The sequence below is a fragment of the Pseudonaja textilis genome, chromosome 7 (assembly GCF_049901715.1).
Source record: "Pseudonaja textilis isolate UNSWEBS1 chromosome 7, rPseTex1.2, whole genome shotgun sequence".
NCBI lineage: Eukaryota > Metazoa > Chordata > Lepidosauria > Squamata > Elapidae > Pseudonaja > Pseudonaja textilis.
The window spans coordinates 32,313,545-32,457,723 of record NC_141996.1 but is presented as its reverse complement, the minus strand read 5'-3'; the positions used below and the strand labels follow the sequence as shown (position 1 = coordinate 32,457,723).

The window sequence follows — 144,179 nt, the reverse complement described above, 5'->3', positions numbered from 1 at the left end:
TGCTCATCTGAATATATGAATAGACTTGATCAACTAATTAAAAAGATATTTTCAAGGTGGGATTTCTTCCATCAGTGTTGGTTTCATTAAATGATGCTGCTAAACATAGATAATAATTATATTACATTAGCAATAGTAATAGCGCTTATATATTGTCCCAGTCTTTTACAGTACTCTCTGGGCAGTTTACAGTGTCAGCATATTGCTCCCAACAATCTGGGTCCTCATTTTACTGACTTTGGAAGGATGGACATCAGGAGATTCAGGCAGTTCAAATGAGTATAAAAGTTATTGCAAGCTTCTGTCCTTGACTGTCTGTTTCGTAGGAAAACGAGAGAAAGGAACTAGCTGAGTCACTTAATCTTGATCTTCCGGGATACATTTTGACAAGCTGTGGCTGAACCAATGTTTTATCTTAAGTGATTCACTAATGGGGTCACTGGATTATGATATCTCTGAAAAACCATTGAAACAGCCCATTTAGTTATTTATTTATTTATTTATTTATTAAATTTATGCCAAAATAATGTTTCACTTCCAATAATGATCACTGAATACTAAGCCTCTCAACAATTCCACATCTAGACAATATGTGAGTCTGGATACCTAAGATGATTTTAATACATAAGAGATATTTTGGCACATTCTACCAAGATTGACCAATTTTTATTTTACTATAGTAATGTGCGGATACTACCTTATGTTGCTGGATAACATTCTGTCTTGTCCATGTCTGCCAAAGAAGAACAATATGTCCCATGCAAAAAAAATCTCCTTCTTGTGCCAGTGGTGTCAGTCTTTTTATCCCCTCATGCCAGACAGTTCTGGATGGTTAAAAAGAGCTGTTTCTGGAAAAAAAAAGCTTTGTCACTTTTGATGTAATATTCTTTAAAAAAAAGAGCAATAGCCAAGAATTGTTTCAGTTTCCAGAAACAAATTCTTACATCTTCTACAATAAATTTAAGATTTGTTTTGGTACTCAGCTAGTATGGAAAAGTATCGCTGCAGTTTCTGACAATTGACCGATTCACTCAATGGGCCATTAAAACATTTAGCAGTATACATATTTAAGATGACCAGTGAACCATGTATTAAACAACAGATTTAGTAAAGCTTTGCAGACCAATACAGGTAGTTCTCAACTTACAACACTTTGTTTAGTGACTGTTCAAAGTTGGCGCTGAAAAAAGTGACTTATGACTCTTTTTTACACTTACGACCATTGCAGAATCCCCTTGGTCACATGATCAAAATTCAAATGCTTAGTAGCTGACTCACATTTATGACACTTGCAGTGTCCCAGGGTAATGTAATTACTTTCTGTGACCTTTTGATGAGCAAAGTCAATGGGGAAGCCAGATTCACTTAACAACTGTGTTATTAACTTAACAACTGCAGTGATTCACTTAACAATTATGGCAAGAAAGGATGTAAAATGGGGCAGAACTCACTTAACAAATGTCTCACTTAACAACAGGCATTTTAAGCTCAATTGTGATTGTAAGTCGAGGACCACCTGTATTATCTGTATGGCAGAAATAAATAAAAAGCCAAGCCATATATACTGGATACACTGGATGCAAAGTATAAAACAAGCAAAAACAAGCAATACAAAAACCCTTCGGCTGAACTTTAGCTGGTGCTCCTAATTGAACCATAAACCAATTCTTTGAGGTGCAACTGGATATCATTATCACTCTATCTTCCACAATTATGCACATTTAAAGTGTTCCAGAAAATAGTAGAACCAGATGAAAAGGATATAAGGGACCATAAATGTTTTGTCCTACTGAAAAATCAGAAAAAGGTTGCTGCATTTCTGCTTATTGGTGGAAAGTTTACTGAGAGTGGGAAAATGGATAGAGAAAGTTACACATGGAAATATTGATAAAAAGGTTACCAGTGGGCTTGCAGAACCACTGGGTTAAAATCCAAGGCAGTTCAGGCTAAATATTAGGAGGAACTACTAGACCAGATTGTTCCTCCCACCCCTTTAAAATAGTGAGCTATTTTGTTTTCTGAAGACCAACATCCTATTTCTTCCCAGAGGTGGTATTTAGCAGGTTCTGACTAGTTCTGGAGAACCGGTAGCAGAAATTTTGAGTAGTCGGAGAACTGGCAAATACCACCTCTGGGTAGAGATTTTACAGTATCTTTTCCCTGCCATGCCAACCAAGCCACACCCACAGAACCGGTAGTAAAAACATTTGAACCCCACCACTGTACCAGACTCTATGAATTATTAGCCACTGGAAAACACTGCCACATGCAATGGTTATGTACACTTCACCAAAGGTCCTCAAAGAGCCCTTTTTAAAAAGAATTTGCTTGGAAGAAAGAGTTGGATGAAATAATCTCCAAGGTCATTCCCAATTCTTTAACTGCATGAATTTAAAGCAGATACATTCCAGTTCTCTATTTAGAAAATCCCAAACTAATTTCTTCTCTGTTTTTTATCTCTATTAATGAAATATCCTGCCATAATTATTTTTAAAGGGTAATAATAAAGTATGTGGGTCTAATGTAGTGAGCTATTATTATCAGTGCATACTTTGGCCTCAGAGTCCACTTCAGAACTAAGGATGTGAAACAGCAAATACTGAGAGTGTGAAGCATCAGATTAGTTTTGAATCTTTGCCATATCAGAATGGTAGAGTAAGTCATTAATTTCAGAGACCCTGGACTGGAAAGTGATCTTGTAGCCTGGTACTTCAGAATATCAATTGACTTTCCCTCTCTGAATAGCCACATAAAGTGTATGTGTGTGTTTCTAATGTCTACAGCAGGAAGGCAGTGAGCATGTATATTTCCTTTGTACGTCTTATAAACTGAGGGAAAAAATAGAGGCAAGAATATGGTGAACATGATTTGTATTTTACGCAGCATAATTTCACACAAGGAGAGCACATTCCTTGATTTTTCACTACACACAGACACAAACACACATCCCACATTCCCACCCCCGACCCCACCCCCCACACACTCACATACATAGACACACACATTCATTTGTGAGTCATGTCTCTAACTGAGCCTCTTAGTGCTTGAGGTTCTGCCTTGCCAAAAACTGTGGTTTTAAAAAGCTCTCTAGAGAGCATTAGGCATAAAAGGTTGAGCAATCCATGCCTAGTCATGCTTCTCATTAAATGCATTTTTTAATGGGTCATTCAAAAACAAAGCAGCTCTGTTTGTTGGGGAAATCACCACTTGGAGGTCAAAACAGACATTTTTAAATTGCTTCTGTTTGTTTATGGGAATGAAGTGTTTGGGGAGCACATATAAACATTTAACCAACAGTAGTGGGTCTGCAAAAGCCTGTATACATTGCAAATTATTATTAAAATTTTGTAATAACGTTTAAAAACTATGGATTTAATGTTGAGATCACAAGCTGTTTAATGGGCTACTGAACCATCAGCATTAGGATTGCTTATTTGGGTAGTTCTTCAATGCACTGTGGTTTTGATGGAGATTGTCTTCCATTATACAGATAAAGAAAAATAAATTTTGGAACTAAGTTTTGCTTCATCCAGAGATCTATGTCAAAACAAGGACATGAATTAACAGAGGAGGCAACCTTCCACTCACCTTCTGGTTTCAGTTACAGTTTCCATCAGCATGATCCTGTACATTCAATTACCAGGAATGATGGGAACTGTCAACTCTAAAAATTTAAAGGTGTGAAGTTAACAAAAAAAATATTGAAGATCCTTCAGAAACACATTCCAAACTGATTGTATATTTTTGAAACCAGCAAGAAACATTTTTTACACTAAGGGACAACAATTTGAACATGAAATTTCATGAAAACTTCAACTGACATGTTTGTAGTCTTATGAGATCAAATGTTCTGAATCATTAATTTAACGAATTTAAAATAAATTAAGTAATAAGCAAGTGCACAAACAAATATCTTATCTACAAGCTAAGATAAACTGAAAACCCTGGCTCTGCCCCACCCTTTTTCATTATTGCAAGTGCTGCAATATTACAAAATACATTAGGTACAGCTTATTACCACTAAACCTGGCCATTTTTTATTCACTCACAGTATATATTAGACAAATATAATAAATACCTACATTTTAGGTATTTCATTGCCCAAACAGAGAAACAGACTGACCATGGGTATGAAAAAAAAGAACAGTGGGAATGACCTCTAACTTCCTTCCAGCTTCCCCATTGAGTTTCCTTGTGGGAAGCTGGCAGGAAGAATCAGGAATCTTCCTTCCTTCTTCCCTTCCCTTCCTTTTGAAAACACCTAGTTTCCCTAACAAAAAAACTTTATGGATCAGCTCAAAGATATAGAAGATATGGTACCAAGGAGTGAGTCCCCTTGTCTGATGCATCTCATTCTGTGTAAAATGTGAGTCACTGTACCCGGATCAGGAAGCCACTGTAAGAATAGAATATGGAGACACAAAATGGTTCAGAATTGAAAAAGGCTCTTGAAAAATTTCAGCTTGTCACTTATACATGTAGTTGTTGAGTTACGAATGTAATGGAGCCTGCCCATTCCATTCATAACCTGAGCATTTGTAGGAGCGAATTATGTAACTTGAAAGCAAGTACTCCCTCTGTTCGCCCACACATTCACTAATCAAATGCATGGTTTGTTAAGTACACATAAGATATCTCGGAGTGGGGAAGGCCATGTGGCACCTAGCAATGGAATAGGTCACCTGCTTCAGACCACCCAAGGCCTTCCTCGACCCATTGAGATACCTCATTCTCCCATCCCTGCGGTCCCTGCAATTGCTCCCCCCACTATCCTGCTGCACCGGGTCACTTACATTATGAAGATCTGTCTCCTCTCCGCCTGTCTGATACTTTGCCCACTGCCGCTTTCTTATTGGCAAAGCACTTAATGAAGCCTTCATAAAGCCCTTCAGCAGCGAAAAAGGAGGCCTGGAAGGGTGTGCGTGGCTCTCTGAGCCTCATTTTTTTGTCACCAAAGCCTTCATCAAGTGGTTTGGTGGCGAGAAAAGAGACCCAGAAGGATGCTGAAAAAGAGAGATAGAAGAAGGTGGTATTGGAGGCAACTATTATGTATCCATGGACTGCAAAAATAGCAAACAAGTAAGTGCTAGACCCAGACCGAACCTCAGCAAAAATATCATTGAAGCCAGATCACCAAACAGAGGTTCTCGTATCATGAGAGCTGACTCACTCGAAAAGTCAATAATGCTGGGAATGATCAATGGAAAAAGGAGATGGAGATGCCCTAATCTCATAGCTGGACAATACAAAGGACTATGACATGATGACCATGGTGGATCTGAAGGAAGCAGTGCAAGACAGAGGAGCATGGTGAGTGCTGATCCATAGAGTGGCTGAGGATCGGACATAAAGGAATTATTGATGACTATGACAACCTTTCCTTCCTCCTTTCTTTCCTGGCATAACTCTAGGTAACTACATTCAGTTTACTTCATAATACTAGGAGTGGTTTGTCATAGCATCTTTCTGGACTGTTATTCACTTTTTAAGTGTAACTTATTGTTTTGGAATTCTATGGTACTTTCCCATCCAGGTACTAATGAAATCCAAGGCTGTTTATTTCTAACCGTGACAATGTAAGACTGCTAATACAAAACTTTTATTACTGCTCAAAGTTCTGTTCAATTTATTTATTTAACCTCTGTTATCATTGATTATATTCCCTCTGTCAGAGGCACAAAATCTTGTCTGCCTTTTGTTCTCCATGCTTCATGAATCTAGTATTAGAGAGGTGAGTAAGGACATGAAGAAGGAAATGACATGATCATCTATTCATATCCCATTAGTATATGATGTAATTTATGATACTAATATAATTAAAATAGATCCAGCTCCAAATTGCATGCACATTATATCTAGAGGTTATGGGAGAAACAAAATATAAAAAAGTGAAACAGGGTGAAGAGATTTTATTTATTTATTCATTCAATCATTTAAAATATTTGTATGGCCACCTATCTTACAATATAACTCTGGGTGACTCACAACAATAATAAAAATAATAAAAACTAAAACCAAGAACTAAAAAAAAAACAGTGAAAGGAGACAAAAGAATTTCACTAGGCTTTATTTTTGCTATGGTAAAGACCAAAATTTGAGGCTGCAAGTTATAGAAGGATCAAAGTACAGGTTATTGGGGAAAACATGCTTCCAAGCTAGCTGTTAATAAAGACTAATGTCAGCATTTTGCATGTCTGAAACTCAGCTGCCTGTGTGACATTCAGTTTCTATACAAGAATGCCTGCAGGATAATCACATGACATATTTGGTATTTAGAAGTCACCTAGTGAACATTATATAAAGGACACAGAATTTAACTTGCCAGCTTTCTTTGCATATTGTTGAAGAGATCCTCATAGGTGTTCAAGTCCAAGAAATAATGTGATTATTTAATATGCACATTGTGAAAAACAGAATAAAATCACCACCATCATCACCTTCATTTGTTGATTAACTCAGTTAAAAGTCTCACTCCTGCCAAATAGTGGCACTGATTACCAAAATATATTCAATCTGTTACAAAAATAATAAATAATTAAAAAACATATTATATACTAACATTAAAACATATAATTAATATTCAGATTAAGTTAGATTGTATTGGAATGTACAAGATGAGTGGAATAAACGAATCTTTATTTCATTTATTTATTCAATTTCTATAGCTGCCCAACTCAGCCAAGTGACTCTGGGCAGTTTACAATGCCATTTATACAGTGAATATCATTACATGCTGTAGAAAGTGAATAAATTATAGATTTGGATCAAAGAAACCAGGTCAGGTCTTTGCTCAGCCATGAAGTTTGCTGAATAGTGTTCCATTGCATTGAATGTCCTCATCTTTTTTTCTGTTTGATTGTGATTTTATTTTTATTTTATTTTATTTATTTATTTTTATCACTTGCTTTCAAGATAATAGGTATAAGTAAAAACATAGTTATGAATACATGGATACATATAAGAAAAATTAAAAAAATAAAAGAAACAATAGGACAGTAGGCACGTTGATGCACTTATGCACGGCCCCTACAGATCTCTTAGGATGCAGCATAAGGAGATTGGTCTGTAATTTTCAACTAGGCTGGGGTCTCCTTTTTTCAAGATGCGGATGACCATGGCTTGTGACCATAGTTTTGGCAAGGAGCTGGTCCTGAAAGATTATGCTTAGAGGTTTGGCTATGGCAGTGGATAGCTTTTTTAAGAAGTAGGCACATATTCCATCCGGTCCAATAGATAGAGATGGTTTTAGATTGTGTAGTGCTTTTTCAACATTGTCTTCTGTAAAATACGTGATAATTGGTGCCTTCAGATTTTATCTGGTGCCATAAATTTTTGTATCGGTTTTTGAAGTTGGCAACGTGAACCAGATTTGTTTTTCTGCCAAAATGATTTCTTTTTGTTATGGGTAATTTGTTTTTTCTGGTTTTGGGAGTTGTTAATGGTACATATAGTTTGATGACTCTTTTGACTTCAAGTAAAAATATGTTGTAATGGTCTTCTACAGTATTTCATCCAGAGAATAGAAATTGCCAATCAAGGGATGAGAGATCATTGTTTATAAGATCATAGTTGCCTTTTTTGAAGTGATAATTGGGAATTTCATTGTTGCGATGATTTTTGTGTGGACGTATATTTAGACAAAAGTCAATCATGTTGTGGTCACTGTTGGAAAAGGGTTCTTTAATTTGTATTCTGTAAATTGAATTCAAACTATTGCAAAAGATGAGATCAAGACAGTTGTTGAGTCTAGTGTTGTTGGTTACTAGTTGTTCTAGTCCCAAATTTGTTACTGCATTGTAGAAGGTTGCATGTCTGGATTCAGTTGTACATTTGTTAAGGGTCCAGTTAATATGGGGTAGATTGAAGTCACCAAGAAACATAAAAGTGTGTCGACAGGATGCTCCCCATGTTAGCAGTGTATTTAGCTTGTTTGTGTGTTCGATGTCATAATCAGGGGCTCTGTAACATAGTAAGAACTGAAATGTGATATTTAAGGTCAGTTCACAGATGATGGTCTCAGGAATAGCAAGCTCCAGTGTAACTTGGATGTTTTTTAGATGTAAGGACTTTTTATAGAAGATAGCAACACCACCTCCTCTACGAATTTCATGATCTGATTGGTAAACATGATAGCCTCTTACTGTGGTAATGGAGTCAGGGAGAGATGCGTTGAGCCATGTTTCACAGACAAATACAATGTCGAATTTAGCCATGTTTAGTATTTTATTTATTTATTTGTTTGTTTGTTTATTTTGATTTGTCAATCACTTACAAGATAATTGGTATAAGTTTATACATAGTTATGAATACATGAAATGGATACATATAAGAAAAATAAATAGAAACAATAGGACAGGGATGGTAGGCATGTTGGTGCGCTTATGCACACCTCCTACAGACCTTTTAGGAACGGGATTAGGGTAATAGTAGACAGTCTAAGGTTAAAGTTTTTTGGGGGGGGGGTTTGGGGAAGAAACCACAGAGTCAGGTGGAGTATTCCAGACATTGACCACTCTGTTGCTGAAATCATATTTCCTGCAATCAAGTTTGGTGCGGTTAACCTTGAGTTTGTATCTATTGTGTGCTCTTGTGTTGTTATCGTTGAAGCTGAAGTATTCATTGACAGGTAAGTCATTGCAATGTATGATTTTATATACCATACTTAGATCAGACTGAAGACAGCGTATTTCAAGGTTTTCTAGGTCTAGAATTTCAAATCTGGTGGCATAAAGTATTCTACAACGAGTAGTGGAGAACTTTTCTTGTGAAATCTTTCAGGACTTTCTCAACTGTGCTAATATCAGATACGTAATGAGGGTTGCAGACTGATGAGCTGTATTCGAGTATTGGTCTAGCAAATGTTTTGTATGCTCCAGTTAGTAGTGTGATATTACCAGAGAAAAAGCTACGTAGGATTAGGTTAACAACTCTTAATGCCTTTTTGGCTATGTAGTTACAGTGGTAGCTTACAGTAATAGTAATAGTGGTAACTATGTACTTACAGTAGTAAGAGGAGAAATTCAGGTATTTTATTTACAAGGCTTCTTGCATTGAGTAGCTTGCATTTAAGGCCAGTTGTGGTTGGAATAGAGGTAGTTAGGGGAATGCATGCCTTGTTTTGAGTGATGTTGGATTGGATGTGGAGTTGTGGGTTGTGTGACTTTCTTTTGATGCAATCAGCTCTGTAGTCAATGTATAGATCCTTTTCTTTTTTTGTGATGGTTTATACTAATATATAATATTTTACATATATAATATTTTTGTGATGGTTTATACTAATATGGGGCCATTTGCCTTGAATTAGGTATAAAACTATCAACTATGACAAGCATAAATCATTTAATAATAGTGCAATGAAACCTCAATATTTGGCAAAGAAGTGCTATAATAAATCCATTTAACAGAAACTAATTAGGGACATATGCTAATGTCAAACATTTGAAAAAAAACCCATAATTTTTCACAAGCATCTTAACATGAAAACACAGCTGTTAGGACATCTCAAATCTCTTAGATTTGATTTTACAAATCAAATGCATCATTTAAGGGTTAAATAAACACGCTCATCTTTTAAATTGAATCACTGGCTTTTTAACACTGTCAGAATTAATTCTTCCCCATTGCTTCTGACTGTTGGTACTTGTTGAACTAACTGTTCCCAATCTGTACATTATTGTTCATTCCCTCCTAATTAGTTAATAAAAAGAGATATTCATTTTAAATTGTACTGCATTTCGTGTCTCAGTTAAAAGGTACCTCATTCTGGCTTTTTCTACAGGCATACACAAGATAAAGTAACTCTGACAGCTGGAAGACATTTAGATTAATATTTACAAAAGGATAGGAGAACCCCACCCCCAAATATTCTGTTATTGATAGGCATGGTGTATGTCTTCTCGGTATTATCTTTCATTTGTAGAATTTCATCTTTTACAAATCAAATGCATCATTTAAGGGTTAAATAAACACACTCATCTTTTAAATTGAATCACTGGCTTTTTAACACTGTCAGAATTAATTCTTCCCCATTGCTTCTGACTGTTGGTACTTGTTGAACTAACTGTTCGCAATCTGTACATTATTGTTCATTCCCTCCTAATTAGTTAATAAAAAGAGATATTCATTTTAAATTGTACTGCATATCGTATCTCAGTTAAAAGGTACCTCATTCTGGCTTCTTCTACAGGCATACACAAGATAAAGTAGCTTTGACAGCTGGAAGACATTTAGATTAATATTTACAAAAGGATAGAAGAACCCCCCCAAATATCCTGTTATTGATAGGCATGGTGTATGTCTTCTCAGTATTATCTTTCATTTGTAGAATTTCATCTATGATTGAGCATTTGTTTGCTAATTTTCAGGAAGTATCTTCCAGTTTTACTAATTTTTGGACTGACTTTGACAAAGGTGGATTTTTCAGTATTTATGCTGACATTTATTTTTATCTAGTTATTCTGAAGGTATCATTTGTTTGTATTATTATTGTGTTTAGTTACTATTTTATATTTATATCAAGTCCTTTTTTTAACATTACTTTTCATGTTTATTTGTCTATTGTATGATGCCCCAACTCTGTTTAAGTTGGGTCACCTTATAACTCTAAAAAGTAAATAAATAAATTTGACTTTAGAAGTATAAATGTTGATGGTTAATAATACTGCTGCTTTTTAATTTTGTTTTGTTTTAATTTTTGCTGTAAATAGTAAGACACTTTTAAAGAACAACATTGAAAAGTGACCATGGCCTTATCAGTAATAAATAAATATGAATAATCAATAAATATTAAAATACTGTTTTCAGGTCAGTTACATAACTCAGAAGAAATAGAAGTTTTAAGTTCAGAATCTTGAATTGCCTGTGTCTTATGTCTTATAATAATACAGTTCATAAGACAGTTGTGAGATGAGAAAATCTTTCTACGTTCTAAAGCATGCAAGATACATAAATAATTGACAATTAGTACAAATCTCCTGGCTACCCAATATATATTTAATAAATCAGAAAACTGGTACATATGCACATAAGAAGTCTTATTATAAACATCTATGAAACTGACAAAGTAGAAGATGCAGGATAAAAAGATACTGTAGATTTAATAAAATAAAATAAAATAAAACAACCCCAACAAAATGCATAACATTACCGTGGTGTACTGCTATTCTACCAATAAAGACTTACAAATTCCAGTTCCTCAAACCACTGCTATCTGACTGATTCACTGACCTCAAAAAAATCTCTCTACAGTAGTTTTTCCTGAAAGAACAAAACTGCATTCTTTGCCATAACCATTGTTTGTCTGTTCTTTTCGTAAAAGTCAGGACCCTCATGCCAATGTTCTTGCAATGTTCATATTCCTATAAAATTGGTACATTTTATTAGGGATAATAATGAATTCAACTGATTTTCATCAATATACTGATCAAGTAATGTATTTTTAACATTAGGTTCTATTTTTTAAAACTATTTTTAACTATTAAGACTATTAAATCATTAAGTATCCAGAATGTATGATTAAATACTGTTTCAAAAATCGTATTGCATAGGAATATTTTTGAAAAGCAGGACATTGGATGGGTACAATCATATCAAATCATATTTTTGTTATTGCCACATACCCAATAGCATTTTTTCTGTCAGTTTGTTGGACGTTTTTCTCCAGACATCTATAAAAATGATAAAAAAAACACAGCACCACTTTTAAAAGCCTCTTTGTGTCACACTGATACTCTCTTAACAGTTGAGCAAATAGTAGCAAAAAAATCCCCAACGAGAAAGTGAGTGATTTACCTAAGTGCCATCTTAGTAATTATTTGATTGTTGGTATCTGTAGGTTAATTGTAGTTTAATTAATACATAGATTTTTTTTATCACTTAATGTGATTTAAATACATTTTGGATATTTGGGGCAAACATGACTTACAATACTTGTACACCACATATGTGAAACTGCATACTTGTATACCACATAATGATATATTCCACTGATTGAATTATTTGCCTATTTTGTAAACATTCAAGAAACAATTGTAAAATACATAATTAAATCCCCAATTAGAATCTGTAGGCTTCAACTCCTTTGTTTTCTATTTTATAAATGTCAGGCCCAGCAATAATTGCAATTGTAGTCACAGTTTATTGCTGTTATGGTGGATGGCGGAGGCAAAAATGAAATTGAAGTGTATGTCTTAACGTTTTAGTTTTAGATACAATTAGATCTTCAAAGCAAAATAGTTATCACTTCATTGACACCCATTACAACCGTATCAATTTTTTATCCTCTCACAATCCACTGTCTAGATCCATTTCTTATTATATCATTTGGTATTTTAATGTGCTACAAGGGCTGATGTTGTGCCATCATTAAAAAAAATGGGGGAAAAGTATTCAGAATTTACATAAAATTTCCTGGTTGGGGAAATAGTGAAAAAGAATGTAGAAGCCAATGTTTATCAGCTGGGAAAGACCCTTGTGCTCAGGTCATATCCATTGCCTAAATCACAGTACCTTATAGAAATGGAGACATTTTTCATCTTTTTTTCCCTCTCAATTTAAACTAGTCTACTTTCCATATGTTGTGTGTTCAGAATCATTGGCCCCTAATAAAACAACAACACCATTTCATTCATAGTCTTTCAGGTAAAGATAAATTCCCTATTCATTCTTATTAACAGCTGTATTGGAATTGCTCTATAGAAATGATTCCATATCAGTTGCCCCTATTAATAAACAAAAATTGATGTATTTACAATAGTCCACTCATTTAACTGGACTAATGTAACATTACCTAAACTTCTGTTTCTTTATAAAGTCTTTATTTTATAGTCTATATTTTAAAAATGGAAATAATTTTGAATCTGTGTCACATTAAAACTAGAAAAACAACATACATTAACATGGCATGTATAAGAGATGTACTTGTACATTCTACTCAGTGTGCTAAAAGCATTTAAATATATTTTCCTCTACTATTTAAAAATATGCTTTTCAAAAATTACACACTACATCTTTATCATAATCATTTAGATCCAAAAGTATAATATTCCCTGCCATGATATCAGTCCAATAGACATCAAATAATGTGTAGCATTTTGTGACTGTTCAAAGACATAAACAAAACTTGGCTGGCATTTTTCTCCAAGGGTGGGAGAGAGAAATACATAGGCAGCTGCAAAGCTGATACATTAGTTTAATTTACAAATAAAAATCCCTTACTGGCATTCTAGTGTACATTTAGGCCTTCCAATAAACTTTGGACTCTTTCTGCACAATTTGCTATTAATAGTCCAGTGATAACCAGCAAAGAGTCTTTACAGGAGACATCCTTAGGACACAGCTTTTGACTCACCTTCAGCTTATTAAGGAGGCAGCCAAAATTTGTCTACAGCCATTTCAATCTTAAAGTGGTTTTTTTCCCCCTTCTTTTCTTGCTGTATGAAAGAACTCTGACATATCTTTTACATCTTGGTCATTATGCAATCAAGGCTTGCATTTGTCAAAATCCTATTGGTTAGTTAAGGCTACTGTAGCCATACTCTTTTTTTTTTAGTCACTTGGCACTGCCATCCATGGTCAATTTGGCTTATATACAATGAACATCAATACTAAAAAGATGTTGTGCTTATGTTTATACCATGTGGAGATTGTGTTAGCTTCTATTCACTTACAGATTGATTGAAATATATAATTTGACTAGGGCAACAAAACATTTGCATGTAGCTGAATATTCTTCATATAAACTTGTGCAGACATCTTCAAACTGATTATGTAAGTTGGGTAGAGATAATTTACCAGGGATAGATTTAGCATTTCTTCTGTGAAGTGTTTTTTTAAAGAAAGTAACTTAACAGTTCTTGTACAATATTTATTCTACATAGTTTTAAAATAATATTTCCTTCAGCATTCACTTGTTGAATGGCTACTTTCAGGCAATGGTAAATATAACTTCATAACAACATTGAAAAATGAGGAAGTTTTCTGAAATGTGTTGGTCCTAAATGAAAATTTTGTGTGTTATCAAAAAAGAATCAGAGAAGAATCCCAAGTGCCAGTACAAAGTGGCACAGCATACCCAAGATGAAAAGATGTACAGAATGCCATTCTTCAAGGCATAGTTTAAACCAGCGGTCGCCAACCGGTGGGCCGCGAGAAAATTTTGGTGGGCCGCAGAGAAATCTCACCCTCGGAGCACTCCCCCAAAGCAATTAATCCAGGCTGTGCAGAAACACAAGGCTGTGCCGCTCACATGGCCCGTGGGAACCATCCCCGCCCACTCACTCCTTACCTGGCCTGCTAAATTGCTATTTTTCCTTTTTCCAACCATCATCTGTTCTGCTGTGCTGGAAGATTTAGATTAGCTAGGAAGCAGGAAATTGTTGGGTTTCTTGCTTTCTATAGCTAGTCTTTAGATCTTTGGCTCTGCCGAACGTTAGGACTGAAGGTTTGGTTGCAAGCAAATTCAGTGCAGATTCACGACAAGCAAATTCAGTGCAGACTCACGGCAAGCAAATTTGAGAGACTGAGCTAGCCAATGGCAGATAGATAGATCACTGAATGATTCTGTGAGCAACTCAATCTGCCTGCCTGCTTTGCCTGATTTTGGGTAAAAGTTGCTCTTTTTTAAATAAAAAATTCAATATTTACATGCATGGTGTGTTCTGAGTTAATTTTGTGAGTTTGCTTGCAAGCAAATTTTATGTGACAGAATGAGCTAGCCAATGGCAGATAGATAAATTTCTGAATGATCTGTGATTCTGTGAGCAACTCAATCTGCCTGCCTGCTTTGCCTGATTTTGGGTAAAAGTTGCTCTTTATAAAAAATTCAATATTTATATAAATATTTATATATTTACATACAAGCCATGCCCAGCCAGTCACATGACCACCAAGCCACACCCACAAACTAGGCCACACCCACAGAACCAGTTAGTGGTCCCTGGGATCTAAAATTATGAGTTTGGTGGTCCCTGAGGTCCAAAAGGTTGGCAACCCCTGGTTTAAACACACTATCTAAAACCAGTTCAATTCCCAATGCTAAATGCTGGGGAAACCTATCCCTGTTCTTTTGTGCCTCAAGTGAATAAAAATGCTTAAGGCCTCTTTGAAAAAGTTTTCCTGTCTAATTTCCAAGACAATTAAGATTCTTAAACTACAATTTTAAAAAATTATTTACATATTTTGTCTGTGTGTCTTGGCATTTGTATGATGAGATAAACAAGTTGGTTTATTATAATATCACGTTAACAAACCTTTTATAGTCATTTTATTATTATTATGATTATTTTGTCTTCAAGTTTTTCTTGTCTCCTAGTGACTACCTGAGTAAGTCCCTACAATAGTTTGTAATTGTCTTCTTCCTGAAAGAGAATGACCGGTCTCAAATAACCAAAATGGCAAAGCTAGAACTCACAGTGTCTTGATTTCTTAGCTGTTGCCTTTGTAAATAGTCTCCTTATGCAGACCTTTGTACATCTTGGGAGGTGGAAAGCTGTTTTTTAATTTGGTAAAATAAATGAGCTAAATGCCTATTAGTCATAAAATTGGGATCCAAAACAGCAGAATAGTTTTCAATCCCCTCACCTCAGATCTCATCTTACTGAGTATTCTTTACAAGGTGATAATGAAGGGGTTTTCCTGAATATACTTTGCAGTAAAACAAAAATGCCTATGCCATAATTAATTAAAAAAATAGTAATGTCAATTTAAATTAAATAATATACTATTTGTTTGTTTATATTTATCTTTTATTGTTTTTTCATTAAATTGAAAATGTACTGTAAGTTTGTTGAAATAAATATTATTTAAATAAGTATTTATTCATTCATTCATTTATCTCACATCTATATTGTTTTTAAATGTCCTTAGAAAGTTTTTTCAGAAGAGGAGAGTGGAAGATACCTAAAACTAGTTGGTTCTATGTACTGTGAATGCCATCTACTATTACCTCTGCTGTGTCTTGTTTTTATTTCTTTTTGTGGTTTCTTTCTTCTGGTTTGGTCTTAATGACGTATTAGTGGGGAAATAATTACGGATTCCCCTGTTAAATTCCCAAAACTCTTTTTACTTCTCTCTGTATGCTGGATCAGGCTGCCTTATATATTTTTTATAGTCTTAGTTTATTCAGCAGGAAGTAATCCCCCACAATGGACAGTAATCTCCAATCAGGACATGCACTACACAATCCACATCTATTCAGGTAATGCCCAATCCTAGACCAGCTTTTCGGGTCATTCCTTTTTCTTCCTCCTATTGACTTCCCTGGCAAAATCTTCTTAGTTATCCTGTTTGGCAACTCAGTGAACAGAACATACAAAGGATTTACTGCACAGACTGAGTAAATAGCTGACCTTGTTCATGCAAAACACTAAGCAATAAATCGTGGTTTAATAACTGGACTCAATTGCTGGACTAAAACAATATGCCAAGCTAAAACAAAACTAACAGTATTATGGCAATCACAATATGAACTAATTACTCTTTCTTTGTCCATTCCATCATCTATGTTTATTATGAGAATAATAAACATGATTCTAGTCTGAATAGTCTATGGGAAAAAGTAGAATAAAACATAATAAATAGAATATTGTTCAACTTAAGAGACAGAAAGATATTGTTCAGTTGGTACATAAACTCAGAGACACAGCTATATTATGATGGACTAAATAATTAAAAATGACAAAACATTTTCAAATGTTTATTTGTACTTCATAGATCTTCAAATGCATACATTTAGCTAAGAATATAACTGGATATAGTAAAGAAGAGGAAGTGAGTTTTGTTTTATGCTATCACACTGAATTGAGGATCTCCCTTATTATGTTTGAAAATACATTGAATTTAAGGTGGAAGTTCAAACAACTTTCCCCAACTTTTCTGTTGTATTGGATTATAATTCCTATTATCAAAACTGAGCTGAAAGAAAGTGCAGGATAACACATATGAAGCTGCATAGTTTGGGCTGGAAGATTCTTTTGGAGAAACAGAGGGAGCAGATATTTTAATACCACTGTTATGAATTTCCAGTAAAAATAAAATAATTGTTACTAATACAAAAACATGCTCTTAAGTTTACTAGTGAAGATTGAGGGAGGGTTTTTAGTACTCAATGCTGCTAAAGAACAGTAGAGAATCTTCAGCTTTATATTGAATTCCATTGGGCTCCTTTATCTTAACTTTCTCTGAGGCACAATAATGACACGTCTGCAGGTATTTCCACAAGAATAAGTTCATTATGTATGCATGCATATATGGATGCTGTGATGACCCATAGTCTCTCAAAATAACCCCAAACCCAAAACATACATTAAAGTCCGGTAATGCCTTCAACTTAACTTCACTGTTTTATTAGGCACAGTTTAAAGTCACAAAAGTAAATAATGAGGCAAAAAGAAAACCAAAACAAACCGCATTGACAAGACTTCCGAAGCAAGCCAAGATAACTCATCATACATTCCAGGAAGATAACCGAGGAGAGTCATATGGGAAGAACATCAGCAAAGATAAACCTCTTTCAAAGTAAACACAAAGTTTGACTCCAACAATTCTGACTATGCAGTTACAAACCTATATACATAGCTCCCAGTTGCAAGCCATGAGGAGGATCATGGTAATCTCCTCCTGAGTAGACCTCGCTTTTCCCTGATCCTCTCCTCCCTGTGTGACCTAGGATGGATAGGGGATGGGCCTGGATCCTCCTCTGATTGCTCAGCCGGCCTCTGCCCTTACCCAGCCTCCTCCACCACTTCTGGAGCCACACTCCCATTCCCTGTTGGCTGTTCCTCCTCTTCCTCAGAGTCAGTCTCCACCAGGGGCATGACAGATGCATTTGAAAGAAGGATTCTGTGGCATGGAGGAGCATATTTGCCACTATTTATTTTGTAATGTTTTATATTAAATTTTTAGTGGCCATCCTTTGCTTGTAATAATGTTCTAAGGCATGGGTGTCAAATTCACCATGTCACATTGCCATTATGTGACATTTTGTGAGTTTTTTCCATTCACAGAGCTGGGGTGGCCGTGGCCTGTGCAAGATGCATAGTTTGTTCAGGTTTGGATATTGCAAATAATTAAAAACTGGTCATACTCCTGCTGGTGGTTAATACATTGGCATCTTGAATGAACTATAATAAACAATTCATGTTGCTAAGCAAAAAGTAAATCACTTTATTATTTAGGCAATATGTAAGTCTATCCATTTACAGCTGAAGAAAATAAAGGAAGAAAGGCTAATTATATTACCGACATTTTCCCATTACTTTTTTACATAATTTCTCATATACAACCCCTCCAAAAAAGAAATGTTATGAAACGCGTACTACAATTTCTCCATCTATAGAAATAATGGAATATTCCCAATTATGTGTTCATATTTAAAGTAGAAAATATATAAATTTTTGCCTCTGCTGAGGAAAAGGTAGCAGTTACAATTAATAATGAAGACAACAAAACATGCAGATACACTGCAGAATCACAACAGTCATGGACAATTTTCTAAATATGCATCAGTCTATTTTTTATATGACAAATAAAAAAAGAATTAATATCACTATTCCTTCTTGTTAAACATGCTAATATTATTTTGAATCATATTCATAAATTGCAGAATATTTTAGAAACATTTAGGTTCAAGATAATTATGTTAAGAGACTGGAAAAAATACTAATATCCTGGATAGAAATGATTGGTTTCAAGAACTCTGCAATAGATCAATTTTTGAAAAGACTATTAATGTTAAAATGACATAAGCAGTCCCTTTGGCACAGACTTCACAACAGTTTACACTTTGGTATGTGAATTTTTATACTGTGTTGTTTATTTGCTCATTTTATTTTATTTTTATTATGTTTAGAATTACAGTTTGATTAACTAATGGATTTGTTGAGTGTTATTTTCTTTTGATTTGTTATGCAGTGTTTTCACTGTATTCCTTTTTCATGAATTTAATGCTACAATATCCTATTTCAACTTGCAAGTGAATGGTCACAGATCTATGTAATCCTTCATAATATAATATATCTATGTTTTATTTATTTAAAAATAACTTCCACAGTTTACATCATTTTAAAAAAATCCATGAAACATATTAAAAACATAACATCGAGTTAAAAATAAACCTGCAATAATAAAGTAGGAATAGTGATATGAGCAGTGATGACCACAAGCCATTTAATTTTTCGCTAGAATAAAGTAATACAGAAATAAGTCAGCCTGAAGAAAAAGGTCTGAGAAAAATCTTGATCCATATATCTCTTTTGGTTTTGTTCTTTTTTAAATTGGATGACAATCCTTGTTTTGCATGAAATTCATTCATTCATTCATTCATTCATTCAATATTTTGGCAGCCCATCTCCAGTGGGGAGATGGGAGTCATAAAGCTAAAAGACAACTAAAAATATAACAACAGACAGCGTGGACGAATATGCTCTATAACAAAATCCACAAAACAAAACAAAACAAAACAAGGGCCATTAAACAAATAACAAACATCAATGGTCTGGGACCATTGCCAGGTTTTCAAACCTTTCCAGAATCCTAGAAGACAGGGTGCTGTCTTTACTTCTGGGAGGATGCAGTTCCAGAAATGGAAATGCACCCATATTTAAAAAGATTTTGCTTGTCTGTTCCTTTTTAGAAGGCAATATTTCTTTAGCTTCCCCATTTTATTTAATAACAGATGTTTTCCACGAGTATACTTGGCATGAAAAGGCCTATGACTGCTTTAACTTCCTTTTGCAAAGGTATTTAAAGCTCTTAGAAGTGATAGTTCTGGGAACAGCTTAAGAACAGAATGTTCCCCTGACTGCCTTCACACCACTTCATTGAATGATTTAACTAGCCCATTAGTACTGTATAGGGATAACATTGGCTGAAATACATGTGAAAAGCCTAGTTTTCCTGAAATGAAGAGAAATAACTTGGTCATTAAAATAATTACTTCTGTTAGTTGCAATTTAAGTCATATATGATATATTAAATTAATATAAATTAATATATATATATAAATTAATACAATGCAGGCATTTGAGATATTTTATACTTTAGATATGCAGTTGGCATAGTATTGATAATGCAGAATTAAGAAGCCATATGCATCAATGAATAGAAGTTCATTTATAGATTATACTATTTAGGACAGTCTCTAGGTTATTATTTTTTCTATCCCTACCTTGATTATATTTATTAGTGAGAAGAAAATTTCTTGCAGACAAATTTATCAGGAGTTAAATCCTGACTAGAGTAGAGCCTAGCAATATGATAAGTTTTATATTCAGGTATAACTCTACAAGGAAGAAACAGTAACAAAGAAAATCTGTCAGCAGCAACTCATACCATGTTTTATGAATTCACATAAATATAGTAAACCAAACTAAACTACTCATTATGTAAAATAAGAAATACTTTCCTAAAAATCAATCTATACTGAGGAAAAAACACCCCGTTATGTCCTTGAAGTTTGATTTTTTTTTTATTGGCAAGCCAAGTCTTGCTTCTTCCTCCACTATCCACATGCATGTACATATACTAGTCATGCCTCATTTACTATTTGTTCATTCCATTCCATTCATAAGTGATTGGCTGAGAACTCTAGTTCCAATACCCAAATTACTTCAAATAAAAGGAGGATAGTGCAACAGGAAGAGGGATTTCTAATTTAATACCTCCCTATTTTCAAACATTTTTTTAAAAAAATGTTGAAAACATTTCCTTGTAGATGCTCACCACTCTTTTTTTCAATAAACTTTCACATTGGTGAAGAACCATTTCATGGGACATTCATGTTCATTGGTCACTGTAGAGTAAACATTTTAATCCAGAAATCTGTATAGCATAAAGCTAACCTATCCCCCATTTATACATTTCGTCTTAGACAGATAAGTGTTACTGTTGTGACAATTACCAGTGGCATAGAGATAAAATCAAACTGTCAATTCAGGAAGATACATCAAAATAACTCTTGAATGTTTTTGAAGGGGCACTCTTTGCTATCTTATAAATATATTGCCTGAGGCAGTTCAGTGGAATCCAAAGCTGGAATCAAAAGCTCAGCTGTCCTCTGGCTTTGAAAAGTAAACAAACAATCCTCGGCAGCAAGTCTCTTTCTTTGTAAAATATGCACAATTTTAAAAACGTACATGAACACAGAGAAGTCTTTACTGTATGAATTCTAAAGCCAAGTGCGACTTGCTAAAAAAATGCTTAGCCTTGATCCTATCTACAGTAAATTTGTAACAACTTTAGAATTTTGAAAACAACAAACATTAGTGCCTTAGAGCAAAAGCAATGCTTACTAAAATCAGTATAGCTACAAATATAGAGAATTGTCACATTAATATGGAACTGAAAAGAGGAATGTTGAGTATTAGGCGCTCTGGAAGCTAACCCAAATGTATTTCAGGTACTTCCCTGAAGTTGCAATGACATAGACCTCTTATACAGCCTCTCATTCTATTTTTGAAAAACTTTATTTTAACCAGATATATGTTTCATCAGAAATGCCTAACAGTCCTCTTTGTTAGAATGCACCTTGTGATTAGGAGGGGGGAAAAATCACAACAATTTTCTTTTCTGGTTTTATTATCTTAGTGATGAGTTGGGGGGGTGTTATTTGTTTTTACATTTTCTCTCTCTTTTTTTCAAATTTGTGCACCAATTTTAATCAAATACATGTTTATAAGAAGAATGGGTAATCCTGGCATCTTGATACAATTTTAAAGTCCCTTGGTATATATTTTATTTATTTATTACATAGATTTAAGAGAACACCCAACTGCAATTGCCTCTAAGCACTTTTCATAGTATAAAGGACCTATTCTTCCCCTAGCCTTCACATTTGATAGAGAGAAACAGACAGACAGAAAGGGAAAAAAAACATTAGATTGCAGATAATGGCTTTACATAATGGAAAGACTGTATGAGAGATAAAGGCTTATAAAAGATATATTTTTAATTTAGTCTTTCTCTAGGCTGGTGCTTGTATGAAAGAAAGCTAATAATAATGTTTATTTATAATGCTTTCTTTCATTATGAAACGAAAGTGGGTCACCAGGGATACCTGAAGTGCACAGGTCATAGTCAGTGCTGAACTAAGAGGAGAGGGAAGTGATGAAGGCCTTGCAAAGGGCACTCTATCTACTAGGAAGCATGATACAAAGACACATGCAAAGTAAGTGATTTGGACAAGGAAAGGTGATTAAAGTGAATAATCCCTCTGCTAATTATTTTAACATGTCCCTTTAATACTAGTATTAGTATGAGTGGATTTTTGGGTGCAGGGAGCCATAATGTAGCTTGATTCCAACAAAAGGATGGTTAAAAAAGAGAGAGACTCAACTTTTTGTTGTTGTTGTTCTGCCCTTCCTTTTTTTTCTGCCACTAAGGTTATTGATAGATTGTTACCAGAGAGGTGTGGCCCTTGATACAGAAAAGATTCTTATTGAAGTTCCACAGATTTGCTGCCTGATGTTCAAAACAGATTCCGATGTACCTTTTAGGAAATAACTGCTATAGAAGCTTAGACTGCCATATGGAAGACTGATGAACATTTACTTTCCATATGTGTATTTCAGTAATCATTGTTAGCAAGCTGGATATGGATGCATACAGTACTGTGCATATATGTGCACATATTGTACATACAAATAATACATACAAATAGTAATCACATCTTGAAATGCCTTCAGTGTAGGAATGCAGCATAGTTGAACTCCACCTTTGTGGCTAAGTAGTCACTGAATGATCAAGTTAACAAAGTTTGATTATCAATATGGCTAAGAAGTTTCAAAATAGTTTACTTATAATAATATCTAAAAGTATAATTTTGTAACTTAATATTGATCCACAAAATCAGGGAGCTGTGCAGGAATTGCCTGAATATTTTTATTCTCTATATATTACCTTTTATAAAGATATAAAACATATGATGCAGTGGTGGGATTCAAATGTTTTTACTACCGGTTCTGTGGACGTGTCTTAGTGGGTGTGGCAGGGAAAGGATACTGTAAAATCTCCAGTCAGAGGTGGTATTTGCCGGTTCTCTGAACTACTCAGAACTGGTCAGAACCTGCTGAATACTACCTCTGATATGATGGAAAATTTAATATTTGAGTGCATAACCTGCCTTTCCATTTTGCCTCCAGGTGGTTCAGCTGCACAATTACTTGCTTACCGGTGACCTTATAAGTAGCAATGCATAATTTCCATCCTTGAATTGAGTCTAAGAGTTTGGAATAAGAGTCAGCATCTTATGGAGGTAGGACAATGCGATGGAAAACTGAATGGAGAAATACAAATAATTGAAAAGGATCCAAAGATCATTCTATTATTTCTAAAGCTGCAGGCTATAGTAAATCAATGTCTCTTCCACACAGGCAAGTAAAAAGCAAGTGCCATAAAGTTACATAGACCTTGCATGTATATTGATCAAAGTGAGTATATTCTGTGTAATGAGTTACTTTCTGACAGATAAAGGATGTAGGAAAATGAGAAGAAAGACAAGAATATAATTTAAAATGTGAAGATACTACAGTAACATTCTTTGAAATGCAATACTATAGCAGCTTTGATATACAAGAGGTGTTACTCTTAACAAGATGACTCTATCCTTAGCTGTAAGGAAAGATAAGACATGACTATCACCTTTCTGTGTCTGCTGCATTTCACTAAAGACATACATTCTATAAGTTTTTTACATTCTATAAGTCATTGAAGGAACAGTGGCACAAATATAAAGAATCCTATAATTAAATGAAAAGCAAGATTTTGCACTTAGGCTAGAAAGAAGTAAAATTTTACATTTAGGCAAGAAAAATCAAATGCACAAGTATAGAATAGGTGGTACCTGGCTCAACAGTAGTAATTGCAAGAGGGATCTTGAATTGCTCCAGAAGTTGTGGGTGTTCCAACACTGCAGGTTTTAAAGAAGAAGTTGGACAGCCATTTGTCTGAATGTTTCCTGCTTGAGCAGGGGGTTGGACAAGAAGACCAGTGGTGGAATTCAAATTTTTTTACTACCGGTTCTGTGGGCGTGGCTTGGTGGGTGTGGCAGGGGAAGGATACTGCAAAATCTCCATTCTCTCCCCACCCAACTAACCTGCTTTCCTGCTCCGTTCTCCTGTGCACGTCAACAAAAGAAGACCCAGCTGATTAACTGGGACTTGGGAGGCAGAGAATAGATTGGGGCGGGCCAGTCAGAGATCTCAAAATTTCCACTACCAGTTCTCCAGAACTAGTCAGAACCTGCTGAATAGCACCTCTAAATAAGACAATCAATTAATGGAATAGCTTGCCTTCAGAAGTTGTGGGAGCTTCATCAGCAGAAGCTTTTAAGAAGAGACAGGACTGCTATCTGTCTGAAATGGTGTAGGGTCTCCTGCTTGGGTGAGGGGTTGGACTAGATGACCTCGATGGTCCCTTCCAATTCTGTTATTCTATTATATTAAAGACCTCCAAGGTCCCTTCCAACTCTGAATACTGAACTTTGTTTCATGCAGTCACACATACCTCTTTCAAAATTTCAAAAGCTGTCTGTAATTACTCCATTGGACAAGGGAATACCAGGAAGAGAGAAGAAATAATCCATGCTCAGTCTTTAATATATAGTAAGATCTATATATAACTTTATGGTTTATTTACAAATGTATATGTATATATGTGTTGTACATGTCACTGCAGGCTACAGTGAATCTATGGTCTCTTGCACCCAAACAAGTCAAAAGCAAAAACCATAAAGTTAGGTTTTTGCTTCTGACTTGTTTGGGTGCAAGAGATCATAGAGTCACTGTAGCCTGCAGTGACATGTACGTGTGTGTGTGTGTGTGTGTGTGTGTGTGTGTGTTTGATATTGTACCTCTGACTTTTGTTCCTCCCATTCTAGATGATAATGATGATACTGCACCTTTTCACCAAGCACTTAACGTACCTTATATCAGTGTCTCCATTTAGTTTATCTCTAGTAATTTTAGTAATTTAACAATTAACATTAATTAAATTTAATAATTTTAGTCATATCCTAAAATTGCCTTCATTTCTTTAAAATGGAAACCTTGTTTTGGGTTCATGTATTATTATACATTCTTCATTTTATTATTTAATGTGTTAAGTATGACCAACTCTCCCAAATACAGTATTTAAGGTAATTCATCACACTGCAGGCAGATGGTAGAAAATATTTTTTTCCAAGATAAGCCCATTTTGACCTAAAGGCCCGGATTTTAAACAAACCTTGACATCCTCATATGTATATTAAATATGTAGGGTATAACTTGAATAAGATAAACTGATGACATAACAGATATTAAAGTGCACTTCATTTCCTAAGGAATCTGTTATTATGTATGAAATGAAGAAGACTAACCTTTAATATTCATCTGTACTGATCAGTTTCTTCAGGTTGTCAAGATAAAACAGCAACAAAAAATTATGTGCTGACCTTCTAAAACAATTCATTTTCAAATAGAAGTTCAAAGTCTCTCTTTTCACATTTGGATGGATGCTTAAGTTTTCCTTTGATTTTTATACAAAGTCTGTATAAAACAGCTTCAAAGCCCATTTGGGGAAATTGAGAGAAAAGTCCAAAACCATGAAAATGTTTTAAATTTTTCCCCCCCAAAATAGCTGATAGCTTCTGAAAAGACGCAGTTTTGAAACTTTAACAGTTCCTTGAGAATTGGAAAGGGGGGAAAAGTCATTACTATAGATACCTTTAAAAAAAAAATCCATCTGATTAGTTCACAGATTCTGGAAATAATCAATTAAACATTGCCTTTGCACGTAGAGGGTTTGCCAAGGGTTATAAAAAGTAGGAATAGATCAGGAGTAGTGAGATAGTCCCAATGCAACCCTATGGACACAAATTCAGTTGTGAATTTTTTTTATTGCATATAGAACTGCAGAATTTATCTCTCCATCCCCTCCTGAATCTCAAAACTGAGCCATTTGAAGAAGAGCAAAAAATTGTAAAATAATAAAATAATAAATATCACATGCTCTCCAGAAATAATAAATATCATCTGTGAAATTAGGAGTAGCTGGAAAGATTAAAAATGGCTAGTGAATTATTGACCACGTATCTTGCCTCATGTGCTGCCTGTACCTAAAAACGAATTTATAGACTAGGGAGAGGATGCCTGGGTCATTTGTGTTGTGCTTCAAATGTACTTTCTTGTAAAATGTTGCTCTGAACAAAGATCCATTCATTTCAAAAGAAAAAAAAAGTACAGTGAGCATATTCCTAAACTGGTCACTATGTTTTCATATTCAAGTGAATTTCTAATGTTTTGGCTTCCCGTTGCTTTGTTTATGAAAGCATTTGCTTTGTGTGATTGCTTTCTGCTCTTTTACTGAAGCCAAATGAATAAACAAATGACATCTCACTCCCGCTTCCGGCTCTCCCACTGACAATCCTACTTCATTCTTATGTGGGATGTAGTATTTAGCAGAGCAAGCAATTTGTGATGTGACAAGATATGTGGCAAATATTCTAAGGTAATCCAAAGGCTGTTTCACTACAACAGTCTGAATGTTGTAGTACTTGAATTGACTAAGACGTTAAATATATCTATAAATGAACTTAAAAAAAACCCTTGTACAATTAGGCTGCCTTTGCTTAACTAAGGAAGGATTTTGAGGTTTTATTGCACCATCAGCAGTTTCTATATTTGTTTTATGCAAAGATACTGGAAAAAAATTTGTTTTTGTTCATCATTATAGTTTTGTCACAATATCCTAAGGACAATTTTTTAAAATTATCTTTTAAATCTTGAAATAGATTGAATCAAATAGGGCTTTTTCAAATGGTGATTCACAACTTAAATTGAATCAGACTTCTTTCAGCTGTAAATCTCCAGTTCAGTTTAGGTCTGACCCATATAGGCCTACCGACTATTGTACATTGGTTAATGCATTAACAGTCAATAAAAGGTGTGTCTATATGCCAAGTTTGACCTACGTTAAAGAAGAGCAGGGCTTTCAGTGATTTCTTAATCTAGATGCACATTGCATTTTGGGGATGGATGCATGCACACTTTGGGGACACACACGCTTTGGGCGCACACATGCTTTGGGTACTTGGTGCCGAAAAGATAAGCTATAACTGATCTAGAATATATCCCTATCATCTATCTTAAAAGTTTTGAAAATTAAATAAATGCAGTGGCCTATCAGGACAGGACCTTGAACGATTTTGCTGGAGCTGTAGTAGAACTTTGTTTTTCTGAGGGCATCAGGGAAAGAGGTTTATTTCCCTACTAAGCCCTTTTTCTGTTTGTACAAGACAGTGGACAGGAGGGAGTTAAATATAGTTGTGAACAGGTCTGCGGTTGTTTAAGGTTAAAGCTATTCTCTTTACTGCTGACTGGGGTTATAGAGTTCATGTGATACATTAACTCTGACCCCAATAGGATGTCAGGTGAAAAGGGCCATTAGGATGTTTTGAGAAGCCTTATTTGTTTAAACTTTTTTTCTCATTTCTGCAAACCTTTTGTTTCTTGAAGAATTAATTTCAATTCTCTTAATTGTAACCACAAAAATCTTTTTGTTAGAAGAATTAGATATAACAATGTCACTGGACTCATTATTTATTTGAAATAATAGCTTGAAGCCATCCTTCATTGGATAATTCTAAGTGATATAGAGAATAAAATAGAAAAAAAAACTCCATTACAAAAAATATTATAAATAAACTGCTAATACAACTTATATTAATAGAAGTACTACATTAGATTTCAGAAAACACCTGAGCTAAATAAAGAGAGAGAGGTATCTATGTACTATATATATGTAGTCGTGTATGTACACACACACACATACACACACTCCACACTCCACGCCAGAAAACAGCTATTAACTGAACATCCTACTTTAACCCCAATAATGTTTGGAGAGAGAAATGGTCTAAGGTCCTTTCTTGTGGCCTGTTCATTAATGATCACTCTACCAAACCACCTGGTTTTAATCTGCCTTGCTCTGTCTGGATGAAATTAAACATTAGGTGTGATACTGGAAGAAGTGCCTCTGCCCTGTAACGGTGGGGATGGAAAGATTCCCCTTGTTGTGTCTGTGTTCCTGATATGCAAACTATTAAACATATTGTGCAAGATTGCCCAGAACTGTATTCTCTGGTTCCCTAGAAGATCTGCACAAAGAAACGTCAGAGGCAAACACCTGAACAACTAAATTGGGCATCCAGTTATAAGGCCATCTCCAAACTTCCATAGAAAATTTGTATACATTTATGTGGGTTGTGTTTATTTCTCTTCTGTCATGTTCATCATCATATGCTAAAATAATAATAATATGTCTATGTATGATGAAAATTAAATTCTGAGGAAGGTCAGGTTTAGTAGTTAAAATTGGTCTTTTATAAGTGAGTGCTCTATTTGCAGTATGTACTATCACTAACAAAGTCCTCCTTATTGACTGTAGGCCAAGTTATTCAAGACTCATAAGTTAGCAATATGATAATGAAGTTTAGCATCTGACTTTCATCTCAGCAATAATTTATTGTAGGTATGTGTGTTAGAATATATAGTCTACATCAAAAAACCAGATTTGCCAGATTTGAAAATTATTTCTTTTAACAGTAATTCACAGCAATTGCATGTTCTTTTTTTATATTTAATGATCTGAACTGTTCACATGTACAATCATAAGGCACAACCATTAGTCAGACTTCAACCAAGTTCAGTGAACCAGAACCACAGTCACTTCTCTGCAGCATATCATTAAGTGAAATATTCAGCTTTGAACTTGCAGCACATAAATAATTAAAAGTGGAAGGGAAATGAATTGGAAAAAAAGAGAACCACCCTAAAATATAAGATTAATGTAATGCTAGTGTCTCTGAAGGTCTGTTCTAGCAAGAGAACAAATGGAATGTCAAAATTATTCCAATCTCCGTTTTTCTCCTAAAATCTGTTCAGGGCAATAAGAATTCTCTCTCTCTCTCTCTCCCTCTCCCCACCTCTCTCCTTCCCTCCCCCCCTCCCCCCCCTCAGTGTGTGTGTGTGTGTGTGTGTGTGTGTGTGTGTGTGTGTGAAGTGCAATGCTTCTTCAGATCCATTGACAGGCCACCTCTGTTTCTGGACAAACCAGGTAACCTGAAAGAGAAAGGAGTGACTTACAAGATTTAAAAGTAATCCTAGGAAATTCCAAAATCTAAAAAGTTATTGAATATTTTAGGAGGGTTCAAATGACTGTGGCTAATAGACTTGTCAAGACAACAAATTTGCTGTGATCCTTAAATCTTTCTGGGACATCCTCAAATCTTTCCAGTGGCAAGGAGCCTGAGATTTTGTTTGTTTATTTTTAATAATAAGAGACTATTCTACAGCTAGTGACTAAAATGGCACATGAGTTATGGCGGAACTAAATGTACACTTGAGTAAATAGTCATGCCCCTTGGGAATCAGCAAAGGCATTTTTCTTCTACCTGTTCAAGAGGTGAAAAGTTTACTGATATTTGCTTCAGTGAATAAAATGTGTCAGAATCTTCCAGTTTTGTGATCTATCAGTTATGGAAGTCTGAAAATATAGACAACAGCTTGTAGCTATATGACCAAGACTGTGTTCCCTTGGCTTATATCCTCCAGGCTTTCTAAGTCAGCTAGGGATAATTTTATTTTTACAAATCCATTTCATTTTGGCTTCAGATTTATTTTGCTATTGTAGATTACCACCTTTGGAAGAGATATATCAGAAATATGGTATATCTAGCTATACTCTGGATATATCAGAGATATAGTATATCTAGCTATACTTACATGAAATCTATAATGGAGTTAGGGAATTGGATTAATATATCATGTGTGGTGTAGCCTAATGAATTAATTATCTTCCAGAACTAATCCAAAGGCTTCAAATAATCCTGGAACTATCTGAGCTAAATGATTTCCCCCCTAACAACAGTAGATCAACAGTAAAAGAACAAGCAATAACAAAATATGCTGTAGACTAGCACTTGGTTCAACAACATAAATGCCTCGATAAAGATATTCAGATGACATGGTGTGCCCATACCTGCAATGATCAAAATAGTGTAAGCAACACTATTTCCTGTGACACTCTATGGAAGAAAATATTGGATTTTGAAGATGCACTATAAGGAGGAGTATTGATGCATCCATTTGGTGGTGAAGAGGACTTTTGAGAATAACTTGTTTGAGAAAAAGCACCCAAATCAATCATTGAATGAAGCACAAGTGAACAGTTTGAATTATCCTATTTTGGACACATTATTAAAAAAACCTGGTTCTCTGGACAAGGCTCTGATGCTTAGAATGGGAGAATAAAAGAGAAGACAAGGTTGACCAAGAGCAAGGTAGGTAGACTCAGTTGTAGTGGCAATGAGTGCACTTGTAAAGAGTAAAGAACCAGGTGAGGGCTATGGGCAAACAATAGATGAAAAAGAGATAGAGATAGAAAATACGAGATTGATTGTGTCTGCTAGCTTATAAAACCCCACATATCTTGGTATCAAAGAATTTGCAGGATTGCTGACTTCAACCAATGTTTCTCACCCAAGAAGCTTCTTCTAGGGAATCCTAAAGACAGTGGTCTCTTTTTTGTGAGGTGAAGAAAACATTTTTTAGATCAAATGAATCTGTTCTTTGGCACCTTAGACTACCTTACTTAGCAATGTTCTTTTAGGAGCTAGCAAGGGTCAAATTCCAGACCCTCTATTGAGGGAATTTGAGATGTAATCCTTTGACATAATTTATTCTTTATTGTGTATATATCTTGTGTTTTAATATTGTTTGAGGCTTTTGAGTTATTCAAGATTATGGTACTGGGGGACGGCTGTAGAACAAATTTTAAACTATATCCCTCCCCATTAGATTTTCTTGTTGGGTTTTCATTTATTTTTCTTATTCTGACTGTTTAATGTACTTTATTTTGTTTAAATTGCTGGGAATCATAATGATTCAGGAGCTTACAAACTTAATAAATAAGATAAATACTGGCATTGCTTGCTAGATTAGTTTTCCTGAAGTCATTGATCTTTAAAGCTAACTGGTCCCAGGTCATTTAAAATTTGCCTTTATCCATATGTATCTTTCCAGCACATGTGCAATTTCCTCTATGTTGTAAGGCAAAGAAGACCTGCATCTTGTAGGTTATGGAATATCTCCTAAGACTTGATTGATGGTTATTAATGGCTTCTGAGGTGCCACATGTTGCACTTTTGCACTCTGTAGGTAGTATCTTTTTAGTATTTTTCCTTTTAAAAATACCACAAGCTATCAACACTGCATGTTGCTCTTTTCATTTACCCACTTAACATTAGATATTGGTTTGTGAAGCATCAAATTTTGTCAAAAATTACAAATCAAATGTTCTCAAGATCTCTTCCAAAGATACTTCAACCTTTAGAAATTCATCATAACATCTAAAGAATCTAAAACATCTTGCCAACATTATCGGTTTTCACTTATACTCACAGAAAATTATTATGTGTTCCAGAAAGCATTCTGAACTGACAGTAATGGAACTGAAAGCTCTGGATATGTATTGCATTAATTAAATCTGCACCCAAAAACATGTCCTTGAATCTGGAAACTCACAGAGATTATATGGCAGGAAGGGTTTTTTTTTAGTAGATGTTGTCAAGGAATATTTTCCTTATCATTCAATGCTGGTGTACAGCAAAGAATTCAAATTCTAGTAAGATTAAACTTCTAGTATATAACCATTTCATTTTAGATAATTATATCTCAGAAATGTTAAATTCTTTGTACTTCACCAATTCAGCAGAGTATTAAATTACCCAATTCATTTATTGGACAAAATAAAACTACCAATCAAATGCCTTTTAAAAAATTATATGTACAGTATATTTGTATATATCATCAAAGTACTGCATTAAATTAAGATTTTTACCAATTTTAGCTATATTTGAAATTGTTGTCAGAGTACAGGGAATCTATACACTGCAAGTCTCTGAAGTATTGTTAAGAGCATCTGATTGTTTGGGTAGAATGTGCCAGTATTTTTACTTCAGGCAGAAATAACATTCCATGGAAGAAACTATTGCTCAATCCAAAGCCCTTGTGTCCTTATAAGGCTACTGGAAGTGTTGAATGAAGGTAAAGCTTTTTCTTCAGTTTTAGATTCCGAACTAGTGGAATAATAATTAAGTTTCCAAATGACATAGCTAAATTTGTGGTTGGGAATCCTGTCTAAAGGGGAGGGGGAGTTAAAGCCTAGATTAGTAACATCAACAACATTTCCCTTTCCTGAAAACAGTCAAAAGGGGTATGTGCAGTTATTCACAAAAACTCAGCAGAAATACATACCACATGGGAATGAAGCATTACTGGAGAGTCACAAATAGTTGGAAAGATCTGCTCTTATGCAATTCCTTACGTCAATAAAGTTTTCCTTCATCCTTTTTTCCCCAAAATCCCATGAATCATTAAAACTGGAAAAGGAAAATATAGCAGATAAATATTTCTCCACCAGAGCTAGGTCCTTTTGTAACCAAATGAACCTTTTTTTTTTTGCAAAGGATAAGCAGGACATTTGATAGATCCAAGTGTTAAAATATTTTATAGATTCATTTTATAAGATTGAAAATTGCTTTATATTTCTAAAAACAAACAAACATATTTAGACACAAAATGGCATTGGGAGGCTTTACCTCCAAATAACTCAAATGTTGTATATCCATTGATAGTAGCCAGTATTCAAAGATGTTTCTTGGTGCACAAACATTCCTTGTTTGAAAAAATGTGACAAAACTAGAGAGCTGGCTTGCTGAAAATACTTTCCCATACCACATTTATTTGTAGGAAGTCTGGACCCCACCAAAATAGAGAATGTAATAAAGCTAGCTGGTTTTCTGGTAAATAGGTATTTGGTAGGGGTGTTAGAATAGTTTGTCTCAAATGGTACTTTGCATTACAGATGCAATAGAGATTGCCTTATTGTGGCATAGAGGCAACATCATTTATTGCTATCATATTACCTCAAAGCCTCAATTGTCAATTCTATCATGCAGAGCAAGTTTCCGACCTTGTGTTATGCATTTACAGAAGCCATTTGCTATGTTAGCAGTAACTGACACAGGTTGGCCATTTAATTTTTAAATTACTTTGCCGTGTATTTTTGGAAAATAAACAAATTTCCACAGGCCTACTATTTTGTGACCATTGACTCTTATGAAACTCTTACATCTTCCATGGTAGCTATTTTGTGAATGAATCCACTATGTGCTTTCAGAATTTAAATGTGTCTTGAGCGAAAAGGTTGTCTACCAGTGGTGGGATTCAAATTTTTTTACTATCAGTTCTATGGGCATGGCTTGGTGGCTTGGTGTGTGTTGGTGGGCAAGGCTTGGTGGGCATGGCAGGGGAAGGATACTGTAAAATCTCCATTCCTACCCCACTCCTGGGGGGAAGGTTATTGCAAAATCTGATCTCTCCCCACTCCACTAACCTGCTTTCCGGCTCATGCAGAGCAACAAAAGAAGACCAAGCCAATCAGCTGGGACTCAAGAGGCAGAGAATAGAGGGGGATAGGGCCAATCAGAGGTTCTGTGGGCATGGCTTGGTGGGCGTGGCAGGGGAAGGATACTGTAAAATCTCCAGTCAGAGATGGTATTTGCTGGTTCTCCAAACTATTCAAAATTTCCATTACTGGTTCTCCTGAACTGGTCAGAACCTGCTGAATACCACCTCTGTTGTCTACCCTAGTGCTGCATCATAGTTTTTTAATCACTTAACACCTAGTAACAATGTGCTTATGGTGTCAAAAATGTAGGGATACTTGTACTTACTATTTTTCTAGTAATATGTATAGTAATTTGTGGGGAAACCTATAGGGCATGGTAAACAAACAACAATCTAAAAGTCTGAAATGACTTTTTTGTTAAATATAAAAGGTGTTGTGAAGATTTATAAAGTAAATAAAATATTTATAAGGTACACTTGGCTGTTGTTTTTAAGCTACTACTCTACCAAAATATTGCAATAAAGTACAAGAAATGTTGAAAACCATTTTGTCTAATACCTGCCCATCAGAATCCACTATCTGAGCTTTTCAAACAGATGGTCATCCAGCTTCTGTTTAAACTCTTCCTGCAGTTAGTTCCTCATTTCTCCTGTTGTTCAAAAAAAAATCTATTTGCTTGCAATTTATCATCTTAATCACTCTCCTCTGCACATCAACATTTGTCAATGTCCTCTTCAATGTAGCAGTGCCCAGAATTCAACCTTAAAGTTTCCACCCAGCAGTAGGTGGATGTCAGCCTTACCAGGTACATCTGATCATGTTACCTAGCTTGTAAGAAACAATCAAGCTCAAAGAGCATCAAAGACCCCATTTACCATGTAGACCTGATTCGAAACATAACTATATAAATTAATTCTATTTTATTATAAAGCCATATTAACATAGTCTTGCAGGTCTGAAAGTATAATTGCCCCAGACTCACCTTTATAGCCCAAGGACTTAGGGAGTACTCCTGAGACTTTTGCTCTACTCATTAGGTAGCTACAGACTATGCTGTGTCTAATCTGACCATTCCCATCCTACGGACCCAGAGGATGCCACAGTCACACCCACACGATGCACAACAAATAAATGCTTTTTCAATTATTTCTTTTGGCTTCCATATTCAATGGTGAGCTTGCTATCTGGAAACATGTCTTGTTTTTATGTCTTATGATGCCTCAATTGAATCAGCAGCAAGCAACATTTTCAAGCATACTTTAATAAGCAAATTTCTGAGAATAACATAATAGAAATAACATCAAACTGATATGGTTTATTTCCTGATTGTAGATGCATCAGATCTACCTACATTTTGGGGGGTGGAGGTGGGCAACAAGAGGGTCCATGTCAAATAAAGATTTCATCAAAATGCTGAAATATTCATTGTGACATCACAGTGTAAAATAGTCCCTTATGTACACCTTTAAGAGGTAAAGGGAAAGGTAGCAAAAGTTGCTCCTCCACCCTCATCACAGATATCCCTTGTACATAATGTTTTTCAATTTGTCAAACATAACTACAAAGAAGCAAGAAAGAAGCAAAGATTTCGGAAAAGCATTTCTATTATTAGCCAGCAGAAAAAATACATATAATCTTGAAAAAACATATAATCTTGAAAATTCCCAGGCAGACTTATGGTGAATCAATTAAGGCAGAGTTTCTCCGAAATGCTTTCTTTGAATAGCACCCATACCAGGGCTGTATTGTTTCTGCTCATATAAATTGAACTTCCCTTCTCCTACTTTCTCTCCTAAAATTCTCACTCAGCTGAAGATAATGTTTATTTTAGAATGTTATAAACTTTCCCTTTTAGTAGCATTATAAAAACTCTGTTCCAATAAGTGGGCAAAGTTGTGGGTGAAACCAGGAAGTAATTAAATTTGATGCATATTGATTTAATTGATATGTTTAATATCTATATTTAATATCATGTAATATATAGATATTATGACTATCCACTTTATGAAATATAAATCTGACTACATTGCAGTAAAGAACAAACAATAAGCAGAATGTCAGCCATACCTCTTGCTTTAAATAAAATGTTCAATAAAGAATTGAAAGAATAAGGAATAAAGCAAGAAAGTAGAAATCATTGAAAGATAACTTGGCACCGAATTTTAAATACATAAAGTAATACAATGAAAGTCCCTTTGTTTTAATAATTTTAAACTGTAGATAACATAGGTGCTCTGTGTTGTTCTTTGTAAATAGAGTATCATATAATAAAATACATGAGATCTGCAAATACAGTGGATATACTGTATTTGTATAAACCTGGCAAAAACCATGCCAGGATTTTGAGATGTAAAAAAAAGTAAGACCAAGTTAAATTACTTCAGTTTTTTTTTCCCATGCTTAATATGGTATAACTATATGTACCGTATTTGTCCAATTCAACTGAAAAACAAACTGAAATCTTTTGGGGGAGGGAGGGATAATAACAATGCAAAAAAAGCCACCTTACAATAAAAACTAGGAAACTGTGAGCTCTAGTTCTATCTAAGGCTTGAAAAATGGCTGGGAGACTTTGGGCCAGTCACGCTGTCTCATCCCAGCCCACCTTATAGGATTGTTGTGGGGAAAATTGCAGGAGAAAGGAGTGTTAGATATGTTTGCCACTTTGAGTTATTTATAAAAATAATAAATATGGGAAATAAAAACATTAGTAAGTTATAAAGAACACTGAACATTTTATTAATTCAGACTGAATATTTATCTCATTTGAGATTTTAAGATTTATTGCTATGGAGACCAATAGAATTCTGACTCATTTCTAATGACTTGCTTGTACTAGAAACCCTTAGATATGATGAAATCTGGATGTATTCACAACTGACTTCATTCGTATGATGTAGCATGATAAAAGCACAATCAGCTACATTTTCATGTTGTAGCTTACAAAATTACCAAATTTTATGACTTCATTGTACTGAAAAGACTAGACAGAAATTACAAAAGTAGCCCATCAAAGATTACTGCTGTCTAATACTGGTTTATTTCAGTTTCTCTGAAAATTCATCTGAAGCCTCTCTGAAATGAACAGATGTTAACAGTACTTGGGCCAAAAGAAAAAAATAAATGGTGACTGTTTTAAGGACTCTGAAGAATCTAAACAGAAAAATGAAGGTGGCTGCAGCAATTTTTAATTTTTTAAAAAGTGATCCTTCTACCAACAGAATAAAATTTCATGATCTTTTTGTACTAATGCAAGTTAACTGCTTATTTCTGAGTTGTGTTTCTATGTTGTGCTAACTGGTTAAATAAGGTTCTGATACTGCTCAAGAATACACAGTGCATAAATATAAAAATGTGTGATAGAAATATTGGAATAAGGAAAGATTCTTAAAAGGTTATAAGTTTCATATTTGCAGAATTAAGAAAAGGGAGATTTGACAACTGCAAAGACACATTGCCTGTGGTTACAGTTCTTACTTCCGTTGACATTAACAAGGCTAATTCAACTGAAAAGGGGAAAGCCCCTTAGCAAAAGATCATGGACACTTACGGTAAGTATTTAAATTTACTTGTTCATAGTCCAATGTTGTAAGTGTTATGCGGTGTTTGAAACTATGAGTTGCCAGAATATCAGTCCAAAATATACTTGCAGAAGTAGTTAGTCTAATCTGTTTTTCTCCGTTTTGTTTTTCAGATAAACCTAGTATAGCAGTGTGAAACCCGACACTCACAATAGTATCACAAAGAAAATGGTTAACGCAAGACCACACATTCTTAAATGAACAGTGGTATTTTCAGAGGTGGGATTCAAAATTTTAAACAACTGATTCTGTGGGCGTGACTTAATTTGTGGGTGTGGCTTGGTGGTCATGTGACTGGATGGGCGTGGCTTGGTGGTCATGTAACCAGCTGGGCATGGTTTGGGGGGTTGTACGACCAGCTGGGTGTGGCTTGGTGGTCATGTGACTGGGCGGGTGTGGCCAGGTGGCCATGTGACTGGCAAATCAAATACAAGTGGACCTCGCTTAATGGCTGGTTGCTTAGCAAGTGTTCTAATTTATGACTGACCTCCCCAGAGTTACTTGAGCTATTTTTGGAGTTTTGACAGCCACGCACCCACACCCACCCTTCTAACCCAGCTGGAGCAGGGGGTTGGATTAGAATATGACGTCCGAGATCCCTTGCAGGCCAGCCGTAGATTGCTGTGCTGTTTCAAAGAGTCTTCTGAAGCCAGGGTTTGTGTCCTTCCTTTCTTTTTTTTCTCTCTCCCTCTCTCCCTCCTTCCATGTATCTATCCATCCATCCATATATCTCATTCACTTTCTCCTCCCTTTTTTTCTTTTTTCTTTCTTTCTTTCCTTCCTTCCTTTTTTCTTTCTTTCATTCATTCTTTCTTTCTTTCTGCCCTTCCTTCCATCTCCCCTTTCTTTGCCTATCCCTTTTCTTCCTTTCTCTTCCTCTCTTTTCCTTTCTTTCCCTTTTCTTTCTTTTCTTTCTTGTCTCTTCCTTCTCTTTATCTCTCTTTCTTTCCCTCCCTCCATTCATTCACTTTCTCCTTCCTCCCTCTTCCTTTCCTTCTCTCTCTTTTCCTCTTTCTTTCTCTTTCCCTCTCCCTCTTTCTTTCTGCCTTTCCTTCCATTCCCCCATTTCTTTGCCTATCCCTTTTCTTTCTTTCTCTTCCTCTCTCCCCTTTTCTTTCTTTCCCTTTTCTTTCTTTTCTTTCTTGTCTCTTCCTTCTCTCTTCCTCGCTTCCTCTCTTTCTCTCCCTCCCTTCCTCCATTCAGTTTCTCCTCCCTCCCTCTTCCTTTCTTTTTCTCTTTTCCTCTTTCTTTCTCTCTTTCCCTCTACATCTTTCTTTCTGTTCCTTCCTTCCACCCCCTTTCTTTCTCTATCCCTTTTCTTCCTTTCTCTCCCTTTTTCTTTCTTTTCCTTTTCTTTCTTTACTTTCTTGTCTGTTCCTTCTCTCTCTTTCCCTCTCTCTGTTTTCTCTCTCTTTCTCTCTTTCCTTATCTTTCCCTCTCTTTCTATCCCTTCCCTAACGTATCTACTTATTTTCTGCCCAGGCAGACCTGGCCTACTCTGTCAAAGGCCTGGGCTAATCCTGCATACTGCCTGCTCTCCCTTCACCAATCACATGCATCACCCCATTTCCCCTTTCAGAGGCCCTGACCCTTAATCTCCCCATTTCCTCCCCCACGACCGCCTCTTTCATCATCCCACGGCCATAACTGAGCCATTGTTGTCACTGGACTCCCTGCCAGCCCACGTCACCCTTGTCATGAAAGCCTGCAGCTGCCATGTTTTTTTTCTCCAGTGTGGCTGGACTCCAGCCGCATCAAAAAAAGACACAGCATCTGGAGGCTTGTTGTAGTGAAAATTACTGACCTCCAGCTTTGCTTGCTCTGCTTCTCCAATGCGCCACCATGGCCACATTCTAGGCACCGGCCATGCAGGTCCACCCCATTGAGCCTGCTGCACTGGAGACACTTGCCTAAGGAAATCCAAGCAAAGCGGTACAGCAGTCAATGGGATGAGCCTGCATGGCCAGCACCTAGAATGTGGTGGCAGTGGTGCATTGGAGAAACAGAACAAGCAAAGCCAGAGGTTGGTAATTTTCACTGCAACAAGCTTCCAGATACTGTGTCTTTTTGCCATTTCTTTGCTAGCCTTGCCACTTCTTTGCTAAAACAGTCATGATTTGAGGAGGTTGTCAATTTTTGAATTAATACACCTATACTAGTGATAAGTTGGAAGTGCTCCTTTATTGGCTTAGGAATTAATAAATGCAAGACAAAACCCTGATCTCAGTTTCACATTCAAAAAATATAATATTTATTTATTTAAAAAATTGATATAGCTCCCCAACTCACTCTTGCTTATTCCAGGCAGCCCTATTTTTCGCAGAATGAATAAGCCATGGTGAGTAACAGAGGCAGAAGTAAAGGAGGACAACAATGGCAATGTCTCCGCTGTTACCATTCAGCCCAGCACAACTATTCATCTGTCCCAGAAGACAAAAATTAATCATTCACCTTCAGATTTGGCAAAAAACAGCTTCATTGCTAGTACTGTATTTAAATTATAGCCAATTTCAATCCAGGAGGCCTTCCAAATGTGAAATGCCTCTTGTCCTTTGCCATATACTGGGATGGGCCTAGCCAAACTTTCACTTATGTTGTGATAATGTAACATAAAATTGCTGGTCTTACAACCCAAGGCCATGGGTTTCTAAATTCTGTTGGCTTTTTGTCATTCCCATGACTACAGTGGAGATTCAAGGACTCAGATGAGATCACCAAAACACATGGTTCTGCTGCTTTTTCTTATAGAGCAATGTGTGATAACCCGGGGTGTGGCACAAAAGCAACAAAGTCACAAAAATAGGTAAAGTCCCTTTAATACCTCCAACTTGTCCCCCAATGTCCAGTTATCATTGGCTGGAAAAAAAACTCTCAAAGAACAGTTTTTAAAGGGAAGTAATTCCGTACAAATCCAAAGCACATATAAATTATAAATAAAAACCAACACAAACTATGCTGCAGCAATTAAGAAGACAGGGAAGGATAAGGAATTGAAGACTTCAAAATATAACAAAACACACACAGTTGGACAGTGATGGGATTCAAAAAAATTTACTACTGGTTTGTGAGCGTGGCTTAGTGGGCATGGCAGGGGAAGGATACTGTAAAATCTCCAGTCAGAGGTGGTATTTGCTGGTTTTCTGAACTACTCAAAATTTCTGCTACCAGTTCTCCAGAACTGGTCAGAACCTGCTGAACACCACCTCTGCAATTGGGAGGACGGCAGTACTCAGATAAGACTTGACTAACCAAAATAATTCATGCTTTGCTTCCAACAAGGAGCTGTGCACAAACACCCTCTTTATCCTGTTTTCCCAGCTGCAGCTAATGAAGGGAACCAGGGCCTTTTTCTCCCCCGTAACCCATATTGTTCCCTTATCCATTCCCCCCTGCGTGCCCTAGGATGAAGGGGATGGGGTGGGCCTGGGTCTTCCTCTGAATACCCAGCTGGACTGTGCCCTTCCCCAGTTTCCTCCACAGCCACCAGAGTCACACTCCCACTCCCTGTCACCTGTTCCACCTCTCTACCTGTCCCTTGGAATCAGATTCCAACAGGGTTATGTAATTTTACATATAAATATGTGGATGGATGGACAGGCATAGATAGATAATTAGTCCAGTATAAACAGCCTGCATGCTCAGGGGAACATGGAATTCACAGTGATCCTTGGAATACCTTTGATTCTGATTACTATTTTTTTTTTGAAGTTTCTATGGGAAAATTAAATTGAAAATTGTAATATATGTTTTGAAAGAGGCATATGTTCCAAAGAAACTCCCCAAAGCTATCCCACCCACATGTATAATGTGGTCCACAACTTTGTATCTTTTAACCATCTTCAAAATGTAAAATACAATCAGTGGTCATACAATAATTACCAGGTTTCAAATCTTTAATTTAAAATGTACACACTGGTTACTTATTCCCAGCATATTTATTATTTTTGCTAGAAAATCTATAAATAGTTTAGTACATTCAATCAAGAGACACTACACACACAATCTACAAACTTCTAAACTACTTCATTTTTCAAGAAATGTAAATGATATACTTAGAAGGATGATAATTACAATCATACGCTTGATATTTTGATGTGAAGGTTTTGCCAGATTTGTCTCAAAAACTATGTTTTCATATATATTGTTACAAACCACCTTTAAGTTAAACTTATTGTGGGATCCTTGGTGTTGTTTGAGCTCAGTGGTGTTTCTGCAAGATGCACTGCACTGATGATGTTATCTAGTTTGGTAATGAAACATTTGCAAACAAACTCCCAAGCTCAGAGACCACCAAGGATCTCACAATTTAATCCAGAGTTACAAATACTCTCTTTTATTGACACTTCCTACTGTTCAATAAACATCATGCAGTGGGGATATGCAACAGCAAATAATTAATGCAACAGCACTTAGATTTCACATATCTTACAACTTTGCAAGATCACTCTTTCAGGGCAACTCTGTACCACTAAAAATAATCATTATAGCAATGTTTTTAATAATGGGAAAGAATATAGAAAAGGTACTTGGTATTTATACTCATAGTCATTCTGGTAAATAAGTAGAGAACTTCAGTTTTTCTACTATTGATTCCTGAGCCACTATACAGGTATGACAACAGAAAGGCATAAACAGTTTTTAGTAGAGGAAGCAGAACTGAAAGAGACCAACCCTATTAAGAGACATGACGAGACTTAAATTTTGGCTGCCATGAAGGCATGACAAATTATCAACTTTTATCAGCATGTATTTTAGGATCCACTTAACATAAATAGATTAATAAAGATGAGCAGAACATGTTGATTCATGGAAAAGTCAAGCTGCATGAAAGAAGGAGACTCAAGAATAAACAATAAAATGTTGTAGGTTATAGGGAACTGTGACTATAGACATATAATTTTGCATTCTCTTGCTTTCACCCCTCTCCTCCCAGAAGACACTTAAGGCTTCAGATGAGTTTTCATTCCAAGGGAAAAGAGTGGACAGAATTATTTCTGGCAATTATTTTACTGTAAGCGAGGAAGCCATCTTGTGCCCTAAGTACTAGACAGATACAAATGCATGTTCAAAATCTTGACCTTAACCTTCTAATAGTTTACAAACTATTTTTGCTGAATCAAATCTAATGCAGCACGATTTCTTTTCCCACAGCCAAAATATTGTGAATACCTTAAAAAAACAATCATAAAAATACAAAGTATTGGTTTCCATATAATTTTTTGCACAATTATTTAGCAGGTAGTAACATCTGGCTGACATTGTTTGGTTTAGAAACTATGTATGATTATGCTAAGCCATTACACGGATTGAAGATCTGCAGGGAGTACAGGATTGTAGGCAATACTAGAAGTCGCAAACTGATCCATGATGAAGCTAGTGCCAATTATTTCTGCCCTTCTAGCAAAAATGTTACATCGATACATTCATACAGGGTCAAGCTCAAACTAAACCATTTTATTTACTCTGCACACAGTGACATCTTAGTGCTTTTATCTTTGCCATTCTTCAGAAACAAGCTGAAGACATAATACTGTAGAACATTTAACTTTTTATAGCTCTCCCACATCAAGCTAAAAAGATAAGAAAAAAGAATGTTAGGAATTGGTTTCTCTATTTGTTTTTTATTTTGCAATGCTATTTTAATAAAATTAGCAGATACACCGCTGCTCTGAATTGCACAGAGCATGATATTACTTATTTAAATTAAATCATTTATTTATTATCAAAGATTGTCAATAGATTACGACCAGATTAAATCAAATAATTAAAAGAAAGGATTGTCAAGCTACATTTGAAGTGAGTTGTCACTTTGTTTTAACTACTGTAACTAAACATTTGCCTACCATGTGATTTTGTAGTTTGACTCTCAGAATAGGCATAAAAATTATCCATTCTCCCAGGTGCACTTAGTAAAAGACAGGTCACAATGTCCTTTTTGAGGTCTATATAAAGGTTCTAGTTAAAAAAAAGAGAGAGATGTTGAATTGTATCAATTTCCCCAGTACAGGTAAGTATGCTGAGCTAGATGAATATTGGCAATACTTGCCAGATAGAAGGATGTTATATGTGGTGCTACTTTTAGTATCTTGTAGGTTTATAGCATCCTATATCTAGCATACTTCTAGGATTCTGAGACCATGAATATCAGACTGATATTCAATGTCATCCAATCTTTGCATCACTAGTTTTTTGGCCTGAACGAAGTCAAGTTAATAAGAATATACAGGCACTCCAGATAGTCTTAGTTTTCTGCTGTACTGCTTTTGTCCAAAATGAGAGATAATGAGCCTATAGGATAAAATCTGATGTTTAACCAATATGCTGTTGATAGTCTCTATGCCACATTCAGTTTCAGCAGGTGTTTAATATGGCAAAATCTCGGGCCCCTGTTATTTGGCTCAGTGAGTTCTAGGTATAGAGCTCTAAATGTTCCTCTTATATTTGTTCAGAGAACTGGTTGTGAGAGTTCTTAACAGTTTCCATTCAGGGTCTTGCCTTGGCACAGTACTTCCTCTGCTTGTTCTTTTTTCCATGTTTCTTGCTGCCTCAGGCATTCTCTCAGAACTCAAAGCAACTTTGTGGTGAACTCACGGGTATTCTGGGGTTCAATCAGGACAGTGGCTTTGACAATAACTCTGCCCATCTTCTTTCCAACTGGTGTACAGCCTCTGGTTTTGGAGTTGGCATGGAAATCTCTGAACGTTGTGAGCAGAGGTGATATTCAGCAGGTTCTGACCAGTTCTGGAGAAACAGTATCAGAAATTTTGAGTAGTCCGGAGAACCGGCAAATACTTCCTCTGACTGGCCCCACCCCCATCTATTCTGTCTCCCGAGTCCCATCTGATTGGCTGGGTCTTCTTTGGTTGCCCTGCACAGGAGAACAGAGCTGGAAATAGGTTAAGTGGGGTAGAGAGGGAATGGCGTTTTGCAGTAACCTTCCCCCAGGAGTGGGGAGGGAATGGAGATTTTACAGTATCCTTCCCGTGGAGTGGGGAGTGAATGGGGATTTTACAGTATCCTTCCCTGGAGTGGGGTGGGAATGGAGATTTTGCAGTAACCTTCCCCAGGAGTGGAGCAGGGCTAGAGATTTACAGTATCCTTCCTCTGCCACACCCACCAAGCCACACCCACAGAGCTGGTAGTATTATTTTTAATTCCACCAATTGCGAGGAGCTTTGGAGTCTTTACATCGGTAGTCTACATGTCCTCCTTTGGAGCTCACAGTACTAGTAGGGTATCTGATAAATTGCAAGGTGTATGAGTTGATAGTGAGGATCTTATAAAGGAGAATATTTGTAGCTCAGGATTGAAATGATGGATGCTTGAAGCTCTCTGTGCTTGGTTGTTTTCTTGCAGAGGTTTCATTACCCAAACTAGGTAACCTCAGTGCTAGTCACTACAGATCTTGTTTTCCCCACTGAGCTGGCTTTTTAGGACCTGTAATGTCCTGTAATGTCTTGCATTGTCCTGATTGTCATATGAGTGTGGCATACCAAGATCTGTGTGCTGTATTGTATACTAAGGTAGTTCCATCCTATGAGTCTTAAATACCTTCCCTCTTTTAACTACCTACCTGTCTACATTTGTTCAATCCAAGTTACTTGCCAATGTCCTCACTGTAGATCCATATCAGGTGAATCAGCAAATGAATGTCTTGTTCACTCAGCATACAGCTTGATCTCATCCATAAAGACAATGTGGCTAATGGTAGTTCTGTATTCTAACCTTGTGATAATATGGCTGCAGAGGTTCAAGCCTGTGCTGAACAACAGCAGAGATAGCATATCACCTTGTCCTATTACCTTGTTCTACACTTGTTAACTACTTGTGCAAGCTGTCTTGAGTTCATTTAAGTTGATTGTCCAGTGTTCCAAAGTCCCATTGATTTCTTGAGGGTGGTCCTTAGGATCCTGTTCACTTTGTATAATATCAACTGTTCATGTGTGCAGGATTGAGTTATAGGCTTCCCTGTAGCCAATCTGAACTGTGCTCTGATTGGTACCTTGCATCCCTGATGACTGTCATATATTAGAAACTGGTGTCTTTCTCTGTGGTGTTGTTCCTAAAGCCCTTCTGAGCTCAGCTTAATGTGACAATAAGTACGTGTGCATGTGTATGTGTGTGTATTGCAATTTTTAGAATGATTCATGAGTTTGAAAAGTGCTTCAAGATCTTCATCTTCCTATTAGTCAGAAAATATTCTGTGAAAGATTCAGATCAATGTTCCAAAGTGCAAGCAGTTGCTTCTTGTCTATCCAGCAGGTTCTTCCCTCCAGTAATAAGAGACCCAAGACTGTTTAATCAATATTTCACCCTCCAAATTATTCTAAATTATGGAAGTCTTTTTAATTTTTCTGACTGTATCCTGTTTCAACATATATAAATGCAATAGAATAAGTGCAAAGAAAAGTATATTTAAATCCTAGAAATTTTCAGTACTGTATTTATGGTTTTCATTTTTCCTAATTACAGGGAATGCTTTCTAGTTTACAGTTTAATGTAATGTTCTAGTATATACACATTTATGTAGGGTATTAAGACAGCCTAGAACTACTTTACTGGCATTCATTCATTCATTTAAAAAAAATCTTTCCTAAAATACACCAATGCCTGTACCTTACAAGGTGATAAGAACAAAATTTATTACCTGTATTTTCCCTAGCAATTCTTAAAAATATAAGGCCTCAAAAATATTCATAATCTTATCTTCTAAAGATAAAGTCCCTTTGTAAAATTTAATTAAGAATGCAACAAGATTGTCTAAAATTAACTGTACTGTGCCAAAAGCACTATGCCTATTATATAATTTAATTGGTTAAAGTACATATTCCCTCAGTTTAATTTTTACAGCCAGATCCATTTATCTATGTTATATTCCTCACAATAATAATTTCAAGTATGCCATCTTTATTCTATATTACTGTCCTGTAAAGCAATACAAATCACTTTTCTGAGGATCAGAAGACTACTAAAAGACTAAATGCATCTGCAGTTTTAGAATCTCAGAGATGAGAAAGTAGCTTGCACTATTATAAATGCTTCTATTGTAAATACAATTACTACACATATTAATACTCTCAAATACATTTACATTGGTTAGAAGAGTCTGAATTTCAAATCATATCACTGGAAGTGATAATGTTAGGAAGAATTCTTCCAAAATTTTACTACATGGGTAGCCTGTAATATCAAGATTATGGAATCAGTTGGACATCCTTTTCTGCAACTGGAGAAACAGCTTCAACATCAAATGAATCAATTCTCTTCCTATCTTCCTGTCACACTTTTTTCTTCTGAGATGGCTGAATTTGGTCTAGCAGGGGTGTACAAGACTATACTGATAATACCTGTATAGCTGAAATAACAAAGATCAAGTTTGTCTGCCAAGACCTTCTTCTGTTCTTGAAACAGCTGGCAGTAGAAGGCAAAAATGAAAAAAACAATGAATGACTACAAAGCAATCTATTCTGACACTTTTTGTCTAGCAAGCTACAGTATTTACTTTCTTATTTGTAGGATATTGTCATAAAGAAAATCACACTTTACTAAGAGTAAGTATTCTTCACTTAAACTTTTGAAATTAGTTCATTCAAATGGATTTTTAGCCCTTCTTGTGTCCTATGTCTAATCCAAGTCTAATTTGTCTATCTTAAATTAAAAACAAAATAATTCTCCTCAACTGCCAGACAATTAAACAACCATCAACTTAAGCCGGCAATAAATAGTCAAAAGCTTGTAGCAAGGACAGGCCTTATGCTAATAATTCTTACAAATGAAACGAACAATTATTTGAGCTCCTCTTTCTTAAAAGTGAAAATGGTATTTTGCAAACCACACAATTTTACTACTCATAAAAAGTCAATATGATTAGAAGTCCTATTTTCTAATATGGAAAAAAAACCCAAATTTGTTAGAAAAACTGAAAAGATATATTTCAATGAGTTTTGAATATAATCAGAATGATTTAATGTTCTGTAATATAGAATTAAGTAATAAAAGAAGTGGTTTTAAGGCATTAGAATACTGTTACATTTTAGTTAGAACTGCAGCACCTGTTTTAGCGGCTGAAATAAAATTATTTAAAAAGTGACATGGCAATGAAAACAAATAGATTTCCTCAGGGGAAAAGTGGTTTTGAACCTAAACTTATGCATTTTTATAATATGATAAATTAAAATTAACTTAAACGCTGACATTAAACTTTAGTTGAACAGTTGTTCATCTAACTGTTCTTTATAGACTGCTCCCGTATGAGAAAACAACTTTTGTCTGTAATACTGATGAAATCTAAGATAAAGAATAAACTAACTTAATCAGTCTTATTACTTTAATGCAAGGAAGAATACCTATACAGTATAAGGGGCATTAATTTTGGAACAAATTATATATTTACATGAACATTGGATAGAAAGTCCTTATGCCTACCTAAAGTTACAGTGAAATCTATCAACTCTAAGCAGGGCCATATAAGATATTTCAGTACTTGGAACAAACTACTGCATTTATTTATTCTATAGTGCTTCCTGAAGTGGGTTATTCCTTCTGTCTTCAGACTTATTATTTATTATACAGACTTTATACAGTTAGTTTTTGCTTTATGATCATTCATTCAGTGATCACTCAAAGTTACAATGGTTCTAAATGAAGGGGAATTAAGATTAGTCCTAGGAGTTGAGGCTGTTGCAAGGTCCCTCTGAAGACCCAGACCGTTAGGGGCAATATGCTGACTCTGTAAACTACCTAGAGAGGATTGTAAGGCACTGTGAAGCAGTATGTACGGTAAGTCTAAGTGCTATTGCTAGTATATGATTGCATTCTGAGCATTTAGTGCCCAACTCAAAATAGCAATAGCATTCAGCCCTAAGCGGTTTACAGCATCAGCATATTGCCCCCAATAATCTGGATCCTCATTTTACCAACATCTGAAGGATAGAAGGCTGAGTCAACCTTGACCCGCTCAGAATCGAACTGGAGTAAGCAGTGAGTTAGACCTGCAGTACTGCATTCTAACCACTGTGCCACCATGGTTCTAGCTGCAATCATATAATTGTGATTTCTGCTGGGTTCCCATAAGCAAAGTCAATGGGGAAATTGGCAGAACTTGGAAGATATGATTATATGAGATCCTTGTTTAATGACCTGAGAACTACCTGTAAATGGTAAAAGCTACAAAACTAAGTTTTTCTCTTGATTTTATCGGAAAAAGGAAAAAGAAAGGGGAAGGGAAAGCTGGTTAACATTAAGGAAACTGTGGGCATACTATTCTTTGGCATTTTCAATGTTAGTGTTCAAGCCACACAGGTAAGCAGAGATAAAGGTGGGGAATATCAAATATAGAAGATCAATATGACTGTCTATCTAGCAGCAAAAGGTTATGATGTCGGGTTCAGGCGTTCTAGCTGCTTGGATACCTTAAGTCAGGTACTGTAGCTAGAGATGCTGCTTTCATCTACATAAGATCCTGGAAGTCCAGATTTATAATTGTAAAAATAAATTCCTGGAATGAGTTACTTTTTATCCACTTGGTTGAAGGACTGTGCATAAATCTGTTGTGTGAACTCTATATAAACTGGAAAAAACCCACATACTGCCATGAAACATATATTCAGGGACATTTATGTGTGCATAGGACATGTCAACAGCCTACAAGAGCCATGGTAGCGCAATGGTTAGAATGCAGCACTGCAGGGCTAACTCACTGCTCGCTCCAGGAATTCAATTCTGACCTGCTCAAGGTTGACTCCGCCTTTCATCCTTCCCTGAGGTTGATAAAATGAGGATCCAGATTGTTGGGGGCAATATGTCAACTCTGTAAACCACTTAGAGAGAGCTATAAAGCAGTATATAAATCTAAGTGCTATTGCTATTGCTACTTGCTATTGATCTTATATACCAGCAATTTGTGTTTACTGCTGTGGATGCTCTTACATAAATTTGCAATTTATGGCAATATACATGTAGTTTAAATTACATGCTGTAAATTAAAATACTGTGATGCTGAATTCTATGCGATGGGGACGAGGAAAGCTTTGAATTGCGTAGACATAATTCTCAACATTCATGCAATGCTGTCTTTTTTAGGTCTAGTCAAAATTTAAGTGCTGTGGAGTTCAAAAATATCTTGTTTCCAGTGTTATCAGATTACCAATTCCACAGACAACACGACACATTATTCTAAATATTGGTTTACAAGCCCATGCACGCGCTGGTGGGGGAGTGAGGCAATATAGGACGATTAAATACATCAAGATTAGGATTACGAGTACCATTTCCCTTAATGACTATATAAGCATCTCCCCACGGTCGTAATCAATAGCTATTTACTTATGCAAGTCATCCCCCCCCTCAAAAAAAGTCGTTTCAGTCTCTTTTCCGTAAGGGTTACTTCCGGCCCCTTTACAGATGTTCTGCAGAAGTCCCGAAGTCGCCCACCACTTCACCTTTTCAACTGATTCATGAAATCACAGTTAGAGTAGGAGGAGAGCGCAGAGCCGGAAGTCCTTCCCCGAGCTCCCATTGGTCTTTTACTTTATCAATCAGGCTCCGGAGGACCAACACGCTGCCAGCGCTGCCCTGCATTTCCCTTTAAGTAGGGAGACCTAAGAAAAGGAGTTCTGTGCCTCTCTTGCCCTTTCCCTTCGCGAAGTCTCGTTTCTTTGTGGTCTGTGAATGTGAGTCCTTTCAGCGTTTTTGTTTCAATCCAGTTCTCCCTCTCTCCGCCCCGCCCCCGCCGTCCGCTTCCCCGTCGCGCGCTCACGTTTCATTGGGCAACATCTGGCAAGGGAATCCCAATACCGTTAGAACGGGAGTGGTGGTGGAGTGGAGGGCCGGCGCGAGCCATTTTCAACTCGCGGGCAGCGTGCCCGGGTTTCTTATCCCAGGATTCCGAACGGCGAGAACCATCCAAGGCAACTCGCCCGCCGTTTGGGTTGCAGCGGGTCTCGCCGCCGCCGGCCGCCGCCGCCTTTCCCTGCCTTTCCTTAGCTCCGCCCTCGCAGCCCGCCCCCACACGCCCCTTACCCGCGCGCCGCCGAACCAGGAGCAAGAGCGGGCGAGAACAGCGCTGCTGCCGCTGCCGTTTTTGCTGCCGCCGCCGCCGCCGCCGCAACGGGCCCGCGGTGGCGAAGTAACTACCCATGTTTTCTTCTGGAACCCCAGCAGCCGCAACGACTTGGGGGAGAGGCGTCCCATCGCTCTTGGCTCTGCCGGCCTCGCTGCGGAGGCTTAAGGCGTGCCGTGTGGTGCTGCTGGCTGCTCGGGCTGCTCCGAGGGACGGAGAGCGTTTACCAAGAAACCGGAACCAGGAAAACTGCTGGGATTTAATAACACGGACTGCGCTGCGGGCTGTTGTGTGCCCGGAGGGGAGGCAGGGAAAAGAGAAAACAAGAGATCGCAGTGAGGCGGCAGAAAAGCTCACCAGGCGGCACTTCTTGGGGACACAGTTGCCTAACCTTCGACCTCTCCAAAGCCGGCCAGAGAAAAGCAAGGGAGGCTGACGGTTGTTTGAAACTCGTCTTGGATTCTGTGGATTTCACAAAAAAGCAACTTTCCCTTTCCATTCTGGAATTTATTTTCTTTTCTCGGTACTTTTAAAAACTATAACGGTACCCACAGACAAGTATCGCGTATAGTCACCGACTTGTACGTATTTTTAATGTATTTGTCCCATTATGTACACGGTGTGTAAGAGAAGAGATGTAATTGCTTTTTTTTTTTCATCCCCCTTCTGCTACCAGATGCTGGGTGGGGGAGGGAGGTTGATAATATGGCTGTTAAAACCTTTGTTATTCGACAGATGTATTTGTCCCTTGTGAACCATATGTGAAAAGAATTATTTGTGAGAAAGTGTAAGTTTTAACATGGAAAAGTGAGCATAAAAACTGAGGGGTGGGTTGATAACATTTTTAAAGGTATAAAAAGAGGTAGATGGAAAAAAATAACAATGTGCATGATTTTTAAAACTATATTTCCATAAGATGTACTCTATTAACAGATAATGATATTTGATCAAATTTCTTTCTCGATAAAGAGTATCAGGTTTTTCTGGTTCTTCTTCACTCTCAAAAGTTAAAACTCCCAGTATAGGTTGCATATATTTTTCCATAGAGTGACTGTGTGAAATCAATGTTGGTATATTTTATAGTTGGGCAAGAGAGACCAACAATATCACAGCATTACATTCTTTTTCTTTTCTAAATTTAAGATCCCAGATGGCCAATTCCCTCAATGGCCGGAACCCAGGTGGCCGAGGAGGAAACCCCCGCAAAGGGCGTATTCTGGGATTCATTGATGCTATTCAGGATGCAGTTGGCCCCCCCAAGCAGGCAGCTGCTGATCGCAGGACTGTGGAAAAAACTTGGAAATTAATGGATAAAGTGGTGAGTCTGTAAATTATATTTGTAACAAAAATATATGTACACAGGAATTATTGATGGATTAAACAAAACCATGTGTGCTTTCAGGTTCATTATAGATAGTACATGCTTATTCAGCCTTTAGCTCTGTTTATTCTAGTATAAAAGAATATTAAATATACTTTAAATATACAGTTCTTCAACTGTAAAATTGTTAATATGCAGTTTGTTTCATATATACTACTTTGACATATGTTGTTGTACTGTTTCCTTGAAAATGAAACTTCAGTTCAGGCAATCAGATTGAGATCCAGTTTTAATGTTAATCATGAATGTAATCAAATTTGCTGAAAAAGTAGCAGGTTTATTATTTTGACTAGATGAACAACAATTTAAACATTATCCTCAGTTGTAAGGGCCCAATAAAATTATATTATGTAACCAAATCTTGAAAAATTATTCATCTTTGGAGGATAAAGTAACATACTAAAATATCATCTGTCTTAAACTAGAATTACTTATTTTGTAGATTATTACAGTAAGAGCATGTATTATGAAATACATATAAAAGGAAATGAGAGTATGTTTTCTGAACAAAAATATGTATTGTTATGGAAGATATTCTTAAAATTATGTATGCAATACTTGTGATAAGCTTAGTATAATGGCCCATTTTCAATCCTTGCAAATTACATTTTACACATAGATTTATGTATGTGCTTTAATTGTAGTGTTCATAAAACATCACAAGTGTAAGTAGAAAATGCTAAATACATACAACTATGTAACATAGCCTATAAAACATTTTTAAAAGGTTACCAGTCTGTCTAATAGTACATGTTTCCATGAAGACGTTCATGGATTCTTTATGAGAAATAGGCCTGCTATAAACAGTTTAAATAATTTGCATTGATTAACAAAGACACAAGTTCCTTATAGGGTTTTATGCATTATATTATTCCCCTACTGTTGTATGGCAAGGTAGTTACAGTTTTTCCCAGGAATTGAATCCTGATGTGCTATCAACTTTGGTGCCTCATGAAAGTTGTTTAAATATAGTATTACCAAAATTGTGGCAATAACTCAAGATTGAAATATATGTGTATAAAAACCTTATATATATATAAAAACCTATTTTCTTAGAATCAGTTCAGAATTTAAAATGTTAGTATAAATTTATTGTTGACTCAAACCTGTGAAGACTGGAAAGTTTTTTATTTAGTTGCCAAGTCATTGTCAATTCCAAATCTGCATTTTTTAATTGCACTTTTACATTTAGTTCATAGTGGTTTAGTACAATTTTAAAGGAACAAACTTTAAGATTAAAATGTTAAGAGTAAAAACAATTACCTGCTGAAGTTATGGGTTATACTCTTTTTAAAAAATAAACTTTTGTTGGATTCCAACATTAACCTGGAAGCTGGACATGGTGACCTCAGTTACTCTTTCTACTCTATAATTCTGTGAAATACAATAAGTTGAAATGTTGGCAAATTACAGGACATAAGTATGCAATTCTAGTTATATTACATTGAATATAACATAATAAGCCGTCTATACCAGCTCAAAATGTTTTACAGTCTGACTTTGCCTATTAAAGCCTGAATCTTTCACATTATTTTCTATTCTGATGTTTTTGGCCAGAAATGCCAAAAATTGAATGTGGGGCATCTTGCATAACCTCTTGACTTCTGATTATGGTCTTACTTCCCAAAGTAAAAACATTTTAAAAAGAGTTGGCCATGGTTTACTTTTACCCGATGACTGATCCATATTCTATATTGCAACATTATCCTGGGACAAGTACATTAGACTTCATTCATGAAAGTTGGCTATTCTCTAAATGCATAATATTAGATAACTCTTATTAGCTTTTCAGTTTTAGTTTTTATTTAAAACATTTATATCTTGCCTGTTTACTTCAGATTTCAAGACATATTATAATAATTAAATATTACTGCTGAAAAATTTCTTCGAAAAATTTCTTCGTTTAGAAAAGCTTATGAACCCAAATGGTTTAAGCAGCCATGCCATTTTTTTAGGCTCATGGTTGTCTCATGACTGCTATATCACTATACTTACTATATCTGCAAGCAATTTGTGCGTGTACATATCTGGAAATCGTCAAGAGCAGTTCCCAAAGCAGCTGCATGAGTGCATGAGTCTGGAAAAAGTTTACCAGTTGGGAACCATATTTTTAAATGGATTTGAAAATAATTTGAATTAACTTTCCTGGTTATTTTAATTGTTAAAGAAGAGGTAGCCTGCAATCCCAAATTCATAGAATAGTTAGGTATCTTTTTTTCTGAGCTAGACAAAAAATTTTTACACACAGCTGTGTACCTTAACATTAATTCTTGATCTCCTTGCCACATTGTATTTCAATTGAGAAGGGCTTTTTTTTAAGGATTTGCACAATGTTATGACATAGTAACAGTTTAAAATCTTAAAACACAAAGCAGCAGAAATATTAAAATTTATAATTGATAGCATTTTGATGAGTTAGTGTGATATATGGAATCAAGGGCTTAATCTGAACACCTGTAATATTTGTGAATTCGGCCAACAAAATTAAATGGGATTTTTATTTGTTTGATGTCCAAAATGTTTTCTTTTCCTTCCCATGGTCTGTGTACATGAAAAAAAATGTTACTTAGTTTAAAGTTAAAAGATTCTTGTTTTTATCATTTTTCAACTAAAAATTAAGGACTTAAGGGATTCATTTAACAAAAATGGCAAGAAAAGTCATAAAATGAGGCAAAATTCACTTAACAAACGCCTCACTTAGCAATGAAACTTTGGGCTCAATTATGGTCATAAGTCGAGGACTACCTCTACTAATCATACCATTTATCTAATTTGAGAGAAATTTCCAATGAGATATGTCTTTAGGTTTAAACCTCTGCCGCATGCAATTTGCTGAGATATTTTGGCACATCTTAAAGTTTGTAGCACATGGTTTTAAGTTTCTTCTTGGATACTAGATGATCTGGGATAATAAGCTACTAAGGTCATGTGCTGTAACATAAAACTTGAGAGTACAGGAAATAGCTTTACAGACATGCGAACATGCCCCTCCCCCATACAAAATGACAGAGTATATATTGATTAAATCTAGATTTAGAAAATTGTGCATTAAAATTTGTTTACTCAGATGATCTATATTTCATCAAACATTATTAGTCTTGGGATCAAGTTTTGAGAAACTTCAGTAATATTTTAATATTATAATTGATACTAAAACTATATGAAAACATTTAATTTGTTTAAACATTTGGTTCACTATCATTATAATTTTTAAGAGCCTTCATATATTGGGCAAAGTTCTAAGATCTGGAAGTTCAAAAAAAAAAAAAAGGTCTCCTGCTTGCCCTGTGCCCACTACAATTCAGTGTGCTCTCCTGAATAATATATTATTCTGATATATAAATTTGTTTCTCAGAATTGTTTTCTTCTCCATCTAATTTATAATATTTTTTTTTCAAACTTATGATAACCTATGTAGCAATCCCTCAGTCTGATATATATCATGATTGTTAGAAAGATCTTTTGAAAGCTGAATGGAAGAGAGTAGAGATATATTCTTGTGATATAAAACTTCCATATTTGAAGCAATATTTATATTCACACTAATATTTTTAAACAGAAACATCTGATATATAAACATAAGTAAAAGATTTTTTTAAATATCTTCTATAAATAGGCAATGTCTAATTTTGTACATTGCTTTTTCTTAATAAACAGTAATTCACAACAAAATGTAGCTATTGTTATTCTAGCAGTTATTTCTATGATACCATTCTAGCTTACATCACTGGTATTTCCCTGATTGTCTCCTGTCCAAATTCAAATTAGTAGTTCTAATTTTCCTGATTTGTTGCTACATCTTGTAATAGAAAATTCTGTACTTTGACTATGACTGAGTTTATATTAAGGAATGTGAGTTGGGAAATGGGGCTTGGTGTGATATGTAGTCATATATTATGGTCTGTAAACTGGTTAGTGTAAAACAGGACACAGTAACTAATGAATAAAACAATCTGTAACCTGGTTCAGTAGTTTCCCAACTTGAAAGCTTTCCTGATGTATGGACAGAATTCTTACAGAATTTACAGTGCCAAGTAAAGATATATTTGTTTTTTATTTCATTTTTATAGAAGGATCTCTTAATACAGAATTACACTCTGGAAATATTGTATAAAGAAAACTAGTAATTTTATCAAAATTTGACAAAATTGCAGCTATCAGTTCAACAAACTAAAATGTCATCAGTAAATCTATTCACTGTTTTTTTTTTAAACTGACATTTCATATTGCTAATAGACACATGATTTTTATATAATCTAATCTATTTGGATTAAAAAAAATTCTTAAAATATTTTGGAATCTGCTTGTTGTCTGTCTATCTATCTATCTATCTATCTATCTATCTATCTATCTATCTATCTATCTATCTGTCTGTCTAATCTGACTGACCCAATTTTATTCTGGCCAGATTTTCACACCTGAAAGTCATTTACTCTGCACAGGAGGAAGTGGTGTAATGGGTGTGAGGCCATTCTGATTTCCTGTGCTAAGGAAGCCTGCTTCATTTACCGTGTAAACATATTTTTATTAGCATCCTTTGGTATTGAATAGAATGATAATAAGAAAAAATTCTTAGCTGTGATAAAGTATATATTTATTGTATTTTAATGTATCTTTGCTACTAGAATAGAATAGAACAGAACAGAACAGAACAGAACAGAACAGAACAGAACAGAACAGAATACTTTATTGGCCAAGTGTGATTGGACACACAAGGAATTTGTCTTGGTGGAAATACTCTCAGTATACATAAAAGAAAAGATACATTCATTAAGGATCAAGAATCATAATGTACAACACTTAATGATAGTCATAGGGTACAATCAGTAATCAAATCATACTACAGTCCATATAGACCGGAAGGATACAAGCGACAAAGTTACAGTCCTACAATCACAAGTGGGAGGGGATGGGCGATAAGGAGTGATGAGAAGGTTAATAATAATAGTAGTGCAGACTTTGTAATAGTTGAACAGTGTTGAGGTAACTATTTGTTTAGCAGAGTGATGGCTTTTGGGAAAACCCTGTTCTTGTGTCTAGTTGTTCTGGTGTGCAGTGCTGTAGAGCATCGTTTTGAGGGAAGGAGTTGAAACAGTTTATGCCCGGGATGTGAGGGGTCTGTAAATATTTTCACAGCCCTTTTTTTGATTAGTGCAGTATACAGGTCCTCGATGGAAGGCAGGTGGGTAGTAATTGTTTTTTCTGCAGTCCTAATTATCCGCTGAAGTCTGTGTCTGTCCAGACTACTAAATCTGGCCAATTTGCTTTACTTTAAGATTCATATAATGACTTAATTTATAGTTTTCATACTTTAAAAATTATTTTGGGAGTTTTTGACTTTGTTCCTTATAAAATATGGAATCGATAAAACATTTTAAAGGAACATTGCTCCGCAATGCAGTCTTAATCTAGAATGAAGCTGGTCCTTATGAAGAACTGTTTAAGGACAGATTTACAAGGGCTGCTTTCCATGGTGCAACTGTAGTTAGATATTCACATAGAAGTATGCAGGTAGTAATTTGGTGTGTAGAACTTCTCTTTCTTTTCCTTGAAAAATCTAAAGTTGTTTTTTCAAGAAATAGAAAGCTTGGCCTTTTAAAAATGGGGCAGTTTATTATTAGCTAAATGTGATCTATTGCTTAATTATATACTGTACTATGGTACTTATACCAAAATACACACACAGTCTTTAGACTAAAATGTTCTTGAACAGGGGATTAACAATTTGTAAAAAATTTATGTTACTACATCTTGTTATTATAAAATGAGTGTGCTTTCTGGTCATCTTGTTCATAGAAACTATAAAATAATACAACTATATGAAAGTTGAATTAGAAAATAATCTCAGAAACCCCAAATATGATCCTCGGACTGATTCCTTTCAGCTGAAACTTTAGTTTATTTATTAAAACATTTTTAAAAAACAGACAAAACTACACAATAGCTGAAATGTACCAGTAGCTGAAAAGGAAACTTGGTAGGATGGTCTTTAACTTAGAACTATAATTGGAACCAAATTTCTATTACCAAGCAAGGGAATTAAGTGATTTCATGACCTTTATCATGTTTTTTAAGTGAATCCCTGCAATTGTTAAGTGAATCACATGGTGGTTAAACAACCCTAGTTTTCCCCATTGACTTTGCTGGCTGAGAAAGTCTCAAATGGTGATTGTATGACTTGGGCATGCTACAACCCATGTTGGTTACCAAGTACCCTATTTTTTTTCCTCATAGGGATGCTACAGTGGTTGTAAATATGAGGATCAATTGTAAGTCACTTTTTTAGTGTTGTAACTTCAAATGATCATTAATTGAATTGTTTGTATATTATTTGCACACAACATATGTTTTGCTAAAAGACAAAATACTGACAGTATACTTTTTTCTTTTAATTGGCTTTGGTCTTTGCAAGAACCTTTATTGATATAATTAGCTGTGCTACTTCTTCGTTTTAAGTATGTTGGCCTGTGGAGTAAAAGAAGAGCCCTGTTTTCTTTCATGGGGTTTGTTATGTCTTTAATCAGATGGAATACTTGTTACACACAAGCAACATGTGTAAGGTTTTGACTTATCTGTGTAATGACAGACACCTATTTTCATTTCTATATATTCTTTTAAAAATAGAATTTTTATTATATATTTGTTTTGCTGAATTTGGAGGCTATCCAACCTGACGGCTTTGAGAAGCTTACTAATAAGATAAAACAATATAAGATAATGGTATTTGGATACTATGGAATCCCATTGGGTGATTTGAGGGAAACCACTCTCTCAGCTCAACCTACCTTACAAAGTTGTTTTGGTGATAAATAGAAAGTCAGTACATGCTGTACTGACTTCTACAAAGGTGAGATATACAGTAAAATAACAACTGTAACATAAGTTGTGACGAACTGCTTGGGCAGATTTGTGGTTTAAATAGATGAACAGTTCTATACCATGTCCATTGTGGAAATTGAAATTTCTATCAGGATGGTGAACAGTTAAATACTTCTTATGGCTTGTAATGGAAGGAAAATGTGAAAACAAATACATAGAAGAAAAGAGATGAATATAGTTCTTTCCTCATTTTTGAAGTGTCATCAATAAGGTGCTGTATTTATTCAATAATCTCAATTAATCAATTTTATCTTTACATCTTGCTATTTTTATTTTTCTCTTTTTGTTGATCAATAATACTAAAATTCTTTCTACAGTCATTCTCAGTTCGAAACCAACAATGTTTTTGACTGGATTCATAATATGTCTATGTAAGTCCATAGAGATTCTCAGTCATCCAGGTTATGGTTGTCCCAAAGCTGCTTTTTGAGGAAGCAACTGGACTTTTTTTCTATGGGATGGGTCTCTGTATTTGAACAGTTGAGTTCTAGATAATGTTATAACTTAGGTGTAAGCCTTCCACCACTATCTTACTCATATACAATAAATTTTGAGATAGGTGAACTTCATTGTTAAATTTATGTACATTATTCTTTAATTGTAGGTCAGACTGTGTCAGAATCCCAAACTTCAATTGAAAAATAGCCCACCTTACATACTTGACATTTTACCGGATACGTACCAACACTTGCGACTTATTTTGGGCAAGTATGATGATAACCAGAAACTTTCACAGCTCAGTGAAAATGAATATTTTAAAATCTATATTGATAGCCTCATGAAAAAGTCAAAACGAGCTATAAGACTTTTTAAGGAGGGAAAAGAAAGAATGTACGAAGAACAATCACAGGACAGGTAAGAGAATTTACATATCTATCTAAACTGTTTAATTCTTTTAGTATATATTTACGTTTTTTTTCTCTTTAGGAACATTCTATATGCTTTCTGAACAAAATTCATCAGGCTTTTTTTTGCTATTCAGAGTGAAAATACATAACATTTTAATGTATGTGCAAGTTTATATTGTTCAAATTGATAGCCTTTTGACGTGTTTTCCTAGAGAGCCACAATTGAGGTTTGATTTGGATCCTTAGACTTTTCAGCACAAATAAATATTAATTTGTTTGGAAATACCAGTTTGTAATATAATTAGTTTCATTTGTTTGTAAAATAGTTTTGCACATTGTTAGACCAGTTGTAGTTTAATTATATGTTTGGGAAGGCTTTTAAATGTCAGTGCTGACGCTTGTTTTCCTGTGAGCTAATAGTATTAGATGAAGTTTTTGAAGTCTGTTATGGAACTAGTTATATTTCTATATATATATTTATGTATATAAAATAATGATTATAATCTAAAATATATATTCTTTAGTTAATATTCCAGGTTTTAATGTTAATCATCAGTGACTAAGAATGCAAGCTATATTTTCATAACTAATGTCTTAATATCATTAACAGAAATTTAAATGCCATCTTTTTTTGTCTGCTAGAGCCATTTCATAATTTAAAATGAGTACCAGGCATTTTTAAAATTTAAAATTAAGAATTTTTATGATACAAGAAAAAAGGAACCCACCTATTTGATGTTTTAACTTCATTTATAGAAAGGTTTTTTTTTCATACTAAACATTCCTATTTTGGATAAAGTTATTAGCTAAATAGATAATTAGAATTATTGCTTTTAAAAAGAAATGCTGAAAAATGAGGAAAACCTTTTGACTTTGAGACAGGAAAGTGGGTGGCAAGCATGAAAAACTCAGTGGAAGAACTTAGTATTTCTATCCTTTCATTGCATGAAAGGTTTTCTTGATTTCTGACTTTAAAGTGGCCTAATCCATCATTTCATATTTGAAAGAGCTTAGGTTCCCCCCCCTCCAAGTACACAGAAACAGTTTTATATTTAAAGGTTAAGTCACTTGTTACTAATTGGCTACACTTGAGGTAGCGAGCTAAGTAAATTGAAGTTATTCTGCTTTGGATATGTTCAGTTGTTTTGCATCATTTATAAAACTAGTTAAATTTTGCCTATGTATAAGTGTTGTGCCATGAGAAGTGAAAATGACAATTCAAAGCACAGGTGAAGTGTATTAATGCCTGAGATATTACATTGAGATACATACAGAGCACATAAGTGTTATTGAATAACTAGACAATATAATTCATGAAGTTATCATTTTAGAGAAATTTCCTTACCAGATTCCTCACTGCCTTCAACAATGGCAAAACTTCGAGTATACATGAAAAGTTCTTACAAAGGTTCAGGGAGAACCTGTCTTGAAAGTAGCTCATATTGAACTATATAACTCACTCAAAAATCAGATATTGACCACGGGAGACTTTTTATGACATTTTATATTGTCATAAATTCTTTTTGATAATTTTTATATCATAAACTGTTTTATAAAATTTGCCAAACATTTAATTCCATGGGAATCATGTATCCTAGATTTTGGATGCGCTTTGTCAGTTAGCTTTTTTGAGTTAACTGATATAGATATAGAATGATGGGATTCTATATCTATATCAGTTACCTTTTTCAGGGCTTTCAGGGCCTATTCTGTCAACGGATAGTTTGTGGCATATTTTATGATTACTTGTTCCTTTGCTGTTGTTGATAGATTCTAAAACATAGAAGCCATCAACCATTTTTATGTCTTCATTAGTAATTCTAAATTGGCAAAAGTAGACTGATACTAAAAATTGCTTTCCAAATCAAATATCTGATGACATATGCTCCTGGGTACAGAAGTAGTCTGGTGGAGTTACAAGGGCACTGCAAATCAAGAGGAAAGTATTAATATACTGGACAAAAGTTTAGTTTTTCTTTTTTTAAGTGGCCAAGGCACGATTAGGTAGGATATATTAACAGAAACATAATATTATTGCCATCAATAGAGGAAGGATGATTTTTGTCTCCTCATGCATGAATAAATATTTTTTTCAAATATAATTTTAACAAATTTTATCCCAATAAAATTCATACCAAATTTATTGGATAACACAATCTGGCGTTGGAAATGTTGACTAATAACATACCAACTCAACTACATCCTGACTATGTTTTTAGTAATTTAAATGTTCTAATTAAATAGGAGCCCAACTTACTAACAAAATTGAAAGTCCATAAAATAGAATATTTCAGGTTCTGTTTATTTCTGTTTAATGTAGAAATGTTAATAAAATCAAACTTGGCTCTAGGATCATGATTTAATTAGGGCATCGGTCGGAACCCTGACAGAAACCATCTCAGTATAACTTACTATTGTAATCATGCTAATAGGTTGCCTGAAACTGATGAATATGATTTGTTGAAATGGTAATGGAACACTGTCACTAGAAACATGAACAAAGAAAAATCTTGGTTAAGACTAAAGCCATTCTACTTTATATGTCAATAAACTATGGCTGGCTTATTATCACTTTGCCCAGTCTCTGAGTTTCAGACTTCCTTTTCTGTCACAGATCATTTATCTGTTAAGACTAATGGAGCTGTAAACATTTTTTAGTAGAACTTATCGTTTGCCAGTAGGTATATATATCCAGTCACTTAAGACCAAAATAACTGGTGCCTAAGCATTGTCAGACTTCAAACAAATGAAGCTAACTTCATTGAATAACTTATAACATATTGTTTTAATTTTAAATATGAAAGGGTGGCTGTTTATGTAAGAAGAAGATGAAATAAACAAATATGTATGGCAATCACTTTGAAGTGGCACATTGTTTCTCTAGTTCTGAAAAATTTTATATGGTAGAGTGTTTTTCTTCCCAGTGTCTCTGTGTTTGTATATGCATAAGAGAATTAATGATAATTGCTTAAGAATATGTTATTCTGTCATTAAAACATCTTAATTTTCAAGTTTTGCACAATAGGTTTTCTATAATAATGTTTTTAGTTTTTCTTTCATCTGGAAACATCAAGATCTATATTAGTTCAACTATATAATTAAATGGAAAGAATTAGATGATCATTCTTTAATTTGAAATCATGAAAACCTTGGTTGGTAACAAAAATATATTGGATGATTATTTAGCTTATACCTGTAGTTAAGATGAAAAATATGGTAGGTGATTTTAGAAAAATGTTGTACAGTTGTGCCATTGAAAAATTGAATAAGTACACTCACTAACATTTTACTTTTAGCATATTTCAACATAGATATTTGATCTTCATTTCAATAATATTAATATATAAAGGGGATGGAATATAATAAATATGTACTTTTATATTTGGTATTCCACTGCATAATTTAAATACACATAAACACAGATTTTGCATGTGGAAAAAATAAATACACTGTTAAATTTATCATTACTCAAGATACATAAAATCAGAATCAAATGCAAAAGACTAGATACTAATGATTAAAACATCATTAGAGAAGATCTAGAAACATGAGACATTTAGTTTTATTTGTTTTTTGTTATGTGTGATATCACCATTCCTAGATTACAAGACCTCTCTGAGCCTTTCTGAAAGAAAGTTAAAGATGCCTATGAGCCTCAGAAGGGATTTTAAAAGATTGTCAAACAATTGGATATCAGTTATTCCACTATCTGAAAGATCATGTACAAGTGGAAAAGATTTAAAACAATTTTAGCTTGGCTCAGCAAGTTCACCCTAAGAATAGAATTCCGGATGTTGAAAAAACTTTCTAAAAATCCCAGAGTTTTATTATTTGACATAAGAGAATTGTCATCATTATTAATGTAAAATTTATGAGTCTACTATTGGAAAGAACTCAACAAATTAGATCTAGGCAGATACCACAACTTCTGAAATAATGTGCTTTGGTTACACAAGGCAAAAACATATTATTTGGTCACCTTCCTAGAAGACATGTTTAATGAAAACCAATGATATCATTTTGTCAGAAGAACTTCTTACCAACAGTAAAGCATGATGGTGGAAATGTTATGATATGAAGCTACTTTGCTGCATCAAGGCCTAGATGGCATACAATCATAGAATCCACTATAGAATTTGTCACTGTACCCAAAAGTACCTGAGGATAACGTGATTACATCTGTCAGAAGTTTGAAGCTCAATCAAAAGTTGAGTCATTCTTGCCATATGACCATATCACTAAACATTCCAAGAAATGAAGCTTTTTGAAATGGTCAAATTAAAGCCCAGGTTTAAATCACATTGAGATGGTCTGGGTGTTTTGAAATGGACTGTGCATATAAGGAATTTTTCAAACATTGCACAGCTGGAAAAAAAATACATAGCAAAATGGGGAAAAGTTCCTCTCAGTCTCAGTTAATGTTAGAGAATAGAAAACAATTATTAGAACACCTATTTGAAGTTTTTTTGCTAAAGGAGACAGTGCGTATTAGAGCAAAAGGTATACTTTTCATACAAGAGTTTGCATTATTTTAATCATTAATAATCATGCAGAGGTCAAATGAATTGAAAACCACAAACTTAAATCATTCTAGGTGAAGGGGGCAAAAAAGAAAAAAGGGTGACAAAACCTTCAAAATTTCGTAAGTGTGGATAGACTGAATGGGAATGTGCAACCCATACTGTGATTGGGTGTTATTCGGGATTTTAAAATATTGATTACCATCTCAAATCCATTTAGCTCTTTTAAAATTGCTACAATGAGCCTAAATTCTTGGGCTGTTAGTTTAGTTTAAGGACAGTCACATGCAGAAAACATTGTAATAATTCATAAGAATAACTAATATTTTACCTAGTCTTTTATATTTGCATAATTTCCTTCTCTGTACCAAATTGCTTATTCAGTATGCATCCTTCCAAGTGATGGATAATGTGTGCTGGACAAAAACCCAAGTGGTTTCTCTACCATATTTTTCCCCACTAGGTAGGTTGTCAAAATAACAGAGAGACAGAGATAAATTTTAAGAGATGGAATCTTCCTTAAGTCTTTATAGTTTAATCTGAAAGAAACTAGCCTTAAAAACACATTAAGAAGAAATGTTCCCTACAAATTTTATTTCTGGTAATTTATCATATCCATATAACAAAAATGTGGTAGTGGTTTGCAAGATGTTTAGATGTTTTCCAGATATGTCCACAGAATACTAACCATTTCGTCAGGGAAATGAAGCGAGAATTATGACCCAAGCTTTGCCCACTCAGTGAGTGTGTAACTGATATTATGATGCACATACAAAAGGGGAGGAACTTGCGTTGCTGTGTTGTAATATTTGTTGCATAATTTATCTCTTATGTAGACAGTTATGATTAATTCCAGCACAATAGTACAGGTAGTCCTTGATTGATCATCATTTATTCAGCGAAGGTTAGACATTGTGAGTTTTGCCCTATTTTATGACCTTTACAATCATTAAGAGTTACACAGTTGTTAAGTGAATCTGGCTTCTCCATTGACTTTATTTGTCAAAGGGTCACAAAAGGGGATCACATGATCTGGGACACTGCAACTGTCATAAATATGAGCCAGTTGCCAAGTGTCTGAATTGTGATCACATGGCCATGGAGATGCAGCAATAGTCTTAAATGTGAAAAAACACACATAAGTCACTTCTTTCAGTGCTGTTGTAACTTCAGACGGTCATTAAATGAATTGTTGTAAGACGACACTTACCTGTATTTCCTGATTTGGTCAATCTGCAAATAAAAGATTAATTGGGAAGTCTTCAGTTGTAATAATCAGTTTTCTCATAGAAAACGGTGGAATATAAATATAATAATAAATATAATATGAAATGAAGATCACCAACATGAAAATTTCTTTCAGATTGTTAACATTAGGATATAGCAAGAATAATTTTATTGGAAAATTAATTTAAAAAATAACTTCCTGATAATTAGTTGCTTTTTTACTTTTAATATAATATTCTGCATGGAATTAATTAGCTTCAAAAGTTTAATAGCAGTGAGAAAAAAAGTTGATACCAAAGGCTATTAGGAATATGATTAATCATTGCCAGTTTATAGCCAGATGATATCTAGTAAATATGCAACATGCCTTTATTTCATATATCTAACAAACATATTTTAAAAAGTAAGTTTGTACTAATATCATATGATGCATTATCAGATCATGGTTCAGATTTATGCACCTTTTTACAGTAGTAAGATCCATAAAATAGAGCTAATAATGGTGGATTAAATTTCTGTTATGCACCTCTATTATTATAATCCTTGTCATAGTTATGAAAACAAAGGTAATAAGTAGAAAACAAATTTTACTGCAGTTTTAAAAATAAAAAATGGATGTCACTGTAAAAATTCATTAGCTGAGGTGACAAGGAAACACCAGCCATACTGGGAATAAGTGGGAGTATTTTCAAACTTGATCTCAGAAGAGCTGTGGGTAAAGAGATTTTAAAGAGTGAAAAGAAAAAATGAAAGAGACAGTGAGTACACATACAGATACACACCCTGTTATTGGGTTCTCTTATTATTGTGATTGGGCTGTAAAACTTCTTTAACCTTTCAAAGAGACTTGGATTTGAAACAGCTTATTTTTCTACCAGCAAACAAGTGGGTCTCTCGAAGACTACCAGGAAAGAGGAACCAGAGCTAATTATTGTCAAGAAAAAGGCTGCCTAAATTTTCTCAGCTGAGGCTGGTGTTTCAGGCTATTTTCTTGAAGGGAGGAGTAAACGGATTTGTCATTGGACACAGAAATAAACGTTCCTGCTTTATTTGTTTTTCTTTTTATTAACTAATGCAAAAAATATATAAAAGAAAGAATATATTTTAAAAATAGTTTCTTTTAACAACCAAACTGCAAGTTGCAATTGTGATCACTAAAGTACTTATAAATGCAATGAGGTCATTTCTAAATATTATTTCTTTTTGAAAGAGATGTCACCTAAAAATGTATTGAACTTTTTTACATCTTTTTCATTCATTAAATAAAACGTGTAAAGAGACAAGAAGTATATACAAACACACAAATATTTTGAAAAATAAATTAAAAAGCAACCCCACCCACATTAAGAAACATTATAAAAATTGCACTCCTGTAGCCACTCTAGTTTTTTTCTCCCCTCCCCCTTCAGTTTACTTTGGACATTTCTGTTTGGATCATTTTGAAGCATCTCTCTTCAGTTAGAACTTATATTTGTTAAGGCCATAGCTTCAAAAAATACTTTATCTACAGTACGTACTTCAAAAGCTCTTTTTTGCAGCCTTTAACTAGAAGAAATAGTACATAATAGGGGAAAACTTTTTGAACCAAGAACGTCAAATGGGCTAATTTACAGAATAGGTCCAAAGTTCGGGACTCCTAATTCCTAAGGAATTGAAATTTTATAAAATATTTTGTGACATCAAAATTATGTTAAGGAATTTTATGACATAATACAAAATGCTATAAAACTTTTCCTGTGGTCAGTTCCTGATATTTGACTGCTCTGCAAATCAGTATGGGCAATATATCCCTGACTTCTAAAGAAGTTCTCAAGTACACTAGAAGCCTACCATTATTGAAGATATTGAGGAATCTGATTAAAAAATATCTCTGAAATGATGACACATGGCATCACAAATTGTTTAGTTTGTTTTAAAGCTGTGTTCCTGAGAGCTTAAAGAGACAGGTGTGAATAAATATAATTGCCCTCTCCCAACGGAAACAATGTTAAAAAGTTATGATATTTATGTGGTTACTTACCAAGCACATCTAAATTATATTATTTGTTTTATTTATTTTATTTGTTTGTCAAACATGTGGCAAGATAACAAGTATAGGTATGAACATAAAGATGAACAAAGGAAGTAAATACAGATAAATGGGGACAGTAAGACAGGGACAATAGACACGCTGGTGCGCTTATGCACGCACCCTTTACGGACATCTTAAGAATGGGGTGAGATCCTCGGTAGACAGTTTGAGATTGAAGCTGCGAGGATTTGAGGCTGTAACAACAGAGTCGGGTAGAGCATTCCAGGCGTTGACCACTCTGTTGCTGAAATCATATTTTATCCAGCCGAGTTTGAAGCGTACTAAAGTAACCAAACTGTCTTTACAATCTTCAAGGTATGTCACAACTTTTGAGTACCCCTGATGTTTGGAAATTGAAAGTTGAAAAATTTGACATGCCCTACAAGTCCCTCATGCCTTTCTTGTATCCAGTATTTGTTTGTCTGTTACTCCTGTCCCTATGTGAAGAGATCACATATGAGCCATTATAGTTTGTTTTGCCATTGGTAGAAACATAAATACTTTTGATTTCTTTGTATAAAAAAACTTAATTTAAAATGTTAATGCTTTTAATGGTTCAATACAGATGACCATATCTTACCTGTTGGACATCCCCCTTTCATCAGGGACCAAACCCAGGAAGCTTTCTATGAAAATTGAGGAAATTTTCTATTTTCTTGCTTCATTTGAATTGAGTTAAGTGGTTAATAGGTTTAGAATAAGGCAGCCTAAAAAGAGAGAAATTAAACTTGATTTCTTGTCCTAGTTGTTCAAAAATCTTTAACAGTAGTTTTAGATGAAGCAAGAAATTATAGATACTGGAAGATGCAGTGCTGTATTATTTCCATCACAAAAAGATGAGGGGACTGTTTCAACTAGGCTAGAGTATTATATCAGATTGCAAAAAAGTTAATTAAAATTTTAATTTTAACTAAATCATGGCTGTTTAACAGATTCTTGCTTATATGTTTATATAACCTTTTTTATTATATAACCACTTTATCTTAATATAAGTTGCCTTGAGTCTTTAAAAGTAGACATTAAAACTCAAATAGATGTATTATTTATAGTTCATCCAGTTTGTATATTTTAAAAATGATTTTCAAGGAATCTTACAATTTATGTCTATAAATATTTAAAGTTCAATCTTTTCCTGCTTATTAAGAATCACAGTATTATTATTTTATAGTATTTATGTATAGGACTTTGTGAAATGAAGTGGCTATTAATTGTTCTAGCAAAGTATTCCTTTTTAATATCTGGACCTGATGTTTAATTGTCAGAAATGAGATGATAGAGAAGAAACATAATCAAACTAATCTTTGGACTTTGATTAACTATACGGCCAATTTTTGGAGATTTTTATGTTATATGCGTTGCAACTTAGAAATCTTGAATAATTAAAATTTGTTGCCATTGTGAAAATAGCAAACATATGTATACAATTTTCTATAGTGTAACATACGGAGAACAGATTTCCTGTTTATATATTTTGTGGTTAGTTAAAAAGCAGGTAAGAACAGCAGACCCATGTTTCAGTTTCTTTTGGCAAATTAGCACTTGAATGGGTAACAGACTAGATAACTAGCTATATCCCTAAGTCCTATTTTTGACATTCCTTTTCTATAAAAACATAATAGTATCCATTGAGTTTTAAATATTTTTAATCTGTAAGTCATTATTTGAGGTTCATTAACAGGCTTGCTATGAAAGTCTCCCATTTTCTGACCATGAAAATGTCTTTCCGTTCTTAAAGAATTTTTGCCTTAACCTTGCATTTGATTTAGTTCTTCATGAGATAGTTAAATTCCTATAAAAGTGGGTTGTTTTGATGGCTAGGAAGTTTTAAGCAACCAAAATGGGATTAAATTATAAGAAGAATTAAAGTTTTTCCTTCCAATTTTATGAAATGGCAACAATCACTCCTTTTTCCACTGCCAGAAGTATACTGCTAAGGAATAGTGCATTCCCCAAGATACTTATGAAATAAGAAAAAATAGTTGTAAATTTTTGTTACCTTTTGAAGTTCTCAGAGTATGTGAAAATGCAAAAATAGAGATTAAAAATGTTATGTAAAAATGAGTTTTAATCTTAGGATATAGCTTTGTCAGATACACATGCCTTTTATAATGTAACATTAAAAGCTGTATTAACTACAGTGTCAATGAAATTTCCAAGAAGTTATGTATAATCTATAGTTTTAATTTATTTTTATTGCTTATTGCTTAATAAACAGAAAGAAGGAACAAAACATAGTTAATAATGAGGCAGACCTTGCAGAAGGTCAGAAGCGTAGGAGCCAATCTCATCTCATAGTAAGATATTCCAAATGGCAGGAGCCATGGCAGAGAAAGCTCTTCTCGACCCCGCCAGCCGAAATTTCTTGGCTGATGGGGTCCACAATATGCCTCTCTGCTGGTGTGGGTGGGGCAGGCCAGTCCCATAATGGTTAGACAATTCCTCAAGTAATGTGGAGTCATGTCATGCAGGACTTTAAAGGCAATAATTAACACTTTGAATTGCACCCAGAAGCAAATATGTAACCAGTGTAGTTCACAGAGCATGATGTAACATGGGCCACTCTAGAGGCCCTAAGAACTGCCTGTGCTGCTGCACTCGGCACCAGATGTAGCTTCCAAATGGATACCCCCATGTAGAATGCATTGCAGTAGTTCAAATATGCGATAACTAGGGCTTAAGTGACTGAGCACAGGGACTCTTTATCCAGGAAAGGCTGCAACTGTTGTACAAGAGGAAATTATGCAAAGGATCTCCTGGCTGCGACTGTCACCTGTTTTTTGAGTAGGAGTTGCAAGTCGAGAACACCAAGTTACAGATTGGTTATGTTTGGAGTTGTGCTACCCATCTGGAATTAAGAATATTAAAGCCTCAGATCTTAAAGTTCCCTGCACCTAAAGCCAATTGGTCTTGCGAGGGTTCAGCTGAAGCCTGTAGTCCCCCATCCAGTCCCCCTTGGCCTCTAGGCACCGCAAGAGGGCAACCATAGCGTCACTTGGCTCACCAGGGGTGGAGTTATAAAGTAGTATCAGTGTACTGATGATAGCTCAACCCATAGTGATGAATGATGTCACCTAGTGGCTTCCTATAGATGTTAAAAAGTTACTGAAAGAATACCAAGCTCTGCGACATGCCACAAAGGAGCGATCGTGGGCTGGACTTCTCATTCCCAAACAACACCAGCCTTGAAGAAAGCCATCAACCAGTACAAAACTGCACTAGCCCCAAATGCCTTAGCCAGCCAAGGGTCATTGAGATGTCAAGGTGAGCAAAGATGATTGATTGCACTATCCCCATCCCGTTTTCACTAGAGATCATCAGTAAGTGCAGTCAATACTATTTCTGTCCTATAACTGGTCTTGAATCCTGACTGAAAGGGATCCAGATAATCTGTTACATCCAGGACCCTCTGAAGCTACCGAACAACCATCTTTTCCACTACCTTCCCTAAAAAAAGAGGATGGGAAACTTGTCCAGGCAGGAGGGATCAAGTGATCTTTTTTTAAAGAGAAGGAGAACTTGGGCTTCCTTAAAAAGCTTTGGGAGTGTCCCCTCCTGCAGTAAAGAGTTTATCACTACTTGGATCTATTTTCTGGTCACCATTATAGAGCCTTTTACCAACCACGTGGACAAGGAGCTAATTGGCAGGTGGTTACACTGACGACATTGAAGACCCTATCCACTTTTTCAGGACCAACAGGATCAAACTGATCCCAGATAACTGTGCAAGACCTCTCCCCGGGCATCTCACGTGATCTACACCATGCATGGGTTCAAGCTAAGAATGAATCCAAGTAATTTTGTCTGTGAGATGTTGAATCTGTTCTTAAGGCTTGGCCTTGTGCAGCCAGAATTAGCCTCTCAGTCTCTTCATCTTTCCTGTTGTTAGCCCTTACCTCCTTTTTAAAAATATATTGGCCATTTTGTCTTTCCGTGTTACTTTTCTGTTCTTCTTTTGCTCTTTCTTATAGGCAAGTTTGATCTCAGTATTCAGTAGACCTTCCTGGTATACTAATTTCAGTGGATCTTTACTATCTTTCATATTTTCTTCCAATGCCCTTTCTTCTTCAACCATCTTATGTGTTTGTAACATTTCACATTCACCTATTTTCCTTGTTATATAGAATCTGTCAACATTGCTGCAAGGATGAATGACATCATTATCATTTTTCTGGTCTTCCTGTCAAAGGCTTTAGTTTTGCTTGAGTCCATTTCAGCTGTGCATCTAATAACTGGAAATGCCTAGTTATTAATTGCCTTGCTGGTTTCTTCCACTGAGTTTTGAGTTTAAGAACTTCTTCATTCTCTGTGCATTTATTTCTAACCCCTTTCTTGAATTCAGTGTGCTTGATGTTGTCAGCTTGAAGAATGCCCAGGTATGTGCAGTAATCCAGGATGTTATTGATGTTATTTCTTGTAGGGCATCTTGATTCCTTCAGTTTTGATGGTGAGTGTGGCACATTTCTCCAGTCCAAATTTCATTGCAGTATCTTAGCTGTATAGATGAACAGTGTTGAGCAGTGATTCTATTTCAGATGGTGTTTTTCCATTCAGGTTCAGGTCATCCATGTTAATAATGTGGAAAAGCCTGACAGATGTTTTTGATGTTTGAAAGCCATGGCCTATTACTCAGTATTATTGACAGAGTAATCAGTGCAACAACAGATAGTACTGGTTATAGTGAATCTTCTTGAAAGATTCCTTGCTTGATATTAACTTATCTATCACCATTGACCAGCAACCGCATCTTCCATTGTGCCATTGAAATTTACACAAAACTTCTGAAGTTCCTACTAACTCCTTTTATTTCTAGACTTTTATTTCTAGTTATCCAGTCATGTTTTAGGGAGTCAAATGCCCTGTATTTAATCCATGCTACATTCAAGTTGGTCTTCTGTCATCAGGGAAGGATAAGGAAGGCAAGTGACATCACATGTATTATGTGATTATTGCACAAAATATGTGAAGTATGTAGTTTTATACTTGACTAAGTGTAAATAAGTCTACCTCTGGGAAGAGATGGATTAGGTATAACTGGAATTTGGGTAGGGGACATATAAACCAGATAAAGGTCTAACTATATCTAGGAATTGCTTTTACGGTTCCTGGCTTCCACATTTTAAGAGTTTTTTTAAGGACTATAGGCAATACTCAATGCAACTCAACAGCCATAGCTATTAATTCCTGTGTACTAATTCCAGTCATCAAAACCACCAGTATTTTACCTATGGTTACATATGGTGCAAAACTAGGAGAATATATAATTTATTCTTTTTGGAACAGACACAACTTGCTTTCCTGAAATGCATTGCAGAGATAGACTCCAGCATTAAGGTCATCGATTGTTGTATTCCACCTAGAGGCACACTCTTGTCAGATGGGTAGCTATACAAATGTGATAGATAAATAAATAAAAGCTCAGCCTTTTTTGTGACATTACATGCATATTCACCAAAGAAGAGCAGAGTTTGTGGCATAGCAACACAATGCCGTTTTCATAATTTTGACAAAAGAGCTTGAGCTTTCAAATTTCCACAATTATATCTTGTTATACACTACAAGGAATATGTTGAACTTAGCTCTCTGATTTGCACACAGTGCTTTTTTTGAAGAGTATACTAACTGAATAAGAAATGGATTTCTTCTTGATTTATGTATGTGTATTACACATACTCTAAAAGTGCTTTGCTCTAACTCAGATTACATACCACATAAATTCTGACTTGTTTATATGAAGAAAATCAGTGTGTCTCTAAAGATTCTGGAATAGAAACTGGGAGACTGAGTTCTAGTTTCCTTTAGTTGTGGAACTTGGTTGGGTGACTTTAGACCAGGGGTGTCACACTCGCTGCGTCATGTGACGTATCATGACTTTTTTCCCCTTCGCTAAACCAGACGTGGGCATGGCCAGTGCATGACGCATCTGGCCACGAGTTTGAACTTCTGCTTTAGATCATTCTCTCTCAGTCCAAGCAAGCTCACAGGATTGTGGTTGGGAAAACAGGAGGAAGGAACATTATATACATACCTGTACAAAATAAAGATGGAATGCAAATAAAAATAAACCATAGTTTTGCTTCATATACTGTCAAAATGGCATTGTAAAAGTATTGCTGAAAAGTAATAGTCATTTATAAAAATATATTAATGTTGTTCTTTAGGTAACATTGGTACACATACTTAATCTCCTGAAACAGTTTTCTTAAAAAACAACAATAACTGCAAAACATTAGAAGTTAGGGAAATAATTTAAGTTAAACTGCAAAAGATATAGAGGTAGTCCTCAGTCTATGACCCTAATGGATCCTGCCCTACAGTCGCAAGTGGTGACAGCCATTAAGTGAGACAATCTTGATTAATGATTCTTACCCTCTGCTCTCTTGATGCCAGTCTTATACAAATGTGGGTCATTAAGTGAGCATGGGGTAACCCATGGGTGGGGAAGGCCCAGGTCACTAACCTGCTGGGTCCATAAAGGAGACAGGGAAGCAGCAAAAAGCTTTGCAAATCAGTCCAGATGGGGAATGTTCCAATGCCAGAGAGACTTCCAAAAAAGCCTCTGTCTTGACCCACGAAGCTATGCTTGCAACTGGGCCTCTGCCCAATCAACTGACCATCAGGAGCCTGCAAACTTGCCAGCTTTGGGGAGGTCAGATTCTGCATGCAAAGGTGACAATTTCAGAACGAACCCCAGATACCCACATTTCTTTAATAAAGAATAAACAAACAAAAACTGCTGGAAGGGAAAGATGTTGTTGATGTTTCTCCTCCCCTCCCCCATTAGGTACTGAAACAAAATGCCCTCCAATATTGATTCCTTTTAATTACTCAATTTGCTAATTTACTGCATGCCTGGAAACAGGCAGAGGACTAGAGAGAATCGAGAAGCTAAAAAAAAAAAAAAAGACCAGCCTTGTCACCAGCAATAAGTAACCCAGATAAGCAGAGATTAATACCAAGATTAAAACTAGAGGAACAATTAAGAAGTAAACAATAACCCAATTAAGAAAATATCAACAGCAAAGAAACAATCAAACAACCTAAACAATCTAATCGCTACCAAGAACACACCCACTAGCAGACAGGACAAGCCACACAAATGGTGAGCAAACCCCACTCCCTTCTAGAACTGATAATGTGCCATGAGTCTCCATAATTAAGAGGAATATAATTTGGAACTGGTCTAGAATCTGCCTCCCTTTCACATTATGGTGGAAATAACCAACAGTCTTATCATCTTTATCCCTAAGAGTTCTATGAGTTAAGAGAATACCAGTGCTGATTAATATAATCCTATACAAGTAGACCCATTCAATTGACGGTGCTGCTGATGCCAATAAATAGCCCGGCAGATTCAATTATGCAGTTTTTGACCATCCTAACTTCAGTTACTATCTGAACTAGCAACTTGTTATGGAGGAACAATCATCTGTGCTCAGGTCCAGCACCATGGGAAGTGTGGATGGTTAGAGTAGCAGACCAATCAATGTATGAAGAGGGGGGAGTAAGAAATTCATTTTGGATTGAGATACAGTAGATGATAAGGATTCTTTCTTGTATTATTAATATGGAGAGAATGCTGACTAACTGCTGAAATTAGAGGAACTAGTAGTCAAATGGAGGAAGTGCAGGAATCAGATATTGTCCATTAGGCTGAATGACCATTAGAATATGCCTTGCCATTAGTTGCCGAGTTGCCCATCACAAAGCTGCTGGGAAGTTGGGGGGAGATATTTGGATCATTTCGTCAACTGGTGTTTAGGGTTATCTAGAGCTAAAAGCTGTTTCTGACATGGTGGCCCCCAGGCCTACAACACATCCCTTCCACTCTGCGCCCTGGACTTCGATTCAGGAAGCAGCTCCTCTTCCTGTCCCTTTCCTACAGCTCTTAGGTTGCTATTGGAGGTGAGCATCAATATTTTCCACTTGTCTGAAGAATGGAGCATCAGAATGGAAAGGAAACCGTACTAAAATCAAGTTTCTCCCTCCCTTGGCTAGCAAATCTTGCTCTGATCCTCCTGACTAATGAGGTAAGGTTTATTCAGTGGGATTTTACAGAGGAGATGTACTCATAGCTAGAAGCAGTAGACATCTGGTTGGAACAGAAAAAATGGTTCCTAGTTACATGTGTCCATGCATCTAGCAAACAGCAGTGTATTGTTTGAGGTAGGGAGGTTTTTGGAGGGAAGATTATTTTTTTAGGTCAAAACAGAGTTATTTTGAAAAGCAAGAAAATGGAAGTGAATAGGATAATCATTCTTTTTTTTTAATTTAAGTAAAAACATCGTTCCTTCCACTACACTGAATTGGAACTGAAACTTTGAAAATAAATCGGTATCATAGTGATGGAGCTCCAGCTAGGCAATCAAATTGTTTACTACTATACACCAGCAGAAAGCACCAATTTAATACTGAATGCTTGGTGCATCATTTGCAGTACTGGTCCAGACAGAAGAATTTGAAAGGGAGTAAGGTTATACTCTTCCAAATTGTAAGATATATGAGACCATACAACCACAAGTTTAGGAGTTATAATTTATAAGATATATGCTTTCAAACATGAAAGCTTCCTCTTTTCCCCCTTCCACCTTGACTTCAAAAAAGAAAATTGAAAATTGACATCATAAAGATTCAAAAAGATGTATCTAAAGTATAGGTGAAGCACTTTTAAGGGAAACTATTTCATTTTTCCAGTAAATGAGATTTCATAAGCTGCAGAAAGAAATTGAAATGTACCAATAGATAAAAGCAGAAAGATCAGGAGAAACAGAATAGGGAATAAATAAATCAGGGATTTATCAATGCTAAATAATACATCACAGAGTAGCAGTAGATGAGTCCATTCTGGAAGGGCTTCTAAATTACTCATTAATGTACTTTCTCAAGAGAGAAAAATATAATCTGAAGGGTTGCTTCAAATGTAGATATAGATCTGATCATTGTATAACATCATTTCTTAAATGTTTATCTTGTTTTTCCATAAACTGCTACAAAATATTTAAAAGCTTTGATGCAAATAATAAAACACAGTAAATAGTTTCACAGTAATAGTATGCTACAACAGAAAACAAATGAAAAACATAAAAATAAAATATAAAATTATCTGTTAAAAGCTATATCATATTGAAGATATACAAGTTTAAAATTGGATGAACATGTTAATCATATAAGGTGTATTGCTAATTAAAAAAATAAGTGTGAAATATAGCTGCACTCATTTTTATGTGATATTAATTCCTCCTTTTCTTAAGGCCTCTTAAGGAAGGCAGAACAGATTTGGAGAGTAGGGGAAATAAACAAAATCCACATCGGCACTGTATATCAATTCATAACAATTAGGGTTTTAAAGCATCATGTTTCTAAAACAAAACACAAGAAAATAAATTTGCTCAAGTGATAAGAATTGGTTATGTTTTATTGATTTCCTGAAGTAGTAGTATTGGATAGTTTATTTAAACTCCTTTTTAAATATCCTGTCCATTTGCTGCTAAAGCACCTTTCTGTTTAGCTTTTTATATTTAAAATTTAACAAATACAATATAAAAAAATTAAGTCAGAATCAGAAATTAAAATTGAAGTACAAAAGTATAACTTTCCAACAAAAGCCTCCTGGAAAAACATTTTTTTAAAAAAAACCTAAACCCAACAGATGTTCCAATATCTAGGTTCAGACAATGAAAATATTCTTCATCTGAAAAATAATTCCATTCTCTAGGAAAGAAGATGGAGATTTTATTTTTTGTGACGTGTTTTTGGCTGTTCAATCAGCAAAGATTAAGCCAACAGGAAAATCTAGATGAAGAGAGATTTAAATCTTCTTTCTGCCTTAAAAAAAAACCCTCTTCAATCTTCTTCCAATAAGAAGAAAGGGTAAATGGGAGGAAAGTGGGGTTCAAAAAGAGCACAGTACACTCCTGATTTCTATAATAAAAGAAATCCAAAAGAGGGAGAAAAAACATAAGTCCAACAAAACAAGACATATGGAATGATGAAGCAAGCTCATGAACCAGCAGTACTGGGAATCAGCTGCAGGTGTTTCTTCTATCATCACCTAAATATCAACAATATACACACCTAATTTCCAATCAGAAGTCTCAGTAGAAGTACATTGTTTAAAATAAGGCGTTAATAAATTAAGTAGAACAGCAGAACTCACATAATAGATCATTACTTTTTTATAATTCATAGTTACCTTCAAGGCGCAATACATTGGAGTCAGTGGTTCATGACTCCACTAAACAAGCCAACCTTGCAACAAAGTTCTTCTTGAAGAAGCAGCTATTTGGGAGTAAAGGTCAACTCTTGTAGTATAAAATGAATAAAAATAAATTTTGAACTGAACCCCAGAAGATTAAATGAGGCTATTGGCTGTGATGATAATTGAGGCTCTGGATTTAGAATCAAAGCCTACTTCTATTTCAGTGGCGAGTAAACCTGCTCCTGTGGCTGTTCCTTCTCCCATCCCAGGACCAATAGACCCTTCCTAAAGTTTTGACAAGCTAAATCATTGTTAATTTTAGCCAATCTGGAATAGATCTGATGGAAGAGAAGCCTGCCTCACAAACACATGCGTGCAGAGATTGTGGTTCCATCAATAATTAATAATGCCTTTCAGCATTTACACCAAGACAGATTCCTTGTGTGTCCAATCACACTTGGCCAATAAAGTATTCTATTCCAACTGGAGCTGAGGATGTTGAAAGATCAGGTGAACAGGTAGCACTAATTTGCACAATTGTAGAGTATTACAACTAAAGCCTGTTAAAATTATCAGTGAGGATCAAAATCAGAAAGGCCTTCAAAAAGAAGTCACTCACCAAGTGACTTACTGTATCAACTGTATTCACAGAATACATCAGGTGCTTTTGCCATTTGCAATGGGATAAAACAAGTTTGAATGTTAGTCCCAGTTCTGTTCAATCTGTTTTTCACTTTCATATTGTCATATGCTACCCATAGGAAGTACCAATTGGGAAGCATTCTGTGACTTTTGATGATTAAACATATGGACAAAGTGCCTCCCTACAGTCATTTAAGAAATCCTCTTTGGTGATAACTTTTGTTTAGACACACAAAAACAGTGATCTACAGTTGATACTGAACAAATTAATCAGTTGCTACTATGCTCTTCAGCCTGAATATCATCCTAAACAAGACTGAAGTACCAGTAAAAGAGAATATTTGTAGAGAGAACTTCAGCGGTGGACTGCTGCATGGTAGCATAGGTTTGGGCGAACCTGCAGTTGTGTTCACTGGCTGGGCCTGCCCACCCACTTCTGCACTATCCATTCCATATATAACTTTTTGGCTCATTCCCCCCCGCCCACACTGCCCAGCTGGGTTCCGCACCACCCCTGCTGTACTCACCGGAGCTGTCTAAGTGGATTAACTGCATGTTTGAAGCTTCGTTTCACTCTCAAAGGGGCACGTGAGAGCATTGCGAGCACTCACAACCAGTGAACCAGTTGGTAACGTAAGTGCAGCCCACCTCTGGAGAAGTTCCCTGAAGATGTACACCAACACAAGTTTAAAAGCTAGGAAGACAAAATCTCTGGTCCTGGTGATTCACCCAGATTGGATCCTGCAACATTATCCTAGGACATGTATATTCACCTTCATTCATGAGAACATTTGTAATTCAGAGTTGAATTGGTTGTTGAATTGATTGTGTGGCAACTCCAGAGGTTTCTGGATGAAATGGATTATCTAGATTCTAGACCCTTTCCAGTCATGGTTCAGGCTTAGCATAGGATGGAAATGCACAGCTTGCACTTTTTGATGATTTCTGGTGAGAGCAGGATGGCGGTAGTGCTTGCTCTGCTTGACGTCTCTGCAGCTTTCAGTACTATCAACCATGGTATCCTTCTGGAATGGCTTCAAGGGTTGGAAATGGGAGTCTATGTTTTCCTGGTTCATTTCCTTTTGCTGATTGCTCTCTGTCAGTGTTGATAGGAAGCAAGAAGTCCAGCCCTTGTATCCTACTTTGCAGAATGCCACAGGGCTTGCTACTTTTCCTGTCTTTGTTTAACAGCCATATGAAATGGCTTGATCAGATTATCCATCACCATGGGCTAAGGTAACATAAATATGCTGGTGACAGCTATTTGTTTCAACCCATGATGAGTTAATTGATATTGTGACTTCCCTCTCACAGTACTTGGAGGCTGCTAAGAGATGGATGGGGAACAATGGACTGAAGCTGAACCTGGCTCTGGATCTGAGCTTTGTTGGTCCATGGAGAATTGCCATCTCTTGTTTTGAATGAGGTGGTAGTGCCGAGACAGATCCAATATATAATCTGGGAGTTTTCCTGGACGCAGGACTCCTATTCACGGTCACTCATCAAGGGGGGCTTCATGCACTGTGCTTTGTGTACCAGTTATGCCCTTTCCTGGACCAACAATTCCTTTCACAGTCACTCATACCCTAATCCCTTCCTGTCTTGACTCCCTTGAATCATTCACACCCTAGTTATCTACCATTCTTGCAGTGGGCTTTCCATGGGCTGCCCTTGAAAACTATCTAGAAGCTTAAATTAGTTCAAAACGCAGCTTCCTGCATATCTTTCATGTTTTGTGCAAGCCTTGATGCTCACCTGTGTCATTTCTCCAGGGAGAGCTGCATTGGCTGCCAATTTACTTCCAAGTCACCTTTAAAACCCTACATGGCTTAATATTGGCTTACTTGAGCTTATCTTTTCCTAGTCTTATCTTTTCCTAGTCACATCTACCTAATCCATTGGAACGGGGAGGCAAAAATGCTATGGTTTCCCTCTTCTAAGGTTCATGTAGCAGGACCAAGGAGCAGGGATTTCTCTGTGGTGGCTACCTCCTTAGGGAACATACTGGGAGATAAGATTAGCCCCCATTTTGACAGGCTTTTGCAAGTCCTGTAGACCAGGTTTTAATAAGCTTCCCCACTCTAGGGAAGCTAGAGTGGGGTAAAGCCCATTAAGTGGCTTATTTGACTAATTATTGTTGCCAGGAAGAGGGTTGTGGTTTTTTATTGCTTTTTATTGTAAGCTGCCCAGAGTCACTGACAGTAAGTTGGGCAGCCATATATATTTTCTTAAACAAACTGGAGCTCCTAGTACTCTCTGAACTTGGTTGTTTTCTTGCAGTTGTGTCATTACCCAACTAGATAACATTATCAGTTCTAGAAGGGAGTGGGGTTTGCTCACTATTTGTGTGGCTTGTCCTGTCTGTGTGTGTGTTCTTGGTAGTGATTAGATTGATTGTTTAGGTCAGGGGTTGCCAACCTTTTGGACTTCAGGGACCACCAAACTCATAATTTTAAATTCCAGGGACTGCTAACTGATTCTGTGGGTGTGGCCTAATTTGTGGGTGTGGCTTGGTGGTTATGTGGCTGGCTGGGCATGGGTTGTATGTAAATATTATAAATATTTATATAAATATTGAACTTTTATTTAAAAAGGCCAACTTTTACCCAAAATCAGGCAAAGAAGGCAGATTGAGTTGGTCACACAATCACAGATTCATTCAGAGATCTATCTATCTGCGATCAGCTAGTTCAGTCAATCACATAAAATTTTCTTGCAAGCAAACTCATAAAATTTGGTAGCAAGCATATTCACAAAATTAACTCACAACACACCAAGTATGTAAATATTGAATATTTTTATAAAAAAAGAACAACTTTTACCCAAAATCAGGCAAAGCAGCAGGCAGATTGAGTTGCTCACAGAATAATTCATTGATCTATCTATCTGCCATCGGCTACCTGAGTCTGTCACGTAAAATTTTCTTGCCGTGAGTCTGCACTGAATAATAGAACCTTTAGTCCTGAGAGGTTCAGCTGTGCTTAAAAGTAGAGCCGAAGATCTAAAGACTAACTAGAAAGCAAGAAATCCAACTATTTCCTGCTTCCTAGCTAATCTAAATCTCCCGGCACAGCAGAACAGCTGATGGTCAGTGGGGGGAGAAAAATAGCAACTTAGCAGGCCAGGTAAGGAGTGAGTGGGCGGGGATGGTTCCCGCGGGCCATGTGGGCAGCATAGTCTTGTATTTCTGCACAGCCTGGATTAATTGCTTTGGGGGGGTGCTCGGGGGGTGACATTTCTCTGCGGCCCATCAAAATTTTCTCATGGCCCACCAGTGGGCCGTGGGCCACAAGTTGGCGACTGCTGGTTTAGGGTGTTTGATTGTTTCTCTGCTATTGACATTTTCTTAATTGGGATATTGTTTACTTCTTAATTGTTCCTCTAGTTTTAATCTTAGTATTAATCTCTGCTTATCTGGGTTATTGATTGCTGGTGACAAGGCTGGTCTTTTTTATTTTAGCTTCTCGATTCTCTCTAGTCCTCTGCCTGTTTGTCCTACCTAGTGGCTGTTACAGTCATTACTATATGTTGTAGAGTACTCTTGTTTTTTGTTCTAGGGCCACTTGTTCTTTTGATTTATTTAAGATATTTTGGAGAAATTTAACTAGTTTTATGGTGCTATATGGTTGGAGTACGTTTGACAGTTTTTTTCTGAAATGGTTAAAACTTGAAACTGTTGAATAAATGGTTATGACTGGTTCTCAAAATTCTGCCAGATAAAGCTTGCCACAGTCATGTAATTGTGAACTTAGCAACTAGCTCAGATTCCCAACCATTGCAATCACGTGATTGCAATTTGTGATTCCCTGCCAGTTTCCTACAGTCGTCAGGTATTTTATAATGTAAAGCAGTGTTATTAGATGGATGGATTAAATAACTTTTAAAAACAAGTGTGCTTTCTTGTTCTGTTGTCTTTCTCCCTAGAATAGTAACTGCTTTCATGATGGCTCTTTGCTTGTCAGCAGTGATTTAAGCTCTTTTATTCTCAGGTTACTTTTCTGCCTTTACGTTTCTTGTTTGTATTTAGGTGTATCTTCTCCTAATATTAGGAAGGGGAATTCCTTTTGTATGATGTAGCCCTTCTTTTTATGTGTTCAGTGGAATTTCATTGTTCAGTTTTTTTTCTTGTTTTTCTTTTTTGTATTGGCAGGCGAAATCTTACAAAATTGTCCCTCATCTTCAGTCATATGCTTGCAGAAATAAAGGCAATCTTCCCTAATGCTCAATTCCAGGGTGACAACTTTCGTATCACAAAAGCAGATGCTGCAGAATTCTGGAAGAAGTTCTTCGGAGAAAAGTAAGTTTCAGCTATATTGGGGTGTCAAACTCAAGGCCTGTGGGCTGGATCTGGCCTGTGAGGTGCTTAGATCTTAGACCCACAATGTCTGCCTGCAGTGCCTCTGCTAGTGAAAATGGGACGCAGGCAGGGCACACCCTGTTTTTGGTCTGGACGTCCTGCAGCACCCTGCCAACCAAAAAGTGCTGCTGGAGGCTGTCCAGCTTAAAATGGGGCACACAGGGTGCTGCAGGAGGCCGTATATCCCATTTCTCCCCTCCCCCGGCCCGACAACTATAAGGAAAGACAAGGGAGGACAACTATAATACTGATCTGTACCTCCAAAAAATCCAGTTTGACCCCTGAGCTATATCAATATAGAAGCTAGTGGTTATTTCTCCTGACTATCTTTATTACTTTTTGTTTCATTTACGTTCACTCATGTAAATTGTATAATATTATCACAAATGAAATATTATTTGAAGTGAGCTACAAATTGAATAAATAAATGCAAGAAATAAATAAAATACAATAAACAATGCTCTGCAGTGTTACACTTTCACATTTAATAGAGATTCCTGAAAAACTGTTATTTTCTCTCTTCCAGTTAAAATGGACCATTTTGGTAGTAATTTAGAAAGAATGATTGATGCAAGCATACTTCTCAAAAATTGCTAATATGAAGCAGACCTATGGAATTGTTTTAGAACCACAGGGTTATTGTTTGTCTAAAGAAACCTGCTCATGAAAGCTCCTTTAATCAACAAGTCTAATTGCCTTAAATTATCTTTGAAGCCATATTCGTTATAAAAATTTAGTTTGAAAATGCTTATTTGTTTTTTCTTTTTAACTTGAGCACAGATATACACCAAATCAAACTCTCAAGACGTTATGGTAATCAGACTAAAAACATATAAAGTATTAAATGCCTCTAACCCAATCAACAGTCTATATTTCATTTGACTTGAAAACGGTCTCTGGTATTCAATCTTATTTCAGCTGTTTTATCTTATTAGTGTATTTTATCTTTATAGAAACCTGTGATAGACAATAGACAAGAAAATAAACTTAATTATTACTAATTATTAATATATTACTAAATATAGAAGATTTGAAGATTTTATGAACAACGCATAATTGAATTGGTTTGTTTATATATCACAGGTCTTTACATAACGTGTGTAATTTACCAAAGGTTATGATGCAAATGTTGAAGATAAAATAACTTTGCAATAGGTAGTAAAATCATGTGTATGAAAAGTAAAAAAGAAGCTATTGCCATTAGCAACAGAATCTTGGGTAACCACTGTAATGTGGCATCAATGTTATATTAGTTTTACATTTATAAATAATATAGGTGATTTTGAGCCAGTCACTTTCTCTCAGCCCAACTCACCTCCTAGGTGGTTGTTGTGTGAAAATAGAGAGAGGAAAGCATATTAGGTGTTTGCTGCCTTGAGCGATCTATAAAAATAATAAAGGGCAAAAAAAAATCTAAAATAAATGAATAAAAAATATTTAGAAACAAACACTTATTAATAAGGAAGATTTTCAGAAGAAAAGGCAAAAGGCAGTATTAATTATTATCTACTGGCAAAAATCAAAACAGATAGCAAAAAATAATGGAGAAACAACAAAAGACTGGCTCAAAGTAGCATAAAATAAAAGCCAATCAATATTAAAAAAAATGGAGTTATAAAATAAAAAAATTAAAAGCAGCAATTAATACCAAATTACAACCATGCTTTAATGAGATAATGAAGCAAATATGCCTCTTTAGGGCATTCTGAATAATAGTCAATGAGTTTGATGTTAAGCTTCAAACAATTACAATCACATTTGGAATTGGAATTTGGGTTGTAAGTTGTGACAGTTGTAAGACAACTCCACAACCAGACCTGATTTTACATCTCTTCTTATGGTGGTCATTAAACGAGTTGCACAGTGGTACATCTAAATCACACAATTGTTAGCAAATCACACAAAGCAAATCAGTGTGAATCCATGCTCCTAAATGGAAACCAGCAAAAAACATTTGGATCACAGCCTCATGACCACAGGACGCTGCAACAAATTGTAAATGTGGCCCAATTGGCAAGCACTGAAAATGCGATCATATGACAACAGAAAAGGGCAGCATAATATTTTACGATGGCAGAAATAGGCCATAAAGCACCCTTTCTAAGGTTGTAGTAACTCTGAACAGTTGTTAAATGACCATTCATAAATCAAAGACTACCTTTAATTAAAATAAATATAGTTAAATGTCATGCGAACACAAATATTAAATGTTGGGGTACATACACCAAAATTCTATTTTATGGTTTTGAATATTCCTTTAGTTGTGGATATTGAAGATGTAGGCAGGCTGCATTTGTTTACTTGATTTTTGCTTATCTTGGCTGATATAACTAATCATGTTAGAAGTGGCCCCATTCAGGAAGAAATTTAATATCTCTTTTTGAGGGAGACCACTTGTCTTCCAGTTTAAATAAGTAAGCTAAAAGGCCATTTAGAGAAAATAACAACTTTATTTGGTAAGAAAGATGTGGTCTTAAATTTGCCTAAGATGTGTGAAAAAGCAATAGCTTTGTAAATCTAGACACATTTGAAAGAAAAATAAGTAACTGCTTTAACAGGCATTCCAAACAGGAAATTGGAATAAATTGCTTTGGTCTGTTGATAACTTTTGCCAGGAATTGGATATGAAGTATATGTTTTTGCTAGCTTGCTTGAACTTCCTAATGGCTTTTAATAACATTGGCTGTGATAATCTCCTAAATAAATCTAGGGTTGGACCCTGGGAGCACGGTTTTGCAATAATTTCATTCTCTTCTACAGTTGTTTCCAGAAAGTAATGCTATACACTGGTCTTTGATACCTTGGCTATTTGCCCATGATATCCTACACATTTCCATTTTCTCTATATGCTATAGAGGTATTCCTGCTTTTTTAGAACAAGGAACTAGCCACTTCCTAGTCTCCAAATCCTTGCTATCTCACTTGCAAGAGGATTTGTTGATTCTTAAATACTTTTATTAATGTGCTTGAAAAGAGTGAATAAGGTAAATAAGCAAATAGATAAGCAAAATATTATTGTATTCTTTGACAATGTGACAAAATTAGTGGACCAGCGAAATGTTGTGGATATAATTTACTTGGGCTTCAGTAAGGCATTGATAAAGTAGACCATAACTTACTACTTGATAAGGTAGAAAAATGTGGGTTAAACAACATTATCACAAGATGGATTCGTAACTTGCTGACCAACTACACTCAATGTGTAATCCTTAATTGAACTGCATCTACATGAAGGAAAGTATGCAGTGGGATTCCTCAATGCTCTATGTTAGGCCCAGTACTCTTCAATATCTAAATAAATGATTTAAATGAGAGGATATAATAGGAACTCATCAAATTTGCAGATGACACTAAGCTGACAGAAATAGCCAATGCTTAAAAAAATAGGCTAAACACAGGAGGATCTTGGCAGACATGAACATTGGACTCTATCTAACAAAATGATATTTAGTAGTGAGGAAAGTAAAATTCTATATTTAAGCAAGAAAAACCAAATACTCAGGAATAGAATAGGTGATCCCTGGCTCAATAGTAGTAACTGTGAGAAGGATCTTGGAGTCCTGCTTGAGAATCGCTTAAATATGAGCCAGCAGTATGCTTCAGCTGCCAAAAAAACCAACACAGTCCTAGGCTTCATTAACAGAATAAAGATTACGTGAAGTGTTAGGGTTTGACTTTTTCTAAAGTTAGTATCACTTTGTAAGACCACACTTGGAATATTGCATCCAGTTTTGGTTGCCACGATAAAAAATATGTTAAGACTCTAGAAAGAGTGCAGAGAAGAGCAATAAAGATGATTAAGGAACTGAAAACTGAAACATGAACGGATGCAGGATATGTATGGAAGTATACATATACATAAGGATATGTATAGTTTAATGAAAAGGACTAGGGTGACAAGATAGCAGTGTTTCAATATCTAAGGGGCTGCCACAAAGAATGGGTCAATCTATTCTCCAAAGCACCTGAAGGCAGGACAGGAAGCAATGGATGGAAAATAATCAAAGAGAGAACCAACCTAGAACTAAGGAGAAATTTCCTGTCAGAAGGCAGCAGTGAAAGTTGCAAATGGCAATTACACAATTGCAGGATCCTGCCGTATCATAATTTGGAGCCAATTGCCAAGCATCCAAATCATAATCAACATGATCATGAGGAGATTATGATGGCCATGATTATGGGAACCTACCATAACTCCTCCTCATTCAGTGCTGTTTTAACTTTGGTCACTGAACAAGTGTTTATTCAAGATGACTATTTCTAATTTAAAATGGTGTCTTATATAACATATGTATTGTTTCCTTATTGTAGGACCATAGTGCCTTGGAAAGTATTCCGACAATGTCTTCATGAGGTGCATCAAATTAGTTCTGGTCTGGAAGCGATGGCTTTGAAGTCTACTATTGATCTAACATGCAATGACTATATTTCAGTTTTTGAATTTGATATCTTCACAAGATTATTTCAGGTAATTTAGTTAAACTGAAATAATACTGAACATGCGTTTCCATATTATTTGAACATAGCTGGATTTTGCAAATTTAGACAAAAGAATGGAAGAATTTTATATTTTTTTCTGTCCATTTTTCCTGCTATGAGGAATTTTAAATTAGGATACCATTTCTTTTTAGTAAATTTGATATATTTTATGTTTTTCATAGCAGAGGTAATACAATTAACACTATATTACTAGTTCTGTGGGTAACCAAACTTTAAAAGGTACACATACAAATTTTTAAAAATGACCATTTGGAATAATGAATTCACATGAAAACATGAACTGATCTAGCATAACTATCTTGGCTTACTAAATCATGACTTATTAAGTTACAAATTAAATCCCATTTCCCTTCTCTACATGTGTTGCTTTCATTTCTTATTTTTAATTACTCCAAATTTTTATTCAGAACATGGAATTGGTTTAATCTAGGCATGATATAAATGTTAATGGCAGATTTATGAAAGCAGCAGATGACAGAAGCTGCCTCCTTTTCACAAAATAGTCCAAAGGGCTTGCATTATGATACTGCTTTCATCATTTTAATGAAAGCTTGTATGTATTTCATTAGTTTTGGATCTCAGATTGGATTGTTTTAGCGTGAACTATTTCCATATTCAGATTCTTAATTCTTTGCCCACTTTTAAGCTATTTTTTAAAATCTGAACATTACATTACAATGCCTTATTTTTTCACTGTAACTAACTTTAATTGGATGTTAACTTTGATGGGTAAGTATTACAGAAAATGTTTTCTTTATTCTTAGATGAAATTGAGGTGAAAATACAATATATTAAGTATTTACATATAAATACATATTTTATATGTTTCACTTACACTTAGCCTTGGGGTTCAATATTAAGAAACTGGAACTTCTTAGCTGTGACTCATCCTGGATATATGGCATTTCTGACTTATGATGAAGTTAAAGCACGGTTACAGAAATATAGCACCAAACCAGGAAGGTAATGAACTCAATACTTTTTTTGCCAATTTGCTTCAGTAGATTATGGAAGGTTGCCACTAGTTAGTCATGTTTCTGGATGGCTGGGAAATTATATAATTTAATGACATTGGACTACAACCAGCAACTTTTCAGTAAGAGATGATTTGGTTCAGGGGGATTGGAAGGAAGTAATTCAAAATCATAATAATTATCCCCATGAACAATATGTAGAAATGGAGGAAATTGGGAACATATTTAGCTAGGGGTCTGTTGAGAACAACTAGATTTTCTATAAAAAGAAAATGATTCGTGTTATTGTCATTCCGAAACAGTTGTGATAGGAAAACTAGTGACATGGTGAACCATATCAAAACAAAAGCACTTACAATAATGGTAATTATAGATAGGAATTGGTGGAACAACTATGTAATAAGTAAAACTATTTGACAGTAAAGACACTTTTTTAATCTTCATAATACTTTGTTAGTCAAACAGTTAAGTTACAGCTGAGCGCTGGGTCTGATACAATTAAATTAAGAAATAGTTAGATTTCCATAAAGCTCAACATAAGATTTTATTTATCTACTCTTATAACCAAAGTGGAAAATACTGATAAATTTAGCTTACACAAAATTCTAATTTCTCTTTTTTAATATTTTATTTATTTTTATTCTGTCTTTATCAACTCATTCACTGTGGCATTGTCCTTTGTTTTACAGCTACATTTTTAGATTAAGTTGCACTCGACTTGGGCAGTGGGCTATTGGTTATGTCACTGGTGATGGAAATATTTTACAGACCATACCCCACAATAAGCCTTTATTTCAAGCTCTAATTGATGGCAGCCGGGAAGGATTGTGAGTATGAATTATCTATATATAGAAGGTATGGTTTGCTAATACAACAAGCACAAGTTAAACCAGGGGTGTCAAACATGCCCCCATGGGCCTCATACAGCCTGCACAGCCTGCACCCATCCTGGCTCTGCAAATGCAAAAGCAATCCTGATACGCCTGCAGTGCAATCAGATTGATACTCCTGAATTAAAGTATTCTTGATCTGATTTGATTATCATAATTGTGAAATCTAGTTTCCCTTAAAGCGTTCAACTGAGAATTTTTCTTGTGTCCCCAATTAGGGCAAACGGAACTAGAATGATGGCAACTGTGAAGTGAAATCAGCAGTGGAAAGTGAGGTGCAGTTAGTAGAGGTTCTATGTGGAAGACATTAAGAATATAGATCTTTCAATGAAAAACAGGCATTTCTAGAAGGGAAGTTTTAGCAGGAGATACTTGTATAGATGATCTTTCAATATCATTCATTCAACGATGCTTCAAATTTGTGACAGTGTTGAATAAAGGTAGTTACAAAAGGTAGTCATCACAATTCGGCCAAATGCAACTCCCAGTTACATTATCATGATCCAGGCACTTAGCAACCAGCCCAGATTTCTGCAGTCATAATTGCAATTTGTGAGTTCCTGCAAGCTTTCCGCAAGCAAAGTCAATGGGAAGGCTGGCAGTAAGTCATGGCCATATGAGAACTTTGCTTAAAAACCCATGTAGTCTTTACTTAATGATGGCAACTGGAACTGCTGCAACTGTCATCACTAAGTTGTGCTACATGACATCAAGCTTTTCATTTAGCAATGGAAATTCTTGTCTAAATTACCATAGTAAACTGAAGATTATTTGTAATAGAAAAAGCAAAACGGTTTACTTATCATCTAAATATTCAATAGGTATATAAATGAAGAGCCAAACATTTATTTCCATTTCAGCTATCTTTATCCAGATGGACGAAGTTATAACCCTGATCTGACAGGACTATGTGAACCTATTCCACATGATCATATAAAAGTTACACAGGTATATTGTATGTTATTCACTTGAGTGTAATTCATTCATATCCATTAAGGACTTTAAACGGGGTGGGATTCAACCGTGTTACTACCGGTTAGGTAATTACATTTTTGCATCATTATAATTTAAAAAGAGTAAACACAGTTGATTGATAATAAATGGCTTCAGCCAACCACTAACCATGAGTGAAAGAAAAGTGTTTGTGTTATCATTTATAGTCTCCGAAAAATGACCAAGAAATAAATTCTGCCAGGGTATGTAAACTTATGAACACAACTGTAACTCTCCTTCCCCTTTATTAGTTAATTCAGCCAAGGCCTTTAGCAGCTTCGATCTGATGTCTTCTCCTCGTTGTTCAGGTATTCCATGAAATCTTAATTGAAATTCTTTAATTTGAGCTTCCAAATCTGTGATCTCGACTAGCTCCACCTCACACATAGCATTGGTCTTCTCCAGACCATGCTCCATAGAATCTACTCTGGCTTTCATCTGTTTTATCCTTTCAGATCTCTAATTTCTTCCCAGAGCTCCCTTACAAGCTCATCAATTTTGGTTTCCAGCTTTGACCTGACATTTTGAATCTGTTCTTGCAATTTTAATGAAAATTCATCCATAAATAGTTTTAAAAGATCTATATCTCCTAAGACTATCTGAGTCCATGAAAATTCTGAGTACGATTTTAAAATCCAATTTTGACTTGGCTAACCATACTAAGAAAATATTTGCCAAGATACCTCAGATATCTTTTAAGTATATATCACTATAAGCATCTTAGTTTAATGAATTTGTCATTCCTATGGAAAAACAAATAACTCAAATTAGTCTTTATTTAATTTTCAGAAAATTAATCATGACAAAGGCAGATTTTTAAAATTGTTTTTATCATTTTATTTAAATTTTGTTCCCTTTTCTTTTTCCTGTTGTTCATCACTTTAAAATTTAAGATTGTTCTATTAAACTTTTTTACAATATTTGGGGATTTTTACCCATATTTTGTGTTTTCCCCCTAACTTTAAATGTATTTATTTCAACAATGGCTAGGAGATAGCAACAAATCTTTGTTTGTTTAAAATTCTAAAGGGAAAATTCTAATAATATATACTTTAAGCACAGTTTCTGCTGCTGATCGAGACTTTGTATTACCACCAATATAACAATTGTATTATCGAAGAAGCTACTTATTAAATAATACCGAATCCAGTAAATATCAGAAAAATATTCCTTTCTAAAAGGCTTGATGCATTTAGATAAATCACAAAAAGTATCTGAGCTTTCTGAAACCTGAATTAATCTATTAGGGCAAGTTTTAATGATATTTCTCTGATGAAGTAGATTCTTGTGCAAGAGATTTGAGTCAGAATAACTTATTTTAGTTAAGGTGCTATAAGGTTGTGTGGGTGGTTTGTTATGGTTGTTTATGAGCAATAGAATTTTTATATAAATATATTTACATGTATTTGTTTGAAAAAGCAATAACATATATAAATAATATATGAATATATTCAGTAACAATTTGTCTTACTAGTATATGTTATGATGTAAAAGTTACAGCCTGAATGGTAAGCCAAGTAGCTCTTATATTATCATTTTCAGAGGCTCTTCATTGCAGTCATTCCTTTTCAGGAACAATATGAATTATATTGTGAAATGGGTTCCACATTCCAGCTTTGTAAAATTTGTGCTGAAAATGATAAAGATGTGAAGATTGAACCTTGTGGACATTTGATGTGTACATCTTGCCTAACCGCATGGCAGGTAACTGTCTTTCTGTAATCAAATTCATACATATCCTTTTTCTATTTCTCATTCTTTTTTGTATTGAGACTTTAATACGTTTTAGTTGGAGGAATAAATCTTGAAATGATAGTTTCTAGGGAAATAGGATAACTTCTTTCAAAATACTGTAATCATAGAACACTTTTATATTCTTTATCAGGAAAATGCAGTGTATCAAAAGGTAAGAAGATTTTTAAAAACTGGGTACTAATAAACCTGGGTATTGAATTTAACATTTCCCAGTTTTACGTAACTTAATTCTATTGTCCTTTCTAGTAAATCTGTTTAAAGAATGTTTGTAAGTAGCTGTTAAGGGTTTGACACTTGTAATAGCAAGGGAACATAATGGAGCATGGACAGAAAAATATTCTCAAATAAATGAGACAAAAATCAACCAACAGTATAATTCTCCAACTTAAGATGAATATTCAGTCACTAAGAATATTTTATCTGCAACATTGTCTTGTAACTTCTAAAATCACTTAATCAGAAAAATTAACTAATATTAACATAATATTAGTTAATTAACTAAATTAACATATTAAGAGACTGCATAAATGATAGGAATCCTCTTTAAAAATATGTTTCCATTTATTCATTGATAGGGATGTTTTCTTGGGAGCAGTTGTGAAATCAGTATAGAATTAGAAGCACAGTATCAGAATTTTTCTGGGTCAAAGCATCAGTGGGAATGTAGGTTTTTAATAAAACAAAAACATTTAATATATAGTCAAGCTGTAACTTTAGCAAGTGACATCCAAGTAAATGGAGTATTAAGTTTTTCTTCATTAACAGTCATTTTGTTTAAAATAAATTTCACTGCACATTTAACTTCTGTATAATTAACAAGCTGATGAAGAGAAAATAGTACAGCAGTTCAGTTTCTACTTGCCAATGTTAGTGTTTAATTGCTGTCATAATGGCTCGTTAGAGATGCCTAAGGAGAGAGTTCTGGTACTTTTTTATCATAATAAAGCATCTGTTTTACTTAATAAAATAAGTTACTCCCAGCTCCTTAGTGAATACAAAATCACATTTGCATGATATTTTATGCCGAAGGTCAATCAGTCCCTGTACATGTTGGGTATCCTTTGTTTTAAAGGCATTGAAATAAAAATACAACTAAAATAAGGTAAGATGAGATCAAATTTTTATCTAAAATGAACGTTTCTAATTGATTTCTCATATATACATATATATGTATATGTCATATAATTTTGCATAGATCAATATCTTACCTTAAAGTATAGAGCAGAAGTCTTTGAATAAATTGGCACTTTTTCTGTAGCAAACATTTAAAAATCTGACAAGTACCTGCCCAAAGCCCAAACTGAATGATGTAGGAGTATGCATGTGTTTTTTATTTTGATTTTAGATACTTTTGTAGTTCAGTTCAACAGAACAGACAAACATAATTCATTTGTATAAGCTTATATTGGTTATAGCAAGGCTAGTGAGGTCCACCAATTTTTCAGCTGACTAGGTCCAATTAATGTTTAAGTCTCTCAATAAAAAGAATTTTGGAAATCTTGGTTTGCACTACAATATTTAAAAAGCCATCGGTAAATTAAATGCCTAGTTTATGTATAAAAATGTAAAAGTATATAATTTACATATTTATAAGTAATGTTGTGAATACCTAAGAAGGATTGATAATGGTAGTTGGCTCTTCTGATCTAATACTTTAAAATTTGACATCAGTTTAGTCCTTAATAATATAAAAGATTATACTCCTAAGCCCTAAACTTTTCACTATATAAGTTGGAGCTCCACTGTTCTGAAAATCAAATATGAGTTCAATGATATATAAGCAGTATGGTTATGAAGCCACTGCAGTGTGACTTCCAGTTTGAGCTTCTTCAGCGACAGACCGAAATCTAGTCTCTGCGAGGCTTCAATCCGTGCTTGCCGCTGGAGTGCCCCAAGCTGGCTGGCTTCGGGGCTAAGCCACCCCGTAGAGGTGGTAAAGAGGGGGGAGACTCCCTGCAGGGTTGAGGAGAGCCGCATCTCTTCTCCCCAGCTGGCCATTACTCCCTTTCCTGAAGGCGGTTGCAGTGGTGGTCAGAAATGGCCACCACAAAGAAGAACTCGACTGGAAAAGAATGTGCAGGAGGAAGATAAGAGGAGAAAGTTTTGGTTGACTGTGTCAAACAGCAAAAGCAACAAATAAGGTACGCTGGAATTGAAACTATTAAAAAACAATAACATTGTTCCCTATGAAGATTTTTAAGCTGTGAAGGAGAGAGAAAAGGGAAAAGATTTGGTTTTTTTTCTCCTTTTCCTATATTGAGAGCTAAGAGACTGAAGTAAAAAATGGGGAAAAAATCCACTTTGACATCAATAGGCATTTAATGCGGAAAATAAAAAAGTCAAAGGGATAATAAAGATTTCTGGATAATTAAAAGCTTTTGAAAACAGGAAAGGAGAGAGGAAGAATAAAAGGGCAGGATCTGGAAGGGAGGAGACTGCCTGGAATTAAAAAAGAACTTATAGCAAAATCTCAACAAGACTTCCAAAAGATACATTCTAACTGAAATATCACAACAAAAACCCCAGGAAGAGAAAGTCGAAAAAGAAATAAGAAGATATAACTCGGGACTATCTGGATTACTTGATGATTTCTGGATTCTTGGTTATTGTTTTGAATGATTAAAATCAATCGGGTGGTTGTTTAAAACTGTTTAAAATGGCTCCACTTTTAGAAGAACTGAAAATGGAACTTAAAAAGTACAAAGAAGACGCACAAGAAGGGAGAGGTTCTTTTGGCTTTGTATTTCAGTTTTTAGAAATGGAGATTTGGAATTATGAGAAACAACAAGAAATGCCTGCAGAACAAGAAGATTGCGACAAAGAAGAAGCCATCTTTAATGAACAAGTAATCTTAGATGGGGCGGGGGAAAGGAAAGGGGGGAAAGAGAATGGAAAGTTTACGATTGGGAAAAACAACTCCAAAAAAAAATAGTGTGAAAAATAAGTATAAAATCAGAAAGCAACAGAAGAGGGAAATGCAGAAGAAAGAATTAGAACTAGAGAGACAAGGGGGTAAAAAGGGGAGGGAGAAGATGAGAGGGAAGAAAGAAAGGGAAAAAAGTCATAAAGGACAGAAACAAAATACAGAGAAACAGGGCCTATTTAGAGATAAAGGGTGAAAAATTAATGGAAAAAGGGATTCTGCAAAGGTACATAAGATAGTATGGTTATATTAGAAACAGAAATAATTTTAGAAAGAAACAGTGTATGATTAAAATGTATGATAAAATAGCTATCATAATTCAGTGGAATGTTTGTCAATAAATAAATGTAATATAAGGTATATTTAATGATTTATAAAATGTGAAGAGAAATAAGGGAAAAATTCATTATGCAGATTATATGTGTTTTTAAGGAAGTATGATATTTAATTGAAAAGAAGTGTTAAAGATGTTAAGATTTTAATGATTGTTAATGATAGAACTGAACTGGAACGGAATGAGGGTTTATAATTACATATATTTACAATCTTTTTTTAAAAAAAGAATATAATGTGTATTATAAGAATGTACCAAGCAGAATTCGATTGGAAATTATGTATTATATTGGAGGTCATAACCTTAAGGTATATATTGGTAGTTTAAATAAGAGTTGGATGGATGTAATTAAAAGATATAAGGGTGTCATACTCCAATTAGTAACTGTTAGTGATTGGGGACAAACCCCCAAGCAGAGTGTGCAGCAGCAGTCAAGCCAGGCAGCCAAATGAGAGAGGCTGGGCCCAAGAGTATACACACACTGGAGACAAAAACTGTTTGTAGTTTTAAATAGTTGTTTAATCCACTCAGAGTTTAAGCATTGTCAATCAGTCCATATGTCATTCACAAATATATCCATCCAGTAACTTAGTCCATTAACTAGTCAGTACTATGTCCTTATCTGCTTGTAAATCTTCTCCTCCCGATACCTTTCTCTCGAAGACAACGCTGAGTATTCACAGGATATCAGCTCACCAAGGGAATAGTCCTTTTGTTCAGCAGAAACGGTATCCAGCACAGTAGCCAACAAGCAGTAACAAGCAGATGTCTCAAACAGGAGTAAGCACCAGGCAGGCAGAGAGCAGAGAGACCAGAGAGAAGGTTACGTTTCTCTTACTGCCTTTTATTGCAGGTTGTAACCGCACCCTTAATTATCTAATTACATTGCAGTTTGGTGCTTAAAGCTACAAACACTTAAACCTAGGTTTATATATTTATTCACCCAAACCTAGTTGGTGTATCAATATACCCAACATTCTCCCCTTTTGGGTGATATAAATATATAATACCCTTACAATCTAAACCCATACTTTTCACAACTCTCTTGGTGCTTAATGGCACCTTGGGCTTTAGTAAAATTATCAGCTATATTGTCCTCCGACATGCAGTACTCCAGCTGTATCATTTTACTCTTTACAGATTGTCTAACGTTTAGGTACCTTAAATCCGTATGCTTGCTCCTAGTTTTTACTGCAATATTTGTGGCCATTTGAATTGCTGCCTGATTATCTTCATGTACAATTATAGGATAATTTACAGTTATACCCATATCATTCATCATTTGTTTATACATAATTAATTCAGTACATAATAGCGATAAACAGGAGAATTCTGCCTCCATAGTAGACAAACTTATATGCTGTTGTCTTATTGACTTCCAACCTATTAATGTCTTACCCAGCATTATGGCTGTTCCTGAAGTCGACTTTCTTGTGTCTCTTTCTGATGCAAAACTAGCATCTGCATAAGCACTCAGTATGAAATCACCTTTTGGTTCTAGATACAGTGCATGGTGTAATGTTCCTTTAAGATATCTTAAAATCCTCTTTAATGCTATCCAATGACATTGAAGTGGATCATTATTATGTCGTGCCAGTTGATTAATACTATAAGCTATATCTGGCCTTGACCAATTGCTAATGTATGATAAGCTACCAATCAAAGATTGATATAATACCTTATCAAATTTGGGACTTTGAGCATCCATTTTGCAAATATCCTGACTCATTGGAGTCTTTGCAGGCTTACAAAGTTCCATCTTATAATCTATTAGTAATTTAGATATCTTATCTTCCTGAGATATCTTAAAACCTTTCTGTGTTTTCAGTATATTCAAACCTAGATATTTCTTTATCTCCCCTAATTGCTTGATTTTTATTTTCTTGGCTAATGATGCTATTATTTTATTTGCTTCATCATTAGTCTCAGTAATCAAAGCAATATCATCCGTGAACAATAATAATAATGATATTTTCCCATTTGTCTCCCTTTTAAACAGACATGGATCGGCTAAACCAGCTTTAAACCCTATATTGTTTAGTTCCTTTACAATATACTGGTTCCATTCATAGCCTGATTGTTTAAGACCATAGAGGCTCTTCTTTAACAACCAACAATCATTATTATTTTCACCTTTAAATCCAATAGGCTTTTTCATATATACAGTATGTCTTAGTGGAGCGTGCAAGTAAGCAGTTTCCACATCTAGATGGTTAACTATATATTTCTTGCTTGCTGCCCACACTAAAGCTGCCCTTAATGTTGCTACTTTAAGACTAGGTGCAAATACCTCATCATAGTCATTGGCACTTTGTCTAAAACCTTGGGCTACTAATCTTGCCTTATGGATTATGTTTCCATCCTTATCAGTTTTTATCTTAAAAATCCATTTGCAGCCAATGGGTTTTATATCAACAGGTAATCTCACATTTTCATAAACTTTCATATCCTTCAAGGATTTCAATTCCTTATTCATTGCTGCATACCAACTTTCCTTATCTTTAGAAGGATACATTTTTATTTCATCCACAGTATATGGAACTTTATTAATCTGGCACACTGTGTTAGCCTGGTATCTATCAGGCGGTCTAGATATTCGTGTAGTTCTTCTGGGAATTACAGGGCTTGTATGAGGACTTTTTTGAATTACTACCTGTTCATGTTCCTCAGCTTGCTCAGCTATTTCTTCCTGTACGGGCTCTATCTCATCCTGTACTTCTCTCTTTACTTTATTTTTAAAGTTACAGGGATAATTAATGGGATTTCTATAGGATTCAATAATTATTTCTTTATTGTTATCCTGTTCTAACTTATCCCATCCTACGTGCTCTAGAAATTGGGCATTGGCACTACATAACACCTTAGATGTGCCTTTCTCCCAAAATCTATATGCCCTATGGTTAGCTTGGTAACCAACGAAGAATAACTGTTTAGCTCTGTGTTGCCCTTTACGCCTGAGTTGTGTAGGGATATGCACCCATGCTGGTGCACCAAATGTGTGCAGGTAACTCAAATCAGGCTTCCTGCCATGCCACATGGTGAATGGTATTTCACCAGTAGTTGTGTTAACAACGTTGTTCAATATGTTATTAGCACACATTGCGGCCTCCCCCCACAAAGAATCAGGTAATCCAGAATCAGTTAACATTGTTCTAACCATTGCCTGTAGTGTTTGGCCTCTTCTCTCAATAAATGCGTTGTGTTGTGGTCTGTATGGTGCAGATTTCTTGTGCTCTATTCCAGCTACCTTTAATCTATTCTGGAATTTGCTGTTAACAAATTCCGTACCATTATCTGTCACCAAGGTTATCAGTTGCCGTTTAGTTTTTCTTTCTGCAAACTTTAACCAGTTGAAGAAATGTTGATATGTTTCAGTTTTGCTTTTCATTAGGTAGCAAAACCCATATCTAGAATAATGGTCCATAATGCTCAGTATATATCGAGCACCCCCCATACTGGGTTTCTTTGGACCTATGATGTCTGCAAATACTACCTCTAAAGGTTCTTTAGTTTTGAAACCATTTAGCCTATTTGCAGGCAATATTTTACTCTTATCTTCACAGCAGACATTACAACGCAAATATTTATCACAAGGTTTTAACCTTATGCCATCAGATAACTCTACTGTACGTTTTAGCATTTTAAAATTTACATGCCCCAAACGCCTATGCAATAAATGGATACATTCATTATGAGGCTTTATATTGTTAAATACAGTCTGTGCGTCCCCTTTCTTACTATCATGTAAGACATACAATGCTCCATTTAAAGCTGCAGTTACCCTTTTGTTATCTCTTTCAAGTATGCACTTATTATTCTTAAATGTAATTACATAACCTAGTTTATCTAATACTCTTACAGAAAGTAAGTTCATCTTTAACTGTGGTACATACAACATTTTTATATTCTGGTTTAAGCATGGACAATATGCAATACCTTCACCCTTGGCCTTGAGGTGCCAGCCATTCGCGAGTGATATATGTTGAGAGCTTGTAGACATTTTTATAAACTTTGTCTTATCTCTCGTGATGCAGTGGGATGCACCACTGTCCACCACCCATAAATCATTTTTCACTTCACAGTTGCTAAACGTGGCTAGTTCAAAGGATTTCTTTGGCTTTTTTACATTCTGGCTTGGATATTAAGCTGTCTCCGGCTGTGTGGCAGCCATCCTGGCTGCCTCTTCTTCCTGCCGTGGCATAGAGGGCATAGAAAACCCTGAGGCTCTACAGGGTAGTTGGATTCTCCCCAGGAATCTCTCAGGGTACCCCTCTGTTGCTTCACCACCTCTTCAAGGCGGCTTTGGCATCTTCCGAGCCCACAATCCAGGAGAACCCAGTGCAGGGACGGAGAGCACCACTCCCTTGCGACTAGTGTCACCTCGACATCACTTCCGTTTCAAATTCACAGTCTCCAGCTCCACTTCTAGGCCATCGCACTAAGAGTCAACACCAACATGATGGTAATTAATCAAATAAAAACCAAGGTCTCACAAATAGCAGCATACATTTTTTCATCTGGTGTCAACAATTCCTTTATTTTGTTTAAAAAAAAATTAAATCTAGAAACAGCACAAATATAGACAAAACATAAAATGTACTGAAAGCACAATTAAATGAAATAATTGTTAAACTTATAAATGATAGAGAAAGAAAAGTGGTGGGACTCATCTCTGATGGGGGGCGTGAGTCTGCCTACCAAGATGAGGTGGACTGGTTGCTTACATGGTGTGGAGACAATAACTTGGTCCTCAACACCAATAAGACCAAGGAGCTTATAGTGGACTATAGAAGGAACAGATCAGATATCCAGCCCTTGCTTATCAATGGAGACCAAGTGGAGCAAGTGGCCAGTTTTAAGTTTCTGTGTGTTATCATAAAAGAGGACCTGACCTGGGGTGCTCACGTTGCAGCAGTGATCAAAAGGGCCCAGCAGAGATTATACTACCTGAGACTTCTCAGAAAACAATAACTGAATTAAAATCTGCTGGTGATCTTCTACTGCTGCACCATAGAGAGTATCTTAACTTACTGTACCTCTGTATGGTTTGCCAATTGCACAGTGGCAGACAGGAAAGCAGTCCAGAGGGTTAATGTAAAGATCATTGGTTGTCCTCTCCCCTCTTTGGAAATGCTTTAGAGCTCCCGCTGCTTTAAAAAGTTCAAAACATTCTCAAAGATCCATCTCATCCCAGGCACCCTTTTTTTGAACTATTAACCATCTGGCAGGCGGTAAAGAATAATAAAAAGGACAAATAGGCTGAAAAACATCTTCTATCCCAGGGCAGTAGCTCTTTTGAGTTCTACTGTATAGTGCAATGATGGTGCAGTGTCAGGGGTTTAGTTTCAGTGTGTGGAGCATGAAGGATGTGTGTTTGTGTTTATTTTCATGGTCATGATGTGCACTGAAGATGGTGTTTCATTTCGTTGTACAAGGTGCAATGACAATAAAGTAAAGTAAAGTAAACTAAAAAAGAATGAGGAAAATAATGTCAGAGTATATTCATTAACTGGCAGAGACATGGTTAACAAAGTCAGCAAGTCAGTAAGCATGGCAACAGACCAGCCAATGTGAGCTGACAGCCTGGGTGTGTTTGGCTCTGTGTGTTTTGCTGAGAATTGAAACTGAAACTAGAGCTCTCCTCTGAACTGAAGCTGTAACGTGTCTGCTTCTGTTTGTGTTTGGTTGTAACCTTTCCACGTTGGAAGAAACTACTGGTATTGTACATTTACTTATTTTATATAAAAAGTTTAATGAATCCTGCTGAGTCAGTTATCTGTGTATTTTCTGGACTTGAATTTCTGCTGCAAACTCTAACAAATAAACAGATTAAGAAAAAAATAAAAAAATCAACCTTAATTGTGGGGTCCTTGGTGCTCTCTGAGCTTGGTTGTTATCTTACAGACATTTTGGAAAACAAACAAATTCACAGACAATCAAGGACCCCATAATTCAACCCTCAGCTACAAATATTCTCTTTAACCTGAATTATTAAACTTGTCAATAGTCAATGCCATATTAATGAATGCTATCTAATGTTATAGTATAGTTAAATATAAAATAATATGGAATATTTCCAAAGCAGTACATATTGCTTCATTTGATAAATAAAGAATATTGTGTTTTCCAAGATGGGTTAGTTAAATTCCCTAACATGAGGGATAATATCATTTTTTCAATTTCTCAATATATTTGAGATATATTAAGAATGACAGAAGGGCATGAATGGATCTTACTCATGTAAAAACGAAGAATGTCCAACTTCAATTGGTCTTTCCCAACATGGTATGTAATAGAAAATTGCTGGTGCTGCTGTTCATTTGAAGCTTTTTTTTCTCTCTCTCTCTCTCTCTGTCTCCATGTTTGCATCGGTGTTTTTAAAAATACTATTAATATACTTTTCATTACCTTAAGAATCTACTATGTAATCAAATAATGCTAAATAGTTCTCAGCATTTAAACATTTTTGTTTTCATAATTCAGGAATCTGATGGTCAAGGATGTCCTTTTTGCCGTTGTGAAATCAAAGGAACTGAACCCATAATTGTAGATCCCTTTGATCCCAGAGATGAAAACATAAGATGCTGCAGTATTTTGGATAGCTTTGGTATTCCTATGCTTGACTTCGATGATGATGATGATAGAGAAGAGTCTTTGATGATGAATCGGTTAGCTTCTGTGCGAAAGGTGCTTCTCTTTTTCCTGAAATATGCAATAACTTTGTAGTTTGCAATTATAATTTACACATCAATTAAAGAATTTGCAATGGTTATAAGTGTGAAAACTGGACATAAGCCACTTTTTTCAATGCCGTTGTCACTTCGAACACTGACTAAATGAACGTGTAATTCAAGGACTTCCAGTAAAAATATGAACTAGTAGACTAAATTGCATCGTTGTCTATTCACTGGATGTAAACTGATGCATTCTCTCTTTTATTTTGTGGAGAGTATTGGAAAATAAGAAAAATTCTTTTGTATTATTATAGGAAACTATTTAGCTCATCAGCTTATTTCTAATTGTAGCAATCCAAGTGCTTCCATGAGAAAGGTACGGATACATCAGCATTTCCTATGTTTTCTGTCTAAAACCAGGTGTCAGAGTCAGATTCACTCCAATATTCCATTAATTATAATAGCTAATCACAGTTGAATATTAATTTCTACAATAGAGCAGAATAGAGCTGTGTCGATCCAGATGTTACTGAACTACAATTGCTGTTAATCTATGATATTGTATTTTGTTGGCATCTGCTGAGTCAGGGGTTCCCTGACACCCTATTTTGTCACCACTTCATGCATATATGTTATTTATAGCTGAAAATCTTTCCATAACTGATCATGCATGTACTAATATTTCATATTTTAGTATATTTCAACCCATTTTGAATATTCTGAGGATTAAACAAAATTTTTGAAGGGATCTCTATAAAGTTTAGTTGAAAGCAGGCTTATCATATTTAGAGCAAAATTCTGAGTAGTATATTTAAGCTGTATTTATACCTATAATACTGTTGCCTTAGCCTATATAGCTGTGATGGCGAACCTATGGCACACATGCCACAGGTGGCATGCAGAGCCCTCTCTGTAGGCATGTGAGTCATTGTCCCAGCTCAGCTCCACTGTGCATGTGCCTCCTGCCAGCCAGCTGATTTTTGAGTCTCTGTCATACATGTGTGGGGGGCCATATGCAGGAGACACATGCATGAGGGGTGGGGGGAGCATGGGTGTGGCGTGGCTTCCCACGCTCTCCATTTTGGGTCTAGTAGACCTCTCTGTAGCCTCTTGAAAGCAAAAATGGGCCGTGGGGGGACCAGGGGGTGGGGGAGAGCAGGGGGTCTCTGTCATACATGCTCACAGGGGTGGGGCAAGTGGCAGGGAGTTGCACGCGCATTGCATTATGAATGCAGGCACATGTGTGTGACGTTAGCACACAACAACAAAAAGGTTAGCCATCACTGCTATATAGGTAATTTGGGAATAGAGTTCTAGGACTCCTCCCACCTAATTTGCAAATGGAAACCAATAAATGAAGGTAAAAGAAAGAAGCAAATATAAATAAAATCATCAACAAAAATGTCACAATTTGGGCTGGCTTGAATTTCTTGATTATGTGGCAATCTTGTTGACTGCTGGCTGATATCCAGCCTTCATAAAATTGGCCACTGGTATAATTTTATGACTCTCTGTATATGTAACATACACATATGCAGACATGCCTATATGCACCAATATATTTTCAGGAAACTGAAAATCTTCTTAGTAAACTGAGAACAGAAACTGAAATTATATGCCAAAGATAGTCTTTTGACATTTACTTATCTAAAGGACTCTTTAGAATTGATCTTACACAGTATGATTCAATATCAAGATATCAAATTAAAGAACTGAAATGGCATTACTATTATAAAAATGAAATACCTAGTAACTTAAGATCTTTTTTTAAAAAAAATACTGTCTGAAAAACATAATGGCAGATATTGCAGAAAGCAAAAACAGTCTTGTTTCAGAAAACATCCAACTGTAAAAATTAACATTCTGATAGGGATTAGTTTTCTATTTTAAAGAACTCCAATAAAAACTAAAGATGGACTACTAAATTACTAACAGAGAGAAATAACTAGCTTTAAATGATCAAACAAAAGATTGAGGATTAAATTTAAGCCATTACAATGAAATCTTTATTATAGTCATAGACCAGCATAAATGATTTTACAAGATTCCAAAGAGTGAGGAGTCAAGTAGCATGAAACTTCAAATCGTATAAAGCTAGTTGTCTAACTTAGATAATAGATTGGATTATATTGACTTTTTCTGGGTTGCCTCTGTTGAGGGAGCAGGATTTCTACCTGTTTTACAAGATACAATCAAATCTGATTTCTGTAAGATGTACCACTTTCAGTCATCTGTTTACTTAATGACTATTTCTGTTTTAAGAACAAATTGTGGCTGCTAAATGAGCAGAGAGTGTGCTTTATGAATTGTGAGGAAAAAGAAGAGCTGAGTTTTGCTAAGTGCTCCTTTAAAAGTGGGATATAGTATTAATAATGTAAATAATTGTATTTTATTACCTGCAAATAGAACAACTATGGCAAAAGAAAGCAAATGTAGTATCAATAGTCATACATTCCTTGGGTGCAATCCCAAAACAACTAGAGCACCACTTGAACACTATTGGCATTGACAAATTCACCACCAGTCAGTTGAAAAAGCAGCTTTACTCAAAACAGTTTGCATCCTGAGATTATACCTGAGATGTAACACCATCAAACATCCACATCTGCCTGTCCCAGGTCCTTGGGAAAGTCTTGATAGAGGAACAAAAAATTCCAAATCCAGTCTGAACATCTTATATTGTTATAATTGACAAGTGCCTAGTAAGAACTTGCAAGTTGGTGCTTCATAATATCTTCTGTTGCAGTGTAATGAAAGACAGAATTCCCCAGTGACATCTCCAGGATCATCTCCTCTTGCTCAAAGAAGGAAACAATTTCCTGATCCCATACAAGGATCCCATCTTACCCTTCCACCAGTCCCTCCTCGATTGGACCTAATACAGAAAGGAGTTTGCCGATCTCCTTGTTCCAGCCCAACAAACTCACCAAAGGTAAACGTACAATTTAGTAATAGAACTTAGGAATTTAACATTATTTTTCTTAGAAGCAATATGAGGACCTCTTTAGTTGCTATTCTCAGGGTTTTTCTGCTTTTATTCAAATACACTGAAATCAATTAACTTGTGACCATTCCTGCACCTAAGCTTTTGCTTCTTTTTTCACTGTCAATATTTTGTGTATTTGGAAAAGCAAACAATAATTAGAACAAGTAAAGCATATAAACTGGTGTGTGTGTATGTCTTCACTGTTGAACTCTGAGCTCTCCTTCCTGTTGAAATGTGCAAACATTTTGTCACCATTCGAGAAGCATCGTCAGTGCGTTTTGAACTGATGATGTTTCCTCAAATGGTGATGAAATGTTTGTAACCAAATTGCCAAGCTCGGAGCTCAAACCAACAGCCTAATCTCCTTCCTGTGTTAATACTTCAATACTTTCTGTGACTTTTTATGATTATTATATATACACACTATCCTATGTCTCTATATAGTGAGATGCTCTAGTCAGTGCGGTACTCTATATTCTTTTCAAAAATCACGAGTTACCTTATAAAGTTAATTATTTTACTTATATATTCTACACTTACTTTCACAGATACTAGAACAAATAAAATTATGTGGGATACTCAATTACAATTAGTTGAAAAAATTATGGAGACTACTTTTGATTACAGTGAAGACAGTATTTTATGAGAAGAGAAATAATTATTTTATAAACGTTCTAAAGAATATCCAGCTTTGGATTATAGCTGGAACACTAAACAGATTTTTAACCAAACGTTGGATGCATAGTAAAAAAAAAGAAGATATTTAGAGTATGTCTAGTCTAGTCTAGTTTACTTTATTGTCATTGCAACTCGTACAACAAAACTAAATGCCATCTTCAGTGTACGTTATAACTATAGAAACAAAACACAAACACACATCCTTTACATTCTGTACAATTAAAAACCTGATATTGCATTAATATTGCACTACACAGTAGAATTTAATATAGTTGCTGCCCTGGGATAGAAGCTGTTTTTCAGCCTATTTGTCTGTTTTTATTATTCTTTACTGTCTGCCAGATGTAATAGTTCAAAAAAAGGGTGCCCAGGATGAGATGGAACTTTAAGAATGTTTTGAACTTTCGTAAGGCAGCGGGAGCTATAAAGCTCTTCCAAAGAGGGAAGAGGGTAACCAATGATCCTCTTGGCAATGACGTTAACCGTCTGGAGCGCTGTCCTATCTTGCCACTGTGCAATTGGCAAACCATACACAGGTGCAGTAAGTTAAAATACTCTCTATGATACAGCGGTAGGTTTTTCATTCAGTTGTTGTTTCCTGAGAAGTCTCAGGTAGTATAATCTCTGCTAGGCTCTTTTGATCACTGCTGCAACGTGAGCACCCCAGGTCAGGTCCTTTTTTATGATAACACCCAGAAACTTAAAACTATCCACTTGTTCCATTCGGCCTCCATTGATAAGCAAGGGCTGGATGTCTGATCTATTCCTTCTATAGTACACGATAAGCTCCTTGGTCTTATTGGTGTTAAGGACCAAATTATTGTCTCCACACCACAAAAGCAACCCATCCACCTCATCTCGATAGGCAGCCTCATTGCCCCCAGAGATGAGTTCCACCACCATTGTATCATCTGCAAATCATGTGCTTCCATATGTATGCAACATCTTAGCTTTGTACTGTATTAGTATTTTATTTTTCTGATTTGATGAGTTTTTAATTGTTAATTATGGATTGTTATTGATTTATTGAAGTTTGCAAATTGTCCATTGATATTTTAATTAATGTTATCATTTTAACTGACATTGAAAGAGTAGGCTTCTGGACATTATAATACGGTTTGCTTTTATATTTGGGTGTGTTTATCTTGATTCAAAAAAATTTGCAGAATTAATTTTGAGTTATGTATGTATTAGGGTGACTATACAAAATACTGTATTTGTCACTTAAGTATAGATTATATACTTAATGAAGCATTTTATTTTGTGTTATGCCTCAGTCTTCTCCAGGTATGATGAGGAAACAAGACAAGCCTCTTCCAGCACCACCACCACCAATACGAGATCCACCTCCACCTCCACCAGAAAGGCCTCCACCCATTCCTCCAGATAATAGATTAAGTAGACATTTGCATCATCCTGAAAGTGTATCTGCCAGGGAACAACCAATGCCACTTGAAGCCTGGTGCCCCAGAGAAGTGTGTGGGAATAATCAAATTGTGGGATGTCGTATAGTAGGAAATGATAATTGTCCCAAAACTGGACTTACTGCGAGCTCAAATATGAATGGACGACATTGTCGTATGGGTTCTGATCCATTATTTCTGCGAAAGCACAGATTCTCTGAATTACCTTTAGAAGGTACCAAGGTAAGAGCCAAATGGTGTGATGCATGAAGCTTAGTTTTAGTTAGGAATATTGAATTTGAAGTCTGATGCTGTTGAGAAGTGTGTGGAATAATTAAATAATAGCCATTTATAGGAAATGATAATTGGATTTACTGCAAATTTAGATATCAGTAGAAAACATTATTGCATGTTTATAATAAAAAAAATTCTGCAACAATTCTTATGTCATGAATTACCATTGGAAGATACATGATGCAATAAGTTTAATAAACACGAATGCTTAAATAATAGTACAGTATGAAGGTAAATGTAATGTATCATTTAGTGGCCTACTTAATTATAATTTATTTGAAAATTATATAGTAAAATAACTAAAAACATAATTCCATATCAGATTTTTTAAGGAATATGCTTATTAAAGTCTGTGGGGGGGAACCCTAGCTGAATTATTTAGGTAACAAAATACAAAATGGAATAACAATTGGAAGGGGTCTTGGAAGTCTTCTAGTCCAACTCTTTATACAAGCAGATCTTATACCGTTCTGGACAAATGGCTTTCCAATCTCTTCTTTAAAACCTCCAGTGATGGATTATCTACAACTTCTAAATGCAAGCTGTTCCACTGATTAATTGTTTTCACTGTCAGGAAATTTCTTAGGTCGAGGCTGCTTCTCTCCTAGATATCTGTTACATATTCTGTTCTGTTACAAAGTGTGTGAGAAAATCTTAGCTGAATTATTTATAGTGCTGAACACATGAAATTTATATTGATGACAGACAGAATGAAACATGAAATTAAAGATGAGAATGGGTTCAAAATGTTATAAATGAGCATTTTACTTGCATGTAGTTTGCAAATTACCATCCTGAGAAATCTATCTCTTTCAGATATTTTCAAATGGACATCTAGGTAATGAGGAATATGATGTTCCACCTCGCATTTCACCTCCCCCACCAGTTGTTTCAGCTATGCCAAATATGAAGTAGGTTCAATTTTAAGAACATTAAATTATATATTATATAAATTATGAGGATGCAGGATTTTTTATGAATGAGAATTATGTATTGAGTAGAATATGTTCACAAATTTGGGAGTTTTCAGATCTTCATTTATCTAGACGCCATCAATGTTCTGCAAAGATGAATTTTAAAAAATATATTTGAAAGTATTTTAAAAGAACATTAAAGAAGGCTGTGAATAAATATTGAAAGTTACCATATCATAGTCCCTTCATATTCTGTTAATAGGCATTTCATAATTATAATCATAAAACAGATCTTTACTGAAGTCTTAAAAATACAGAATTTGTGATGCATACAAACTTTGAAAAATCAGACTTAATAAGCCAATAATAATTTTGTATCAATATGTGATTTACTAATGTGAAAAGATAGTTTCTAGAATTAAGCAGTCATCTTCTCTTTCATCTTTTTGTCGAAACAGTAGGCTCTATGCCAGGAGAAATAAAGCTCTGTTTTGGAAGCCATTATGGTGATCTATAGTTTCATTTTTAAACAATGATAAAAAAACACTTTCTAAAATGGGGGAAGAATAGAATTACCTCCCTAAAGACTCTCTCCGGAACTTTTCATAAATCCTGGCAATGGCTAGGATGATCATGCTCGGAGACTTCTGCCTTGTCATGAAGCTTCTGAGTGACCTTAAGCCACGCTCCCTCGCAGCCATAGGGAGGAGACAGTGGCAAAACAGTTCCAAAATCTTGTGAAGGGAACTGTAAAGAGTTTTCCAGGCATCAACACTGATTTGAAGGCACATATTCACACAAATAATGCTTACTTATAGAAGTCATTGAAAGAATTTTGATGAAATGTTCAAAAAGTAATTTTTAAAAAAGATTTAGCAGTTTCAGTATCCAGGTTTGAGGAAAGCGGGTTACAATGGACCCAAACCTACCATCATAAAAATAGAAGAGTCAAAAAAAAGTTTTCCTAAAAGTTCAAAATAAAAATTCAGAATTTGAAATTGGCCTCTCTACGGGAGATAGGATAGTAAATTTTCAGTCACCATCATTCTTTCCTTCTAGTTTTCCACACATTAGACAAATATCTGAGAGAATAAATTAAGAATTGTGCATAGTGTTGATAAAAGGATTAGTAATATTTTCTTTTGTCTTTTTTTCCTCTATGGGACTCTGTTTCATAAATGCTGTTATTCACCACTAGATATAATCCCTTCCCCCAGATCTTTCAATTCTTATGAATCCGATGATAAATATTTCTCATGTCACCTCTTCAGTGGTGGGATTCAAAAAAATTTACTACCGATTCTGTGGGAGTGGCTTGGTGGGCATGGCAGGAGAAGGATACTGTAAAATGTCCAGTCAGAGGTAGTATTTACCAGTTCTCTGAACTACTTAAAATTTCTGCTACTGGTTCTCCAGAGCTAGTTGGAATCTGCTAAATACCACCTCTGCACCTCTTGTAACAACTCTCCCATCAATGCTGTTTATTCTAGGCTGAAAGTATAAAAGCAAAGAGTTTTCTAGTAAAAAAAGCCCTGTAAACATTAAGTAGCCGATACCAAACCATCTCAGTGAATCTTGAGGAAATTGTTTATTTTTTATTAAAGCTGGTATTTTACAGAATCCTCGTGATATGTTGATAAAATATGAAACCATTAAGGTTTTTAAAAAAATATGTGGCAAAACATCAGATCTGTATTTTATTTATTTATGAGAATGTATATGCCTGCCCAACTCACTGTCAGTAACTGGGCAGCTTAAAAACCCAATATAAAAATAGTAACAAGCCATAACCCCCGATGATAACTATCAATCAAATAAACCACTTGATAGGCTCTATCCTGATCTGGAGTCACCGGGCTCATTGACATGTCTTCAGGGCCTTTTGAAAGTTGTAGTGGGAGCCAATCTTATGTCCACAGGATGATTTTCCACTGGGAGGGAGCCATCATGGAGAAGGCCTTTCTTCTTGGTCCCAGTAGATGAACCTCCTTAGGAGAAGGGACCATTAACATTCCCTGCTCCCTCCACTCTAGTGGGTCAGGTAAATGTAATTGCAAAAAAATGGTCATTCAAATAACCTGGTCCCAAGTATTGCTTTAAAGGTGACAACCAGCATCTTCAATTGGACCTGGAAGTGGATCAGTATGCAGTTGCCACAGGAGAAATGACACATGTAAATCTAGGCCTGCATAAAGCCATGTGGACTGCCACATTTTGAACCAATTGAAACTTCTGGATACTTTTCAAGGAGAGCCCCATATCATCTTTTATTTATAAATAATAAATAATCTATTTATAAATAAACACTACTTATATAATAATATAAATTTATGTATGTATTTATTTAGCATTCATTTATTATATACTGCACATCTCATACAACCCCAGGTGATTTAAAATAAGTTTTAAAATATAGAAATGAATAAAGCTGAACTAAAATTACAAAACAAGAAAAAAATAACTAATAATATATGTTGTAAACTAAGAACATATACTGTATATTAGGTTGTGTCAAATTTTTCAACTTTCAATTTCTAACCATTAGAGGCTCAAAAGTTGTGACATTTCTTGGGCCATATTATAAAGATGTTTTGGTTACTTTAATATAATTTAGATGTCCTTGGTAAGTAACTACATAAATATCATAACTTTTTAACATTTTCTTTGTTTCATTAATACAAAAACACATTGTAAAAAATAAAGTCTTTAGACATTCAAATCAATAGGTCAATTAAGTTACATAATAAAAAATAGTATCTCATATGTCTATAGTATCATTTACTCACAAAGTTATGCTGAAGCAGGCACTCCAAAATCCAATTTTGATGCTGCCAATATACAAGCTTATTAGAGTAAATCTAACTTGCCAGGGCTTACCAGTTATTCATTAGATAAATCATAAGATGATATGTCGGATGTGTAAAGTATGTCATAGAAACACTATGCTTGACAATTGAATTTGAGATCAATGGTGTCATTTGGTATGGTTCTTATAGTTGAAAAGGAGCCTGTTATATCTGAAATGATGTCAAATTAATAGTTTCAGTTCAAGTATAATTTTGAATCACATATATCTTCATTAATACAATTAATTCAGTTTCTGTAGTTTTATATAGCATTCCTGCTGGCAAATGAAATACTCATTTGGGATACTGATAAAAAAATATATGCTTGTTTTGTCTTATTTTGTAGACTTTACAGAAAGTACCATAGTAAACTCTTGCATTTTATCTTATAAGTCTTACATTTCATTGAATGTTACAAACTTTTTATTAAAGAAATTAATTTAAAAAGCCATCTTCCTTTTTTGTTATATTTTATATAGCTTGAACTTTGAAACACAGTTTGCGTAGTACAAAATGCATAATAGTGAAAGCGAACATTTTAAACTCTGTTTTGGAAGGAAAAATGTTCCTTTTCTCATGAATCTCCCTCTAAATTATAGCTTGAAGCTAGTTATCTCTTTTAGTTCCTTGCATCACATTGGGTATTTTCCCCCATTGTTTTGGTGTTTAATTGTCCTAAAGCTAACCGAAATGGACACTAACAATCCATAACTTAGATGTTACACTTTAGGGTATTTGCAAGTATAACCAGAATCTTTTGAGTTCTATAATACTATCTAAATGTCTGAAATGCCTGTTTTTAAAACATCTGTGCATAATTAATGACACTTTCTAAAATTATCTTTGGAGATTGAGCTTTCAGAGTTGGGAAACACCGTTGTCTTTGGAGCTTATGGAAATAGATTCATAGCATCTTGTATTTTGATATACACTGCTCAAAAAAATAAAGGGAACACAAAAATAAGACATCCTAGATCTGAATGAATGAAATATTCTTATTAAATACTTTGTTTATTATATAGTTGAATGTGCTGACAACAAAATCACACAAAAATTATCAATGGAAATCCAATTTAGCAACCCATGGAGGTCTGGATTTGGAGTTACACTCAAAATTAAAGTGGAAAAAAACACTACAGGCTGATCCAACTTTGATGTAATGTCCTTAAAACAAGTCAAAATGAGGCTCAGTAGTGTGTGTGGCCTCCACATGCCTGTATGACCTCCCTACAATGCGTGGGCATGCTCCTGATGAGGTGGCGGATGGTCTCCTGAGGGATCTCCTCCCTCACCTGGACTAAAGCATCCCCCAACTCCTGGACAGTCTGTGGTGCAACGTGGCATTGGTGGATGGAGCGAGACAGGATGTCCCAGATGTGCTCAATTGGATTCAGGTCTGGGGAACAGGCGGGCCAGTCCATAGCATCAATGCCTTCGTCTTGCAGGAACTGCTGACACACTCCAGGCACATGAGGTCTAGCATTGTCGTGCATTAGGAGGAACCCAGGGCCAACCGCACCAGCATATGGTCTCACAAGGGGCTGAGGATCTCATCTCAGTACCTAATGGCACTCAGGCTACCTCTGGCGAGCACATGGAGGGCTGTGCGGCCCCTAAAGAAATGCCATCCGACACCATTACTGACCCACTGCCAAACCGGTCATGCTGGAGGATGTTGCAAGCAGCAGAACGTTCTCCACAGCGTCTCCAGACCCTGTCACATCTGTCACATGTGCTCAGTGTGAACTTGCTTTTATCTCTGAAGAGCACAGGGCGCCAGTGGCGAATTTGCCAATCTTGGTGTTCTCTGGCAAATGCCAAATGTCCTGCACGGTGTTGGGCTGTAAGCACAACCCTCACCTGTGGACGTCGGGCCCTCATACCATCCTCATGGAATCTGTTTCTGACCGTTCGAGCAGCCACATGCACATTTGTGGCCTGCTGGAAGTCATTTTGCAGGGCTCTGGCAGTGCTCCTCCTGTCCTTCCTTGCACAAAGGCAGAGGTAGCAGTCCTGATGCTGGATTGTTGCCCTCCTACAGCCTCCTCCACATCTCCTGATGTACTGGCCTGCCTCCTGGTAGCACCTCCATGCTCTGGACACTGCACTGACAGAAACCTTCTTGCCACAGCTCGCATTGATGTGCCATCCTGGATGCGCTGCACTACCTGAGCCACTTGTGTGGGTTGTAGACTCTATCTCATGCTACCACTAGAGTGAAAGCACCGCCAGCATTCAAAAGTGACCAAACCATCAGCCAGAAAGCATAGGAACTGAGAAGTGGTCTGTGGTCACCACCTGCAGAACCACTCCTTTACTGGGGATGTCTTGCTGACTGCCTATGCTTTCCACCTGTTGTCTATTCCATTTGCACAACAGCATGTGAAATTGATTGTCAATCAATGTTGCTACCTAAGTGGACAGTTTGATTTCACAAAAGTATGATTGACTTGGAGTTACATTGTGTTGTTTAAGTGTTCCCTTTATTTTTTTGAGCAGTGTATCTTTTAGTGATAATTTGCATTATAAATTATCAATGAGTTGTTAATTTGTTGAATTATTTCCATGGAACAATTGTTTTTTGACATGTTCAACATTTCAAATTTTATTTAAAGAAAATACAACTATAATTTCTTAATTTTATATTCAGTTCTTCTAGTTTTTTAAAAAAATAACATAGTATGGCTTAAAATTCTTAAGTTTTGCTTTGTGTCTCTCTCTATTGAGACATCTGAATTTGTTTTGCAAAGAAAGCTGCAGTTAATCAAAGCTGGAAATTTCTGTGTGTCTCCTTGGCTTGTGGAAAAAGAGAGAAGAGAGCAAAGTGCACAACCTCCATAAGGAAGTGGAACACATTTGTGTCTCATTAAATACACATACCTACTCTATTTTTGGCTTTGTTGTGGCAATAAAATAGAAAAAAATGTAATTAAATCCATTTGTAAATGCAGTGATTGATATATTTATTTTCTGTACCAACAAAAACTCATCTGGATCTGGTGTACTTTTCTCTTGAGGTCTTCTGTTGCTGTTATAAATTCCTTTTCTGAAAAATCAAGAGAACATGTAGAAGATGAGTACAAGATTCCTTCATCCCATCCTGTTTCTTTGCCTTCACAATCACTTCATTGCCATAATATGAAGTCCCATATTCGGTAAGGTTATTTAAAGATGATGGTAGAGAATCATTTTACATGACATTCAATTTAGTTTTATATTTTATTGATGTTAATCATAATGTTACTTTTAAGATTACATCTTTACACAGAATTTAACATATTTTGATACCAGGTTTCAGCACCTCACTGCTAAATTTCCACACAAGAAATAGACATACATCCTCAGAATATAATTCACAGCTTTTAACATATATTTCAGCAAGTACACACATGCACAGACACAAAAAATAAACATGATTGGGTCTGGGCTGTAATTAATAACTCCTTTAGGGTGGAGGTGATTCCATCAGCTCTTAAGGAGGCATTAGTGCACTCTGTCCTGAAGGAGTCATCTCCTGACCCAACCAGTCTGGCTTTTGTCCAGTCTCCAACCTTCCCTTTTTTAAGGAAAGTTTGTAAATAAGGTGGTTGTGTAGCAGCTGCAGAGAACCCTGGATGAAGCAGATTATCTGGACACTTTTCAGTCAGAAGTTAAGACTGGGTACAGGACTGAGACAGCATTGACTGTGCTCTTAGATGACCTCTGCCAGTAGTGAGCTGGGAATAGTGCAACCGTCCTTGTTCTTTTTGATTTCTTAGTGGCCTTCGATTCCATTGATCATGGTTCTTTCTGGACCATCTTTGGGAATTGGGGGTGAGTAACATTGTATTGCTTTGCTTCTCCTTTTTTCTCCAGGGCCCATTCCAGTTGGTGTTGATGAGGGTAGAGTTCCAACCTATGGCCCCAACTTTGTGGGATATCCCAGGGCTCAATTCTTTGTTCTGTCCTATTTAACCTTCAGATGAGGCCACTGGGTGAGGAGATCCAACAGTCTGGGATAAGGTACCATCAATATGCTGATGCTACCCAGCTTTGTATCTCCACCCTAGACTAGCTGTCCTATGTCAGTGCCTAGAGGCTGTAAGAATCTCAGTGGGATGCATTGGTTTTCAACTCAACCCAAGAAAGTGTCTGCATATTTGGGCCTTGTGATGATAAGGGTTTTCCACCACTAGTTCTGGATAGAGTGGCACTGCCCAGATGGATCCAGTGCACAATCTGGGTGTCCTCTTTGAATCAGAGTTCCTGCTAGAAGATCAGCTGCTAGAGGTGGCTAGAAGGGCCTTTGCACTACATAGGGTAGTATGCCAGTTGATTGATATATAGATTAAATTTTATGCCACCCATCTCTCCTGTAAGATGACTCTGGTTGTACCCATTTCTGGATAGGGAGGCTTTGCTGACAGTTACTCATGCATTGTGACCTCTTTTCTGAACTACTGCAATGTCTTCTCCATGGGACTGCCCTTAAAAAGCACTCAGAAGCTTCAATTGATACAAAATGTAGCTACACACATAGTAAAATGGGTATTTGATATATGTAACATCACTGCTTTGTGAGTTACCAGTATTCCAGCATGGTTTTGGGTGCAATTCAAGGAGCTGGTTATTGCTTGATCTGCAATCGGATTACTAAGGGGTGGTCTTCTCCCAGTTGTTTCTATCTGTCCAATTCGGTCAGGCAGATTGGGCATGCTGCAGATCCCCTCAAGAATGTTGGCTGGCGGAAATCAGGAAATCAACCCTTCTCTGCTGTAGCTCCTGCCCTTTGGAATATGTCCTGTCAGATACCAGGATGATCCTGACCCTATTGCCCTTTTGCAAGGCCACATAGACTTGGTTTTATGCCCAGGCTTGGGGCCTTGAATGTGTTAAGGGCCCTGTGTCCAAACTGTATTAATATATATAATAAATTTTGCTTGGTCTCATATATTTATTTTGTACTGTTTTAATTGTTTTCAAAGTCACATGTTGAGATGGGCAGTTATAGAAATTAAATACATCCCCCTCTCTCCCCTGCCCCCCCTCAATTTAATTAAGAATTCATATATGTATTTCCCTTTATAGGAACATGAAATAAATTATAATTGTCAGTCATTTCATCAAACTCTATTTGGCTTGAGTTCTGATCTGCCTCTATTGAGTTCATGCGCAATTGGTGCTAGAACATGATGATGCTGTCTTTTATTAAAAATTAAGATATATGATAGTGATTAAAAATGGGGGCAGAGGGGAAGAGTTGATGTCTGAAGTTAAATTTTTCTACTACTATTTTAAGTATCTTCATTTTGCATTTCATTTTTGCATCTAATTTCATGTAATTTCTATGTGATTAAAACTACAGGCTTTATGTTTGCTTTCAGTGTATTTGAAAATGGTCAGTGCTCTGGAATAAGTAGTGAAATGCACAATACTTCATCTGAGATGAAAAAATTGAAACAACCTGATATAGGTATGAGTAGTGCATGTTTAGAAGGGAAAAATTAACATGCTGTTTTTGAAACTTTAAAAATTAAGGTACTTTAAATGTTTGGTACTTAGGAGAAGCCTTTGATTCTACTATTCCAATACCTTTGCCGCCTCTGCGACCTCCACTGAGGGAAAATTTGAAACATGCATCTGTACTCAATAGAACGTCCTCTGATTATGACTTGCTTGTGCATCCTCCAGGTTATATATTCACTTTTTCTTCCAATATAGCAAGCTTCTTATAAATCTTTCAAACACAGCTATATGTAGACTAAATCTAAGACCCTGCACTAAGTATCGAATAAATGATGCCCCATTGATTTTTATGAATGTACAGGTAGTCCTCAACTTACAACAGTGTTTAGTGACAGCACTGAAAAAAGTGACTTATGACCAGTTTTCACACTTAACAACTGTAGTAGCATTCCCATGGTCATTCAGACACTTGGCAATTGACTCATATTTATGATGGTTGGAAACCAGATTCATTTAACAACAATTTGACTAATTTAACAATTACAATAATTCATTTAACTGTGGCAAGAAAGGTCGTAAAATGGAGCAAACTTATTTAACAAATATTCACTTAGTAGCAAAAAGTTTGAGCTCAATTGTCATCATAATTTGAGGACTACCAGTATTCTACAGTCAGTTCAAAATTATAATACATTTTTCTGCAAATGATAATATATTTGATGCATTAATATTTAGTCGTATTAGATTAAGAGTATGCAGTTTTGTGTATTTGTCTCCCACATGTAAATTTAGCTTGATGTGAACATTTTATTCAAAATCAAAATGAATTAAATTCCATCTCAAATTATCATAAATATAAGCATAATTTATAATACTATAGAAAATGTTCTGTTTTAATGTATATTCCTAAACTGGGAGAGGGGAAGATTTAATTTAAGAAAAAACTAGATTAACAGTTTCATCAAGACATGTTTTCTCAAATTATCTTGATTTGCCTGGCTGTTATTTGTCAAGCAAGTCAACAAACTCTCTTTAATTTTAATTTTGGAGAGAAAGGCTAGAATATTACATAATATGTTTCAATGATTTATTTCTAGCAACCTAAAACGGTGAGCAATTTCTCTAGCAGAAACTTTACTTTTATTTTGTATAATGGCTTCAAAGACCTCTACTGATATTGGGGTGTTACCAGAATGTGGGCTGTATCTTGGGTTAGCTATGGAAGAGCCTGAATAGTTTTATGACCTATATTAAAATCATTGTACTGCTAGATCAACTTTCGGAAAACAATCTGATAGTGGAGTTATATTATTTCTCTGTCAATGCAGGTGAAGATTTGTCCGACAATCCACCACCTTCCCTTCCTCCACCTCCACCACCTCCTGCACGCCATAGCTTCATTGAGCAAACAAGACCACTTGTTGCAGGAAATAGACCCCTGTCTGGACATGAACTGTACCACCCTCCCACTGGTAAGAAATGGTGATGGTGATAATTATTTTATTTTATTGTAGAGAGTTAGTTATAAAAAATGTTCTCAAATATTTAACTACTTGTCGGCAGAGATCTAACCATGCATTTGGAGGAGTACACTATAAAATGGAAGTTATGAGATTATGTAGAAAAATAAGTTAATTTCCTACATTTCTGAAATATATACTATTAATGGTATAGTGGTCTGCAAATTAAGAAATAGTTTATGTGTGGAATTTTGTCATATGAGAAGACATGGAAGATTAAAGACAACTCTGCAAAAACCAGAGCTGACAACCACAGAGGAATGAAGAGCTGGCCAGGCAAGGAGAAGAATTGAGATCACCCACAAATGTCCCAGACAGCTGCTCCTTGTGAGGAAGACCCTAACTGTCTCCAGTATAGAATAGGATCTATAACTGTTAGAGCTATTGGCTCTGCATTGCTGATGGAGATACAATTTATAAAATGGTAGTATTAGCACAGTCTAATTTTGCATAATTTATACATTTTATAAATGTTATTGCCGTCTTAATTTTTTAATGCTTCTCTCATTGAATATTGCTAATACTTGCTTCTCTAATTTTTACATGAGGCTTTAAAAAGTATTTAGGGCTGGTCCTCAGAGGCTTTTAAAGATTCTCTAATGATAAAGAGACATGAGAGAAAAATTAAAAACATGATTAGAGAGTAACTGTATTTAATATTAACTAAATGCAAAACTAAATCAAGCAAAATCAAATTTAGTCATTGCCCTGACTCTAGTCATTAGTTTAGGAAATGAAGCTCCCAGCATGCCATTGAAAATGAAGTGCAGCACTTGGTCTGGAAATGTTCTAAAGTCCTATCTTGCACAATAATTTATTCTCATATTATTTCCTTTTGAAACAGCTATTAAAGTTCCAACGGAAAGGTTCCAATCATTATTGTAAAAAGTTAATTGCTTTTATTTATTTTTATCTATTAAATATAACTCTTCTCCATTGATGAAAGACAGTAAGTAGAGCATACGTGTGTTTACTAATGCTTTGTCAGTATTGTTTGGTTTGAAGCACTCTTCATGAAAGGTATCTTCACCTAGGGTAGTGTTTTTTTTCCCCACTGAGAGGAAGATATGCCGCACATTATCTAATTCCTTTCAGAGGCCACAAGAAAGCTGAGAATCTTTGTTGGATGGGTGGATCTACAGTAAATCTACTGTACGTTAAAAGATTATAAAATACAATTGCAGCAAAGCAGTAGCAGACAGTGTGGTGTTCCACCACAAACGAGTGATAGATTTCCGGACAACTAGATGTTTACGACTTCTAGAGTGCATATACTTCAAGTTTTCTTTGAATTCTTTATGACATATTTCAATAGTTGGTTAAAATTAGCCACAATTTTTATGATTAGCAAAATAAAGCATTAAAAAGAAAATGAAGTTTTCTTTTTGGAAGGGAGTCCTTTTCATGAAGGGGACCTGACAATTCAAGTCAATTGAATTAAAATTTAACATATTACATCATTTGTCTTTTGTGTATTTTTTAACTGAATTATTTTTTGTCAATTTATGTCCTATGAACAGAAATACACAAAATGATCTTTATTTTTCCTTTCACAGATCTTTTTTTTGATCCTACAAATGGCTCAGTTCCTTTACCACCTGTTAGAAGATTAACCATTGAAAATATAAAGGCCCATAGAATATCTCAGGATTATGACCAACTGCCATCTTCTTCAGGTAATTAAAATCCAATATACAGGAATAAAATTACAGAACTGTTTATATTCTGCATAATTTTTCAAAAAGATGAATTTGTTACTTTAGTCTTTCAGATTAAATCTCTCAGAAAGTATATTAAAATTGAAAATGGAGAATATGTGATTTAGGATATCAGCCTCCCTTTCTAGAGCTTCAGTTTAGATTAACCCTTTAATCTGTTTGCAAGATAGTGAAATTAGAGCTTTTCCCTATCACTTCCAAAGAGCTTTACTGTTGTCCTGGGGTTTTCACATCAGGGTTATGTGCTGCCGTTTTCATTCCTGCTTTTATTCTATGTTTTTGTTTTGTAAACTACTGGGAAGTCAGTCTTGATTATGGTGGTTTATAATAAACAAAATTGCTATGTGGTGTTAGAATCTACATATTCACTATTAGCAAAAAAAGAGAAGAAAACATCACAGTCATCACCAGAAAAAAAATCCATAATTAAATGTGCTGAAATATGCACGCTCAAGATGCATTGTTAATGTTTCTATAGTGCTTCTCATACAGTCAGATACTGGACTTGTTTACAATCAAAAGGATTATAAATAAATAACAAAAATAGGGATATGTTAAGCAAAACCAAAACTGTCCATCAGTTTTGATAGAAGGAAATCCTAGCACAAGGTACCTGAAAGATATAACAGTAGGTACCTCATGAATTTCAGGTGGCCGAGCATTCCAGGGTACAGGCATCATTACAGAAAAGGCTTGTCTGCGAGTAACCGCAAGATGAGAATCAGTCAGTCTCGGCTCACACAGCAGAACCTCCTCTGATGATCTTATCAATCAACCAGGTCTGTAACAGCATAATTGATCTGTTAGGTATCCTAGTGCCACATTATTTAGAATCTTATATGTAAAGAGCAGAATCTTCAACCTGCATAATACTCAATTTGAAACAAGCAGAAGTTCAAGTGCATGATCATGAGCCATACTGACCTGCTATGCCACATTTTGTATGCACTTCTCTTTTCAGATCAAGCACAAAGCTGCCCTTGTAGCAGATATAAGAGCAACAAAGATGATTAGGGGACTGGAGGCTAACACATATAAAGAACAGTTGCTGGAATTGGGTATATCTAGTTTAATGAAAAGAATGACTAGGGCTGACATGATAGCAGTGTTCCAATATCTCAGAGGTTGCCAAAAGAAGAGGGGATCCATCTATTCTCCAAAGCACCTGAAGGCAGGACAAGAAGCAATGGGTGGAAACTAATCAAGGAGAGAAGCAACTTGGAACTAAGGAAAACTTTCCTGACAGAACAATTAATCAGTGGAACCACTTGCCTCCAGAAGTTGTAAATGTTCCAACACTGGAAGTTTTAAAGAAGAGTTTGGACAACCATCTGTCTGAAATGTTATAGAGTTTCCTGCCTAAGCAGGGGGTTCGACTTAAAGACCTCCAAGGTCCCTTCCAACTCTGTGATTCTATTATTACAGTAATCTAAACACAGTTTTCCTTTCCTCAACAGGTACAGCTAAACTGTTCCCATCCGTGTAAAGATATAATTAGTACACTTACCAAAACTAGAAATATGTCACTTAGGTTCCAATGGCAATAATGTCTTTAGGAGCAACATTTTAGAGCAAGCAAATTTCTGAAATTCTAATGTGAAAACCACCCATTATAAAATGTTATCAAGATAAAGTCTCTGTTTACTGGTTGTTATCTACCCCATTGCTGTGTCCTGATTTTGAAGATTGTCCTGCTTTAGAACCTCTCCTAAGGCAGAAATTACAGAGAATTTTATTACCCAATTACTGATCTTTAACCTCAAACTCCAGATAACCTCCCCAAGCAATTTTTTATGGATATTATGTATCACAGGACAAAATAATATCTTGAGGTACCTCACAGTATTGTTGCCAGGAGAGAGAGGTAGTTACTCAACTCTGTGCAAACATTGTAATACGGCACCTTCAACTTGCAGAGATAAGCCAAGGAAATACTTTGGTTGACAGTATTAAGCTACATGGACATCAAACATCAATAGAATTGCACTGTATTTATCTCTGTCCCATAGGAAAGGATCTGATATGCTAATTTGCAAATCCAGGCCTAAGCCCAGGAAAGAGTTAAAATCATGTCATTTGAAAATATCTGCAGCTAGCCAGTTGCTACATTAATAAGCAGGTTGCTCACACAAAGGCTGGACAACTCATTTTTATTGGATGTTTTAAATTGTATTCTTGATGATTTCATAGTTGGACTTGATGACTCAAAATACACCGGTGATCTATGTTTCTAGTAACAAAGAGGTGCTTGTAACTGGGTGGTACTTGGTGTAACTTTAGGGCCCTAGGGAGAACTTTTCAATAATAGATTACTATCTCCTTTAAGATTTGTGGTGGAAAGGTACAGTTATAATTTGCTTGAAATCCCCAAGTATAAGGCTATGTAAATAAAGTGTCTTGTCTGCCATCTGAGCATTGATATATTTTAACCATTAGACTGAACACTTGAGTAAAGTATGTCAGAAGTAGAATTCCAGCAATTTTGCTCTTGAAGTGATCTGCAAATTACTACAATAGTCTTTGAGATTTCAATATACTTTTCTGGGGAAGGTGATAATAAACTCTGATGACAAGCTGCTTCAGAATACAGAATTGAGTGAATTAGGGAATATCCAATAGATCCCACATCATGTTTAAACCCTCAGATATCCTGATCTATCTCATTACGCACTGTTAAAAAAAAGGAGGGAAACAAAGCTGGATTTATACTTTTAAAATTTAGATTTCTAAAAATTCCAGGTAAAATGTGAACAGAAAATTCCTATGTTCAGATTATGTCATATTCAGATTATGTGGATATATGAATGTCTGTTGAACCAAATGCATCTCAAGTTCTGAAGAAGCAATCTTAATTTTAGCTTTTCTGCTCCAACTGGAGTCTATAAGAGGTATTATTTGGACCAAGTCATATCCTCCAAGATTGGGTGTGTGTGTTCGTTGTTGTTATGTTTGTTGCCAATAAACAAAATTAAATTACATTGTTTGATTGAGTAACACTATTAGATAGCTGTAGGCAGAAAGTCTTTCAAGCTGTGGTAACTGTTTTTTAAAAAAAGAACTGTTTTTTTTAAAAGACAACAGGTAATCCCCAGTGCATTTGTTGGTACAGTATAATCTTCTTGTGTACCTATGCTTACTAAGTGTATGAATTTAAATTTAACTTCAACATATCTTCCTTTATAATAAACTCTGCCCCATGGATTTGAAGTTCTTATCTAATAATAGGAGTGGAAAAAATATTTTCAAACTCTTATAATATATTGCTTTAGTGTGCATAGTAATGCAATTAGTAGTAATACAGATCTTTTCCAAAATTCAATTTCATCAGTTTTATGTAATATGTTCCCATATGCATTTTGTACAAGTTAAATCATTTGGATGTTTTTAATGTAGATGTTGGTATACTTGATATAGCTATGCATAAGTTACATGCATCATTTATTCCAATAGAAGATAATATATATAGCTCAGGGTTGAATATATGGCAAATAACTAAGCTCAGGAAGCACCAAGAACTCCTCATTGTTTACTATCTATAATTTGCCATGTATTATATATAATTCTCATCTATTAATTGTGGGACTTTGGATACTAGTAAGTGAATTAATGTTGCTACTGGAAAATTCTCATTGCTGACAATTTCAAACAATTTTTTTTAATTATAAGGATATTCACATATTAAGATATCTATTAAAAATACAAATTTCTAAATATCCATCCCCTTAGTCACATTGCATGTATTATAATGCAGAATTGTTTCTATCAATCATTTACATTGAAGCCAAATTAATTTGAAATTTGTGTATTAGCTGAAAATATTTTTTTCAAATAGAGTTAGATTCTATAGTTCATGGATAATTTATTCATGTTTTTTCACCCAAATCAAATAAAATATTGTGAACAATACTTATATTCTTGAATAAAAATAAAGGATGTGTTATATTTATTTCAGCTCATTTTATGATCAGAATTGGTGTAGCCATTTGATGGAATAAAGATTTTTTAAAATCAATTTCATAGGTATTATTACTGCAACCACAGCTGATAATAATTAAATAATCCAATTCATATGTATGATTAAGATATAACGCAACAGCATAAATAATAATACTAATCATATGATGAAGATTGTATAGAGCACAGAACCCCAGAGCTGAGAGAGTGACATTAGCATTAAAAAAAGTGTTGTGGCCTATTGGCCACTGGCCCCTCCAGCAGCCGAATCTGATGAGGCAGAGTGGTAGTCAGGGTCAGCATCAAGGCAACCTGAGAGCTCTGAGGGAGAAGAGGGAATGGAGCTGGCAGAGAGAGACAGACAGACAGAGGTGGAGCCTGGGCCGTCCCATCAGCCTTCAGATGAAGAGTCAACAGCTCCCAGGTCTGGAAGTGGCTGATGAGGAAGAGGAGGAACAGCTGGGTCCAGTTCCTGATGTGTGGATATACAGAAGGCAGAGGAGAGGAGAGCAGTGGAAATCCGTGGGTCGATCCATGGGAAGGAAGAGCCACCACTGCTAGCGAAGCCTCACTGTAGCTCTGGTGATAAAAGGCAGGGGGCAGAGATGATTAGATGTGGCAGGCATGTGGCAGAGAAACTTTTTGCTAGGGTTGCTGGCACTCCTAATAAAGGAATCATTGAGTTAACTTCAGAGAACTTCTCATGTTTGGGGAGCTGAGAACAAATACTCTTGAAGGAGAAAGAAAGCTGATAAAAATTCTTACTGTCTTTCGTTGTAATTAATTTATTGGAATGCATTGAATCAAAAACCTTAAGAATGGAAGGTCATCTGATATGTAATTACAGGTAGTCCTTGATTTACAACAGTGCATTTAGTAACTGTTCAACAGTACATTTAGTGACTGTTCAAAGTTGCAACAACACTAAAAAAAGTGATTTATGACTGTTTTTCACACTTATGATCATGTAGCATCCCCATGATCACGTGATCAAAATTCAGACACTTAGCAACTGCTTCATATTTATGATGGTGGCTGCAGTGTCCTGGGGTGATGTGTTCACTTTTTGCAACCTTTTGACAAGCAAAGTCAATGGGGAAGCCAGATTTACTTAACAAATGTGTAACTAACTTAATAAATGCAATGATTCACTTAACAAATATGGCAAGAAAGGTCAAAAAATGGGGCAAAACTTACTTAACAAATGTCTCACTTAGCAAGAGAAATTTTGAGCTCAGTTGTGGTCATAAATCAAGGAGTACCTGTTTTTCTGAGATAATTTATTTTCATTTGTATTTATTAAATTATGCTTTAAAATTCCGTCCCTGATTTTCACAAATTCCAATTCCCATTCATAGAAAATATTCGAGAAAATTAATTAAAGTTAAGATGAAGTAGTTTTATTTTTATCTTTCTTGTATAGTTTGGTAACATCTAGTAGCAATAGCACTTAGACTTATATAATGCTTCACAATGCTTTACAACTCTTTTTAAGTGGTTTACCGAGTCAGCATATTGTCCCTAACAATTTACCCACCTTGGAAGGATGGAAGGCTGATCAACAAGTAGGGGTTGTTCTTAAACCAAACCAAACAAATAATAATTCTTTTGCATCAATCTTTGAAAAGATTAAATGCGAATAAATCCACAGTCCGGTTCAAATTCAGAAATTATCTTTGATAGTGAGATAATAGACGAGAATCAATGACTTTGAATTAGCCAGGAATATCTTTTTTTCTCCATAAAAAATTACCATTCTTTTTTCTTTTCTTTTTATGTAGATTGTTCACAAGCACCAGCCAGACCTCCAAAACCACTTCCTCGTAGGACTGCTCCAGAAATACACCATAGGAAGGCACATAAGACATCTATAGAAAATGTTGATGCAAAGATCGCAAAACTTATGGGAGAAGGTTATTCTTTTGAAGAAGTGAAGAGGGCCCTTGAAATAGCCCAGAATAATCTTGATGTAGCACGGAGCATTCTAAGAGAATTTGCTTGCTTTCCTTCATCAGTTTCTCCACGACTCAATCTATAGTATGGAAAATCTTGCAGCTAGCCTAATTCTCCGTGGGTGTGTGGGTGGGTGTGTAAACATGAGAAATATTGTCCAGAGTGAGATGGGATTCAAGTGAGATTTTTTTTCCCTGGATGTATCTTCAAAGAATGAGTTGGAACAATTTTTCAGAATAAGATCAGCTGCTCACTTCAAGATATAAGTGAATTAAATCTGTATTTTTGCTAGCCATATTTTTGAATCAGGGTTGAACTGACAAATAATTTAAAGATGTTTACTTCCCATGAACTTTTAATCTGTGAAATGCTTTTTTCATGTTTACAAAATGGTAAATGACAATTTTAAAGCTGATAGTCCTCCTTTGTTCTTGTTCATATTTTCTACTGTGAGGCATTTCCAGTTGTCTTTATACTGATTTGCCCCATTTACTAAGTCAGTTACTTTTTATATACATATAAGTGCACTCTCCATTTTTATTTTTCAAGGAGCTTTAAATGCTTTTTGCATTTCTGCTCAAATAAAATGCAAGAAAAATGAGGCCTTCACTACTGATTTTATTTTTCTGATAGACCATTGCTATTTACACAAAGTAAAAAAAATATGAATGTGTAATACATTACTTTGTTACTGGTCTATTTTAAAAGAGATTTTGACCAGCAACAAACCAGTAGTTTTTCTTTGTGGTTGTTAAGCTTCAAGATCAGTATGGTTAACTTAAAAAATTAAAATATACAGTATTGCATGATAATGACCTGAAAACATAAATCCTTTTTTGATATAGTTATTCAAAATCCAAAAATTATGGGATTGAAATTAGACTTTTGTTCCTTGGCAAGCTTAATAAAAGGCTGTGCGTGCCTTAATATTGGCAGATATATGAAATCCATCAGAGTGAATTTTATTATCAGTGGCCAGGTAAATTATTGTCTTATGGAAATAAATATTTGATTAATTTCCTGTGTAGATAATTATTTCATCACAGTTTTGAGGACAGGATCATTTTAAGAACTCTTTAAATTTTCTATGCTGTCACTGAATTCTATATCTACCAATTTTACAAGGATTTTAATTAAGTTACATTATACCTTAAATGTTCATTCAGTCTTCAGTTCAACTTATTGTGTTGTGTCTGTATTCTTGAACATAACTTTTTGCCATGAGTGGCTGGTAATTTTTTAAAGCACAAGCCAAATCAAGTTCTTCAATGAATTTCATTTTGCCCTAGATCAGTGTTTCTCAACCTTGTCATCTTTAAGATGTGTGGACTTCAGCATGCTGTGTGGGGATTTCTAGGAATTGAAGTCCACATCTTAGTTAGATCCAATTCCTATTTTTAAAAAACTTAATAGAAATTGTTGATTTGAAACAGTTAACCTTGAAATGGCTATTTTCCCTATCTTCTCTTAAATCAATTGGCATTTATATTACACTTCGACATGGTTCACCATCACTGACCTGTTTAAGTTAATATGTTACATAATATAAGAGGAGACACTTAAATGAGTAGGTTGACCCTCCAGTCTTCTCTATCCCATATAATTGGAGGAAGATAAAACATTTAGAATATGATATGTTTTGGTAATATTTCAGCCGATGAGGCCAAAGTGGTAGTAAACATTTCACAAAGATCGGACTTGGTTTAGTAGAATTTGCAAGTAATATAAGAAGCCAGGTATGCCTGCATTCTGTAATGCCAGTATTACATCTTTTATCCTTGGTCATTGGAAAATTATAAATATGTACTAATAGAACTATAGAATTGACATCACTTATAGTGATAGTTTAAAAATAGAATTTTCACTGACACATCAATCCCTTCTATTCCCTGTGAAAAATAAACATGAAATATGACTACATTTAAATCAAAATGTATTTAAAAGGGTAGACAGAGTCTTGTTACCTTGAAGTCAAAAAAATAAAAAATGATTTCTAATACTTCCAGTGTAAGTATATATTAAAAAGCTAATATGCTGCTAAATTAAAGGATGTAATTCACCTACAATATAATTTTTCTTAGAATAAAATTTCCCAGTTGTGGTTGAGAACAATGGATTGTATATGTGTGTGTTGGCACATACATCCCTGTGCATGGTTTTAATTATAATAGTTTAGGGTAATCAGAAGATCATGGCCAGTATATTTTTTAAAAATTCCTATGAATGTTTAAAATTATATCGGTTTGTGCCAACATATACAGGATTCATCTAACAAAATAAAGAGGGTTATCATGTCCCAGTGAACAATATTCCTACATATTTCTTCACCATTACAGAAGTCATCTATTTATTCTCAAGTGCAGCTTTTGAAGAGGGTCAAAAGGAATAGAAAGCCAATGTAATATAATTGTGATGAACTAAGACTTGGGCCAGATTCAAGTCCATCCTCAGCCAAGGAAACTCACTGGATAGTTTGGGATTGGTCAATGTTAGTTCAGCCTCACATTTTTTGAGAGTGCTGTGTATGATGTAATTGGTTCCTCAAGGAAAGCAGGATATAAATTTAACAAACTATAAACATTCTTTTATAAATTGCTTAATGTACACATGTTAGTAGCCAGAAGAATAAATAGCAAATTATCTTTACAAGATTTCTGTGTTTCCAGAGATAAAGGGCACATACTTACAAGTATACAAACATATTTAAGCAATCATATTGTGCTATATGACCTCTTCCTAAATTAATCAGTTTTAGAGTCTATCCATAAGCTGCTTTCTAGGCTGGAAGTATGACCATGTTTCTGCAATGGAGAGTCATTCAAAAACTTAAATAATGTTATCATACTTTAACCTTTATTTTACATTCTTTAGCTGTATTCAAAGTGTTGTTCAGGTGGAGGGGTGATCATCAGGCTGCTGGCTTTGAAGGAGTTTCTATAGAAGATGGAAATTGATTTAAGTGAAACCAATGATTACTTGCCACATATTTAATATTTTCTTTTTCTGATTTCTTTTTTAAAAATCTACAATTAGACGACAGTTCAGGAATGACTTTGGGCTCACATATGTAAGTATTGAGGGGAAGGCAGGGCAGTTTATGCATCCTTGCTTTACAGCTAAACTATTTTAAATAGTTTAAACAGATATATATTTAATGTGGTATATATTAACATTATTAGTGATATATACTAGTAATGTTAATGATATACCACATTATAAATAGACACTTAGCATCTAAATAACAAGCCTCTGTTTTAACATTCTTTCTATAGTACTCTAATGTCAGTTTCCTTCTATCCCGAGCACATAACCTAATGACTTTTCATAATGTGAATTCATTTTGGACCAGAAACATTGTTCTGTTTCTCCTGTTTCCAGCTTGAAGCTTTACTTTGCACTGACCTGGTAAATGTTTTAATTTGTGTCTTAAAACTGATACATTTGGAAGCAGACAAGTGAGTTCTAAATCAGGCACAGCCTTTTGACCTGAACCGTAATGCTTCTCAAACTGATTTCTTGAAAGGACTTCAATAGTTTTTATTTTGAAGATTTTTCTTCTAAATAACTATTTTATCTGAAAGAAAAATACTTTTTATAAACTTGTTAATGTGGTAAAATAGTGATGTGATCAATTTATATTTTGTTCAGCCTTTTTTTTCAATTCTGAATATTATGTAACCTGAAGTTACTATATTGTTCTTGTAAGGTATTTTATAAAAATTAATGTTAACAAAATGACTTCTCTTCGTTTTCTATCGTGCATCAACCAGGTTTTACTATATCATTTCCTCATACACGTATGACCTCAGAATGTACAGATGTATATTTGAAAAATAGTTTTTCATAGTTTTTAGCTACTATCCTAAAGACCAGTTGAGCTGTTTGTCCTTTGCTAGGATGTAAAGAGATATTTTGAGTTCATTCAAGATCTGTCTATGCAAAATTTGTCTCCTCATAAACAACAGACCACAATATATTTAGCAACCATATTTGTTTTACAGGGATACATATTTTTTTAAAAAAATTGGCATCAATAATAATAGCATGTTGTCTTATAGGACTACTTTGTGTGATACACAAAGCATTACCAAGCATTACCATTACTGGTGAACATGTTTATGCCACATCTCGAGCTGATGTCGTCAGCAAACTGTGAGAGCCTACGTAGGATTGACACAGTCCTTTAACAAATTAACATTTTGTTATCCATGCCAAAATCCCTCTCTGCAATGGTTATCATTTAAGGCATTGTCTTGATTGTCTATTAAGGTTTTTTTTTAAATTAGTTCATAAGGTAACACACTCCATTAACATCGAAGGGGGCTGTGTGGAGGGAGCTTCCTCCTTTAAATACCTGGGAGTCTATTTCAGTGAAAATCGTACTTGGAAAATCAACACAACCCAGGTGGCCAGAAACCCCAACAGAGACTCCATTTCATTAGGCTTTTGCAAAATAATAAAGTAGAACAATGATTGATTACCTCCTTTTACCGGTCCACAATAAAAACCGTCCTCTCATATTGCATTACAGTATGGTATGCTGGCTTAACAGCTGCCAATAGAAAGATATCACAGAGGGTGGTAAGCACAGCACAAATATCGTGGGCTGTTCCCTGGTACCACTAGATTACATCGTTAGGGCTCGCTGCCTTAAAAGAATAAGGAAAATTGTCAGAGACGACTTACACCCCGGTCAGCACTTCTTCACTCTCCTACCATTCAGTAGGAGATACAGAAGCATAGCCAGCTGCACCAACAGGCTGAAGAACAGTTTCTACCTGTGGGTTGTCAGACTTCTGAAAGGAAAATAACTTCATGTTAACATAGTATGATAGACTTGCATGTTGTGCAACAAGGTTACATAGGGTAATAAGATTGGGCCTGGGTTAGGGACTTCTGTCCTCACTGTGAGTTGTGGGGGGGTTGCACAAAGGGAGGCTCAGCCAATCTCATTGTACACATGTACTCTGACACAGGTAATAATGACATTTTTATACTTCTACAAATATAAACAAATTTTAGAAATGTCATAACTTGTGAATTTCAATGACTCAATATAGGGCAAAATTATTCTTACAACATAGGATCACCTTTACTAGCTCATGTTTTTCTTATGCGACATTTGTGACCAGCGGTGGGATTCTACCGGTTCTGTCCACTTCTATAGAACCGGTTGCTCTGAAAAACAGAAAACGAGAGTATATATAGAACCAGTTCTATGTCTGCTGCTGTTTTGGCCCACCTGTGCTCTTACCTGACCTTTATTTCCTGCTTTTTTAACCGCAGATACTTTGCACGACACAGCTGCGGTTGAAAAAGCTGGAAAAGGGCTTTTTCAACCGCTGCACACTTGCATGCAGCACTGATCAGCTGTCCGGGCAGCTCAGCAGGTCGTAAATTGCACTCGTGCAACTCGCGTAAGCACGCGCAATGCAGAGCAACAGAACCGGTAGTTATACCGGTCAGATCCCATCCCTATTTGTGACTATTTACCAGTTTTTAATTTCTGCAATTATTCATGGAAACAATGTTGCATGGAAACCATTTCACTAGGCTTGGAAATCAGGTTTTGGGAGAATGTTGTGCTCTTAATAATTAATTGTAATCTCAAAAAATATAAAACAGCAAAACTGGAAGTTTTTAAAAACAACTGAAAGAATTGTGAAGGGATGGTATTAGCCCTGCTACCTCAATCTGTCCTTCTAAATTAAAGGTAGTCCATGTATTCTATATACCAGTAACTGGGAAGTTTTGTAGAAGCCAACTCTTCCTTCACCATTAGTTCATTGTTGAGCTAATGGTTGCTCCATTCCCTCGGCTGCAAATGCTTCCTTTCTACTTTCCCCCACAACACAAAACTTCCTCTAAACACACCCACCAGTGGTGGGATTCAATTTTTTTTTACTACCAGTTCTGTGGGTGTGGCTTGGTGGGCGTGGCAGGGGAAGGATACTGTAAAATCTACAGTCATATACTATTTTCCGATTCTGCGAACTACTCAAAATTTCTGCTACCGGTTCTCCAGAACTGGCCAGAACCTGCTGAATACCACCTCTGCCACACACCCATACTAGTGGTTTCAGCATTTTACTTTTATGATTGAAATTAGTACAGTAGTACAGTATTCTTCAGGCTTGCCTTGAACCCTTTTACGCTGCCTTTCTCCCAAGGAAGTAAACCAAGGGAAGGAAGAACACATGATGGCCACTGCAAAGCTTTCCTTCCACAGCTGTCTACTCCAGTAGACTGGGCTGTAATATTGCAATGAGAGATTAATGCTTATTTCAGTCAATGTTCTGTAGATAAAATCTTACGATATACAGTATGTCAATGACTTATGCAAAAATGGCAGTTTTTCCATTTGTGATGCGCACTAAACTAGGGAGAGATTTATTTACTCAAATAGAAGCTGAATATTCTTGGATACAGATTAATAACTTAATAGAAAATGAACTAGAATTTTTATCACCTGTGTATAAGCTTTAATCCTGCCCTATCATAAACAATTATCTGAAGAAAAATAGTTTCTCCTTGTTTAAAATATAATTTTTATGCCCTTGGAATACGGGGCAATTATATTCTCAAGGAACTCTAACTCCTGAGTATGGAAAATGTAGAGAACTAGTGTAATAAGGGAGATGGATTGTAAGATACATTTGTTTTATAACCAGTTATAATTATGTGTACATCATATTTAACAATGATAAAATGGCTAGATTTGCTTAGTAGGAAAAAATAAACCAGGGTTTATATATTGTATTATGGCCTAGCTTGATATGTGAATCATTAGAATGATGGGTAGCTGACTGAAATCAAAGCAGCTGGGGGAAAGAGGCATTCAAAACAATAATTATTAACAGCCAAGCTTTTAGCGGGCTCATTTTGGCCACTCTTAAACCTCAAAATCAAGTTGGATATATATTTGGGACCACTTCTATACACCTGTAACTTGCATAGGGAGCTACCTTAGAACCATAAAAAAGCTAAGTCAGATATTTAGTTGTGAACAGTTTTAAAGTTGCAGGGATATATTCCCTATTTTTAATGTGAAAAACCTTTAAGAGGTGTTTCTGAAGTGGGGTTCTTTTTTTTGAGCTGCAGGATCACATAGTCAATATATGCACTTCATGATCATAGGTTTCAAAAAAATCAGATACGTAAATGTGTTCACCTGCTCAGTCTCTTGATTCTGTAGTTCAGGGTTGTCAAACTTCAGCCCGCAGGCTGGATGTGTCATGAGCTGGCCATGCCCACACCCGGTTTAGTGAGGGGGAGAGAAGTCCTGATATGTCACGTGACACCTCTGATCTAATTCTTCTCAGATGTTCCTGAACGTTTTAACAAAAATTAGTATTTTAACCTTCAAATATCTTATCACAATGTTCCCCAGAGTAGTGTATTAAGTTGTTAAGAAAAATAATAGCTATATTTTCTGAATAAAGTAACTGCGGAAGATTCATATTTGCAATTCTGAGAGGGTGAACATTTGGGTCTGAAAGTTCCTTACTGAGTGTATGCATAGATTAAGAGGAATCTTAAAAAGAAGGTATTCCTGACTAACTCTGTTACATACAGGAATTAGCTTTAGTAGTAATCCCCATGGATCACAACATATTCTGATCCTAGAGTCATTATGCAGGCTCTGGATAAGAAACAATTATTTCCACTCAGTGCTGAGATTCTTATGTTTCATCCATAGGAGAGATCTTGAAATAAAATTAAAAGCTGATCTAATGACAGCAAAGGCGTTATAAAGAAAGCTCTGGATGTTTCCCTATACTTTTCCATAAACTACATAAATATGGACCACATAAAACAGGAGCACGATCTAGATTAGACCAGGTAGGCCTAAACTCCACTTGTTTGCAGTGAGGATTTTGCCAATCATTTTGGCAATTTTGCCAAATTATTCTTGCAATTTCCATTCTAAATGGCATGAATAAAGCTTGCTGGTGATGCTCAGCAAGTTAACAAGTTGGTAAATGGCAGTATTAGCCTTATCTTTAAAAAAAAAGATTAGAATGATTAAGTCCACTTACAAGTCTGGAGACAAGAGGTTATAGCCAGAGTCTTTATGAATCTTGAGGATGTAAATCAGTGGTGGTATTCAATTTTTTTTACTACCGGTTCTGTGGGCATGGCTTGTTGGGTGTGGCAGGTAAGGATACTGTAAAATCTCAGTCAGAGGTGGTATTTGCCAGTTCTCTGAACTACTCAAAATTTCCGCTACCGGTTCTCCAGAATTGGTCAGAACTTCCTGAATACCACCTCTGATGTAAATAAGTTTTATGACATCAGATACTAGAACTGATAGCCAGTATGAAATGATCTCATTATTTGATGTGGAATCAATGCTTCCTCTAGGAGAGACTGATATAAATTTTTAAATGAACTAGCCAGACCCCTATGCTGACCAGAGTTGACCGATGGTATAAATTATCATTAACACTCTGCCACTGTGCATCAGAATAGAGTGGGATTTTTCTTTGGGGTTCCAGAATGAGAAAACTGCTGTAGGCTGATGATAACCCCATATTTCAGGAATTTCCAAGGAACAGTACTATTTAATTCTTTCACAAAGTAACCCCAGGACCCAAACATATACCTTTCCAAATTTTACTTCTGTAAATTTTATTGGTAAAGCAGAAACTGAAATGTTTATGTCAGCTAACGCAATTGAACTCCTTTCCCTCGTGATCAGTAAATACAGAACTCTTCCTATAGTTTGCATGCTTAGAATATATTGTCAATTTTGCCTGTTTTAAATGTAATCTCGTACTTCTTAGTTTGCAATTGTTTTTGTGTTATTGATCCACTGGAGGAATGAAACTCGGCAGCTCAATGTCCTTTCCATATTCTCCAGTGACATGATTAATTTTGGTTTTCTCTCTTTGTCTCTTTCTCTCTCCCTCTGCTGCTTTAATGCCATCAGTACTGCCAGATAATGTATGTTGTTCCACCTGCTTTTCCTTCCTCTGTCTTCAGTAATTGGTAGCTTTTATCCATATGCATTTGGCATTTAATGTATCCTCACACTGAGCCTAATTGTCTGTACCAATCACTTTGTATTTTTAACAGAAAGGCCCAGACTCTCTAATTAACAGCCTTGACCATTAAATTGAACAAAAGCAAAACAAGTTAGCAGTCAATTTAAAACAAGATAAATGATTTGGTGTGGGGCTTTAAAATTTCTAAATATATTAAGACCAATAGGGAAATATTTCTCAGAATCTTATACTGTATATGCAATGTAGTGATGGGTAAGTACTTTTCATACCAAAAAGCAAATTTCTTGATTTTTCTTTTCTTCTTGTGAAAGGAAGCTATAATTTAAAAAAATGATCTTCAGATTCAGTTCAAATGCCTATCAAATCAGATTATATAACTGAATTGGAGGCAATATATTTGATTTAGATGTTTTTGCACAGGCACTAATTGCAAATCAATTCAGAAATCCAAAATGGATAAATTTTCTGAAATGGTTCAAACTATTGAACTGGGTAGATTTCCCTGAACTGATTTGATTTTGCAAAGTGAATTTTGCCAGAATCCTACTGATCTAGGAGTTTGCAAATTTCAGAAAGGTGGGTTAAAACAAAAGTTGATAAATGAGGGCTACAGTTCAAACCAGCTTATGTTTAGCAGTTTATAATCAAAAATAAAACAAAAATAATTGAACATTATAGAACAACAGAATAGGCAGATGCCTTGAAACAGTATGAATATGAATAGAGTAGAAAAAAAAGTTATTTGTCTTATAAATGACTGCATACTAAAATGAATGGTAGAACAAACTGAATGCTACTGTTGAAGTCTTGTCATTAGGTTTCAGGAAGAATAGATGGTTATGCATGGATGTGGATGTGTGTATATCATGCACATATGCGCGTGTGTATTAGCATTAATGAGCCAGATGGTACAATATTTTTTATTCACTCAATTATTTATATTTACTTCACCAACTTGTTTAACATAAAGCAAAAGTCAAAGAAGAGAGAGTCAGTACTCAGGCTATCCAGTGGCACTCATGACTCCTCATATGCACAGGAATGTGATGGTTGGCATCTCCATTTCCTTCAATAGAATCTGTAAGGCCTCCTTTCAGTCTAGTGTTGGAATTCCCACAATTTGGGAGGGCATTTTTTTTTTTAATAATCTGCCATCACTTTTTCATCTGGGAACAAGTCCCACCTGCCCCCCCCTTAAGTGACTTTAGAGGAGAAATTGAACATTCATCTGCTTTTGTCTCCCTTTTTATAATACCAAAACTCCAAATATTTCAGGCTACTTGCCTGACAAAGCTAACAAATAAAAATAATGAAAAAATGCAGTTGCTACCCATATTTTCCTTCTTTTGGGCTTCAAAATAAGCACTAGGGCTTATTTTCGGGGGTGTCTTATTTTTACCCCATGTACAGGAGGCTCACTTTTTCTGCTTGCTCATGGCAGGGCAGGAGGTCACATGGAGTGCTAGTGCTGCCACTGTGAGGTGGAGGGGTAGAACTGCATCACAGCTCCATACTGGCTTGCCTCAAAGCACCCACAGCCAGGCCACCCACACTCCAACATGCCTTATCTCATGATGGTTCCAGCAGCCCTGTCCAGCAAGACCCTGCCTGACCACTGGCCAACTTTTCTGCTTGCTTGTAGCCACAATGGAGCAGGAGGCCATGCAACACACTGATACTGCAGCACAAGGCAGTTGTCAGGGCATAGAAGTCCTGGCTATAGGGACCTTAAGCCATTGCGGAGAGCATGGGGCAGTTCCTCCCGCTCATCTTGTATCAGCAGCACTGCAAGCAACCAGACGGAATGGGCGGACAGCCAGCTGCACAGGCACTTAGGTAAAGCTTATTTTGGAGTATGGCTTATATTAAGCACATGCATAAAAACATACTTTGACTTATTTTTGTGATAGATCTTATTTGGGGGGAAACAGACTAGTAGTATATAAATTAACAGCTAAGAACTCATTTGGGCATTAAAAGGATTCTTCCTAAGTGCAAGGAGTCTATACAGAGAATAAAATAAGCATTGAAAAGACTGAGGGAACAGTTCAGATTAATCCATAGTATAAATTAACAACATAATCATAATGATGAAAAATAAAGAATATGACAATATGGACCTCCCTCTTTCCTTTAAAAACTCATCAAAGGGAACCAGAAAAGATCCTGTACAAAATTGTTTGCTTAGACTTGGCGTTTCTTAAGATTTGTTGGACTCTGCACACTAAAGTGAGAGAACTCTTTATGTCTGAATCCATGGGAATACTTTCTCACCACTTTAAATTTATTCAGTCATTTATATTTATATTTACATCACCAATATCAGGTTCTAGCCCAGAATAAAAGTGATGTGAAAGATTAGAAAAGGGATTGTTACACAAGTTGCCCAATGGGTGTACAGGCAGAGTCTTCTGAATTAGGTGGGTTAGCTTCCAATGTGAAGATTTCAGTTTGAAAAGATATCATTGTATTCTAGCCTGTTATCTATGCCTATCTTGATAGTTCAAGTGCTGTTTTTTTTGCTAGGAGTGAAGCAGGACAACTGATTTCAGGAAACCATCAGTTCATGTAAGGATACTTTATCTGGAAAACATTGTGTTTTGTGCATGAGAAGCCTGATGCAAGGGAAGTCTCAAAAGTCTGGGAAAGAAAACACAGGTGTTGAGCAAATGGACATTCACCATTTAACTCTAAAGCGAAGCATCAGTCCATCTTTTTTGGAAATTGTGCAAGAGAAGGGTATTTTATTTTTTTCTGTGGGTGGGGATGCCTTTGAGTCAGTCTTAATATTAACCTGACACAACCAATTCCTGAAGTTTTCTTGGAAAGATCTCAGAAATTGTGTTTCCATTGTTTCCTTCCTAGGCTGAGAATGACTGATGCAAAATGAACTATTTGATTTCATGCTAAAGACTAGAGCTCATGGTTTTCTTGTCTTATACCTGAATCACCACCAAACTGACTTTCTGTTACGCTTTAAGATGCTCATTAATAAATGAAGATTGAATATAATTTCCTTTCAAGATTTTCCTGCCTAACTCATTTATCCTAAAATGAAAACCGCTTCATGTAAATGAATTACAGTAGTGGAGTAGTCTGAAGAATGGTATGTTGTAGGTAAAATAACTTATTCCAAAGGCTTTCTTGCATTTCTAAAACTATTCTATTGTCTGCCATTGTTTTACTTATATTGGGATGTGTGTATGTGTGTGAGACTTCACTTTTATCATAAACTGGCAGCAGATAAAGAGTTCTTGTTTGACTCTTTTAACCTGTAAAAGCTGTCAGGACTATAAACTGGGAATTGTTGCATGTTGCATCTATTCTGCCATTGAACTATAGCTTTTCCAAGCTAATTGTGTATTGTGAGATTTTAAAAAAAGAGCAACTGATATTTGATGATCTTAATATAGGAGAATGAAAATAATCTCATTTACTGTTTCTGTTTCACATACATCTTTATACAATCCCACTATCACTTCGTAAACATTACTTTGTGCTCAGTATTTCTTCTCTTCTTGATATTTGCAGACAAGCCTAATTTTCATAAATGTATTTGGAACTGCAAATGTATATCTACGTTCCTACTTAAATGCCCATGTGACAAAATGTTTGCTTCTTTACCAGTTCTTTCCACAAGGGCAGTATTAGGAGAAACCATGTCATTGTACAAGTGTATGTAAGGTCATTTGGAACCTAGTTTTCCTGAAACCATTGGTACAATTTTTGTGTACTCTTCTTTGTTAAGCTGTCCATCTTCCTACTGTTCCTTCTGCCACCCAGTCTCATTGGATATGAAATGGGCAGCAAATAAATTTCATAAATAAATAGATAAATATTTTAGTTCTACTCTTTTCAGACATTTTTGTGTGTCTGCATTGATTTTTGATTTTTTTTTGTTCATTCACAATAAGCTGTCATTTTTTTTAATTCAAAGTTTGCAATAGTACTTTTGTTATGCATTTTAAAGACATATCCTGCATTTTGAGCAACTTTTCCCATTAATTTCCCATCAATTTCATTGGGCATAGAAACCTACGGATTAGATCATTGCTCTTAGTTAAAACTTTTCTGAACTCAATGCCATGCATTCAACTGCAAGTTTCTCATACCTACACTTTATTGATTAAGCCTCCTTATTGCTCAGTATCAAGTTAAGGATAGCTGATCCTCTTGTGCCTTTCCACTCTGAAGGAGAAATTACCATCCTGAGAAGTAAGGATTCGTCTTCCAGCAGATGTCAGCGTAATTAAAGTCACTCATCACTGCTACTTCATGCATCCCTGAGTAATTTGCAGTTTCCTTTGGAACATATCACCCACATCTTTTCTTTGGTTGACTGAATGATAGCAGACACCATCAAGAGAATTGCTTTTATTCATTACTATACATAGTTTAATCCACATGCCCTCTATAGCACTGTCGGATTTGTTCAATTTCTTCTCCCTTAACATCACTTTGGTTCCTTTTAAGGAAACAACCTTTAGTGGTTACATTCCACTAATGGAAGTAATTTCATCAGTTTTATGTAACATCTTTAAATTACATTTGTTTTCCTATACTAAAAGTCCAAGATAATTTTATTTCCATACTAAACATTGGTACATATACAGCAAATAACAATGCATTATGAGCCAATAATCCTCATAGCTGAAGTGTAATATTACTATTATATCAGTATCACATCTTTCCACTTTTTCTGGAGTCTGTTGCACTTTCTGTCTCCAATCCCCAAAAGATTCAGTTTTAATGCCATTCTGATTAAGTTGGCATGAAAAACCTGCTGTTCACGTACAAATATCTTGGTCTTCTGGAAACATTGCTTTTGATTCTTATAAATGGGATTCTGCTCTCCTTACAAGAGATCCATGACATGGATTTTTTTCCTGGATTTGTGGCAGAAGATTTCTGCTTGAAGTTAAAGAAGATTGTCAAGCTTTAATCGGTGTGAGAATTAAGGCCCTACCAGGAAGAAGGCTTGGTAACAGTATCCATGCCCTTATGAATAGGAATGTGCTGGGTTGAGCCCTTTGAATATGACTAAGATACAGCTAGTCAGGGATACAGTGAGTAGACTGCTGATGAATAGAACTTCTTACTGTAGTATAACTAGTAGTTGGTACTTTGGCAGCAGCAATTTAGATGTCTGGGTATCACCCATAAAACACCACTCAGAGGCACAGGTACATATTAGTGACTGCCTTTTTCGCAATGAATGTTCTCTGAGATTGTCTAGAGAGGGGACTACATAAGTTCTTGTCCTCTCAAGAGAGGAAAATGGACCAGGAGACAATCTGCACCAACAGGCTGAAGAACAGTTTCTACCCGTGGGACATTGTTTTCATTGGACCTCCTGGCTTTTCCCCTCACTTCTGGACTTCTGAAAGACTTAGATTTAAAACAACAGAGTTGAAAGGGACCTTCTAAGTCATCTAGTCCAACCACCTGCTCAAGCAGGAGACCCTATATCATTTCTGACAAGTGGTTTTCCAGTCTCTTCTTCAAAGCCTTTACTGGTGAAGCATCACGACCCCTGAAGGCAAACTATTCCATTGGTTGATTGTTCTTACTGCCAGAAAATTTCTCCTTATTTCTAGATTAAATCTCTCCTTAATCAGTTTTCATCCATTGTTCCTTGTCTGGCCATCAGATTCTTTGGAAAATAGTTTTCAATATGCTTCTTTTTCATGGCCATTAGATTGGGACTGGCTGATGGCTTGGGATTTGACTATATTTTATTTGAAAGATTTGAATTTTGATTTATGAAGAACCCTATTTTTTATTATGGTCAGGCAAATGTTCAGACTGGATTTGGCATTTTTATCTATCAAGCCCTTCCAAAGACCTGGGATACAGTGGGATAGGCAGATGTTATTGTTTGATAGATGCAAGCTGTTCCAAGTAAAGTTACCCTTTGCAATTGACTGATGATTTTGTCAATGCCAGAGGTGTTCAAATAGTGCTCCAAATGTTTTGGGATTATAGCCAAGGTGCCTATTACTATTGGTAGTATCTTTGTTTTCTTTTGCCTCAGAAATTCTACTTCTATTTGCAAATTTTTGCATTGTTATTTTTTCCTGTTCTTTTCTATTCTGCAAACTCCAGGAGCTACTGTCTCCACTATCTAGATATTTTTTGTCTTTTTAAAAAGTTATATTTGGGGTGTTATTTAGTAGACACTTTTCTGTTTGAATTCTAAGGTTCTAGAGCACTTTAGCTACTTGATTTTCTATTACATTATTTCTTTGATGGTCCCATAAGTTCTTGCTTGCAAGCAAATAGTATTTCTTGCAGATATTCCAACTCACCATTTTTGCTAATTTGTTATACCAGTTTTGTGATCAGTCTGTACAATCTTCTTGTAGCAGCTAACTAGGTGTTTCACTGTTTCTTCAGTTCTTTGCAGTGACAGCATTTTTTGTTTGTTGCTGCATTATCAATTCTGGTTTTACAGTATATTATTGATTATTGAACACGCTCTACATGGGGCTGTCCTTGAAGAGCATCTGGAAGGTCCAGCTGGCACAAAATGCAGTGGCCCACATGGTTTTGTGCAGACCCCAGTGTGCACGTTTCTCCTCTCCTGCAGGAGCTGCATTGGTTGTCAATTTGCTTCCAGGTTTAATTCAAGGTGCTGGCTGTCACCTTTAAAACCCTTCATGGCTTGGCACCAGGTTATCTGAGGGACCATCTCTTGCCGGTCACATATACCCGACCCATCAGAGCAGGGAGGCAGGGAATGTTGCGGGTCCCATCCCTGAGGGAGATACACCAGGTGGAACCCAGAAGAAGGGCTTCCTCCATGGTGGCTCCCTCTCTCTGGAACATCATTCCCTCAGAGATTAAATGCCCCCCTCACTAATACTCTTCCGGAAGGCACTGAAGACCTGGTTCTGCCAGAGGGCCTGGGGAACCCAGAGTGGGATGGAGCCCATCTATTGGCTCATATGATCTGCTATTGTTGGGGTGCAGGGTGAGAGTTGGGAGGTGATTTTTTTTTCCAGATTTTGTTCTATTGTACTATTTGATTCTTTTTCTTAGTTTTTTATTCTTTTTTATTTTAAATATGGTTTTATATTCTGTAAGCCGCCTCGAGTCACCATGGGCAAATAGGCAGCAATATAAATTCAATCAATCAATCACTAAATAAATAAATAAAAAATAAATATGCATTTGTTCTTAAGGTTTGGTCTTAAGCTGCCAGATTTAGCTCCTCTGTCGCTTTGTTCCACTTTCCTTATGTTATTATCTATGGCCTATGGAAAAATTAGTCATCAGACTAATATCTTTCAGCACAAATGTTCTATGTTTATAATTATTTAATCCACTGACTAGTTTCTATGTTTAGATGTGTATATTTCACCTATTAAGACTTCTTAGCAGCTATGACAGCTATCATTCTGTCAGATTTTCAAAACAATATTTCCTGTCAGATTATTTTTTTCCTAATTGATCTGGAACCAATCCCGTAAAATATAATCTCCCCAAAATACTGGTAAAATCAATCAGATTTAAGGGCAAGGTTTATGACTGGTGGGTCACTCCAGTGACAGGGGATTTATTCAATTTTTCTCTAGAAAAATGTAGAGAAGATATCGTTCTCTTTGCTATCCTCTCCCTTGTCTGCACTTTCCAAATGGAAAAGGTAGTATATTAAAATCCCCTAGACAGGGAATAGTGCTAAGTACTGAATTGTCTAAAATCACACCAGTAGCTTGGTTAATAAAGGTTCTTTATTTTCCATTGCTTGCATTAGTAAAGTTTCTGTACTTGCCTGTCTTGCAATCATCACCACACAATTTTTAAAAAAACTATGAGCAAATAAGAAAAATGTTCTGTTAAATTTTAAAATTGAAAGTTACAAGACTTGTTTTTGTGAAGTACTTAAATAGATTTAAGCTTTCCTAGATTAAGAATATTCAACATTTTCTCTTTCAGCAGAATTATGTTTTGCCAAACTTCATACTTATTCATAATTTTGAAAATAATGAAAGTATTCCTGTAAAACAATTGATATTTCTTGCTAATTTAATGAGAAAAAGAAAGAAAATGACAAGACTAGAGAGGAATTAGAATATTAGAATGTTGAATGTAAATTCAGAAACAAAATTCTGGCTTAAATTTGGAATTCCTATCCTGCTGTTTTTAATTATTATTGGCCAAAAATGCAACTCATATAGAAGCAATTTTACTGGACTTTGAATTTAAAGAATGGTCTAAAATGAATATTTTTTTCTGACAGTGAAATATTAAATTAACAAGCAATTTAAATAAAATATGTTGTTTCTTTGTAACATTGAAACATTAAGCATGCAGAAATGTTTGAGCCATGTTCATAGTCCAGAAAGTTAATTTTATCTTAATATATTGGAGAATACAGTTTTGAATAAAGATGTGGGATAAAAAAATAAAAATAAAACTTGGAACTCAAGTTCTACCTGTGATGTTCTTCAGGCTTAATAATGAAAGAGCAGAATAAAAATAAAACAAAACAAATAAAACAAGTACCTCACAATTAACTGTTAAACTCTGCCTTTAAATATTTTAATTTCATAAATTATATAAGAAACAGGTATAAATTAAGATAAATAAAATGCATGAAGGTGTTTCATTTGGCACACATCAAAATATCTGAAAAAAAGCTGAAGATTCATGCCACCATAATATCTGAAAAATTATTTTATACACAAATAATATATTTGAACTGAAATGTCACACGGGAATGGGAAAACATACTTCACTTTTATTGTCTTTTAGGCATTAACGGCAACAATTAATTTGTACTGTAGATTTATGTAACAAATTCTGAATTCTGAACAGTAGAGCAGGCACCCCCAAATAACAGTGATAAGTAGAATTTAGAAATGTGAGCGCTTTAGTCCTTTCTCATGGTGACACTGGATGCAGAATGTAAGTAAGCTCTTCTACTTTTTTCTCTTGAAGTTTCATTACAAGCATGGTCAAGCAGTTGTGTGAATAATTTTATTTATTAATAGAACAAAGATACCTCTTTTCCTAAATGGAAATACTTTTTGTATTTATTTTTATATTTCATATTATCCAAGGCCAAGATATAGCACTTTAAATCTCCCTCCCTCTTTCTTATCTTCATAATAGTTGAATTTTCTCTTATAGGTAGTGATTACTTCACATCAGAACAAATTATATATAATCTTTTTTGCATGTGTTCACATTTTATTTTGGAAAACAGGTGCTTAAAAATTTTAGAATCATTGTAAACAAATTCTAAAAAAAAGAAAAGGAGAAAAAAAATCACAGTATTTACATAGATTTCATAAATGGCTTAGCCATATAGAACACAAGACTTTGGTTTTATCCCCTTTTAACTTTGGTTTAACATTTATCAAGATTTGTTGTTGTTACATTGCCAAATAAAGCCTTAACCAGTGCAGAGAGGACTTTTTACACGATCTTCTATAATATTTGTATACACAATTGAATTTCTAGAACATTTCATGTATTTAATCCATGCCAATACATTATAGAAAGGTTTTATTTAAGATATTAGACACTACTGCCCAAACATTTAACATTTTACAAATTCACAACAGTTTTTCCCTCTCCTATGTGGCAAAATGCATTTCCTAATTTCCACCTCCATTTCTTTTCTAAGCAACTTTCCAATAAGCTAGACACTCATCCTTTTCCCAGATTCATAACCATATGCTTATTCTAATACTACCTTCCTGCTGGTAAAAAAAAGTCATTATGTACTCCCAAATGCTAGTCTTCTGCTAAAAGAGGAAACATTTCTAAACACTATTTGTCCTGATCTATCCAAATGTTTCTTTTTATGCTAATTTTCTAAAAAAATTCTCAAGCATAAAACAGGTCTACAAAGTTACAGTCTTGGGTGTAACTAAAGATACATAGATTTCATTTTATTGTTACAATTTCTGTACTTTTGTTAAATTATGTACCAGTTAAAAACACTAAAATCATCTCAAGGTGCAATATCTGTAGTGTTAACAAAAACACACACACATACACACAAAAATATATATATTCTATTTTGTGGAAAAATGCAGCTTAAGTATGACTACTTAAAAAAAGAAAGGAAAAAAATTATCCAATTATTTTTTTTCCTTTTTGAAATTTAAAAAACAAAGGTAATTTTAAGGCAGTGGATAACAAAAAAATTCTGAACTAATCCTTAATTCCAGTCATTCATACTATATATCATGTAATTGA

General features: G+C 35.4%; 1 protein-coding gene and 2 long non-coding RNA genes across 8 annotated transcripts in view; 1 reads left to right on the top strand and 2 right to left on the bottom strand.

The window, feature by feature from the left end:
* The window catches only part of LOC148125298 (uncharacterized), a 5,567-nt gene extending 988 nt beyond the window's left edge, over positions 1-4,579 (bottom strand). The window contains exons 1-3 of the long non-coding RNA XR_015744316.1: positions 4,321-4,579; positions 3,589-3,664; positions 698-848 (exon numbers count right to left, since the gene is read on the bottom strand). This is a non-coding gene — a long non-coding RNA (uncharacterized LOC148125298). The remainder of the gene's footprint in view (positions 1-697; positions 849-3,588; positions 3,665-4,320) is intronic.
* A 32,475-nt stretch (positions 4,580-37,054) lies between these two features.
* On the bottom strand, positions 37,055-49,917 carry LOC148125297 (uncharacterized). Its single transcript, XR_015744315.1, has 3 exons — positions 49,783-49,917; positions 42,869-43,766; positions 37,055-42,595 (listed from the first exon to the last, which is right to left on the bottom strand). It is a non-coding gene; the product is annotated as an uncharacterized LOC148125297 (long non-coding RNA).
* On the top strand, positions 49,564-128,697 carry CBLB (Cbl proto-oncogene B). Of its 6 annotated transcripts, XR_015744313.1 has the most exons (20): positions 50,003-50,666; positions 51,229-51,403; positions 58,950-59,200; positions 81,999-82,145; positions 86,517-86,673; positions 87,547-87,668; positions 88,369-88,506; positions 89,430-89,517; positions 91,135-91,266; positions 101,058-101,261; positions 103,995-104,180; positions 106,190-106,558; positions 107,426-107,520; positions 113,387-113,524; positions 115,733-115,821; positions 115,911-116,039; positions 117,143-117,286; positions 118,891-119,010; positions 119,703-119,831; positions 124,788-128,697. XR_015744313.1 is itself a non-coding variant. In XM_087937376.1 (19 exons), exons 2-19 carry the CDS (start codon positions 51,236-51,238, stop codon positions 125,042-125,044), a joined length of 2,934 nt encoding a protein of 977 aa, XP_087793502.1. In that variant the 5' UTR covers positions 49,564-49,696; positions 51,229-51,235; the 3' UTR covers positions 125,045-128,697. The 6 variants fall into 6 exon arrangements, 5 of the variants coding, with proteins under 5 accessions (XP_087793502.1, XP_026556599.1, XP_087793501.1 ...); XM_087937376.1 differs by lacking the exons at positions 50,003-50,666; positions 119,703-119,831 and adding an exon at positions 49,564-49,696; XM_026700814.2 differs by lacking the exon at positions 119,703-119,831.
* The last annotated feature ends 15,482 nt before the right edge of the window (positions 128,698-144,179 follow it).

What these genes read in the sequence shown, in the direction of transcription:
- CBLB (XM_087937376.1), top strand. Translation starts at nt 51,236, where the DNA reads ATGGCCAATTCCCTCAATGGCCGGAACCCAGGTGGCCGAGGAGGAAAC. An exon ending in GGAAATTAATGGATAAAGTG is followed by an intron (nt 51,404 to 58,949) that starts GTGAGTCTGTAA and finishes CTTTAATTGTAG; the next exon opens with GTCAGACTGTGTCAGAATCC. An exon ending in CTTGCTTGTGCATCCTCCAG is followed by an intron (nt 116,040 to 117,142) that starts GTTATATATTCA and finishes CTGTCAATGCAG; the next exon opens with GTGAAGATTTGTCCGACAAT.